At 48.3% G+C, this 118958-nt stretch overlaps 1 protein-coding gene and 1 long non-coding RNA gene across 5 annotated transcripts; both read right to left on the bottom strand.

Moving 5' to 3' along the window:
* Positions 1 to 17030: 17030 nt before the first annotated feature.
* Positions 17031 to 21540, bottom strand: LOC125758009 (uncharacterized). Its single transcript, XR_007415691.1, has 2 exons — positions 20747 to 21540; positions 17031 to 17955 (listed from the first exon to the last, which is right to left on the bottom strand). It is a non-coding gene; the product is annotated as an uncharacterized LOC125758009 (long non-coding RNA).
* A 259-nt stretch (positions 21541 to 21799) lies between these two features.
* Positions 21800 to 103562, bottom strand: LOC119389446 (protein gooseberry). Of its 4 annotated transcripts, none has more exons than XM_037656705.2 (7): positions 102925 to 103562; positions 47075 to 47247; positions 43715 to 44003; positions 39143 to 39381; positions 36412 to 36652; positions 25109 to 25230; positions 21800 to 22644 (listed from the first exon to the last, which is right to left on the bottom strand). In XM_037656705.2, exons 1-7 carry the CDS (start codon positions 102998 to 103000, stop codon positions 22399 to 22401), a joined length of 1386 nt encoding a protein of 461 aa, XP_037512633.1. In that variant the 5' UTR covers positions 103001 to 103562; the 3' UTR covers positions 21800 to 22398. The 4 variants fall into 4 exon arrangements, with proteins under 4 accessions (XP_037512633.1, XP_037512634.1, XP_037512637.1 ...); XM_037656706.2 differs by having other exon boundaries at positions 25115 to 25230; XM_037656709.2 differs by having other exon boundaries at positions 25115 to 25230; positions 36469 to 36652.
* Positions 103563 to 118958: the final 15396 nt, after the last annotated feature.

The raw sequence follows: 118958 nt of genomic DNA, 5'->3' as shown, positions 1-118958 counted from the left end.
TATGCGCAGCTTGAGGTAGTGTAATGTCATTGTTATTTGGCATATCAAGAGAACACCGCGTACAGTGATAAATCTTAACATCTTGGGTATATTGGGAAAAAAAGGCTTCACCAGTAGGAGGCGATGACATGTATTGAATCATCCCTAGGTTGCTGACTGTTCATGGGTATTGTGAGGTGAAAGCGAGCCATTGCAAGACCTCCTACACTTCACTGCAGAGGCAGTGTTCGTCATGGAGTGTCAGATCCCTGCTTCCACCAGTTCACAAAGGATGCTCATAGTTTTTTATTTAGAGGAATGTTCAGTGGCTGTGAACGCTACAGAATGTTGTGCTTTGGTAGTTTTATGCTTGGTGGTGATACTGACGTTAGGCCAAACATGGCTGTGGAAAAGAATCTGTTTTTGCTCACTGGCTATATGGAAAAATTTGTGTAGCTGTAACGGTGAAATACAGCATCATAGAAACCATTTGTTGGACGTTTCTTAAAAGGAGTACTAATGGAAAACTTTTGTCTAGTTTTTTTTACGAAACTAGGTAGTCAATTCAGTATTGCACCGTGTAACACCAGTACTCTGGGATAACGAATAATTAATTACACTAGCTTTCATTATTGCCCTTTCAAAGCATGCATTGAGAGCATGACAGCTTTGGACAATATAAATAGACTCTCGCCATATCCCTGCAACCTGTTGTGGAAGTCTGATGGTACCAATTACCACTGATACATGCCCACACATTATAGCCATGCTGCCAACAGCAGAGTCCAAGTCCATTGAGCACTTGAGAGGATAAGAGGAGAGAGTGCTTCCCCCTGTGTTTTCAAGAAAAGTGTACAGTCTGAAGGGCCACTTCAACAACTTTCAGCAACCTGATCGTCATGTGGCCTGTAACAACTGCACCTCACCAGGTTTACTTTCGGTGACATGAATTTACGAGTCTCTTCTTTCACATACAAAGCCACTCTATGCTTTACTAGAACTTTGGGAATTCATACAAAAGGTCCTATTGTGATAACGTTAATCACACCAGATTAGCATCAGTAAGAGGCCTAATAAAAATTAATAAAGAACTTCTAAAAAATGCGGCTGATCCCTCTGTCATAGGAATCGGTATAACACGAAAGTGAAATGTGCCTTGACAGAAGCTGTTGAATGTTTTTTATATGCTGAGAACTTGCACATTGCTATCCGTTCTTGGCCGATATGGTCATTTATGGTCAGTATGTCTGTAGCACGGTCATTTATCACCTCATCAGCATCATTCAAGAAATTAGGGTCAATGACTACCTCCTATTTCTTGCGCGGTGTTGTGTTGGCGAGCGGCGTCCTACTGGCGGGTGGTTTCAGTGAAGGTACGACCATTTCGGTCCTGCTCCATTGTGTGTATGGCAGCCGGCTCGGTTGCAACCAAGAAGTATTTTAAAAAATTCCTGGAGTGGAAGATATGCCTTGAGACTGAAGCCAAGAATCCTCCACCTTACCAGTGGCATGATAAAACGTTAGCGTGTAGTGAAGAAAAAGCAGCCTTTTCCCCACACGCCCCACCAGTTTAATGGGGGTCATTCGTTGGCCCTGATAGTGCTCGACGTGTGCCTTTATGTTACAAGTTTTGTTAAGAAGCTTGAACATCTAGGCAAATTTTATTGGAGAACAACTCACCAATACCCTTCTAGATCGGTTAAGTTTTCCGGGAACAACGATCTGTTATCTTATAATCAGCCTAGTGTTTACATTAACAGAGTAAAACCACTTTATGTCTAAGCAGACACCACCGTACCCAGGAATCTTTTTCGGGGGGTGTTTGTGCATAGAACGGCTAACTTTGGCAACTGGTAGTCGCTGTGAGGGCGTGCAAGTATTTTAGTGTCACCCGGAAAGTTCAAGCATGAAAAAAATTCTGGGGGTGTCAGAACCCCCCTCCCCCCTTGTTACGGGCCTGGCGGGCACCACCCAAAAATAGCACGTTTCCAAGACAAACCAGGGGCAAACCTTTGCCGGTAGGGCATTGCGATAGCTTCCACTCCAGCACTTTTTGAAATCCTCCTTGTTGCAACGCGCTCAGCTTCGGGAACGCGAGGCAGAGTTCGTAGCTTGAGCCGCGAACGCACAAAGGCGTTCCGCTTCCCGCTGGCGTGTCTCTCGCTGCACCATAGCATTTACTTGTGCGTCATTCGACCGTCGACATCGTTGCCTTACTGGGGCGCTTAATGCAGCAGTTTTCTTAAGGCCCGAACACACGTACGCGTTGCAGCGCTTGAAGCAGCAGGCGGCGGAGAAACGGTGCATGTGGGCGCCGCACTGCTCTGGCGATGAGGGGTCACATGCTAATACGAGGTGAAAAGCGAAGCAGGTAACTGCCGACTACACTGCGTTCCACCAATAGCCTCCGCTGCGTTGAGACTACTAAAACGCTCACTCTAGGCGCTCATTAGTTTCATGACATGGCCTCCCAGATTTGGCAGACCTTTTCACAGAAGGCTCCCTGGACGCCGCCATAATCCTCTCTAGGCTGGGCTAAATAGGCGTGACCCCCTCCCCCCCCCCCCCCCTCCAATGCATTGCCGAGGCTGTGACGTCAGCCTTTGTACTTACGTGCCCCAGACCAAAATGGAGGTGTTTAGGGGATAAGATGCGAGAGGTATAAAACGCGTTTGTGGACCTTCGTGCACATGTGCCGGTAGCGCATGCAGTGGGCAGAGCGCCCAGCTCAACCACGTCAATTTGTCTTTTAATTTTTCTTTGTCATCTCTTCGCATGCATTTTACCGACGGAAATGACGTCACTGAATGCTTGGTGGGCCCCGGCATAGAACACTTTTGTGTTAAAAATCGCCGCCCTTGCACCCCGTGGACATAGGCGTGCGCAGGGTTCCCCTTCAGGGGGGGGGGGTCATCGCGGCGCCCCCCTCCCAATTAAGTCAATGTATGGGGCAGACTTTGCGATCCCCTCTTACTAGGTGACTAGGGGGGGGGGGCTGCCCCCCCCCTCCCCTCCCGTGCGCACGCCTATGCCCGTGGAGATGGTTGACCGGCGAAGCTGAAAGGGTGGCCCCGGCGTTTATCACTGGATTTATCGCGCAGCCATTCCACTCTGTAAATATGGATGACCAGCGAAGCGGTGTAGTACACGGCACAGAGGTGACACTGAATTGTGATAAAAGATACGGAAAGGCACAGAATGTGCATGAAAGGTAGAAAAAGTCCATTTTGAATGTAGCTTAAGTTCCTTTAAAGTTTTCCGTCTGAGCAGCGTGCATCGTTTTGGCGCGACATGCGTCGTCTTGTCTGGCTCGCCCCATGCGCTTGGCGTTTCGAGCACAATCTTGAGGAGGCATTTGAACAGCATGCGTATTTTTGCCGCGTTCTCCGTTTCGCGACACTGTAGTGGACCAGTGGCGAGTAGTGGAGTTTGCGCAATTTCGCTGGCACATACGTTTTTGTCTGCGGACACTTATTCATTTTAGTGGAGCAGCGGTGGGCAGTGGGGGCTGGTCCAGTTTCGGTGACACATAACGGCGCAAGGGGCAACCTGGCTGCGGACATCCGTTCTGTCTCGGCGTATACAACTTCCCTGTAAACTCAGTCCAAGCTCTCCATCTCGAGCCATGTGTTCCCAATGCCGCTGACTAAGCTGCTCTCCTTCTTCAATCTACCCTGGAAATAGGAAGAGCCATACTGGTACACTAACATGCGGGAACAAGTCGATCGTCATAAGGCTTCGGGCTGTTCTTGTGGAGGCGGTAGCTACCTAGGAAAAGAATGTGGCACCCAAATTTTTGTGTCTGTACTTGAATTTATTTCATTTCTAAGCGGTGCTACAATTCACTGCACTGGTGTAGGCGGAAGGGGGCGAGGCGATTTTTCAATTTTGCATGTGTATATACAGGGTGTCCCAGCTATCACGCAGCACGATTAAAAAAAAAGAGGAACGGCGTTACGCGAATCAAACCTACAGCATATTGTTCCTAGTACACTAGAGTAGCCACTGCTATTTTTTTCGTTAATGAGGGTTAATTAATTAGAAATATGAAACGTGACACGTGACTAGAGTGTTGCGCGCGTCGGGAACCAGCGCCCTCAAACAGGCTCCCTATGAGGCAGACAGTATCAAGGAAAAAATGCAGAAAGAAAAAAAAAACTTATCGCCCTATCTGCCACTCCCCGGCCTAGAAACGCACCGCTTGGTTTTACAGAGTCAGGCCGTAATCGGAACACCTGCCGCGTTATCAATGAGAACAGTCGGCCGTGAGATATGGATGATTGCGGCGTACTATCGAACGGATTGAATTCCAGCTAAACTGCACGCATATCGCTGGCGCCCGACCTGTACCCTTGCCAAAATGCGGAACGCTGTCTTTCGCAACAGGCAACAGGCAAAGCGGTTGTTTGCAGTAAGCTTATTTGAGGGCGCTGGTTTCCTTTGCGGGTGGGAGCGTAATCACGCGTTATTTTTCATATTTAGCGGGCTTTATCAGCCGGTAAAAATGAGCGCGCAATTAGCATGTTGTTGAAAGTAGCGCAGTTAGATGCCATTTGAACATTACTACATACGCCTCATTGACATTTTGACAATTAGGCGAGCACTTGTCGAGTTAGAAATATAATTATGACTAATTAATGAAACCTCATTAACGAAAAAAATAGCAGTGGCTACTCTAGTGTACTAGGAACAATATGCTGTAGGTTTGATTCGCGTAACGCCGTTCCTCTTTTTTTAAATCGTGCTGCGTGATAGCTGGGACACCCTGTATACTCGCACACATACAAACGCCGCATGAACATGCATAAAGGGTGGGTGAAGCCCCCCCCTGCCCCCCCTCCCCCCTTTTCGAAAAAAAAAAATGTCTGGCTATGCCACTGATTCACTTTAATAGTCGTGTCAAGAAATAACAGTCGTGCAAGCAGTATAGCTTTCACTTTGCTTGTACCCAGTAAATGTAGGAAAATTACTTTTGTTGCCAACAAAAACTAGCCTTAAGGCCACCTGTATCTTTAATGTGTCTTCATTATAACAGTTGCAGTGGTTCCGAAGCAAAAAAAATTTCGCTGGCAGCGGTTCAGCAATAAGAGAGTTTAAAGGTGTATGTCAATTTGCTTGTTGGTAGCAATCGATTCAATAAGTGAATTTAAGTGAAGGATGTTGTCATTCGGACTTGTAAACATAGCACAAAATCCAAGCTTACTCACAGTTGTCAGATTGAAGTCTGGAAGTATTACCTCTGTTCGTGATATAAAAAAACCGGTGTTAATGCGAGCTGTTTGTGAAAAGTCTTCTGGTGTGGTGGATTACCATTAATTAGTCCCCTTACCTACCAGCATACGAAAGGCATACGAAAGCTGAAGCGTTCAAACACATCCGTTGGCATACGTAAGTCGCGCGTTTTTTATCTCAGGCACTTAGGCCGTTTCTATCTATCTATCTAGCCGCCTACGTCTGGGCGCTCTCCTGGTCGTCTCCATAACTTTCAATATACCAAGATTGGCATAGCAGGTGATCAGTGTATGACGAACACGATTCAGTGTTCATGACATGAATAACCCAAAATACCTGTCGCGTACGTCATGAAACCCTCTCTCAGTCACGTGTGGCACATACCCGCATTTCAGAGTTCATGTTATGCGGGTATGTGCCACAGGTGATACAGTCTCAACACACACATTGACATGCAAGAAAAGTGATAATAATTGTTGTTTTCTGTCCCAAAACCGCGATATGATTAGGAGAGACGCCATAGCGACGGGCTCCGGAAATTTTGACCATCTGGTATTCTTTAACGTGCACCGAGATCGCGCAGTACACGGGCATCTAATATTTTGCCTCCATCGAAATGCGACCGCCGCGGCCGGGATCGAACCCGCGACCTTCGGGTCAGCAGCCAAGCACCGTAACCGCTACACCACCACGGCCGACGCTAGGAAAGTGAGGGAGCTGAAGACAGAACACCCCTAGAAGACGCTCAACTACCATCCACTCGTCCACGTGGTCCGCAACGTGGACTGCGTGGATTACAAAAAAAAAAAAAAGCACCGGGGTGAATGCTTCCCTACAATAAATCTGCCGAGAGAACCAGAGCTCTCATCATTACCGGTGACTTCAACATTGACTTATCAAGACCCATCAACGCCTGGTCCTTATACTGCGTGAAAGACGGCTTGGATGTGGACAAGGTATCACATGACCTCGCTGCCACGTCCAGGGCAGGATGCATCATAGATAATTTAATTGTAAGAGGCATCCAGGATTTCCACCAGCTGCATTATACCTCGCACTTCACTACACTTCCCCTCGTAACCGCGATCACGTACGGATCCGATAACAAGTCCGGTCCAGCTGCTGGTGCTCACTGATCACGGTGATGATGACCTTGTTGAAGAACCGTCGAGAACCCCTCCTATACATACATGCAGGTTAGTAAAACGTGCGTGCGTTCTCCGTCATAACGGACAAGTATAAGCATAGCAACTGTAACGCAACTGTAATAACTGCGACTGTAATGTACGTGCAGTGCGCCTGCGCGTGCCACTCGGCTGTGTATATATCTAGGGAAACTTTCCTGAATGAAGCTTAGTTGCGGTTGCGAGTAACGCCTGTCCTGTGCATCTCTATTCCTTCTCTGTCCTGTTCGGATTCGCGGTATCCAGTAGTGAAGAATATAAGCAATACATATCAGCTTATCGTGTCTAGTGTTGGTAACACCCATGTTGCTGTTGGCATCATTACGCAATTGTAAACAACCGGTTATGTAATGCATATGCGACTGTGCAACATGGGAGTCTGCGTATACCACTTCCATATTTCTCTAGCGTCATTCCGTAACGTTTCGATCAATGTGAAAAATTACGCCACAGTCACCATCCCGCGCATAACATCGATTCCCCCGGTACGTGGGATCTGCCGATTTTTTTATTGCGATAGCAATTATATGGACAGTCTCGGCTGGAAAATGTCCGTCCCCGTCGCCGTCATTCACCGTATACGTATAAGTATGTATATATATAGAAAGGCCACAAAGAAAAATAATTAAGAAATTCTTTCCGACACGCGGAATCGAACAGGCGACCTCTCGCTTTGCAGTCCGCCGCGTTAAGCCTGTTTCACATGCAGCGATTTTGCTCCAAGAGCGGAGCGGCTGCCGTCGCGGAAGCCCAAAAACAGGTTTTTTCGAGCGACCAGTGGACGCGCGATCGAGATCGCCAGAGTTGGAAAAATTCGCGAGCGGCAGAGCGGCTGCCCAAGGTCAACCAATGGGGGAGCAGTGACGCGGGGAGCACGTGACCGTAGGGATGGAGACGAGAGCAGCCGCGCGCGCCGGGAGGAACTCGCTCCGACTCGGTTTCCTAGCAGACGACATTCGCTGCAACGAGCTGGCAGTGTAGAAAACGCCGTTCTTTCCCTTTTGTTGTTCTTTACTGCGCTTCCATCAAGCAGACAAATCGTTTGCACGTGTCATTTTGTTCTTTTGTATTTTTATCGAATCGTGACACCAACATAGGTCCGGACAGGGGGAACCTACGACACTCCGCACTTGTTCGCAGTAGACGTTTCAGTTTTTTTTTTTACTACTCTGGTGCAGCACGTTCGAACAGTTTACTGTTTTCTTTTCCCTTTTTTTTTTAGTGGTCACGTACCCCGAAGACGACAAATGCCGCCGCCTCTTTACTGCAGAATGCCCATAGGCAAAAAAAAAAAAAAAAAGAGACGAGCTCCTTCACAAACCCACAATGTCGTCGACTGGGCCGCTTGCATCCGGTTGCCGGCCCATACGGCGCACCAGCGCCTTGCGGCATTCGAGAGCAAAAGCCACCGAAAGCCCTGTGAAAGCTTAAAACCCCCAAAACAAATTCTTTCTTTCGCTTTTCCATGGCCAAGTGTATGGGCGTGCAACATGAATTGCGTGGTAAAAAAAGAAAGCTGGAACAGAAATAAACGTGACTACTGAAGTTGTTTAATTGCACTCTGATACACTGCACATTTTCATCATTCAAGGTTTAGGCGCGTGAAATTCGATCACCGAAGTAGAAGGCTCGTGAAACTTGCAACCCAAGCGCACCAAAACAAGCGAGCCCGGAGAAAGGAAACCCGCGGATAACGGGCGCTTCCCACAACCATCACTGCGCATCGCAGAGGCGCGCGCCGCGCAAGAGCGGTGCATGTGAAACGAAGCCGCGTCCGAGCGTCCTGCTGCCGCTCGATCGCTGCGGGCCCCGCCGCTCGGTCGCTCGCATGTGAAACAGGAGCCTGTTTCACATGCGAGCGACCGAGCGGCGGGGCCCGCAGCGATCGAGCGGCAGCAGGACGCTCGGACGCGGCTTCGTTTCACATGCACCGCTCTTGCGCGGCGCGCGCCTCTGCGATGCGCAGTGATGGTTGTGGGAAGCGCCCGTTATCCGCGGGTTTCCTTTCTCCGGCTCGCTTGTTTTGGTGCGCTTGGGTTGCAAGTTTCACGAGCCTTCTACTTCGGTGATCGAATTTCACGCGCCTAAACCTTGAATGATGAAAATGTGCAGTGTATCAGAGTGCAATTAAACAACTTCAGTAGTCACGTTTATTTCTGTTCCAGCTTTCTTTTTTTACCACGCAATTCATGTTGCACGCCCATACACTTGGCCATGGAAAAGCGAAAGAAAGAATTTGTTTTGGGGGTTTTAAGCTTTCACAGGGCTTTCGGTGGCTTTTGCTCTCGAATGCCGCAAGGCGCTGGTGCGCCGTATGGGCCGGCAACCGGATGCAAGCGGCCCAGTCGACGACATTGTGGGTTTGTGAAGGAGCTCGTCTCTTTTTTTTTTTTTTTTTGCCTATGGGCATTCTGCAGTAAGAGGCGCGGCATTTGTCGTCTTCGGGGTACGTGACCACTAAAAAAAAAAAAAGGGAAAAGAAAACAGTAAACTGTTCGAACGTGCTGCACCAGAGTAGTAAAAAAAAACTGAAACGTCTACTGCGAACAAGTGCGGAGTGTCGTAGGTTCCCCCTGTCCGGACCTATGTTGGTGTCACGATTCGATAAAAATACAAAAGAACAAAATGACACGTGCAAACGATTTGTCTGCTTTGATGGAAGCGCAGTAAAGAACAACAAAAGGGAAAGAACGGCGTTTTCTACACTGCCAGCTCGTTGCAGCGAATGTCGTCTGCTAGGAAACCGAGTCGGAGCGAGTTCCTCCCGGCGCGCGCGGCTGCTCTCGTCTCCATCCCTACGGTCACGTGCTCCCCGCGTCACTGCTCCCCCATTGGTTGACCTTGGGCAGCCGCTCTGCCGCTCGCGAATTTTTCCAACTCTGGCGATCTCGATCGCGCGTCCACTGGTCGCTCGAAAAAACCTGTTTTTGGGCTTCCGCGACGGCAGCCGCTCCGCTCTTGGAGCAAAATCGCTGCATGTGAAACAGGCTTTAGACGTTAGGCCACGACAGCACCGTCTCTCAGCCTGCTAACGGCGAGCTATTTATATACACCATGTAATTCAGCATGCTTTCTTAGTGGCCACATAGATGGCGCGACGTGCGCGCGTGTTGCGCGCTTCAAAGATTGTCGCCCCGCCCCTGCGAACGCCGTTGCAGTTCGCTCTACAGGGCGTCGTCGCTTTCGTGCGCTTATCTCAAGAAAAGAAGGGGCGGCCGGTGGAGTGCTTCGCTTCGCTCGCTGCAGCGGCCGCGTTTGCGAAAGGAGCGCGCTGTTCAAACAGAAATAAGTAACAACTGTGACAATTAGTTCGCGCTCGTCTTGTGTGTACCTGTTCGTTTGTTTCGTGCGTCCTGCTTTATGTTTGAGCAGTGCGCTTCAAGTGTCGAGCTGTGACGCATTAGTTCGCGCTCGTCCTGTGTGCGTTCTTTTCGTGCGTTCTTTGGGCTCGAGCGATGCGCTGGCAATTTCGAGCTGCTTTCCGTTCTTCGCGTTACATTACAATTTATTGCTATCGCAATCATTGCTTCGCCGTTGCGGCGAAACTGTGACTTTTTTTTTCTTAAAGGAGTACTGACACGATTTTGAAGTGCAGCAAAACGGACGTTTTTGGTTTCCTTGGCATGTAGTGTTAACGCTCTCCCCACACCGCATCCGGGAAACACGTATAAATATTTAAGCTTGATTTTAAAGTTTTCATCTCCCAGCATCTGCAATGCAGCTTCACCGCATGGAGAGCCCTATGACGTTTCAAGTGAGCTCACTTGGTTTGCGAAATCTGGGTTCTACATGCAGCCTAAATCACAGAAATCGCTGTCGGAGGCACTGGACGACAGTTCACTCATCATGAACCACGTTCGACAGACAGCAAAGGACAACAGGTGCATGTTTCGTGGGTTGCAGTCTGCCCGTGACGTCACGGGCCGACTTGACACGTCACTACGAAGCCGCCCTCTCGAATCCGAAACCGAAACAGCTGGTTGAAAGAAGCGGTATTAAAAATATATGCAATGCATCCCCAGGCACCACGACACTCTCTTTAGGGTTCTCGACACCCGTGCTTTCATTTAGAGCAACAACCCGAAAAATTTTAACATTCATGTCAGTACTCCTTTAAGACTTTCTGCGCCGAGCATCGGTCTCGCCCAAAGCTTTCTTGCTACCGTGTTACAAGAAAACAAAAAGTGACGTGTTTTCGCTTTTCGATCACGCTGCGTCGGTCATCTAAATGAACGATTGCCTTCTCACGTCGGCTATCATGAACAGCAGTCTGTGTGAGTGTTGTGGTGTAGATGCCTCACGATTTAGTGAATAAAACGCCTAGGTTTGCACGCGGGCGGCTCATTTACTGGTGACGCTGCGTGACGCCCGTTTGTTGCCTAGCGCGCGACACTAGAGAACCGCGGCTTAGGTTACCGGCCGCCCAGTGACTCGGACCAACCACTGGCATTCGCAAAATGGCGATACTTGTGTAACGCCGGGCAGAACAATGTGTTTCATTCAAACTGCATGGTGGTGGTATGACGTCATGTGTGACGTTCGGTTCGGTTCATGTGACCCCTAGCTGTTGAGGTGTAAAGAGACTGCCCATTGATAACGTGCTATACTGTCGACCGTGATTGTCCCATCGGCCAAAGTACAGGCTAGTCCGCCACCCTGCCCCACCTACTGCAACATCCTTGCCGAGCACGGGACGGAAAGGCACGCTCCGGTCGATACACGGTCAGTTGCCGTTTTCATTCATTCATTCATTCATTCATTCATTCATTCATTCATTCATTCATTCCTTCATTCATTCATTCATTCATTCATTCCATGAAGGCCCCTAACATGGGTATTACATAAAGGGTGGGTATCAGGCCCGTAGCCAGGGGGAGGGAGGGGGGCTCCACCCAGAAATTTTGATGACACATGTTTTATCGAAAATAAATAATTAAAACAGGCGTTTTTCTCAAATAGTCAAGGCTTTCAGCAAGTGGGCCCGCCCCGAAAAAATATTCCTGGCTGGTGCATGGGTATACAGTAGATAAAACATTATAAGGTTAGAAAAACGCGGACACTTCCGTGAAGGCAGATGAGCATAGGTGACATAAGAGCGATGTAAGGAAGGCCGTTTCAGTCTACAACTACACGAGGGAAAAAAGAAGACGAAAATGCGACAGTGCGCACTCTGTGGCGAGCGACATTTAAAAAATGACCTGTGCAATGTGATACTCGTGCTGGTGCTGAGATGTATGGTGCGAGGGGACCGTAAAAAAATCTGTGAAATAATAAGCTGGAATAGCGACGTCTATACGGGAGATATGGTAAATCGCAGGCTGCTTTTAATGATGATACGCTGATGTATAAATATGCTGAGTGAATGAACCTAGTAGCGCAATTTTAAACGGATTCAATGGATTTTGTTGCGTACCCGATCGGTGCGCAAGGGATTCAAGGGATTGGCTCTATCGATTGAGTACCAGCTCCCATGCCGGCCCCGTATGGTGGTAATGACATTACGGTTACTTGCTGAGTGCTGACGTACGCACAGCCTAAATTCGTGATATTTTGGCGCCTTCGAAAGAGGACTCGAAAATATCCTTTGAGCTAGCATATATACAACATAACGCGATTCCGTAGCACCACAGACTCGGCCGTTGAACCTATCCGCCGCCACACCAGTCTCAAGCGGGAGGAAGTAGTGACCAAACATTTATGTTAACTTAATCCTACATGTCATGTAGCGAGTATACGCTTGGCTCTACCATAGCAAATGGACTCAACTTCCCCAAAGTACATGTAGCCCATGAGATCCCCCATCCTACACTAAAGCAGTGCGAGGCCGCGCTGTCCATCTCGAATCCGAACGATGCGAGGCGGCTGATACAACGTACACCCGAAGCCCAGGTGCAAAGTCCGCGGGAGCTGCGGGCCCCTCTAAGTGCAGCATGAAGACGTCCGCATAAAACTTGATTCGGTAAATGTTATTTCCTCCTCCTCCAACACAGCATGAACGAGAAGAAACAGGGCCGGTTTATGCGGTGCGTTCAATGCCTGGTTTTTATTTTAATTTTATTTATTTATTTATTTATTTTATTGTGCGACAAGTGACTCATGTCACGTATGAGATCATCCCCGCTGATTCCTCAGCGTTGTCAGCTTCAGCGTTCAGGTGGTGTCGTTCGCGTAGCAATATACTAAGGCGGTACCACACACGTTTGACCACAGGCAGGGGCGTAGGCAGAAAATTTTTCGGGGGGGGGGGGGCACCTCCTTGATTTGAAGTGGGGGGACCGCGCAGGCAGATGTGGTGATGTGTCATTTTGGGCTCTGTATGCCACAGCAGAAAAAATTTCGGAGTGGGGGGGGGGGGGGGCACGGGCCCGGTGTGCCCCCCCCCCCCCCCCCCTGGCTACGCCACTGACCACAGACATGCGGATTAAGCACCGGGACGGTGTTTGTAATGTCGGGGTGTTGATACGGAACAGCCGTACCAGGGTGGTACCAGTACCTATCACAAACGCCAATCATCGACTGGTGGTCTCGATGCCTAATGAACTTATGTTTCCAAGCCCATACCTCGCACGTATTCCGTAAACGTATTAACTATGCTATACTTATGCTCCTGATACTCGGTGGCTGTTAACTGGGCCGACTCGTGTGGAACTATGGAAGTCGCGACCTAGCCTGTTGACAACTCATTTGGGTTCGCGTGACTATCGCCCATGCTGGCTTTCTCTCTTCTGTTCGTAAACTAGCGTACAAAACAGTTACAAGAACCAAAATCGAACATGTTTCAGCAGCAAATTCCAAAGACTGTCTACGCACAATGTTAAAGGCCATTCGAATCCCCGAAACCCGGAAATTCACATTCTTGTATGATAATAATATCTGGGGTTTAACGACCCAAAACCACGCTATGATTATGAGAGACGCCGTAGTGGAGGGCTCCGGAAATTTCGACCACCTGGGGTTCTTTAACGTGCACCTAAATCTAAGTACACGGGCCTCAAACATTTTCGCCTCCATCGAAAACGCAGCCGCCGCGGCCGGGATTCGATCCCGCGACCTTCGGGTCAGCAGCCGAGCGCCATAACCACTAGACCACCGTGGCGGGGCCATCCTTGTATGATGACGGTTTAATTGTGAGCCATGTTAAATTACTTTTCCGTTTCCACTTATTGTCGCTTCGGAGGACGATTGCTCTCATTCGTTTGTATCGCTAACTACAACATTCCGTAACTTCGTGGCTACCATCGAATCGCCCGTCCCGCTGCGTTTAAACAGTTAAACTAAAACTACTTCACGGTTCGACTAACTTTTTTATCCAACAAATGCGTTGCCTGATTACAGAACTACATAACGAGACCTCATCAAATTTAGAGCGCATCAGTTTAGAGTGGCAAAAAAAAGCTTAACGAACACTTGATATTGCATACATCGTTTATTTATGATTAACTTCGGTTTCGAATTAAGAAAAAAAAAGTACTTTAGGCAAACTTGCACAGCTGGTTGCAATCATAATTATGACCAAATGGATGGTTGATTTCGTGTCAGGCGAATTTCTGCTCGAGGTTGAGAAGAGCGGCGTATGTTTGCACTGTGATCTTGTTTGGTCATCCTAAGGAAGAACCAGACTGGCTTGTCGTTATAGCTGAGTTACTAGGTACAGTAATATAGGTAACAAGTGATGTAGTCCTTACAATCTACAGGCTCGATATAACATCCACACACGCGCCGTCTGTGGTAGGATAGCGCACGCACTCTGCACTCATCCGAAGCAGGGGGGTATACACCGCTGCGCACGGGTCAGCCGAGCGGTGGTAATTGGACGTATCGAAGTCCGGCGGCGGCGGTCGTCATTTGCGGGCTGCTTTTTCCCACAGCGGGCAGCAGCAGCGCCAAGTCGGCGGCTCCCTTTGAAGGCGCCGCCGCCCGAAAGCGTCGTCGAGTTCGAAGCCAAGGACCTCGCTTCGCAAACCGGCCGCCGCCGAAGATGTGCCGCTGCTGTCAAGCGCCCGTTGTCCGAGCGCTTCGCTTCGTGCGTTTTTGGCAGTTGAATTGGCCGCCGTCAACTGTACGCTGTTGCCGTCCGCTGCCTTCCTCGAGCAGTGCACCGGCATGCAGAAGTTCGCGCGGTCCTTACTTTAGCCCCGAAATAACGACAAAGGAACTCAAAGGGTATCTTATGCATTCGTAGCAATAGCTGCTTAGCCCCCTTCCTGTTCTCTGTCTTTTCTCTTATACGCATCTCCTTTCTTAATGGGAACCGTGCGATGTTGGTGCTCAGTGCACGAAGACGATTTGTGTGTTCGCATTCTGAGGCAAATGCGCGAATGCGGTGCAAGAGGCCTTGCCTAATATGTGCGCAAGACTTGCTGCGCAGTGTCCGCTCAAATTCTCACAATAATTAAAACAATCTCTTCGAACTGGAACCTATAGGTGAAAACTACTATATAGGTTACAACCGCCTATGGCCTGCATTCATCGATGTTTTGTGATTCGTTTTCAGGTCCTCTCGTGAGCTTGTGCTCGACAGGAAGAAGGTTTCCTGCAATGAGCACCGGGAGCACGTACTAAACGTCGTGTTGTGTATCCGAGCAACCTGTAAAAAGCATTCGCGGCAACGCGCCGTGAGCGACATGGCGGCAATAACCATGAAAAGCTTGTAGTTTGGAAAGAGGCACATGCGATTGTTTTTTTTTTTTTTTTGTTAGTTTCGACCCGACTTTTCCACTTCGAGAGCCGCTCTCACAGCGCGTGCTCCTGGACTTCCTCGCGTTCCCTGCGCGCCCGGCCAACTCGACGCTCAGGGGAACGGTGTGACCAAGGAGGTTGATTTAATGCTAGGCCACCCGGCTGACTGTGTTCGATTCCGTGTAAGGGAACCCCGCGCGTCAACTGTGTTTCGCTCTGCGCACGGTGCAAACCGTGTTGTAGAGGGGGGGGGGGGGGGCACCACCAGCGTAGTCGGCCGGCGACAGGCTGCTATTTGGGACGCGCATGTCGCGCGCGCCGATTGTGGTGGCTCGGCGCGCAGACAGGTGCCAATGAGGCGGCCCGGTAATGACCGGGCCCCGCGGAGGTCCTCTCGTGTTTTGGCAAGTGGCCATTAGCGGGCGTGCGGCGGTAGGTCGACCCGCGCCGTCGTCGACGACAGTCCCGCCGCGGGCTTGTTTTGCGCGCCCGTGGAGATGCTGCTGCTCGGCCTGTCACGGCGCGGACCGGCCTCCTCGTCACGGGGGCACGCCGCTCCCGTTGCACGCCGTCGATGACGGGGCCCGCGTATCACTCCGCGTGATCGGTGAGGGGCGGAAGATAGCCCCGGCATGGCCTGCCGCCCGCACCCAACGCCGAACGACCCAAAACAACGCCCCGACAGCCGAAGAGCTCGGCAGGGCGCGTGCTCCGCGGTCCCTGCATGCAAGGGTCACTCTAGCGACACGCGGATGCGGCGGATCGTCGTTGCCTTTTGGTCCGTTCGCGGGTGGCTGAAGAAAGTGAGCTCTGCTGCTGCTTGCCTGGTGCTTGGCGGCCTGCAGCCTGGGTGCAAATCTCCCCGCGCCTGACAGCGGGGAAGGGGGCCGCACGCGCCGGTCTCGGCTGCGGCGGCGGCGGCTGCTTTGAAGCGGCCGCCCGCGGGGCGGGGCGCCGTCGTCCGGCGTGTGATAATTGCGGGCCCCGTTGGCAGCCTTTGAGGCGCCGCCTGTCAGGTCCGTGACGGCCCCGTGGGTGGCCGAAACAGACCGCGCGCGAGCCGATATTCGAAAATCCCGCGCTCGCCCACCGCATCCTCATGTTTGAGCGCATTGCACGTCTTCCGCCACGTCGCGATGCAGTGCGGATGCCGAGAACACCTCGATTGTTTGCGGCCTCTTTCGAGCCGCCATTGCAGGTAGGCGCTCAGTGGTGCGTACACGTGGCGCGTCGTCTGATGAGCGCTGCTTACAAAGTGTCACTTCGGTAAAAGGCCACCAGTTTTGCATGTCTGCGGCACCCATTCCGTGAGAATGACGCTGCAGCTTGAAGAAGTAATAACTAAGATGAACACCGTAAACTGAGCACTTAACGTTGAAATTTGAGAAAATCTGGTGATTGGGCTGAATTCCGTAGTTCTCAAATCAAGAGAGAATTTCGCCTACTCGATGCCAACACGATTCTTCAGTCTGTCACCTTTGGAGCTGGTGACCCCGCGCAACTTTCGCAGGGGCACTGTTCCTTCCTGATTCGGCTGTGCCGGCACTCCAATCTGAAAAGAATCTGGAGCGAGAGTGACAAGAGCCATTCACAACGGTGTAACTTTTTTATTACTATCGTTGCTATTATCGTCGCTTTAACATATATCATTGCCATTATTCAGCGTGCAGAATTCGTCGCGGTGCAAAAAAAAAAAAAAAAAAAAGAACAGAACAATTGATTGGCGCAGCTACGTAATGATTCTTTGGTTTGCGGCATTGTAGCTCTTACACTCCCGTCTGTGTCGCTCCCCATGAAGTTTTATTTACATAGTCGACGTACAGTGTTCGCATTAGAAGGCTGTGGAAGGGCTGCTGCAACTCTTGCGATCCAATGGGCTGTGTGAACGCCTCTAATTGGAACGCACTTCCATACGTCTTGTTTTCCCCCTTCCTATAGCTCTCTCTCTCTATGTCGCGCGCGTGTTCTAGCAGAGCGTGTAGCGCAACGTTACAACTTTCAGTTCCAGAAATGATCAGGTTCGGTCATCTTTCCAACAGGTCTACGCAACAGGAAGGCCGCGCCGGAAGACCTGATTAAACGTGCAGCACCGTAGCGCGTATGTTACAAACACAAATTTTAGACGACTTTAGTTCCATGTAGTCCAGCCGGCGCACGTTATTTTGAACTGTAATACAAGAAAAAACTACGGCCACCGTTGCGATTTGTCACCCGCTTCGACGTTAGTGAAGCCTTCTTATGAAATCGCCTTAAGCCAGCATTTCACTGCTAAAAAATGAACACCTTCGGTTTAGCCTGCGTGCTTTTACTGTCAAATCATCTCTATAGGAAGGTCGATCGCTTCTCATAAAAATAACTTTTTATAATTAAACTTCGTGGTAAAAGATCTTCCCGCCAAGTGAAATGCATGGGCTGTCGGCCTTCCCGCATGACGATGACTCAAATTGCACAAGCCTTCTGTTGTCTAGGACACGGACAGACGCTACCGCGATGCGAACACTGCAGTACTGCAGTGTTCGCATCGCGTTGCTCGTTGTGACCGAACTGCAACCTCGATTCGACAGTGCGCAGACGTCGGCCGCTTTAAGTTTTGTCTCTAGTACTCCGTGCACCGAAGCTGAATCCAGTGACCATTTAATTAGAAGGAGAGGCATCGAAGTTCTGCGCACAAAAACATTGATCAAACTTCATCGTCTTGGATGGTTTTCTATGGACAAAAGATCAGCATTCTACTGACACGAAACGTGATATAGAAATCTCCGTGGTTGTTGGGGTTTCAACACGGTGGAGGCTATTTGCACTTTAACGGCTCGTGGTCACGTGACCGGAGTAGAAACGTCACATATGACGTCAGTGGTACAGCGGCACGTCCGCGTCGACTCTGGGTTTATAGTCATCATCATCATCAGCCTGTCTACGCCCACTGCAGGGCAAAGGCCTCTCCCATGTTCCGCCAATCAACCGGGTCCTGTGCTTTCTGCTGCCACGTTACACCTACCAACTTCTTAATCTCATCTACTCACCTAATTTTCTGTCCCCCCTCACGCGTTTGCCATCTCTTGGAATCCAGTCAGTTACCCTTAATGACCACCGGTTATCCTGCCGACGTGATACGTGCCCGGCCCATATCCATTTCTTCTTGATTTCAACTACGATATCCTTAACCCCCGTTTGTTCCCTGACCCACTCTGCTCTCTTCCTGTCTCTTAAGGTTACACCTGTCATTTTCCTTTCCATCGCTCGCTGCGTCGTCCTCAATTTAGGTTGAACCCTCTTTGTATGTCTCCAGGTTTCTGCTCCGTAGGTAAGTATACCGGTAAGATGCAGCTGTTATATACCTTCCTCTTGAGGGATAGTGGTAAACTACCATTCATGATTTGATAATGCTTGCCGAATGAGCCCCATCCCATCCTTATTCTTGTAGTTATTTCACTCTCATGGTTCGGCTCCGCGGTTACTACCTGTCCTAAGTAGACGTACTCCTTTACAACTTCCAGTGTCTCGCCACCTATCCCAAAGCGCTGTTCTCTGCCAAGATTCAACATTACTTTAGTTTACTCTTCTACTTTCCGTATCCAGTTCAGTAATCATGAGCTGTAATTCGTCTCCCGCGTTACTCATCAATGCAATGTCATCAGCGAATCGCAGGTTACTGAGATACTCTCCATTAACTCTTATCCCTAATTCTTCCCAATCTAGGGCCCTGAAAACCTCCTGTAAACACGCGGTGGATAGCACTGGAGAGGTCGTGTCTCCCTGCCGTACGCCCTTCTTTATTGGGATTCTGTCGCTTGGAGAACTATAGTGGCTGTGGATCCATTGTAGATTTCTTCCATTATGTTTATATAGGCTTCGTCGATGCCCTGATTCCACAGTGCCTGCATGACTGCTGATCTCTCCACCGAATCAAATGCCTTCTCGTAATCTATGAAGGCTATGTATAGGGGTTGGTTGTATTCCGCGCATCTCTCTATCACCTGATTGACAGTATGAATATGGTCTATTGTTGAGAAGCCTGTACGAAATCCTGCCTGGTCCTTTGGTTGATTGAGCTCACAATTCTGTTTTTCTGTATTAATTCTGTTAGCAATTACTTTTGTAAATAGCTTGTAGACAACGGACAGTAAGCTGATGGGCCTGTAATTTTTCAAGTCCTTGACGTCCCCTTTCTTATGGATCAAGATGATGTTGGCATTCTTCCAAGATTCTGGTATCCTCCCCGTCGAGAGACACTTCGTATACAGGGTGGCCAGTTTTTCTAACATAATCTCTCCACCGTCTTTCAATAGGTCTGATGTTACCTGATCCTCACCAGCGGCTTTGCCTCTTTGCATTTCCTTTAGGGCTTTCTTTACTTCTGTCAATACTGGTGGGATCTCAGATTCCTCTGGGCTATTACTGCTTCTTACGTTATCATCCTGACTGTCTCGGCTGTTGTACAGATCTCTGTAGAACTCTTCCGCTACCTCAACTATTCTATCCCTAATGGTTGTGACCTTGCCTTCCTTGTCCCTTAATGCATACATCTGATTTTTGCCTATGCACAGTTTTGTTTTCATAGCTTTGATGCTTCTTCCGTTCTTTAGAGCATGCTCAATTCTCTCCATATTATGCTTTCTTATGTCGGCTACTTTACGCCTATTGATTAACTTCGAAAGCTCCGCAAGCTCTGTTTTGTCTGTTGCATTTGAGGCTTTCATTGCTTGACGTTTCTTAATGAGGTTTTTCGTCTCTTGGAATAGCTTACCAGTGTCCTGTCTAACGACTGTACCCTCGACTTCCACTGCACACTTCTTAATGATACTAGTCAGATTATCATTCATTGCGTCAACGCTAAGGTCGGTTTCCTCGGTTAAAGCGGCGTACCTATTCTGAAGTGAAACTCTGAACTCCTGTACTTTCCCTCTCAGAGCTAGTTCATTAATCGGCTTCTTGCGTATCAGTTTCTGCCGTTCCTTCCTCAAGTCTAGTTGAATTCTAGATCTTACCATTCTATGGTCACTGCATCGGATCTTGTTAACTACTTACACATCCTGTACAATGCCCGGGTGGACACACTTTATGAAGTCTATTTCATTTTTAGTTTCGCCATTAGGACTCCTCCACGTCCACTTACGAGTAGCCCGTTTTCTGTAGAAGGTATTCAAGATCCGTAAATTATTTCGTTCTGCGAACTCTACTAGTAACTCCCCTCTGGCGTTTCTATAGCCGATGCCATATTCCCCAACTGCATGATCTCCAGCCTGCTTCTTGCCTAGCTTTGCATTAAAGTCGCCCATCATTACAGCATACTGTGTCTTTACCTTACTCATTGCTGATTCTACGTCTTCGTAGAAGCGTTCAACCAGTTGATCATCATGGCTGGATGTAGGCGCGTAGGCCTGTACCACCTTTATCTTGTACTTCTTATTAAACTTAATTACGACACATATCACTCTCTCATTAATACTATAGTATTCCTCTATATTGCCAGCTATATTTTTATGAATAAGGAACCCCACCTCTAGTTCTATTCTGTCAGCTAAGCCACGACAGCATAAGACGTGTCCGTTCTTCAGCACTCTATAAGCCTCATGTGGCCTCCTAACATCACTGAGCCCTATTACATCCCATTTAACACCCTCTAATTCCTCGAATAGTACAGCTAGACTCGCCTCACTATAGATCTGAACTTGGGTTTACAGTGAAGCTGGTAAAATAGTAAGAACCGCGAAGCGGCATGGCGTAGGTTACTGGCCCCTCAGCGACACGGGCTAACCACTGACAATGGCAAAATAGAGATACTTATGCAACGCCAGGTTAGAACGTTGCCTTTGAAATTGTACGGCGGTGGCATGACGTCACACGTGACGCTTCTACCCTGGTCACGTGACCTCCAGCTGTTGAGGTGCAGGTAGGTTTTCCCATTCAACGCAGTCGGTCATGGCTAAGTCATGGCCAGGCTCAAGCGACACCTTGGGACCTCAGGCCGCAGACTTTCCGTGGCAGTAATGGTCCGCGCTATAGGACGGCCTGTTTCGAAGCTTTCTCCATTCTTCCATCGCCCACAGACGCGATTAAGAACAGCGAGCGCACAAAGTTCTGCGCTTACGTTTGCTATATTCAAGTGCGAAGGTTTTAACTTGGTGATATGTTGTCGAAAAGGGAATGGCCCTGGAGCTAGAGCCACTTGCGCAATAAGAGTAGCACACTGATGCAGTCAGGAAGCTGATCAAACTTCGTCCAACTCCTTGTTACTTCGAGCATTTTTCGTTCAACAGGGGCATGTGCTGCCAAGTGTTGGGTCAAGTTTAACAATAATTGCTGGGGTTTTACGAGCCATAACCACGATATGACTATGAGGCATGCCGTAGTGGACGACTCCTGGTTAATTTCGACAACCTGGTGCTTCTTGAACCTAATTCTAAGAACACGGGTGTTGTTCTTTGCATTTCGCCCCCTTCGAAATGCGGCCACCGTCACCGGGAATCGCACCCGCGTCCTCGAGCGGTGTTGGTTGAAGTTAACTGTCCACACATGACGAGATGTGAAACGAGGGATGTCGCTGTAGCTATAGCCAGGGGCGTAGCCAGAAATATTTTTCGGGGGGGGGGGGGGGGTTCAACCATGCTTTATGTACGTTCGTGCGTGCGTTTGTATGTGTGCGTGTATATAACGCAAGCAAAATTGAAAAATTTCGGGGGGGTTTGAACCCCCCCCCTCCCTTGGCTACGCCCCTGGCTATAGCCACCTGTGCAATCAAAGCGGTACACTGATGCAGTCGGGAAGTTGATAACGCATTCATACAACTGCTAGTTGCCTGGAGCAGTTTAATTTATAGCGTCTTCTACAATGCCGAGAGTTGGTCGCTAGTGCGCTCAACTTCGCTGCACGGATCTGCCGGCGAGACATATTACGCCAAACGCGATTTCCCCTGGTCGATCTGGAAAAAGTTTTTGCGATCCCACAGCGGGACATTCTTTTTTGACTGTTCTACATTGGGCACACGTTCGTGTTCCCCGCCGCTCGTTACAGTTACGGCTGTGATCCCGCGCGTATCATCACAATGACCTGTGGAAGGTTGAGATGTCCGAGCGATCGCTCGATGATTAACCTATATATATATCGCGTTCGAAATGGTAATTAGAATTCCCCATAAGCGGAGAGCAAGACGGAAGCGCAGGTCACGGGCGCCACTGTTCACACTAACGACACCCGAATGCTTCTAGGAGGTCTGTCGGATCAGCAGGCGAGCACTGAGTTGTGACAAGTTTTCTGAGTGGATGACAAGAGGTGCCACTTTGCCTGCAATGCGCTATATACAAAAAGGTCAGCAGCGGGGGGGTCAGAGTTGCAGTCCCTTAAGCCCCTGGTAGTACATGGACGCCGCCTTGATGTCCATTCCGGGCCCACTGTATGGCGGCGACACGAAAGCGTCCGTGGCGAACGACGGTTCCGCGGCCGCAGCGGTGCTCGGAGCCGTCGGCATGGGTGCCATGGGCAAGGGCCAACAGCTCGTCGCCTGCGAGCGCCATTCGTCCGGCTGCTGGAGGGTCCCATATTCCGCGGGGCTCGACAGCATGTTCAGCATCTGCAAAGCGCGTCGCCCTTTCGTATAACCAATTCCTCTGTACAACAAGAATATGCAAAATCATACGCTTTTTAAGACTGAGGAGGGGCCCTCCAACATATTTCCAAGTAATCATCGTATATGACTTCACTATGTGCCTCACCATAGGCGTGCGCACAAGGGGGGGGGGGGGGGCAGGAGGAGCGGCCGACCCCCTTATTTACCTAAGAGGGGGGGGGGGCGCAAAATCAGCCCCACAAATTGGCATAATAGGGAGGGGGCGGCGCTGCGACGAACCTTCGCCCCTACCCCCCCCCCCCCCTTCCCCCTGAAGGGGAACCCTGCGCACGCCTATGTGCCTCACGAATCCCTTCAATACAGGATGCAAATGAACAGCGCAAAGAGAGAGAGAGAGAGAGAGAGAGAGAGAGAGAGAGAGAGAGAGAGAGAAAACAGGTTGCGAAACAAGAGCACAGGTTTGTTTCATTCATCCTGGTACTGTTTATTTCTGTTGAATGGTCGATCTTCTGATGAGCCCGTGTGCGTTGTGTAACATGGCTGGTGTTGTACATATTTCATTATTAAATTTTTCTAAGCAAAACAAGCACACCAGGCAGTTAAACTTTCTGCCGTGCTAATCATGTAGAAGATCTGATTATATTTTTCTGGTCTTTAACTTGACATGCGTCTTAGTGGTATCGGATATAAATTACTCTTGAAGTATCTTTCGGAAGCTCACATGCAGTGCTTGAGCTGTTATTAACTTCCAGAGCCGTTTGCGTGCCACCACGAAAAATGGGAGGGAGCGACAAAGGCGGGAGGCTAACCATGGTCGCAGCTGCTTACCTAAACTACACGTGGCGCAGGAAAAATGTATAGCGAGGTAAGATAGAATAAGAGTGAGCGTACCAGACGATGATTGTTCACTCTCGTGTAGCCACAAGCGCTCGCAAGCCCTCCAAGAAGTGCATTAGCGCTTCGCTAAACTTCAGTTTGTCCGCGTGCTCAAGCGTTTGCGACCTACCGGGTTACCGGAGCCGTAAACGTGAGCTGGCGTTGCGGTGAGATGAAGCGCCGCCATACCATCGTCTGGTAACACCGTATTACGCAAAAGTCGTGTGTGTTTGTGTATATATATATATATATATATATATATATATATATATATATATATATATATATATACACAGGGTGTCCCAGCTATCTTTAGCCAAGGGTTTAAAAATACAATATTAGAGGCAGGCGAGTGAAATCACTTGCAAATTACTGACAGTCACCTTGCGCACTACAGACAATTCTTTGTTTGGTAATTAACTAAATTGTTAAGTGTGATTATTTAATTAAATTGCTAAATATTGACTGTAGGCAAGAAATGCGGCTTGCAAAGTTCGAGAGCGTCTTCAGAAACCCCAATTCCATTATTTGCGATAAAGAAAGTCTCACGTATACCAGTTTCCGGCGAGTCGCGGCCGCAGCTGATTTTGTTCGCTCGAACCACGGCTGAGGGCAGCATTCTCGAGGCGCGCGAACGCGCTAGTCATGTGGTTCTTTTTGTATTTCGCGAGCTTTCTTTGCAGCCTGGAAAAATTGGTATACGTGAGACTTTCTTTATCGCAAATAATAGAATTGGGGTTTCTGAAGACGCTCTCGAACTTTGCAAGCCGCATTTCTTGCCTACAGTCAATATTTAGCAATTTAATTAAATAATCTTAATTAACAAATTAGTTAATTACCAAACAAAAAAATTGTCTGTAGTGCGCAAGGTGACTGTCAGTAATTTCCAACTGATTTCACTCGCCTGCCTCTTATATTGTATTTTTAAACCCTTGGCTAAAGATGGCTGGGACACCCGGTATATATATAGTGGTGTGTAGTCTTTCCTTTGTCCCTTGTTTTTGCGCCGCCCGTTTCGAACATGCATAACCAATTCCAACTTGCCCAGGCATCAATTCTTCTGCAGTACACTTCTTACCGTTTGCGGATACCGGTTTACAGGAGCCGTTCGCGGCCGTAGCAAAGCTGGTAGCGACATCTGGTGGCATTTTGTCCAAGCACAATACATAAAAAAAAAAAATCGGCCTCGTCAGTGTTCTCGTCGAAAGAAAATAATGAACGTCGCGTGAGTTAATGACTACATACTTCAATGTCAATGCTTTACACTAACAGTTAAGAAGAACACGTGAGTCATTGCAATACTATATAGATTTGTGTGTTTCTGGTTAGACTCTGCATCATCAGGTGTCGCTACCACCGTTGTCGATCCTGTGCCCATCACGTATACTCCGGCGAGCAGTAGAAAACGCAAACGGTAAGTATACGGAGAGACTAAAACTGTCTAATATAGTTCTACAGCAGAATGAGTTACTTAAGTATATATATATAGCTTTCGAACAGTAGGCTGTTTCGGCTGAGGCAATGTACAATGCCCATGTCATGCAACGCAGCTTTATAGTGCGCCAAATGAAGTGTCTCTTTTGTCACGTACTCTCACCTGCGGCTTGAGCGGCTGCTGGGGCACGCCGTAGTGCTGATCAGCGCCGTATGCGCTCGTACGCGGGTCCGATGCAGCATGACTCATGGTCGAAACCACTGACGAAGGAACAGCCTCTGCGAGTGAAATCACAAAAAGCCGGCCGCTCACATCCCATTTGTTGCGCTGTGCACAGGGCACGCTGTGCTAAGGGATAAAATAAAGAAAGGTAAATGCGTGCTGCCAGGGGCGTAGCCATAAATTTTTCGGGGGGGGGGGGGGGTTCAACCATGCTTTATGTATGTTCGTGCGTGCGTTTCTATGTGTGCGGGGGGTTTGAACACCCCAACCAGCCCCCTCCCCCCCTGGCTAAGCCCGCTGCTTGCTGCTTTCTTGAAATCACCTGTATATAGAGAATGCCGTTGCACTCTAAGCCAAAAATGGAAAAAATGAGAGTAACTGCGGGTTTAATCCTAAAGACCAACTGTTACTCCCCAAAAAGACCAACTGGAACAAGATGGCTGACATGTCTCAAGTTGGGGGAGTAACCGTTTAGGGTTAGGTTGGAAGGGAGCAACAGAAGGACGAACGGCAACATTTGCTCTCGGCGCGCAACCGTTGCTCTCCTGCAGGACGCACCCTGTATCGGTCGATGCATGGGCCACATTTTCTTGCGGGCTGGCGTAAGGAAACTACTTTTTGTAAATTGAACAGAGAGATACGCACGCTAATAGGGACATTTAGCTTGTACGTATACTTTTTAACGTTACCGTGTTACCCGAACCAACGTTGCCCGAACACATGTTTTAGAAAAGTTTTAGCTCCCCGTACGTAAACGTTTACGTAAGTACGTAAACGGATACCTTTACGTTTGAATAAATCGTGAAATGGTGATGATAACGGCATTTCAATTATATTTGATTTAGATAATATTGTACCACCGCTGCGGCAAAATCACGAGGGGTTTTTAGCGTGTACAGTATCCCGGTATACGCAAAGGGGTGTTGAATACCGGCTTATCCGACGATGATGTTGCCATCTTGTGACGCTTCGTGCAACCATAGTATGGGCACGTTTGTTTTCGCCTAGTGGTTCTGAGTAAAAAAATGATTGAAAAGACAACTCATTCGTAATTATGCCGCAGCAAGGCATTGACACCAGAAGTAGAACGCACGATGTTTCTGCAATAACAATTTTTTGCTTGCCTGGTTCATCTTGTTCCCGCTAGATGGCGTCACCTATTCAGCCTGTCGGGGTATTTATGTCAAGGCTTCTCACGTTTTTACGGCTTCGGTATTCGATTTCTAGCTCACTATTTTTACTCGGTGGCTGGAGCCTCGGCAAAGCGGGTATCGCGTGTAGCCGCGAACGAAGGCGGATTTGCGAGATAGGGCCGTAAACGTAAAGCCGATCCGGCGAGTAGTTCACGTTCCGTAAAGGCCTGCGCATGCACAGATTCCTTCTGGTAACTCGTAACACGGTAGCGTAAAGCTAAAAGCCCCTAATACAAGCTAAATGTTCCTAATAAAAGGCATGGTTGCACTAGAACGCCAGCACCTGAAGCTGCCGTCGTCGCAAGTTAAATGGTGTGTTTGCATATAACATTTGGCATAAGTATATAGCCTGAGAATGTGGCAATAAAATGCCACATTCGCGGCATTTTATTGCTTCGCGGTAGTTTGGCTTTGCGTTTTATCTCAGAGCAAATGGACGTTATCAGCTCGGGCTGTGTTGTCTTTTCAAAGGGGAGCTGACTCTTCCGCAAAAACATAAAATATAATATTATTATGGATATTAATAATAATAATGATAATAAAGAAGAAAACACACCTCAGGGCCAAAAAGAAAAAAGAAATTACTGGCCTTTTAGCTAGCGCAAAAGGGAGCTCTGGCAAAGCCTGTGTTTTCGCGAGAGACTCATTACCCTGACGTTTTAAGATGTTTACACTGTTACTTTCCATTCTCTTTCGAACATCACCACTGGTTCTGCACGCCTATGCTGATTTCACTAACGTGTCAGAACGCGCAGCGACCCGTCGGTACCTACATAACCCCGTTTCTGTTCAGACGGGGCCGTAGCGTGTGGTGGCTTAGTGGTTAGCGTACGCGCATGGCGATTAAGTGGTCGCGAGTTCGAATCCTGTGTGTTTGTTGCAAATTTTCTGAAGTTTATTTCTGAATGACGTGTTTGTATATCGTTTGTACATCCAAACAAATGTCTGTATAAACCTGAATATGCTCTATAAGTCAATCAAAAACGATTTTTTTGGCCCAAGAAGATCTAAGGAGTAACGGGAAGGAGCATCCGTTGCTCCCTTGAGGAGCATCAGGAAGGAGTAACAGTTGGTACTCAAGGAGCAACTGGGGGGACTAACCGTTCATCCCCTGAAGGAGCAGCTGAAAGAAGAGCAACGGTTCGTCCCCATTGCCGTTGCTCCTTTTAGGAGAGTAATGGGAGTGGCAATGCACTTGCTCCCTCAAAGGAGGAACCCCTATACCCCCGTTGCTCTCTTTTGGCTTAGAGTGTGTAGTTAGTGTTCGGGCCCGTTAGCAAGTCGTTTCAGAGGTACCTTCAGCGGCGCCTTCGCAACTATCAGCCATTTCGTCTGAATGAGCACCCTTGTTACTTCTCGAGCGCTGCTAGGTGGCGCCATCATCAATTCAGTCCTAGAGTTACTGTATATGCTAGCTTTAGGTAGCAGAGTTGCGCATCTGTCTTCCAAACGCCGCTAGCAACCATGCATTGCGGAGAAGCTGACGCTCGGGCCAATTTTTGTATTTCTCGACGCCGCCGCCGCTGCAGTGAACTGAAGTAACAGTAGTCATCGACAGCGAATGTTTATCGCCGGTCTTCCACACGCCTGACATGTTAATCAGCGACACTGTAGGCATGCCGCCTGCAAAAACAGAGTGCGACTTCACCGCATAGCTGTGGTTTCTCCTATGCGCAACTCTGCTACCTAAAGGTAGCAGTAACTCTAGTCAGTCCTATAGACCTTTTCACAGGCGGCTCCCTGGGCGCCGCCATAATCCTCTCTGGGCTGCGCTAAACTGGCGTGACTCCCCAAAAATGCACTGCCGAGGCTGCGACGTCAGCCGTTGTACTCCCGCGCGCAGCCCAGCATGGCGGCGTTTTTTCTCTTAACAGGTCTATAGAGTTACTCTATATGTGTAGTATCTCTAGTCCGTCCTGTGTACACTGCAAGTTCCGTCGACGGCGATATCTGGATCCGCCTCCGTATGTAGAACGAATGTACCAGTGTCATGGCCGACGTTTTGTTGCGCTTAGTGTGATCGGGGGTCTGCCCATAGGACCGGGGAGCAGCCTGGCCTCAGGGAGAAGTAGAGTTCAGGAGCCGGAGCTGATAACAGTAACGTTTATTTTACATGTCGTTTTGGTAGCGTGTCGTAGCGTCGTCTAGCGACGCTGCGTCGCGTCGACGTAGCCTCGACGTGGCCTGTCGAAGCCTCGTGGTAGCTTGTCGCAGCCAGCTTGGAGCGTGCCGACGCTCGCGTTATAAAGCCTGGGCCTTCCCAGGATTCCCTTTTGGAGTAAAGTCCCTAGATTTTTCGCTTTTACTTAAGTACCGACAACTGCTTCCTTCACGGCCCTCTCTCACGCGCAGCTGGCGTCCGACGCCATTTTCTTCCTAACTTGGAAGATTTACAAAGCCATGTGCGTCTAAGTACATTAGCCACGCACCTTTCAGCGGACAATATGCTACCGCGACGCGCCTTTCTCCTCCCGTCAACCCCCTGTCATTAGTGAATGGGGGACGCGTTTCACCAGGTGCTGGAAAAGAGGAAGAACATGGCTGCCGAAAACGAGCGTTAGCCAATGAGATTCGTCGCCGGCGCTTCAATGGTTGTCGGTACTTAGGAAAGAACAAGGAAAAATCTAGGGACTTTATGTTGGAGGAAACAGTCAAGTCCAGGACAGTCCAATCAAACACGTTGTCTTCATCTCCGCCCACTAATGGCGTATTCGGTTGGTCGCTCCGATCCTCTGGATCGGAGTCGGCAGATGCGGAGGCAGCCCGCAATCGGAGCGCGAGAGGTAGCGTACCAACCGAATGGATCGACGATCTCAGAGCAGCGCGCCTGTAGCGCCACCGTGCAACCAGCGCGGGAAGCCGCCGGGTAAACATCGACAAATGGGGTTGACCATCCGAGCTAGCATCATCGCCCGAGCTGCTGTTTTAAGGGCGAGACAGATAGTACGATTTTGCCTCCGATCTGGCGTGCGGCGTCGGATGTCCGGCATGTGGCGTACGGCGATTCAGCACACACGGGGCGAACGAGCAATCAGCCGTAGGCTCCGCCCACATAGGGCGCCTCGGCATGCACACTTGGAGGACTTCGTATCCTCGTAATAAAGCAGAAAACAAACAATTTTGCACAGTCACGCTTCGTTATATAAGAAAATAATCACTACAACTACGCCTTCGCGAACGACGAGCACATCGCAACAGCTCGCCGCCACTCACGATTCCGAGAGGTAGGCCTAGCATGGCGGACGCCGGCCGTCGCCTACGCCGTTCACGATCACACGCGAGCTCGGCATAGAGCGCTTGTTATTGCCAACACGATTAAGCTTTGTACTCGCATGTAATGCGTTAGCATACGCTATTAAGTTGCTCGGCGTCATCGATGTGAAGGCATTCGTCTGCGAGCTGCTGTGACCCCATTTACGTTTCGTCCGCCTTCAGTAGCCGCCTCCTTTTCGACATGGTGCAGTTATGGCTCGGTACATGTGAACTCACCACACAAACGCTCAAAAACGCCACGAACACGATACAACACACATGTACGAAGTACTACGCGTCCGATGCTCTCCCCTTCTGAAATGCGCGCTCGCGCTGTCACCCTGTCACCTGCCGGTAAACGCGGCGTCTATTGCCACGTGATCCCCCCTCCCGGCCAGATCGCACCACGCTCTCACTTCGAAGTCAGAGCGGTTGGGAGCGCTCCGAGTCGGAGGCTGGCGCTCCGAAAGAACCAACCGAAGGTAGTTCGAGCGCTCGGATTTTGCCAACCGAAGGCGCGACCACTTTTCAGAGCGCTCTAGAGCGCTCAAAATCGCCCAGCCGAATACGCCATAAGTAAGCACTGCCTCCTTCGCACTCCGGGAAAGAGAGAAGCGGTGCACCTGGACGACGGACGGTCCCGGGAGGCGAACAAGACACGAAAGACACTATACACACCAAGAAGAGATCTCGGCGGTGCACATTCCCGGAAACGAGCTGCGTTGTCAGGTGTGCTGTCAGGTGCAGTCGTTCCTGGCTTCGATAGCGCCGTCGGTGCAGACGACGGCCAGCTCTTACTCGGGTCACAAAGCCACAAAGGACCATACACACAATGAAGGGATTAGTGCAGCACACATTCCTGAAGACTGGCCGTGATGTCAGCTGTGTTGACAGTTGCAAGTCCCTCCTGGCCTCGATGCGTCGCCGGTGCAGGTGACGGCCAGCCGCCGGCAGGGTCCCAAAGTCGCATCTCGCAGAAGTCGCATCTCGCATTGTTGGGTGCATCTCGCAGAAGCATAGTGAACATAGCAGTGCACAAGCGACTGCCTCCTCCGAGCAGCCTGGACTGCAAATAGTTCATCTTCAGGCCATAAAGGCGTCAAAGTCAGCCAAGCGTGTCTAAGGCGATTGAAGAGGGAACTGCCAGCCTTGAAGGGTTCAGCACACAAGTGCAGTGTTGTCGCCGCATCTGGTGCGTTTCGGGGAACGTTGAGGTCGAAGAAAGCAGGGCTGATGCCGCCATACCATTCTGACGATCCAGCGGCGCCAAGCCGTGAAGTCCGATCATAATACGCTGTTACTTAGTACTAGCACCGGTGTCTTGTCACGTGGCTTCTCACCGGTTCTTCGAAATCATTTGTTCACTTGAGGAAGTGTAACGAGTGTGTGAAATACACTCGATTTTAACGTGAACTACGTACGCATTAGGTCTTCGTCTTCATGGCTGGACGTAGAAGCGTGCTATTGTACTGCTTTCAGTTTGTATCTTAATGTTTTGTCACGAGGCGTGCTACCTTTTCACTGATGCCGTAAAATCCATCAACGTTACCCGCAATGTCGTTGCGGATTCGAAACTCCACGCAGTACTATCGCTTCTTCAGGAGCCCTCCGAATAACAGAGGAAGTGCACATGGTGCACTGTGCACGCTTCCCCAGCATCGCTAAGGCCAATGATATTCCATTTAACTTCACGTATACAAGTGAGCTCGAGCGCTAAGGGCATTTTCCAGTGGCCGCCTGCCTGGATTTAGTAATTTTTTGTACCCTCCGCTGCGTTGGAAGTCTCACAACCGCCGTGGTCAGACACTCCGCCACTGCCGGGGACTTATGGTATGAGATGTATGGTTGAACCCCCCTCATTCACCCCCCCCCCCCCAAAAAAAAAAAAAAATCTGGCTATGCCTCTGCAGTTATTCTAGGGACCGTACTCAATGTGAGGGTTTAGTTGGAGGCGTCATGTCGGAGGTGGCGCGGCGACGGAGTGAGTCGTTGAGAGGCAGAAAAGGAGTAGTCTTTCAGGTGCATCACCCTCCAGGGCGAGGTATCATGAGTGTTATGTTGCGTTGTTGTTGGGCCGCGATGAATACGGGACCAGCCCAGTCGAGAGCAGAAGTGGAACTGTTTATTCTCCAGATCAAGGTTACAGACGCATAACATAGGTGGCGCTAGTTGCTGTCCTTTAGTTGAAGGCGGCGCATAGATGGCGGCACTAGAGCTGGAATATTGCGCGCATATGTAACACGCCCTTTTTTTTTTTTTTGTGACCCAGCCTTTCAGTTTAAAGTGAAGTCGCTTCTTAAGCTGGGATAGCGTGCAGGAGGCTTGATCCTTCTTCCGGAGCGGGTTGTTTGAGGTGGGCGAGGCCGTTCCTCAACTTGCTGTGTTGTAACTGGTGGGCTCGGCTCAGCTATCTCGTAGTCCTCTGGCGAAGCCTCTGCAACAGTCTGCTGTGTGTTTCTTGGTCGCAGATGGATGCGATTTCTGAAGAAGATGCCTCCGGTGTTTGTCTTTACGGCGTATCTTCGAGGTCCTGGGCCGACGTTCACCACGGTGGCTTTTTCCCATTTTTGATTGAGGTGGAGCCACACAGGCTGACCAGGAATTAGTGCCGAGAGATTTCTCGTGTGGCAGTCCCCGTGTTTGTGTTGCTGATTTTGCCTTTCGTGGATAAGCATGTGGTGAGTTGCAGTTGGAAAGCTCGGTCGTAGTACGCTTGGAAGGGTTGGTAGGAATGTGCGCAACTTCCTGTCCATTAACAGCTCAGCTGGGGATTTTCCTCCTCTTGCTGGAGTTGCTTGGATCAAAGTTGATACGAGAAGTCCTTGATCATGATCCGCTGTTTGCATCTGGCTAAATGAGTCTGATGCACGTGACAGTGTGTCTGCTGCTGTCATTTGCTTGCCTGATGGCATCGTTATGGCTTTGATGGCTTTCACTTTGTCTGGGTCTGGAGCGATCCCTTGAGGTGAGAGTTGGTGACCCAAGTACGTAATTGCCGTCAAACCCAGCTGGAGCTTGGCCTTGTTGAGTTTTAGGTTGTTGGCGCGTGCTACTGTGAGCACATTCCTGAGGTCTTTCTCGTGCTCTTCAAGGTTTCGTGATGCGACCAGAACGTCGTCGAAGTAGGGCTTGACGGTAAGCTGCCGTTCGAAGACCCTGTCAATAGCTTGCTCGAAGAGCTCGGGGGCTGTTGCGAGGCCAAATGGAACACGAAAAAATCGATATCTTCCCCAGCGCGTCGTGAACGTACACAAACGTGAACTTGCTTCATCCAATACCAGTTGGTAGAAAGCACTTTTTGCGTCAAGGACGGAGAATATTTTTGCACCGCTCAAGTTTGCGAAGAGTTCCTCCGCCACAGGTACCTGGTAGTGTTGTCTTTTGATGGCCTTATTTAAGTTCCGAGGATCCAAGCACAGTCGGACGCTGCCGTCTTTTTTGGTGATGATAACAATCGGATGGACCCACTCGGAAGGCTCTGTGATTTCGGTGATGATTCCATTTTGTTGCATTCGTTGCAGTTCTGCTTTCACTTTGTGCTCTAATGCGCTGGGTACACGGCATGGAGCTGACACCGTGGGAGTTACTCCTTCCTTCAGTTGTACGGAATAAACTCCAGGTAGTTTTCCGATGCCTTCAAATACATCAGGAAAGTCGTTGAGCACGTTTTAAAGTCGTTGCGTTGCTGTGCACGCAGCTACAGTTGTTTGCTGCGGTTGCCTTCTCGTGACGAGATTCAGGGCTTCGCATGCGTTGGCGCCCAAAATCGGCTTCAGCGGTTGGCTGACGACGAGAAACTTCAGGGTGCACTCTTTTTCTTTAGTTGAGCAGCACAGCTCGCATTCAGCGTCTATGGGAAGTTGCTGTCCCGTATAAGTTGTCACTCGTGCTGCTGTTGGCTTGAATGCAGGCTGCGATGGCCATGCGCTGAACTGATTTTTTGGCATGATGTTTACGTCGGAGCCGGTGTCTAGCTTGAAGCTGACGTTGTAGCCATTTACGTTGACCGTTTCTGTCCACTCCAAGTTGCTGTTGATGTTGTGGAGGTCGAGACTCTCCAAGAAAAATTCTTGCTGCTGATCCTGTTGCTGTGGATCTTCGAGGAGACCTATTCGCTGGCGGGAGGTACTGCTGCCTCGTTGGCCTTGCCTACACAGGCTGGCGAAATGCCCGAATTTGCCACAGTTTTAACAGTTGCAACCATAGGCAGGGCATTCGCGTGGTCTGTGCGTTGTTCCACAGCGTGAACACTTTTGTTGCAGCTTCAGCTGTGGTTTCTGTTGCCGGTTCTCCATTGTTGCTGGTTTTTGTGAGTTCCATTGTTTCGGCTTCTGTAGGGCTTGCACTTCGAAATTCGGCTCCTGGATCTCTTCTACGTGCTTCTTGGATATTTCCGCTGCCTTGCACGTTGTTATGATTTTGACGAGTGTGAGGTCCCGTTCGCGAAAAAGGCGCTCTCTTAATGCTGCATCTCTGATTCCTACGACGATGCGGTCGCCAATAAGTCGGTCTTTTTTCTCCCCAAAGTCGCATTTTTCTGCTTGCCTCCGAAGGTCCGTTACAAACCCGTCGAATGTCTGGTTTTCTTTTTGCTTCATCGTGTTGAACGCAGCAGACGCCTGTATTACGTTTTTGTATGGTCTGTTGAGGGCGTCGAACTGTTCCAGGAGGTACGTAACTTCATCCGTCGGCTGCTCGCCGTCGGTGGTTGGAGGTGGAGGGGGAAATGTCTGGGCGACGCGGCGGCCGTGGGGCCTGAGAACATGGAGAGGTAGGGCACTACGCGTAGCTGTAGGCTTGGTGGCGTACTCACAAGCTTGCTCGTAGATGTTGTACGCTTCTTTCCAGTCCTCCCAGGCTTGCTGCGGGTTGTCACCTGGCTCGAAATGTGCCGATGGATTCGCTCGCTGGATTTCAAGCAAGACGGACGTGCCGACCGCGATGTCCTGGATTACTCCTCGTACCTCTCGCTGACCGGCGCCCCGTGACGGACTCCTCGCCCGCTATGCCGTGCGCCGCTCATCGACGGGGCCTTCGCCGCTTCGCCGATGTTGTGCACCGTGCCTCTAGCTGTGTTTCGCGGACCCGTCCCTGAACTCCCGTGACCGTTTCCCCATCTTTCCTGTCCTCTTTTCTCTTCGTTGGATGGATGTGCTCCTATCACTTTTCTCTCTATTTTCCTACTATTCTTTTATTCCCTCCTTGCCCCCACCCCTACAAGGCACTGCGCCGTGTCGCCTATAGGCAGACAGAAATTAGGTGCCTGTTTCCTTTCCTGAATAACCACTGAAGAATGTGCCGGTGGTTGCAGGAAGGCACTGGCCATAGTTGCGGGGTGGTTGCGATCACTCTGACACCATGTTATGTTTCGTTGTTGTTGGGCCGCGATGAATACGGGACCAGCCCAGTCGAGAGCAGAAGTGGAACTGTTTATTCTCCAGATCAAGGTTACAGACGCGTAACATAGGTGGCGCTAGTTGCTGTCCTTTAGTTGAAGGCGGTGCATAGATGGCGGCACTAGAGAATGAGCAATTGCGCGCATATGTAACAATGAGAAGGATGCACGTGTAGTGAAAAAAGAGAAAGAAAAAAGGAAGAAGTAAAATGTACCACTTCTTGGAGATTCGATCCCGCTACCCATTGTAGTTAGGGGAAACGTGGCCTGTAGTTGGTTGGGTGGCCTTGCTATGGCCGCCTTGACAACTGACACTTTCCACAAAGGCTTTTAAATGATTACTACGTGAATGTCACCTCATTGTAAACTCTGTGGACTACGGAGAAAAATGGAGAAGCGAAAGACCTCGTCCGGCCTCAAAATTTTCACGATCTCGGGGTTTTGATTTCAAACAGTAGGAACCTTTTGGCACTCGGCGTCACGCTCCTTGCGCGCGTTTTCGCGAAGTGATTTCGGGTAGCTCCGAACGTGCTTCGGCAAGCGTCAACGCATGCGTTGAATGGAAACGTATTAAAAAAAAATGCAGCTGAGGAGGAAACAAGTACAGACAATTTGCTGTTTGTGTTTCGATACAAGCCTAAATTTAGAAAAAAGTAATGAAAAATAAAAACAAAAGTTGTGAATGATTACGACGGGACGGCTAATATTTACTTGCTATTTGTAATACAAACAAAAAAAGTTACATTCTGCACAAGCGCATCTCGGAACTCAGATGGTATAGGATAAGGCATTTCTTTCGCAAATTCCGCAGAACGTAATTGTCAAATTGTGTCACGAAATTGTGTCATGTCACAGAGATGGCACCGTCGCATCAGCTTCACTTCATCCTCCTCGTCTTCCTACAGTACGCCTGCCATACCATATGGCTTTCTTCCTCTTCATCCAGTTGGCTACAACAACGCGTAATATATATATATATGATGATAATGTGTTTATATATATATATATATATATATATATATATATATATATATATATATATATATATATATATATATATATATATATATATATAAACACATTATTATTAGTATTAAACGGGCTATTCCTACGGACTGTATTGACATCTATAATCCATATAAACAGAAAAACAAGCACGGAACAATATGCTCAGTCACCGTCACGCGCATGAGTCGACATGCGCCTGTGCGGACGCTCCCATATATATGGTCAGCCTAACAGGTGCTTCTGAGGGCAGTGAAAATGTACAGATCCTGTAGAGCTTCGCTGTCTGAATGAAGTAATTCTAACTGCAACTGCATACATTTCTTTTTTCTGTAACACGTACAAGCATACGGTGACACATATGGTTCCTTAGCAGAGAGTTGAGTACGCACCGCTTTTAATTCGTTCCGAGTCCATAGAAGAGGGATCAGCGTGGAAGTTCCACTGACCTTGCGGCGCCTGGGTCGCATGGTGCGGCGGCGCGTAGGACTGAGGCTCGGTGGACTGCAGGAGATATTGATTGGCAGCGGCTGTGGCGGCCGGGTACACGGGCATGCCGAGCGACGGGAAGCCGTTCATCGGCTGGTTGCCCATCTGTTTGCGCCAGCGCGCACGCCGATTGCTGAACCAGACCTGTGTGCAAACAAACACTGCACTGTTAATCGAGGGGGATCTCCTGCCGACCAGCATGCTGCAGACGGTTCACAAGGCGGCCAGACTGCTAAAAGTTGCATGCAGTACGGTTCCGAAAGGTCGCCTCCCTCGGTGCCAAGCAAGTTTGACCCCGTCGGTATAAAAGGGAGCGGAGGCCAGGGATCGGCAGGACTGGGGCGTTTGCTACAGGTCTTGTACAAAATAACTGCCGTGACCGAATCGCATGTAGAGCTTCCAGAAGAAGGCTATATGTGTGGCATTAAACAATATGCGTATTTGCAGGCAATAATATAAATCACACATGCTTACGCGTTCAAGATTATCAGTGCGTATTATATATATATAGGTGTGTGTGTGTGTGTGTGTGTTGTGTGTGTGTGTGTGTGTGTGTGGTGTGTGTGGTGTGTGTGGTGTGTGTGTGTGTGTGCTGTGTGTGTGTGTGTGTGTGTGTGTGTGTGTGTGTGTGTGTGTGTGTGTGTGTGTGTGTGTGTGTGTGTGTGTGTGTGTGTGTGTGTGTGTGTGTGTGTGTGTGTGTGTGTGTGTGTGTGTGTGTGTGTGTGTGTGTGTGGTGTGTGTGTGTGTGTGTGTGTGTGTGTGTGTGTGTGTGTGTGTGTGTGTGTGTGTGTGTGTGTGTGTGTGTGTGTGTGTGTGTGTGTGTGTGTGTGTGTGTGTGTGTGTGTGTGTGTGTGTGTGTGTGTGTGTGTGTGTGTGTGTGTGTGTGTGTGTGTGTGTGTGGTGTGTGTGTGTGTGTGTGTGTGTGTGTGTGTGTGTGTGTGTGTGTGTGTGTGTGTGTGTGTGTGTGTGTGTGTGTGTGTGTGTGTGTGTGTGTGTGTGTGTGTGTGTGTGTGTGTGTGTGTGTGTGTGTGTGTGTGTGTGTGTGTGTGTGTGTGTGTGTGTGGGTGCTTGCGCGCTTCGCAAGCACCCACAGTAAGCAGGAAAACACTGATGCTTAATAGATAGGAAGTCGGAAACTGTCTAATCGGACGTTTTGCAAACCTATCTACAACTTTCCCATGAAAATTCTCTTGCCCAGCTTTGTTCATTAAGAAATGAAACCTCCTTAAGAAACCTCCTTGATTCGACATGGGGTCTGGCCAGATAAGTGTGGTCGAGTGTCATTTTATGCTCTGTATCCCATGGGGAAAAAAAAATCGCGGGAGGGGGGGGGGGGGGCACGGGTCTGGTGTGCCTCCCCCTGGCTACGCCACTGACTGCACGCATCTAGGTAATTCAATGATGAAGACAAGAAAAGTTACTCCTCGCTCTTCTAACGTCCCGTTCATTCGAGTATTTTTCGTCGTTGCTGATTATTAAAAAAATTCTTCGAAAAATATTCGAAATATATGCACTATTCGATTCGATTCGGGTACCGTATCGAATAGAACACTATCCGATTCGTTATTCAAAATTTTCGAATATTTGCACACCCCTACAATTTTGGTGTACATCCCATTAACGAAACGGCCCGGGGAGCACAAAGTCGTAGGCGGCTAGATAGATAGAGATACAGATAGATACGCTCAAAGTCGCAGAAGTTCGCTAAGAAATGTTTCGCATTTAAAATAGTGCGACTTGCTCCATCCAATAGTCAGCAACAAGCATTCGGTCACGCCGTGATAAAGTGCGCGTCGGCATACACATGTAGTACGTAATACGGTGCGGAGCACACCAACGATGCTCAGGCAACGATCATGATTAGAGGCGTCATTTATAATTAGCATCCATAATTAGAGGCTGCATTTTGCTCTAAGCATTGAGCGAACCTTGCACAACCACACTTCAAATTTTGATCACAGCAACAGCGGATTTCTTTTGCGTACCTCAGTATCATCTCAATGCACAGCTAGTCCAGCTTGACTCCCCAGCCCCCTCTTATGCAAATCTTCTGCGGTGCTCCTGAGGCACTTGTGCTGATCCAGATGGGTGTATAAAATCAACAACTACGCTACTTCCATAATATCCGGCCAACTACATGTAGACTGCTCGCTGCTCTGTGACTTCGCAGTGAACTAATAGGTTAGGATCACGGTCGCATGCACACGATACAACGCAAATAACAGCGCAAAAAACGATACGAGGCACACAGAAAGGAGAGACATTGTATGAGCGCGAACAGCGCTTGTTCTTGTCTCTCCCTTCTGAGGGCCTCGTCTCGTTTTCCGCGCTGTTATTCGCGATGGATACATACCAACTATAGACCAGCTAACGACACTGCTGTACACGATACAGTTGCTGGTCACGAGCTATACAGCGCTATCGCAACAGCTATAGATGCCGTATCCAGGCGTCTGTATATATTGCTGTTATCATACCGCAATCCACTACCACGTTAGCAGGTTCTGTTAAACAGACGTCAAAGACTCCTCTGACTGCGCCACCACCTCCTTGGCCACCGAAAGTTGAACGAGCGAGCATCCCGGCCTGTCTGCGCGTGCAGTCAGAGCTGCCGCCCGCAGCGTGTGGATGTACCTGGACCCTTGCCTCGGTGAGGTGCGTCCGCAGCGCGAGCTCCTCGCGCGTATAGATGTCCGGGTACTGGGTTCGCTCGAACGCCTTCTCCAGTTCGTCCAGCTGCGTCGCCGAGAAGGTGGTGCGCGATCGGCGCTGCTTCCGCTTCAGCGTCAGCCCCGGCTCGGCTGTCGGGTCGCCCCCGCACTCGCCGTCAGAGTACGAATCCATGCTGCACTCGCCGCCGGACAGTCGGGAGCCTGCGTCGAGAAGACAGTTCGCGTCGGTGGCAATTGGCTGCAATCGTTTTGTATTACGAGGGCGATGCATGTGTGTAAAACATGAAGGACGGGAAAAATTCATTGACTATTATAACCCAGGGTTGCTAGTCAGTATAGTACTAAAGGAAAACAAAATACTGGAGAACTCGGAATTATATGTGCGTAAGCAATGTGGCCGCATCCGTCGCAGCACTTACGCAGAATTCTCGCTTAGGCGGTGCAATGAGTACAGTACGTACGAGTATATCATTAAATGTGGTAATTTTGGTCATTTTTTTTTTCATGTGTGAGAGGTCTAATGGGATATGCATATGCTAAGCTCGCGAAGCGCTGGCTTGCACAAGGGAAGTTCTTCAGGAAACCATTAACGATGCGGAAAACGCGCCAGGGTTTTGAGAGTACTTGGCCGCCCATGTAGCCGCCCGTTCGTGTCCTCTTCTTCTGTGTGACTGGACTAGATAGATCGCTGTAAAATTTCTGCGTTTTCGTGCGCAGCAGCACGATGATAGAATTATGAGCCACGCCCATGAGCGTCGGCAGGATTTTGTCTTGAGGGGTTCAAACCCCTGTTGCATCGCGGTGGGGGAGGGCTGGTGTGGCTCGGGAGGAACAAGTGCCCCTTTTGCACCCCCCTGCCGAAGCCCGTGGTCACGCCTTAGTTGGGCACTCCGGATTAATTTTGACAACCTGCTGAACTTTGAAGTGCAATCTGAGGACACTATTCCGTTTTTAATATGCATCCCCTGCGGCTGGAAATCGAATCCGCGACCTCGGATGCCAATAAACGTAGGGACGGTAAAAACTACGAGAGCAAACATGCATGCAGCCGGTTGGATACACACAGGGGCCCCAAACATGACACGCACCACGTACTCCCAATAATTGAACAAGCGATATCACAGTCAAATTTGGTCAGTTGCTCAGTCAATGTGCTGATCCCACAGGACTCACGGAGCTCTGCCACGTAATGCTTTCTCTCCTCGCTTGACAGCAAAAAAAACGCGAGGTAATATTCTAAGCGAGCTGTAGCATTTGCTGTCGTCACGTTAGACGGATCCTTGGGTTATTCATGCGTATGTATCTTAGTTCACATTTAGAACTTAAATGACGCTAACTAACTACTCAGTGGCGGAAGGACTAAGTGAGGAAGCCATTTGGAATGGTTGCCTGTGCAGTTTAAATTTTTTGGGTTAAGTTGGCGACATGCGTGTGACCACGAACGTGATGAGACCCGATTACTGTATTAACTTGGGTATATAGCCATCGAAATCACGTGGCAGAGATACAAGAACGTGCACAAAACTGTCAGCCACACTCATCCCTATACAGCAAGCGCTTTTCGCTAGGAGAGGGCGATCGAGGGATCCAGCTGTTCTAGCGGGCGAATCTTTCTTTACTACGGTGGTCATTTAATTACGCGCACGCGGCGGGAAGAGGAACGAGTTAAGAAGAAAAGAAAATGCTGGCGGCGGCGGTCGAGTGTCCTTCCTGAAGCTGCTGCAGCCGCCGCCCCGAGCGCGCGCGTCGCGATTAATGGCGGCCCCCGCGGCGGGGGCGTCACGAGTTGACCCCGCCGGCGGCCCTTGTAGCTCGCCCTCACCCCTCCCCCTTCTTGCCATAGCCCACAACTGCGCGTAGACGTCGCCTAGTGCGTGATACAAACGCGGGGATACACCCTACTCCGCGCGCGTTTCCGTCGCGCCGCTTCCCTGTGGATGCCGAGAGCGGCTTCTTTCGCGAACGCTGCCGGGAGGATGGACGAGTTGATATCCGTTCCATTCTAGAACATCCGTGCCACGAACCAACACGACAGAGCACACGAACAAAGAGTGGCCGAGAAAGTGTAGGATTTGGCGCATGCGATCGTGCGATTCGCAAACTTGTGGCGGCAACTTACAAATGTGCATGGTAACGGGCAGAGTACTTCGCACACTGGCCAACTTTCTCGTCGCATAAGATCGTGTCGCAGGGGTCTCTTCCATCACTGGTGATTTGATTCATTTCTGTTTCTGATGTGTATTATTTGTTATCTGTTATGCAGCAATCGCGCTTCGAAAGTTAGCGCTTCCTCCTCTTTTTCTTTCTTTACATTGCAAGGGCTTGCAGACAGGGGGAAGTCAGGTCAAAGGCTGCACTGAGGCAGCTTGAAGTGCCCTTAGCCCATCGTTACATGGCGCGTTACATGGCATGCGTTGCGCGATCGTCGCCTTTTATAAAACATGCCTTCGTAAAAAAAGAAAAGATACAGAAAGTTAATCACAATGTGCAAGCGAGTTCCCAATAAAACGACAAACAAATACAGCACTAGGAAGTGAAATTACAAACCATTATACACTAGGTATACACTTCACAACACACACACATGTAAACACCGCTGAAAGAGAAATTGCGACCCGCCGTGGTAGCTGCTAAGCTCAAGGACGCGGGTTCGATTCCCAGTCAAGACGACCACGTTGCGATGAGGACGAAATGAAAACAAGAAAAAAAAAACGACGTGCATTTCGATGCATTTCAAAATGTTAACAGCGCATAGAACGATTAGGAAGGGAGGAGACAACAGAGGTAAAGAGCGCTGCATTCCGTTGTTCAGTTCCAGCAAGTTTTCGGTAGCATATTTATGAATGCGGCCACGTCATGTAGACGTATCCAATTTAAGTTACTGAAAGCGTAGGCTGCGCAGTAATCGTGAAATCAAGGGAACTTGGACGAAAAACAACTGGCCGCCGCTCGAGACTGAACCCGCAACCTGAGCATTACGCGAGCGATGCTCTACCAAGTGAGTTACAGTTGGGGTTGTTTCCCCATCCACTTCCTTGGCTATAAGTGTGCGCGTGGGAGTGTTAGCCAGCGCCACTCGTAAACGTAGCGGCGAGTTCGGAACACTTTCTTTCTTTCTTTTTGCTAGATGACGTTACGTAGCAAGTGATCTTTACGAGCTGGAAGTTGACCACCTCCCTACTGAAACTCTTACAGTATTACTCATGTATGTTATAATTATAATCTCATATGCACATTTGTACTGTGAACGTCGTATGATGCCAATGTAAGGGTCTTCAGGGGCCCAGTCAAACTGCCTAGAGCAGCTTTTAGCCCTGATGACCAGCCAGAATTTTCTGGTGAAATAAACTTTAAACTTTGAACTTTATATGATAACTACTACACCTCAATTAAATACTACAAAACAACGCCCCTCATGCTTTCCTTGGCTTCACATGGTTATGCATGCCTGACAAAAAGCGAATCCTTCTTTTGTTGACGGTTCAGTAGAACGATAACTGAGCTACAGCTTACATCAAGAGCATGTAGCTTAGAAGATCACCTTCGGTAATCGCGCTTCTTATGCTGCGGAAAAGATTAGAAACATGCACGCGCCGTTCACCACGTGGATACGACGTCAGCGGACGTACAAGTGGCCTCTATCGGAGCGTTCATTCTGGCTAGTGCTCTTTCACGCTCTCTCTTAAATGTTCATGCGAGGATTGCCTTTCATTAATGAAAAGAGGTTTGTGTAAACGTTGAAAAGGAACGTGCTAGGGTCGACTTTTGGTTAAGTGTCGCTAATAAAAAATTATGTGGTTTTACGCGCCATTACCGGGATGTATGTTTATATGGCGTGCCCGGAATACATTAATTTTGCTTGCCGTGCACGCGGATTTGCTAAGCACACAGATGTTTCTATTTCGCCGCCGCCATCGAAATGTGGCCTCCATGGTGGGGAATCGAACACGCGACCTGGAGCTTAGCTTAGCAACGTCTTAAAGGGACACTAAAGTGAAGCAGGGAATTGGATTATATTGATAAATTGTACTATAAGGGCTTTAATATCTTTAATTTCACCGTCGTGCGTTTATTAATAGAGGAGAAAATCAAGATCTAATTTTCATTTTAAATTTCGCGCCGAAATCGCCGCACGTGACGTAACGGATTGCGAAGAATGTTTTTCGTATTGTGGGGCATTGGCTCAACGAAATTCCCTGAAACTTGGTATGTTTAGTCTATGGCCCCATCAGAGGACAATGTATTTCATTCGTACTGTTTAGGAACTATGTGGGGCCGGATGGGATAAAAGTCAATGACGTCACGACGTTTGGTGCGGGAATTCCAAGGTGGCGTCGCCACCTGCATTTTCTTTTTGCGTGCTTTCTCGCTTACGACGAGTCTTCTCGCGGCAAGCGTGGTGGTTTCGGAATTGTGAATGGGTGATCTACTAATGCGAGAGAAATGTATTTTTCTCTGTGGTGTCCCTTTAAGAGATGCACGCAAGGGGTGGCACCAGCGCTTTCATTGTGGAGCAGCGAGGGTGTCAACCCACCGGCTGTCATATCTTTGGCGGCCAGTATGCCGTCGATGGAGTGCTTGTGCTGCAGTCCCTTAGTGTCATCGTCCTCATCACGGGGACCCCGCAGCAGCCTGCTGATTGACGACACCGAGGGGGCACTGGCGCGCTCGCACACACCTTCCTTGATGAGTCGGTCACGGATCTCCCACGAGAAGGAGCCCGGGTTCTCGCGCTTGTACTCTTCGATGCGCTTCTCCACCTCGGGCGTCGCCACCCGGGGCTTGCTGCCGCCGATCACGCCCGGCCGGATGCTGCCGGTCTCCTGCGAAAGGCGAGAGCGCTTTTCAGGCATTACACAGAGGAGGCCGGCTACGTGAACTTGGAAAATCGAAGAACCGAGCCTTGAAAGACACGTATACGCAAGACGTTTAGACGACCACACACGCTGGGACTAGCAACATTTTAATGAAATAACAGGCTGGGTTCGTCGATTTTCCAAGCTATGTACCAACAGGCCTAACACCACATATACGTGATACTCCATATACATATGGTGATAACATCACATATACGTGATATAACACTACATATACGTGATAACACCACATATACGTGACTCGTATACGTGAACATAGAGAGCAGCTACGTGTGTATGTGCACGTGGTACAAAGGAATTAAATTTCGTGTTGATGCGACTATTGGAAACATCAACCTTGAATGATGCTCACCACGAGACAGCTCAGGCGGAGCAACCAGAAGCGTGGAAGGACTGTATACGGCTTAGTATACCCTCCTTTGGTGTCTGCCGTCCTGTGTGTTTAGATCGCACTACATTGCACATGATAAGCTTCGGGCATATTGATAAAAAACATCCGGTTTTGCTGCAGCGAACTACAGCAAAAATTGCGCGGCGGTGAAGAAGTATTGCTTACAAGGAAGCAGCCGCAGGTCTGTAGATGTTTCTGTGAGCGTTTCAACCAGCGAACTGAGCTTGCCGCTGAGGGGCATATCACACTTTCCTTCATTGTTGAGGAAAATTCAATTGTCGACACGCCGTATAGTCAACAACAGTCGCTAAAGAGAGAGGTACAACGCGAGCTTTGGGTTCCTTTCTCGCTCGGTTTCTGACGGTCGTGCTTACACCGAGGCGGGGTTCTGACACCCCTCAACCGTCGTCCTCACCTGGCGTTAAACACCATTGACTCTGTGTCACCCGACCGCAGGGTAGACATCCTAATCGCCGGCGCCGCATAAAAGCCGCAAAGCCACCGCAAGCGCTACTCGCGCCGAACCATTGACGCCATTGTGCCTCGATCGAAACGCATTCAGAACCCATGCGTCGGCCCGCAGCGTCCGTTCCCTGAGAACTCAGCCGCCGTGCAGTTGTGTGCATTACTGCGAGAGCTTTCCCGTCCCGTGCCGGTGTCCTCGATGAACTAAGTAAGCGCGGACGAAGCCTCGGCCGTTCTCGTTCCGAGGGAGATTTCATCGAGACTGCTAGGCGGTATAGGCGTGTTGAGGGCGTGTGTAGTGCAAGTAGAGCCTAGGCAAACATGGATACTCAGTTGCGAGAACTCGAGAGGCAGACCACCATTGTGGCGCGTCGGTGCGTGACCTGCGGAGTCATCGGGAGTCATCGAGCTCCCTCCTCCTTCATCGCCTTCCGCTTGCGCGCGCACCCCGCTACCGCGCGTGTGTTCTACGGAGGCGCGCAAGCCTATACGGCAGCAGCCAGCACGAAGCAAAACGGCGGACTGGAACTGATGAGCTCCCATGCGGCCGCGCTAACATGGCCATTTGGTCGGCCGCTGGACGCAGCGAAGACAAGGGAGGCAAGCGTGAAAAAGAGGGGGCAGCGTTCCATCTACCATGTAATATTGAGGAAGCGAACCGCCTCCCGCGGACTCTCGCGCCACGTTCTCGCAACCTCTCCGGGCTGCTCTTTCTTGGCCAGTATGCTGTGCGTCGCTGCTTCTTGTTTTGTCGTTGTGTTCTATCACTCAACCGTCAGCCAGGTTTCGTGTAACCACAACAAATTAGAGCGAATTGTTTTACCTGTTTGTTCCCTCTGTCTGGTCGCTTCAAGAAGAGAAATAAACGTATTTGCGAAAATGTTTTAAACAGCGCCAAGAACGTGATCAAAAATGCGTTCACTGGCAAAATGTTTTCAAAAATGATTGGCAAGTGGCCATGTGAGACATGGAAATAAGAAAAGGCATCGAAACGTCGATTCAGTTATTGAAATAAATTGGCTTATAACATGTCTATGCATAACGGTTTGGCGGAAATTGCTGTGCACGCACGACAGCTTCGCAATGCTCCTCGAAGGTAACGCAACAAATGTTATCCGATACACTATTTTCAGATGTGGTAACAAAGAACGCTTAACACTAACAACGGCGAGGAAAAACATGGCCGCGGCTCACAGGAGAGCACTGTTGAACATGTTGTTCGGCGGGTCATCTAAGTCTCACGCAATGTGGAAGTGAGCTCGGCGTCCCAACGCAGCCATTTCCTACGAGCTGACTGAAGTGGCGCTTCCTGAAGATGAAGTCAGCGTCGGTTTAGTCGACCATACCTTATCACCCTGCTGTACACTTTCGCCCTACTGTACAAATCTTCGCCCTATGGGAGGGCGAAGATTTGGTCTATTTAGAGCAATTATGTCATGCTGGTACAATGAAAATATTAGAAACGCTCAGCGCTTTTTACCCAACAGAATACAGAGACAGTTGTCCTTGGTGGGACGAGAAACCCGCAGTATACCGCGCAACACGGGGATGCCAGATTATAACGGCAATATACCCGTCGTGCAGTGGGAGGCTGCGCTGTCTAGCCGGGAAGTGGACGACCAGATCTGGCCGGTTGAACGCGCCAGACGGGCATCCGCGGGAGTCTTGGACTGAGGACCCATCCACAGGCGCTCTGCAGACCAGCTCGAGAGCGCAATAAATTTTATTCTCTCTCTCTTCTAAAGTCAGCACCAATTACAAAGTTGGAGGAAAGCGCTGCGCCTTCGTAGTCACGTGGTTGCCGTGTCCCTTGTCCCTCGAGCGCGCTAAGTACCAATGCTCGCTTGTGCGGCAGTTATTTGGATGTCGCGCACGTGACCGGTGGTGCAGATAACGCTGTCAATTCTTTTCCCAAGGAAACGTGGCTCGTACGCAGCGGCAGCTTGTCGAAGGAGGCACTGCAGCTAACTGCACTGGTCGGAAACACAATGCGGTCGCCCGATTCCGAGGGATCAGCCGGCGCGGTCTCTGTGGCTGTTGTGAGCCGAAATCGGATTATCCCGCTGGGGGCCTGACTTTTTCCGGCCGGCCGCGGAGATTATACGAGGCTTGACACACGGGCATGCGGTCCATAGACGGCATGACCAGGGAGGGAGCGTACCTGGTAGCGGTTCAGGATCTTGGAGACGCATCCGTGCGACACCCTGAGCTGTCGGGAGATGACGCAGGGCCGGATGCCGGCGGCCGCCATCTCGACGATCTTGAGCCGAATATGGTTGGGCAGCGGCCGGCCGTTGATGAACACGCCGCCCAGCTGGTTAACGCGACCCTGGCCTGCAAAATCGGGCGAAGAGAAAGAATGACCGTTCGTTCTTGGATATACAAGAGACACGAAATGTTGAGATGATTCACGGTCACTGACCAAGTCGGATGTATATTGGCGAAACAGGAAAGTTTTCTCGACGCATCAAAGAGCACCAACGTGACGTGACTAAAAACAATCACATGACAAACGCCATCGCTGAGCATGCGCATGCACATGATCATACCATTGACTGGGATAACGCCGCCATCGTCGCCAAGGAAAAGAACGTGTCGTCACGCCGGCTTCTGGAATCACTAATCATTCAGTCGACGCCAGCTACAATGAACAGGACACCAGGAACTATGCCTGCCGTGTACGCATGCTCGTTGCGTCAAGTTCTGCCTACATAATCGACAACGACTTCGAGTCCTGCTCAGTGAACAAGGAACCCGTATGCGGTTCCGAAACGTCAGATCATCTAATCCGACTTGGTCAGTGACCGTGAATCATCTCATCCAATGCCTGACCAGACGAACTTTTGTCGAACTCTTGACTACACGAAATGTTACTGATCGAATACCTTATACTATCAACATAATAGAAAGAACTCGCTCGAAACGTGAAACCAAGAAATAAACGAAATCTGTTTTGTGCTCTTTGTGTGACGCTTGCAACCAGCCGATGCATTATTTCACGCAAAAGTCTTTAGGTTATACTATAAACTTCAAGCCACAGCTCTCAACTGCAGAAATATTCAGCACTTTATTTCTGCACTCGCTGCTCTAATATTTTCATTGCTTACTGAAAGCATATTTATGTCACGGACCATCTCATTGGAGAACATCAACCCAGCCCACACAATCATTGTAAAAGAGGGGCAGAGAATGGAACTGAATGAATGCACGCAGAATGAATAAGATTCAATGCATGCCCACGCTGGACATTGTGTATGAGGATAAGGCGCAGATATTATCTCCTCCTTGCCCGTCTTGTGCATCTCGCATTAGGGAATACCAAATACCATCGAGAGTTGGCAACGGACGCACTGAACAAAAAGGCATATACATGTATACGAAAGCACTGGTCATGCGTCAGTTGTAGACATTGCCAACCATTATCTGTTCTGAATCCTAGAAAAACAATGTTCTACACCATCTTTAGCGTCGTCACTTACCCAAGTCATCTGTTCTTCGCCTGTTGCAGTAAATTTAGTATTGTTTATGTTTAGAAAAATATTAGCCACCTTCAGAATGAAGACTCCTTTATACTACACACCTAAAAAAAGTTAGTAAAAAGATAGTAACTGCAAGCAAATAGGTAGTAACTGCCACAGTTACTAACTTTCTTGGACCATTAGTAACCTTTTACTACCTGTTTACTACCTACATTAGTAAACAGTTACAGCTGCAACCGTTACTAACTTTCTTGGACAGTTACTACCTTCACTAGAGTTTTTTTCCTCACAATGTGGCTGGCGCAGCATAGCCTTGTGGCGCAAAAGCAACTATAGTTGCTTTTGCGCAACAAGGCCCAACATAACTAACTAACTAACTAACTAACTAACTAACTAACTAACTAACTAACTAACTAACTAACTAACTAACTAACTAACTAACTAACTAACTAACTAACTAACTAACTAACTAACTAACTAACTAACTAACTAACTAACTAACTAACTTTTTGCTACCCGGCCGTTAACTGCTTAATTTAATATTGCAGTTGTATTGATGTATAAGTGGAATCGTCTCGACATATCACTGTTAATCGGAAACTGGCGAAGAAAATGTCCGTAAACCAAGCAAAAAAAAAAAAAATTAAATTACGCAACCGCAATGTTTAAGCATCGTTCTGCTATCCTGAAAACGGAGGAGCAATAGTTAACGAACTATAGGCAAGTGCTATACGCGTTTTAGTATGCAATATAATTCCAACGAACTATAGCATGTCGGTCGGATGTGAAAGAATCCCAGGTTGTTAAAATTAATCCGGAAAATTAATGCTGCATATAGTGTGACGTAATAAAGTAAATCTTATGCCGCCGCATTGCAAGCGCTAGCAATGTATTATTGTTTTAACGAAATAACACATATCACGCAAATCTTTCCACGAGAATATACGTATATATTAAACATACGTTTCTTTTGTGGGACCTGTCAGTAAATGGCGCAAACAGCGTCTCATTTTCTTATTGCTGTTCAACCGTTGATCAATTAAGAAGAAATTATCTGTGTTCCAAAAGTTTAGCTGAGTTACTTTTCTTTCTTTTACTATTTTCCTTTTTATGTAGCAGTGGTCTAAACGATAGCTCGGAGGAGACGCGCGCACTGATGCGATGATCGCGAAGCGGCGCTAGTCGCATTTTCACGGGGAATTAACGCAACGACCGTGAAAGTCAAAGGTGTTCGCCTTTTGCTTCTTTCGAAAGGAAGGAATTCAGGGGCCGCTTAGATGTTCACACAGTTGTCCACACCTTCAATTACGTCGCGGTTACTGCTTAAAGGGGTCATGAAGCACCCCTTGGGCTGATTGAAAAAACACATCCTGCGGAAAGCTGACACGGCTATGAACTGCTCTGCCAAATATTACAGTCGTGCGCGCCGCGTAATGGCCACAAGCGGAGCGCGAAGTTGCCGTTTCCCCAGGCACCCTCTTTTCAAACAGAGGCCGGTTCTCACTCTCGTCGGTGGGCGGGGCGTCGGTCCGCTGTACGTCGCAAGACCCATAGCATGCTTATTGGCCGATAGCCGACGTAAATCGAGAGCGGCGTTCGGATCAGATGCGCTTCTTGCCGCGGGGTGCCGCCCCTTGCCGGCGCCGCACTCCTCAGTACACGGTAGCCGCACTCGCGCAAGCGAATCACAGCAAGAGAGCGATCGCGTTTCATGACGCGCGCTGGCGTAACTTCTTTCCCCCATGCCATCCCTCCCTGTCTAGCTTCCAGTGCGCTCGCCGGCACGAGAAAAGAGAGAAAGCGCTGGGAGCGTGCGCCAAACCCCCGTAACTCCGCTGATTCTTGACGGATTCGAGAAATTTTGCGGCAATCGATTCGGGAGGCAGTACACTCCGATACTGAGGCCATTAGATCATTACTTGGAAAAGTGGTTCATGACCCCTTTAAGTGTTGCACAAGTGTCACTGAACGTCGATTTCGTAAAGCTTAGTCTTTGTTACGCAATGGTCACTCTCGAATACCCGCCTTTGGTGGATTGATACCAGCTTTAGTAAGTGGCAGCAAAGGTGCAACTTATACTGCCATTGTTGGCACGCAACAACGTACTAATTAGTACTAACTAAAGAGACACCTGCCCCGCCACGGTGGTCTAGTGGTTATGGCGCTCGGCTGCTGACCCGAAGGTCGCGGGATCGAATCCCGGCTGCGGCGGCTGCATTTTCGATGGAGGCAAAAATGTTTGAGGCCCGTGTACCTAGATTTAGGTGCACGTTAAAGAACCCCAGGTGGTCGAAATTTCCGGAGCCCTCCACTACGGCGTCTCTCAAAATCATTTCGTGGTTTTGGGACGTTAAACCCCAGATATTATTATTACTAAAGAGACACCTCTAAACTTGCCGCACGTAACTAACTGTGCACGTTTATATATAGTATACTATACCTTCGTACAAGATGAGATATGCGCAGGATATTTTTTGCGCATCCGATTCGTAATGTGATAACAGCACTGTAACGCCGTGATGACTTTAGTCTCTGACTTTTCATGCATTTTTGTGACCTTTACTGCTTTTCAAGGTGATTAGGGGGTATATACTCATATTTGTCACGAGTCATTCGACGCGTCAACACTGCGCATGTTTTGTAAACATTTTGCTTTGCTTGCCCCTTATAAAAATTGCTGAGAGCTTGCTTTTATTATTTCCCATTAATATTTTTTTTTGCACTTACGGCTTTGTTTTTAAGATTTCGGGGAGCACTGCGGGCGAGTTGGAACATGCTGATGATTAACAGCGCTAAAGAGAGCGTACAGGGTAAAATGTGATAAACAGCTCGGCGAGGTACGTACAGCGGGTCTTTTATTCGATAACTGCATGGTTAGAGTGATAGAAGATATATTACAATCGAGAGAGGTGCTTCTCTGCTCGAGCAAGCGCAATGAAACAGGCATGCACGTACGTACGCAACGCAGCTTCAAGGTGAACCACCGCATCTGGTATAAGTACGTTACGAGCAGTTTATGGCGCAGGTATTTCGAATACCCGTCTAACAGGGACATGACTTACGTCCCAAATGGTGCTACGGAGGCATGCGAGAGCAGTTATACACGAACAACACGACGGGAGCATTATCGCTGCGCAAGTTGCACATTCAGCGGTGGAAACCAAAACTCGCATGAATCATTATTACGCGAGATCTCGCATATAAACCACGAAAGTGGACTTTCTTTTTTCGATTTGTTTTTCTTCTGAACTTCTTCGCTGCCTCAATATCGCGATCGTTCTCCTCCGTAAAATAGCCTCCCCGCACATAAGACGAGCACTTGGACACCTGGTGTGAGACGAACGGTTTCTGCCCGACCGCGTTACTTGTATTTTTTCGTCTTGCCTCTTTAACCTTGAACCGACCCGCTGCAACCCTCAAAATTTCAAGACCCCGCATTCAGGATTCTAGCTGAGCTTGCGGGAGTACCGAAAGCAGCCTCTGGCGACTCTGCCCTGTGCGCCGAGTAAGTCAAAAGGCCGGCTTCATTTATCGGCAGAAAGGAGTCTAAAGAATTAACTGAGGCTATAGACTCCGAATGTTTTCTTTTTATTGTGAACAAGTGCATGCCGCGATATAGAACGTAATTGTGGTCTCTCTCTCTCCTTTATTTTTATATATTTTTTTGCGTTTTGACTGCCCTTAGAGCTGCTGAGCCTTAACTGTAGTTCACCAGCGTGTACCGAGCTTAGAAAAGTGACTTTTGTCCGCGCAGCACAAAGCACATCACGCGTTGAAGCGTAACCTCGCAATCCCATTTGCCCCGATTGCGTTTTAAAACGCGCAGCGCGCACGGAGAAAGGACGCTCTTGGAACGGCAAATAGCGACAGCGATTTCGCCGCAAGTGTAAACAAGGCGTCCCGTCTACACAACGCGAAGCCGCGACGGCGCCGATGGGACAGCGCGGGCCGGAGTCGCGTGCACCACCTGATATCCGCTCCGCACTGCGGCGGCGGCGGCCGCTGAGTCATGCGGCGGCGGGGCGATAAATGGTCGTCGCCTTCGTCGTCCCCCGGGGCAGCCGCGGCAGCGGAGGAATTAAGCGCCGCGCTGCCCCTGGGCCAGTCGTCATTAGAGAGCGGCGCCGGATCAAGGTGCGAGCGGCGAACATCAAAGGCGGCCGCCCGCGCTGGGGGGAGCGAGGGGGGTCCGAAGACGCTCCCCCCTCTCGCGCGCGACGGGGGCAGCGCGTGAATGACGAAACAAGAATGCGGACGACCCGGCGGTGCACGCGGGCAGACCCCGCACGTTACGTCACGCCGCGGGGGCTTTTAATGTCGCCGCTGTTCGGCATCCCGTCGACGTGGCAAGAGAGAGTCCTTCGCGCTGTGCCGATCGGCTCCAAGTTCACCGGGCAAGTGTCACACACCAGCCCTCCTTTCCGAAAAAAGACGCCACCGAGTTAACACCCTCCAGTCGAAAGCAACCGCAGTTTATATCAGTTGTGTGGAGGCCGGCGAACGCATATGAACAGTCTGTATGGGGATTCTATCAGCGAGGCAGGAACGGTCACTGAGCGAGCGCATCCACGATGGCCAAGTGCCGACTCTCAAAATTCGCCCAAGCTGTTTTGGCACTGTGCGCCCTAACGCACCTTCTCGATACCACCTGCCATGGCTCGTAGTGAAAACTCGCTCGTAATGAAATTACGGAGAGGGGAGGGGGTGAGGCAGGCGGGCTGTATGGAGATGTTTTCACCTTGCGGGGTAAAGTGATTTGCTTCCATAGCTGTATACAACCACCGAGGGTCGGCGAACGTTGCACGAACGTGGCACTCGGCCCGTAATTGCCCCTCGTTTATATTCTGTTTACATTTGCTCGGTAATGGACCGTGTAGTCATTTCATTGGCGTTTCAATCACTGCGGCGCCGGCGAAAAACGGCCCACCATCTAGATGGCTGCGAAGGCTGTCCGTGGAAACCCTTACAGACGTGATACGTTTACGGTATATACACTCGCAAAAATCGGGACAGAGATGGATCAATCTTCTTTTCACTCGCGTGTTCGACGCCGTCTTTTTCTGAGAAGTGAAAGGTGCGATAAAAAAAAAAAAAAAAAAGGAACGGCTTGTGCGGCACTGCGAGAGGCATATGCCTTGTGAGGTTTGTTTGCCTGTTATAAGATCTAAATACCAATGAGAAAGATTATTTGGCAGGCCCAACGCTGCTCAAATTGTTGTCCTTATGTAGACCACCCTTCATGGCGCCGTGTTGTCTGCCGTGGTGAACTGTGGTTGCTTGCGAGAACATCGCGCAATGCTGCGTCATGTAGTGCATGCAGTGCACGCACACCCGTTTACATCTTACTGTCTACGCACACACTCGGAATGCTGCGTTTTCATGCGTAGAACGCATACCTCACGCAATATGTCCCTCGTAGCGCAGTTTGCTTTCATCAGCATGCGACGCTCCCTATAGTGCTCTAGTTATGCTTAACATCACGCACGATGCGACGTTAAGACTACATTTACGAGTTGTACCCGTGTTGGTAAAGAGACGCCGTCGTTCAAGAGCTCGAATTTCGTTCTCACCATTTTTGACTATTTAAAGCATATCGAACTTTTAATGCACAGAAGTTCTCACATTCAGCCAACGTCGAAACGGGGCAGGTGAGGAGCGAAACCTGGCAACGTCGTGCTCTGCCGTAGAATGACGTAGCGGCTGGAAGCCGACGGTCACGCTCTCTGCGGCAGAATTGGGGGCGGAATAGACACTGCACTGTGCAATGAACCTCTCTCTGTGTGTGTACAACTTGTTTCCGCCTACGCCAAAATGTCCTGGACTGCCCCGTCCGTGTATGCACAGAGTGGCCCAAGAGGAGAGCGCGTGTGATGGCGTCGAAAGGGCAGCCGCCGGCGGGAGAGAGAGGTCGGCTATGTCGTCTTTGGCGCCCATTCTTCTCGGCGCCGAGCGATGATTTGACGCGGACGGCGACCGATTGTGTTGCGCCGCCGCCGGCCGACGTCAAAGGAAGAAGCCCCGTCCATGCGTCGGAATTGGCCCGGGCGCCCGGATGGCGGATTGCGAGCCCGCCTGCCTCGTGCCCGTTGCACGGCGGCCGGTGCGGAAGATCGTGCCTCCAGCATCCGTGTCAAGCCGAGTACAGGGTTTGGATGGCCACAGTGCATCAGCATACGCAAAAAAAAAAAAAAAAAAGTCAGGTGAAAAGGAGGGAAAAAAGCCAAAATGTTTGTTTGTTACTTTACCTTTACTGATTCCTGGCCGGAACGGCTTGCTGCGTTTTGCTGTTCTTTAATGTTTAGCAAACTCAAGCCTTCATAACTCACTCTTAAAAAAAAAAAAAGTGTGTACTACTCTTTTCGGTGACTTGCCACGCATGTGACTCGCTTTAAAGAGAGACTCTCTTCGGGGTTCCACGACTCTGCGACGAGAGTACACTGATCTCCAAAGAGAGTTCACGTGTTTCTTACACGTGAACTCTCTTTGGAGATCAGTATAGGAGAGCCATATACGTGGTAAGTCAGGACTGACAAAAAAAAAAAAAATTCAAAGGACTCTTTAACAGCGAAGCAGTTTAAGTTGCTGGTAACCTGTGCTCCGTCGTAAGGAACTATCATCATCATGAACCGGCACGCGCTCTCCTCATTCTCTGTAATGTGAAAATGTTTAAAGGGGTGGTGCCACCATGTTTGTGGCTTGCGTGTTCTTTGCTGTAAGCGTTTCCTATAGCTCCAGGAAGAACGATGCACGCACCAAGATTCATGTATTCTCGCTAAATAATTTAATATCGCCTTTTCATGTGGACAACTTTCGGTTTCGGTTTCTGGGCGCCGAGGTTGGGCAGTGACGTAGAAGTGTAGGAGGCGTGGTCACGTGACCACACAAGGCTGTGACGCACTTAGCCAGAAAACGATCGAAACTCGGCGAGTGATGTAGCAACCGATGCTTTGCCGTTACTATAGTGAACTAGAATATATTCTAGTTCACTACAGCCGGTACGTACGTTGCGGAGATGGCGGTGGTCCGCAGGTAACTCACATCACTACAGCAGATCTGGTGTGACGTCACTACAACTTTCGTTGTCCATCCTACAGATCTACGTCAGTGTTAACGCGCTAGCGATCCATGGGTTTTGATCGGGAGAATGGACATTTAGGTACACTTTGGAAGTGAATTAAAATATGGTCTAAACGTTTGCTGTGTCCGACCCTTCGTGTGGAGTGTCCTTGCATACAGAGGAAACCCACAACAGGCTTCTTATAGGCTCGAAATTTGATGGCACCACCCCCTTAAGCTATCGGTAACGTGTGCTCCGTCGTGCAAGACTCCTCATGTGGGTATGCGCCACAGGAATGGGGCAGGCCCCGCTACCGCGCACAGCAGGTGTGAGTGTCAAACGAAAACGAACTCGTGAAAAAGAAAGAGAGAAGGAAAAAGGGAGAGAAAGAAAAAGGGAGAGAAAAATAGAGGGAAATAAAGGCAATAAAGACATAGGGTGGAAAGACATAGAAAGGGAGAGAAAGATGGAAAGAAACAGACACGAAAAAGAGAGAGCAACACAGAGAGAGAAAAATAAAGAGAAACAAAGAAAGAGAAAGAAACAAAAAAAGAGATACAAGAAACAGAGAGAAAGAGAAGAAATAAAAAGAAACAAGGAAGGCCACCCAGCTGCCCTTCGGGCTTGGCACCACTAGTGCGAAGCTGCCATGATTTGTTTCTTAGAGTGCTTCTGATTTGAACGAGGCTCTGTATCACATTGTATGAGACTGACATCCAACCCACGGCCAAACTTGCAGCAATGCAAGTGTGGTCGGAAAAGTGTGTGCGCACCGCATCTATTTATATATACCTCATCCCCATTCGAACCAACCCAGTGTCTAACTCCTGTCGGATGGTATCTAATACAACCATCATCATCACGAGCAAGGAGCACGGCTCCCTCGCCACTTGAAGCTTCGGGCTGGCCTGGTTCCGTGCTGATGCGCAATAAAGAACACAAATGTATGACTGACTGAGTGTCATGCGTTTTCTCCTCTAAAACTTGGTTTTCTCCTCTAATAATAAACCTATGGTGGTGAAATAAACTACACAAGAGTTCTCCGAGTACACTTTATCAATCTAGACCAATTAATTGTTTCTCTTTAGTGTCCCTTTAATATAGTCAAGTGGTAGAACGGAACCCCGCAAAGATTGCAATAAAATTCAGGAACGGCTATGGAAGAATACGAAATAGTACTTTTAAAAAAATCCCACGTTAATTTCATCTGCGCCTGCCAAAGAACAAACTTGCAGGTCGTCTATCAACCGTGCGATCGCATCAGCGTTCAGTAGCCCGCTTTTTTGGGAATCTCGAAGCGGCATGCAATGGAGCCTTCACTGGAAGGATTTATAATCAAACATTTGAAGGATTTATAATCCACCATTTGCTCGGTAGCGTATACTTGTGTCAGTTGCGTGGATTACAAAGGGTGAACAAGAGGAAAACCACTGCAGTGTGTGCGGTCATGATGCTTTCAAAACGATCAATATGTATTAGGTAAAACAAATACACAAAAACGCCGTGAAGAATTTCACCAGATACTTAAAGGGGTACTGACACGAAGATTTTCAGTTTTTTTTTTTTTTTGCGTCAAATGAAAGGTCAAGCCCTCAAGAGCGTAGAAAAAGTAGTGCGAAGCGCAAGTGCACCTTGAAAAAGTAATTATAGTTAGGCTAGTTTCGGTTGAGCTTCTCGTCACGTGCTCGCGCAAGATATTAGATATCGCGACGTTTCTACGGTCGCTCCGCACCGTGGCTCCGTTGGTGACGCACAAGCGGCCATTTTCGAAGTTTCGGTACCTGACGTCATCACAACTAGCCAGACTGCTGCGTGAAGTCACCAGAATTAGTACTGTAGACTGACGTCAAACTATAGTGCCGATGTCGGTAGGTGCGCCATGGGAAAATTGACGTTAACATCAAAATAAAGTATCTTATCAGCATTTGCTGAGCTTCACACTTGCTCAGAGCCGTCTGTGTATACAGGAGGCAGGCACGTAGCCAGGATTTTTTTTCGGGGGGAGGGGGGGGGGGGCAAGGCCTAATTGTTCGAAAGAAAGTCTTTCCATGGCGAAAAGAAAAAAAAAGTTCCCCGGGAATATAGAAGGCTGGACGAATTTCGGGGGAAGGGGGCGCCCCCCCCCCCCCCCCTGCTTACGTCCCTGACAGGAGGTTTGCATGGCAGAGTAAACTCGCTTTCGAAAAACGGTGTCAGTACCCCTCTAAAATCTGTCAGCGTGTCGTGCCAAAGCATCTAGGGGTTCTTTGGCTCGCACCCAACAGTGTGCCTTGAGTAACAGGCAGTGTTGTATTCGTTACCGAAAAAAAGTAACTAAATACGTTACTCGTTACGCTAAAGAAAAAGGAACACGTTACCGCCCTACGTTACCCGCAAAAAAAGTTAACGCGTTACTGTTATCGTTACCGAAAAAAAGTAACGGTCGTTACTTCTGCCGTTACTCCACAGTCATAAATCTTAATCAGCCCCCCTTGGCAGCGGGAACGTACAATAGCAACTTTATAAAGCTCGTATTTATATTTCAAATAAAAGTTCTAGCCGAAACAACAATTTTAATCCAAGTACTGATTTAATTTTAACAAGAATAATTTGCACAAATGCGCTGTACCTGGCAGTACTGCCTAAAGTTGCCTGTACAGTTACATGTGACGGCTTCTGACTTTGTGGCACATGGGTAAGCCATTTTTTGCAGTGGCACAACAAAATAAAAGTGATCGATTTCATCGTCAACGTTCTCTGCCAAGAAAACGTCACAGAACAAATTTGCAGTAATTATGACGGCGTGCTTTTACTTACAAATTAAATGCGAAAATCTTTTAGCAGTAAAGAAATGCTTAAATGGCATAAATCTAGGGAAAAGTATTTGCGCGCATGGGCATGTTTTTCCCATTTAACTTGTATTATTACCGCAAATATGGCGTCTGTGTATGTGAAGGTGTTCAGCGTTAGCCTCGCTCGCAGGAATTCAGTAACCAGAAACGTAGTCGCAGTTGCAGATAGCAAGAAGCAAAACTAATTTTGAATACTGAGTTTATGAAGTGCTTGAGTATTGCAGGGACAGCTTCCTAATGTAACTACTAAGTGCTGAATGTAAGCAACAGCTGCATTTCAAAGCTGTCAGCGGACAGCTTGACTTGCTTCTTAGCGATTACGTCCGCATTCTAAATAGGAGTTCGACGGATGCGCTATATAGTACTCGTGTAATCACTGTCAGGAAGAGCTGGTGAACGCGCGGAAAGTTTTCCATGAGCCCGCTAAACGCAATGCCATGCGGCACCAAAGACACTGAGACAGTCTCTCATCTACAGATGACGATTATGTCGAGAAGGCATTTCCGAAGAAGTTATCCTCCGTTGTGTTGGAGCTCACACCGAGCTTCGATGTCTAGGACTGCATTTAGCTTCACTTCATCGACAATCAACGACAACTTGAAACTCGATAGCCAATCAACGACAACTGAAACTCGATAGCAAAGCAGCCGAAACTATAGCAGATCCGTTTAATAAATTTCGCCAATTTGCTCTCCAATGCAATTTCCCCCGCGGTTGCAACGCTTGGCGGGCCGACAGCAGTCTACCGCAGCCACAAGATAACTGAAGCAAAGTGCCAGTACGGATAAAGAGAGAGAGACAAATTAACGTCGGGGCGAGCTCTGAGAAAGGCGCTCCTAAAAGACGAATTAATTTTGTGTAAGACTGCGAGGATAATTGAATGAAAAGTAACGAGTAACGTGAGACCTCGCGTTACCGAAAAATGGTAACGAAAGTACGTTAACCGTTACAGTTCCGAAATAGTAACGAGTACGTTACTAAGTTACTGAAAAAAGTAACGCGTTACCGGTAACGTCGTTACTTGTAACGCGTTACCGCCAACACTGGTAACAGGTCCATCCGTGCGGTGCTCCCAACGGAAGCAAATAACATTTTGTCAAGGCGAGCCATTACACGAAGAACCGCCATATGCGTGTGCTTAATAATGAGTGGTCATCGCTCGCGGTATGCCGGCACATCGACATATATATGAGGAGCAGGAGTATAACTGCGTTCTACTCTGTCATGCCAGAAGAGTATACGGGCATTCCACTCTCTCAGATGGAGGTAGAGTATAAGCACATTTCACTCTCTCCTTTCGTACAGAGTGAACGTGCATTTCACTCTATACGATGCTTTGCGAGAGGAAGAGAACGCTCTGAAGAGTAACTCGGCTTTCTTACTCTTGCGATACGCTTACCAGTTTTTAGAGTGTACACCGGGAACTGAAAGCCCGCTACCTGAAAGTTAAAACTTCTGTGCATCTATCATCATTAATTATTGCTCCCCAAAGACCCTTTTCAGGGTATTACATCAGGAAGGGGGGCGGGGGGCAAGGGCATCAACACCACTATGGTCATTATTATACAAGTAACAAATGTCCTGGAACCTACTTTAATCTGAGTAATCACGCAAATTACCACGTTCGTGAACATCCGAGCATATATTGGAGTGTGAATGCAACCATAACTCTAATACAGAAAAAGCTCGTTAATTCGAACTCGGTTAATTCGAACTTACAGTTAACTCGAACTGCAGACGCCCTGGTCCCGGACCAGCGCAGTGTATTTCTATCGGGTATAAAACTCCCGAAAATTCGAACGCGTCGGTGCCCACAACGGTTAATTCGAACTGCGAGGCTTTCATCGCTCCTCGCAGAAGTCGGCCCAGAGTGATCACAATGGGTTGCAAAACCAAACCAAACCAGATTTACTAGAGATGCAAAACAACAAAACAGCAGCATTTCTCCGCAGATAAGAATTCTGAAGCTGCGCTGAAACTCTTGGGCAAGCTGCAAATGATGCCCATGGAGTCTCGACAGAAATAGCGCAAGCAAATGCAAATTACTGATTACGTTAAATTTGGACTGCGTTAACTCTGTCATGTAAATGAACGTGTTTTGGAGCATAAATTACGTCATATATTTTGGCATTAAGGCTCACTGCTCACATGAATGCATGTCGGTGCTTGTTTCTGGCACATCACTGACTGATCAATTAATTCTGTTCGCTGTTACAGCTCCATAAACTTAATTTACGAAATCACAAGCTACAAACGCGCAGTATCGCCTAATTCGCGATAACGGGTCCAGAGGTGGCTTCTTTGGGTTCTGCCCGCGCAGTGTGGCGCGATGTCCGTTCCTCCTAGCGCCACCCTCTAATTTGAACTTCGCTTAATTCGAACAGTTTTATAGTCCCCTTCGAGTTTGAATTAACGAGCTTTTACTGTATTTTCTTTAGAAGTCTTCAATATTCGCGATGACTACAGCTTTCTTCCCCTCCTAAAAATATTAATGTTAAAGGGACTGAAACAGTTTTTATGGTACCTTTTCTTTAGTGCAATTAGAAGGCTTACCAATCACAATGTCTAATCATGGAATGGTAACGCGGGAAACACCATGAAACATTTTTTTTTTATCAGAAATCTTTGATCTGCAGAGCCGAGAATGTGGTACACGCAACCCACGCTGCCAACAATGGTAGGTGAGCGCGATGGCTATTACGCTTTGGCAAACAAGTGAGGCCCTATCAATCAAGCCTGTGTTTCGGCGGTTCGTGTTCGCGCGCTGCGGTACGCTTCGCATGCGCCGCGGCTCTGCATGCATGGTTCTCCGGTTCTGCTGGTTGACGCAAAGGCAGCGCCGCGCGCTTATCAACGCCAACTCCTTTTCGCTTTGTTTAATAAACGTGGAATAAAGCAGCGATGTCTGATAGTATACAGACTGTAAGCTTAAGTGTAATTTTGAGCGCGAGTTACGGTGCGCCTCCTCTTTCGCGCCAAGCTTGTCCACCAGGCAGCGCGACGTACCGGTTTTTGTGACTTTCAAGAGCAATTTAAAAATGAAAATCCCATTCAAATCCAGAAAATAATGCTTGATTCTGTCGCCATGATTCACGGTTTTTTTTTTCCATTTCCACTGCAAGATGTAACCACACGTTCTGGCCGGTTGTCAGTCTGAAAGTAATGTTCGCGGTATCGTTTTTCTTCGGTCATTAATAATAACAATCGTGTTAGCCAACGCTCAAACCTTCACGTTTTCTTCGCCCGTTCGAGTTTGGGCACACCCCCACCGTTCCGCGCGCTCCATGCCCCAGACGTTATGCGCGCCCTTCATCATTGCACTCTCTATGCGGGTGGTCGAGAGGATAGTTCTGGCGCCAGTTCTCGCGTGCCTCGACGAAGGTCGCAGAGCCGCAGACGAATAGCTGGCCGCGTTTGTATTATCAACGAGCGTTATTCTGTAACGTCGAAAGAGGCGGCTGCCATGCTACGGTATAATTTTGCCCAGTGCGTTATTGAACGAGTATCTATACACGCGATTACTCATAACCACATTAATGAAACTGTAGATAGGTAAAAGATATATTAAAAGGGTACTGACACAAAAATTTTCCGTTTCTTCCTCAAACCCTCAAGAGCCTACAAAATGTACTGATAATGTGAGTGCGCCCTGAAAAAAATAATTACATGTTTTTATAAAAGCAAGTTTCGGTTAATACTGTACCCTGACGCCACGACACGGTATGAGCTTCTCGTCACGTGCTCGCGCAAGATATCGTCAAGTTTACAAGGCGGCTCGGCTCCGTGGCTCCGTTGGCCACGCACAGGCGGCCATTTTTAATATTTTGGCACTTGACGTCATCACAACTAGCCGTACTGGTCCATGAATTCACCAGAATTGACACTGTGGCCTGACGTCACGACAGTGTCGATGTCAGTATAGGTGCACCATGCGAGAATCGGTTTTAATGTCAAAATAAAATCTTATCAGCATTTACCGAGCTTCACACTTGCTCGCAGCCGTCTCCGCGTACGGGAGCTTTGTATGGCAGAGTGAAGTCAGCTTCGGAAATTGATGTCCATACCCCTTTAAAGGCGCCCTGCACTTTTTCAGCATGGTCAGGAAGCCCTGCCGATCGGTAGTCGAGGCTTCTGAGAACACGCGAGCCAAACATTATAGCGCAGCACACCGGCCTGGAATTTATAAATTTTCACAGACAGCTTGAAATCGTTCCTTATTTCAACAAATGATGCCATATATCCAAATGTCCGCGCCATATAACCAAATTCACGGTCATTGGCTGATTTGAGCATCGCGAGCTGCATAGTTACCGAGACCGCCGCGGGAGGCCGCCACGTACCCGCATTCTCGATCACCCTGAAAGTAAGCCGCGCGTTCGAAGAAAGAGAAATCAAAAGTGCTCAAGATCATGACGCGCGCGTGACGTAATTTCTTTCCCTCTTGCCGTCCCTCTCTGCTGAGCTTCGAGCGCGCTCGTAGGGACGGGAGAGAGAGAGAAAGCAATTACAGCGTGCGTCAAATCTGTGTAACTCCGCTCGTACTTGACGGATTCTAAAAAATTTTGCGGCGGTCGACTCGCGAGGCAATACATTCCTTTGATGAAGCCATTGAATGGCTACTCGGGAAAGTGTTGCAGGGCCCCTTTAAGAAAGAGTCGATATAGCTATGCGACAGGCCAGTGGCCTAGCGCATTCGTTTTCAGCGGGCAAGCCCTGGGAAATAGAAATGCCTGAATTCCGGCTGTGAAGAACGAACAGAATACACATAACAGTGCAGTCTTAGAAACGATTGTTCCAGTATTTATTCTGCGTAATGACGGCTTTATGGCGTTCAATTAAGCTACATCTCTTGTATATCCATAAGTAGATATATGCAAACCACAGCCTATTACATGCTTTTTCATGAGTGCGAAGGTTGCATTTGCATATGGGTAACGGAAGGCTCGTTACCACATGTATATTTGTCTTACCAATGCAAGCTTACACCGCGACAGCAGTGCCGATTGTGTCAAATGCAAAATGAGCCACGCACGTGCCCTTGCGTGCGTATTTGTACACTTATACCCGCGCCAAGCGGGAAAGGTATACGTGGAGTACGCTTCGGAACCCTAAGCGACATTTTAAGTATACACGGCGATAAACGGGAAAATGGAGCACACTTGTAGCAAAGAAGAAATGGCGACAGACTGCGCGTGCGCAGTCTGTCGCCATTTCTGCGCGTGCGCGTTTTTCGAAGATGTAGATGAAAAAAAAAAAAAAGACATTAAGAAGTATCAGTGTTTCACGTTGAATGATACATAAAAACAAAGTTATTTTTTTTTTCTCACCAAGAAACGCAGCTGTATTTTATACAAGCGTTGCAAGTCAATAGCTGCTGAGACGTAGCGAAGTGCGTTCACTGAACGCACTCCGACCGTAGATATAAGACAGTTATAGTTTAGCGGGTTTAACGGAATAGCGGGCTCGGAATAGCGGGACTGAAGTGCGCATGCGCAGTACCGTAAACGACCCGTAGCGTTTACCGTACGCACGCTATTTTTCAGATTTAGCGTTAGCGTGTTTGCGTGGTTAACGTAGTGTACGTAAAACATGGCGGCGGTTTTCGACGCCCGCTTCGAACTGAATTTAGCGTTGATGTGGACGGATCCACTGCTTTCGTAGCAAACGACTGTGCGAAATGGCTTCGCTTGCCTTCAGGTAGCTTCGACGACACGGTATAACGGATAACTTAGCGTAGTTTTTGAGATCGCTTCCCATTTCGAACGTCCCTAAGCCTATCTAGAAGATCGGTGTAAACAAGTCTGCAACATAAAAATTTTCGCTTTTGGTGCTTAGTTCATATTTATTTACTTTTATTTTCACTAAAAAAAGGAGTAATATTGCTGCGTGCGGGGATACAGGCGAGCATTCTCAGTTTTGTTCTTTTCACTTTTTTTTAACGCATTCACCCTTCGCTAGGCGGCACCACCGTCCCGGCTCGGGCACGTAAACGCTATCCCGCTAAACTAAAACACGCTTTCCGCAACCAACGTTTGCGGCACGGTAACATTCTTTTAGCAAGTTACGGAAATACGGTACGCAAATACGGTAAGGCAGTACGGTACCGCTGCTCCTTTCACGGTCGTTGAGCGGCCAAAGCACAAGCAGCGGGAAAGGAGGAACGCTACCGTACTGCCTTACCGTATTTTCGTACCGTATTTCCGTAACTTGCTAAAAGACTCTTATTCCCTTAACCCCCGCTATCACGCTAACGCTAAACTATAAGTGTCTATAGTCTTCTGCGAGTAACACTCCGCTTTTGTCCTTTAGGTTGAGTAAATCGCACTTTAGCCCAAGTGTACTCCCCGTAAGTACACTTAACTTGCCCGCTTGACACGGGTATTGCTTTTTTTTCGTGCACTATAAAGGATCGTGCCGCCATTAACTTTACTTGCTGTTCATTTTATAAACTTGATCGATTTTGTTTACCCACGCTTATGAGGAAACTCGCGGATGGGCATTTTCAGTGTGCTTCTGCTGTGTTGCGATCGATGAGAAGCAGTTATCGAAGCGGGCGGTCCCGCAGGACTGCTTTCGCACAGGTGCATGGCAGCGAACAGCAAATCCTATTGACCCAGAATAGTTGCACGCTGCTTTTGTTTAACTATTCGGAACGAATGAGGAACCGTGTTTCGTCAGAAACACACCTTGGAGAGATTACTGCGCACGTGTTGGGAGCCGGCCAATAACGCACTTGACTGTCCCACCACCGACGGGCATGATTCACGATCACTAGCAGAAACGGGTTATTACACACCGGCCCAGTCCTGTAGATCAATGTGTTTCTATTAGCGCTGTAGATCGATAGCGCGCTTCGATCACAGCAATTATTGTTGCTGTATATTTATATACAGCAGCCAGCGTTTTTACAGCCGTGGGAAGCGTGTCGATGATCGACTGAAAACGGTTAGGACGCACCGGCCACTGTATATACGTAACGAGCGCACGTATCGCCACAATTGCCGGTGCTTCTAAAATTCAAATTTGACTTTTATTAAATCAGTGCCGTGCGGAGCTATCAGTTGGCTTTATCCGTCCTACATAGCTATTTGTGCCAGCCATGCGCTGTGGTATAGGTGCGACATGACATATACACCTTTTGCGCATCAACCGTGCTTCTCGATCACTTGCGTGTCTTGTACTATGACGTTGCCAATTCGCTAAGTGCGGTCGCTGTACTTTTAACGGCCAGTACGATGGGACGGCACGCCTGTACGGGAGTGGCTCAGAAGAATAGTTCGCATCGAACTTGTTTAAGAAGCGTGTCCTTCAAATGGTTTCTCCTAAATGGGCTCTGCCCTCATAGTAACTTGCAGACTAAACCGGGTCATGCTATTTCCTCCATTCCATGAACAGCAGTTCCAGTGTCTTTAGCGGTACAGTAGGCGCTTCCTCCTGACATCGACGACATGGCTTTGGGAGTACGCACATTGTCCTATAACGTTGTTGTAAGCACAGAGATCGCGATCGAATGCAATTACCGAATGTAGTCAGTTCGTCCTAATGCACGCCCAGTCTTTGTAACCAAAGCCAAGTAACAAGCTCTGTTTGATGCACAGATATTATGCAGGCAGCTCTTATTCAAATTCCGTCTCGCAAGGAACAGCGCGGGCAGAATACGTTTCGACGATTCCCCTCGAACAACATATAATGCGGCGTCGCTTTCTCGAACCCGCACGTGCAGGTCAGGAAAAAAAGAACACGCGCACACCCACAGTGACCCCCACCGACTCGTTGGGCCTCTGCCTGCGCAGCCGGTAGCGCACACGCTCGTCTGGCGGTCTCAAAGCCTTCGGCACAGCACAAGGGTCGCTCACTTCTTGTGCGGCGTGTTTCCCATGGGGCGGCGGCGCAGTATTTGAGACCCGCGCGTTCTTCCTTCGGTTCCCGATCAAATGATAGGCTGCCCAGAGCTCGCGTGATTAACCGGGCGCGCGAAGCCCGCGTTGAACTGAGGGCCGACAGAAGAGCTCCTGGTCCGCGTCTCTTCCGGCCCCACGGGGCACAAAACTTTAATCAGCCTCCCGACAGGCACTCGGCCTGTCCAGAATAAATTTGGCCATCTCGCAAAAGCTCGGAGGAGGGTAAGGGCGGGTGTGCACAGTTGTAATCGGCGCTGTTGTCCCACACCTGCTTCCACGAGCAACGATTTGGTCGGCTCGTAATGTTCGCCAAAAAGCGCGGCCGAATGAGAGAAGGGGCGCGCCGCACTTGCGCTTGGCGCGCCCCTCTCGGCCGCACCTGGCGGCGTGCGCTACCGTGCGCGCGCGCGCCGCCAATTGCTGCGCGAAGACTCCGTTTCACGCGCCCCATCGTGGACCCCCATTATCGCCCCGGAGGCTGCAATCTTTTCCACGCGGCGGCTCCCATTCACGAAGGTCTCTGTGTGCCCGCGTGTGAACGCACATACGCACCGTGCGACGTGTGCCGCTTAGATCGGGCCGTGTACTTCCATCTGGTTCGATTGGCGAGAGGCCCTCGGGTCGCCGCCCTGACGCTGCTTCAGGCGATCGGCCGAGAAGAGCGGTAATCCGTGTCATGTTTTGCCTAAACTGAGGTCGGAATCGGAGCATTAAGGATCGCGGAGCGGCTCCGTGGGAGCGGGCCACTGTGGCGACACCTTCCTCAGCGGGACGGGGCCGTCATCTAGAGAAGGGGTCCGTGGGCTCAGCTAGTGATGTTGGAAGCGAGGTGTGTGCTGATACAGTGAGTTTCAGAGCTTGCATTGAATTGAAGCAAAGTGGGAAATGCAAGGAAGTGGGATAAGTAAGCAAGAACGTTTGTCTTGTTAGTTCTCTTCGGACCAGTACACTCAGAGCCATCGAGGCTACTTTTTTCTTTGGGTACTCTAAAAGAACTTGTTCTTGGGCTAGTTGGTATTTCATTTCCAAAAAACTTAATTAGAGCGCAACCACACACACACACACACACACAACACACACACACACACCACACACACACACACAACACACACCACACACACACACACACACACACACACACACACACACACACACACCACACACACACACACACACACACACACACCACACACACACACACACACACACACACACACACACACACACACACACACACACAACACACACACACCACACACACACACACACACACACACACACACACACACACACACACACACACACACACACACACACACACACACACACACCTAGGCATCAACCACGTACAGCGCTCTAATTAAGTTTTTTGGAAATTTTTCATTGAGGACGCACGGTTTCATTGAGAACGCATAAAATGCGGTTCACGTCATTCATGGTAATTTGAAACAAAAAAAAAAAATCGGAGCACGAAGCTTGATTAGTGTTATAAGTACTGGGGAAGATTATCCGATTTCCCCCTCGTCTTTGCACTGCGTGCTGATCGCAAGGACCTCAGTGGCAGGGGTTCGGGAAGAGGAAGAAGGCGTTGCTGTGAAAATTCACCCATTTCGCCCCCTTCAATGCAGAACCCCGCATACGCCTATATGTGCATGCATGACCGCAGCTGAAGTCTAAGCTTATCGTTCAGTTTAAGAATGGGCCACAGTGTGCGTGTGAGTAAGGATTTGTAGTGGACCCGGAAACTTTACTCGATCTGAGTATCAAGAGGAACTCTGCCGACCTTTAAGCTTCAGTTCGCTCAGGAAATATGCTCGAACTAAACGAGACCAAGTGCCCCATAGCGCTTGTTATGTTGGAATTTGAGAAAAAGTGAATAATTACTGCTGGTGGTACAGCAGCTGTCGCATAAGTTCGATTTCTATAACAATCATGTCTGCACGTTGTACAGCACGTTCACGCAGATCCACAACAATCTTCAGATTTTGGCTTTTGTTCTGAGCCTCCGAATGGGGACAGAAATTAGTGCTCGCCTTCCTCTCTAGCGTGTTGTGCACCCGAGGGGTCACCTCCTCTCTAATCGCCTTCGCCGGTTCCTCTTCATGCCGGCGTGTCGCAACGGCCATTCGGTATGTACACCCATAGAACGCAGCCAACGCGATGCGTCTGCAGCGGTGCCTCCTCAATCTGTCCGCGGCGTCCTTCGGCCACGTCCAGCCGCAATCGACGTCTCGTCGGCACGCAGAGGCGGCAATCGCGTTTCTCCGTTGGCACGTGACATTGAACGTCGCTGACCACACAAGCGGCACTGGCTGCGCGGGGCAGCTTCGGCATGCGAGGCGACAAAGGGGCGAGAATAGGCGTCGCATAGCGTGGCACGCGCGATGACGAGCCGCGACAGGCTTTCACACGAGACGGGCCTTGGGCAGTCGGAGCACGGCGGCCCGTCAGCGCGCCACCGCGGAAACCGATTGGCCGCAGCCAATCCTCCCCGAAGAAGCCGCTGTCCCGTCTCTTCCCGGCGCCCAGTGACGCACGGACGACGCCCCAAGGTCCGACGATGACCGCGAGGGTCAGACTTTACCGGCGTTCCACTGAAATCGGGATATGGCTTCCTTGGTCCATTCCGTATACTGGAATCTTGATAGACCGATGTTTTATAAGAAGTGCATAGACGGCATATAGTCTCGCGGCGAAGGAGAGCTATATATTGATTGAAGTTCGTTTAACACTTCAATGCAGTCCATCTCACCTATATATAAGTATCACCGTCTTGGGCAGTAGCGTTTTTTTTTTTTTCTGCAGCCTACTGTTCAATTTATGCGTATATACCACAAAGTCTACAGGATTCGGGCTTTTTCGACCAGTGTAGTCAAGTCAACTGTCTCGTGCCGTGCCAGAACAGAATTTCACATTTCTCCTGCACCCTGTGTCTGTAAACGTTGCTCGTAGGCTGGGTGTGCATTTTGCTCCTCTCGGTGTTCGTGCATGTTTCTTTGTTTTTTTTTTTCATAATGAATTGTTGCTTATGTACTCGAATGACGGCACTCTAACTCTCTGCGTACCTCGACTGCGTTTCCCATTCCTTGGTAACCATTCTGTACAGAAGCTTAGCCAGAAATTTTTTTTCGGGGGGGGGGGGGGGGGGTTCAACCATCCTGTTTGTATGTGTGAGTGTATATATACAGATGCAAAATCGAAAATTTTCGGCTACGCCTTTGATTCTGTAGCTCCGTTACTGTCCAGCGGTTTTCTGTCCTATACGCATTACGAGGCCAGTCCAGATAAATACTAATAATTAATCATTTTTGTGATTATTAAAATTGCTCCGATGTAGCTACAATATTTTGTACATTTCTTCCAGCGACATTTTAAATATGCCTCCAGTAAATATACATCAGTATGGAGGTCGTAAAGAAGATGGGCGTAGCCAGAAATTTTTTTTCGGGGGGAGGGTTTCGACTGCCATTTATGCATGTTCTTGCGTGAGTTTGTATGTGTGTGTGTATGCAAAATTCAAAAAAAAAATTGCGGTGGTAAGGGGGGATGTTCCAACACACCCTCTCCTCCTAGCTACGCCAGTGCGTTACACCACCTCGTCAAAATACGTGACTTATGGGAATACCGTATGGATCTCCGACTTTATACGTCGAACCCCGAAGACAGAGCAACGCGGCTCAAGCGGCCACCAACAGCGCGACAACTTTCCTTCCGTTTGTGGTCGGAGCCGAGCGACTGCAGTGCCTCGAAGAGTGGAATCTATCACAGAGAGCACAGTGATTCTTCGCCGCCGAGGATGTTGTACCTTCCTGCGAGCGCGTTCCCATTCCCACGCGCCACATCGCGACGCATTGGTCACCTAAAGGGAAATGCAGCTTCGTGCTTCCTACGCTCGCCTTTGTGTTTGCCTATACAGTGAACACGCGGAAGCTGTATCCACATGCCAAAGTGAAAAAGAAAACTAAGCCAATGATGGCGCCTGTTCAGTCTGCACGAGGGCTTCGACAGGAAGGCACAAGTGTCGCGTTGCCAGTAGGCAAAAGACGAACCGTTTAGGGTTACGCGTACGTCTATACAAGGTAATGTGGCGCAAAAAAAAAAAAAAATTAAAAGGACCGGCAACTGCCCAGAACATGAAGTGAGATGACTCCACTGATGGAAAGATTGTCCGTCGCATTGACTCAAACCAACCCTGTTTTTTTCGTGAGAGGTGTATTTATATTTTTATTTCTTAATTGAAAGTCGCGAAAAATGACTTGTGTTGCCTCTGGCGGCAAGAACATGAACGATCCGATGAGCCCAGACGTGACCGTTGATTGCTGTATACGCGGTAGGCGATTTTTTTGTTAATATTGAAATATTGTTCGTTTCTTTATATTAAAAGGTATTACTGCATAAAAATGTACATATATGCCTGCGTTAGTACTATGCATTAAAGTGGCGCTGCCTTCGAGTGACGTAATGATCCCATGCTCGTCAGCGCGTCTTGAGCAACATTTCAGCGTGCTCATGCAACCGTGCACGCAGTTTACAGGTCGCTATAGATTTTGGAGCGACATAGTTTTGCTACCTATATACTTCGTCTCAGAAATGACGCGCGCTGCTACTCGGCGCGCCCGCGCATATGCAGTGACGTTTTCGATGACTTGGCTTGGATCGTGCGTCGAGAGAGTAACGACGCCGGGACAAGCCACTGATGACACAGGCGCAGGCAACCTTGGACGCATGCGCACACAACGCGGTACAAATACAGCGAAGGTATATAATGCCACATCATCCCATTGTGACAGCTTGTTATTTTCAAAAATAGTTGGAAAGCTATAAATAAAGGTGGTTAAGCATATTTACAGAAACTCTTGTGAAAGCAGAACAACGATAGCTTTCACAAATCGCGAGAAGGGCTGGCGGCATCGCTATCAATTCTCAGCGTTGCTGGAGGAAAGGTGCATCCGTGTTTAGAGCCTTTCAGATCGAAAAATACTGCTTGTAAAATAACTACGCGCTTTTCGGGTTAACTACTGCAGCTACAAACACTGTGAAGGGTGAGCTTTCTGTCGCGCCGTAAAAGAATGGGTCGAGAAAAATCAGTTGTCAGTCCCTTTAAGGCGACTCCAATGCAAGACTTAAGGCTCGTTTACACCTGCGACTAGCATCGGTCGCGCGACCAAGATATGGTCACAAAGCGACTGGTCGCAAATGGCTGCCTTGGTCGCAAAGCGACTGCTTTGGCCCAGTCGCTCGATGCTAGATTTTTGAGTCGCGCGACTGCAGTCGCAAACCTCTGAACCAATCACGTGCGCACGAACCGGACGTCAGCTTATTTTACGGGGCAATGGAAATGCGAGCCAATGGTCGCCAGTCACAGAATGGTCGCGCGACTGGTGCAAGTCGCAGGCGTGAATGAGCTATAGCGATCCGAGTCTAGCACTCGCACCTAGGCGTGCGTGTCTTCTGGTGTATTACTTCGGATAATTTTAATATTAATGAGAACTAACAGACACACAATAATGCCAAGGAAAGTATAGGGGATGTTCGGTCCCTGCCGGCGGCAAGTTATCTTTTCGTCCACTTCACTTTCTTTACATATATATCCTAATTACTACAAATAATATCCCCTATACTTTCCTTGGCATAATTGTCTGTTAGTTATCATTAATATTGTGTCTAACAAAGAAAAACGAGCCCTTAAAAGTAATCGTCTTTCCTTCATTCAGATAATTTCGTGTTTCGCCGCAACGCCGAAGAGGATCTCGGAAGCCACGTAGAAGCCCGTGGTTGACATCTACTCCGCCAGACGCCGCTACGATCCCGGTTGCTCTAAAGCCCCCTGCTAGGCTGCAAATAACTGAATCAATTAATTTGCATTAATTATATCAATCAAATCAAATAAAAATTTGATTTGATATCGACAGTTAATTGGTCTTTATCTTAAAGGGGCACTAAAGTGAAACAATGAATCGGTTAAGATCGATCAACTTTACTCTGAGAACTCTAATGTCGTTACTTTCACTATCATAGGTCTATTAATACAGGAAAAAAAGGGTGAAATCCTAATTTTTAAATTTCGCGCCGAAATCTCCCGCGTGACGTCACGAATTTCAAAGCGCATTTTTCGTATTTTGGCCACGTTAACCCAACGAAATTTCTTGAAACTTGGTACGTCAAGTCTACGGCCCCCATAGAGGACAATGTACCTCATTTTTATTCATTAGGAACTACGTAGGACCTATAGTAGACACCGTCAAAATCTATGACGTCACAGCGTTTGGTGCGGGAATTTCAATGTGGCGTCGCCCCCCGCATTTTCTTTTTGCGCGTTTCCTCGCTTACCAAGCGTCTGCTCGCGGCGAGCGCGGTGATTTTGGAATCGAGAAAGAGCAATTTACAAATATGAGAAAAATCGCTTCTCTCTTTAGTGTCCCTTCAGTAGACTTGTGCTCAGATATCGTATGTACCCGATATAACGGTTAACGTGAGTCAGAACCATCGATTTCGTACCATTTATTTTTTAAAACACATCTGAATATTCATAAAACCGGAAATAAGTGCTCGTGCCACTAAAAAAATGACATTTCCTTTAGGCAACGCAGCAGGCACGAAATGAAAAGTATGCCTCGAAGTGTGAAACGGTTCGCACGGGCAGATAAAACTGGAACAGGTGAAGGGATTGGACCATATATTCTAGCGCTTCAAACTATTGCGAACATTCCTCTGCGATGGTGTTCATAATAACGATATCCTCTAATAATATTTTCCCAGCTTCCTTCTTTCTCTTTAACCGCACCCCACCCCCAGCCTCCACTATCCGTTGAACTTTCTAGGTGTATAGGATGGCCAACCAGGTACTCCATTTTCTAACCTTCGCGCTTTTCGCACTGCATTCCTCTCTCTCACGCCATCATCATCATCATCATCATCATTTGCGGGACTGACAATTGTTTAGGGGGCTTTTGGATTGTTCATCTTCGCACACGAGATGCGTAGCATTCCTGCGCACGAGGGTGGCCAGTCCCGCGTTAAGTTTACCGAGCAACATACAAGCAGCACAAAAAAAGGCACTAGAGGGGCACCGAGGATTGCCATGCAGACACACAACACCCAACTACACGATCACAGACGGTGCAGTTTAATTTCCGTACCAGCTTTCTTTCCTGCAACTATAGACCGTTTTCACGGAGAGGAGGAGCGTAGCCTCGAACCGGTGTATTTTCACCGCTTTCTCTCTCTCCACCTCGGCCGACCGCTGCCGCTGGTGTGTGCGGATTCCCGAGTTTTGCACTGCGTGGTGCGTGAGAGGTCAGCATGTTTCCGTTTTTCGACGCGCTGAAGCAATTGTGCTGCCGCAAATCGAAATGTCGGACGAGAACAAGTCGACAAGCTACCACTGCGCTGTGTTTGGCTGAGGGAACAGCTACGGAAGCCTGAAGGACTGGCAGCCAAGGCATGCGAAGTCCACAATGCTTTTAAATGACTTCGCTTTTCTCAGGTCGCACGCCTCCTTCTCCCGCAAATAGTATATACGTGGTGTCTTCACTTATGGCCACATTTTCAAGTCATCACACCAGCTTGTGATTGTGCTTGGGTGCTGGTACACTTTATCATCTGCACCAAAGAGAACCAATGTCAAGGCTGACGATTAATACACAAAATGTTTGGCCAAGAGTTGTTCTCTCATAACATCAACCTCTCTGATTTCTATGCTACAGCACATGATTTACAATGCCTGCGGTTAGAAAATGTTCCATCTTTGTGCGTGCAATTTCGAGGTTATCGAATTACCACTTTCCAATCTACATGACAGAAAGGCCTGCATGACATGTACTTAGGCACAGGTACGCGTCTCTAACGTTTCATCGAGAGCACGTTCTTTCTCGACTTGACAATTTTGTGATGATAACTAAGGTAGCGTTATGACAACCGCACCTTTTGTTTTTTTTCGCGCGGCAACCTGGGTGTCGTGAATAATCGGCCCACGTTCGTTAAAGCCAGGTCGTTACTTGGACACGTGCGCTCGTCGTAATGCTTCTCAAATACTCGCCAGAAAACAAACTGACAATAATGTTACCAAAAGCGGGCGCCCTTTTGGCGTATCGCTAGTGGCGGCGGCTCGCGCCGAAGCGAACTTACGCCATGTCATGCTTCCAGACGTGCAACAGGCTTATTTTCATTTTATCATCGTGTTGTTTCTACGCCGAATTTTGTGCTCACCCGTCGTACATCTGTTTCTTATCCTGTGCAACGATCAAAGGCCACAAGCTTTCAACTACGACGGCGACACAAATGAACACAGGCATCAGTGTTTGTGCTCCTGTCGTTCCATGAACATTGTATTGCGACGTGCTAAGCGGAGCCAAATGGTCTGTTAGGGATTAGAGTTACGTTTAACTTGCATAATCACGGCACGGAAACCCGAGAATTGTCTTAAACTCTAGTGCGCGCACCTAGCGCGCAGCCGGACAGTGGCTTACGTGTTCGCTCGTCTCCATTTACGTTCCTCCGATTACTTCGAGTTGTCCTAAATATTAACGCTCTCTTATAACGCATATTTCAAGAACCACACCGAGGTCAGCTATAACAAAGCGTACAAAGCAATTGCCAATTTACAGATGCTGCTGACAAACTGCATTGGCATTCTACTCATCATCGGCGCTGCTGCGGGAACGTCTCGTGGGCCGCCGCTGCTTGCTGTTTCAGCCATTTTGGAGCTGACAGCTAAGCGATTATTTACCAGCGCCTTTAAACTCGCGAAGCGTTGCTCTGTTTTGCCCGTGTACCGCGAAGAACAGCCATACCTTGTGAACTGAGCGTATACGCTGCATACACCGACGCGGAACCCCACACACCGGAAGGGCGGCGAAACATCGCAGACGCTAGACGGCGCTGCGGCGGTGGAGAGCTTTAAAAATGGCAGCCATGATAACGCCCATTTGAACGGTCGTTGCCGTACATCTCCCAGCGCTGGTATATGTATATACCGGCTCTATACCGTGCTCTGGTTACCGGCCGAGTTGGCCCCGAAACGTCCACCAGAAAGGGTGCCCTTCTCCGATTCCTCAACCTTCAAAGGGCGGAGAGGCCATAATCGAGGACAGCAGAAAGGAGCTTGTCACGGCACTGCAGATGCATGGTTCTTGCGTTCCGGCGCTCGGAGCATTGCATGCGTAGCGCGCAGTGCACATTGTGTGCCGGACAGGGCGGGATGGTGTCTGCGTCGGCGAGGAGGCGAACACGAGTCGGGGAGGAGCCCGTAATTGGCGGTAGTAATTGGCCCGTTGGCCCGTGGGAGCGTCGGCGGCGCAGATCCCTTTCAAAGCAGCCGCCGCCAAAGCGGCTCTCTTCCTCGCCGTCGGCTGAGTGATTCGCTTAACTCGATTAGCGCGAGCTCCCTCTCGCGCGCGTGTGTGTACGAAGTGTACTACACACGCGTCGCGTGTAGCCGCAGCGGAGACCACGTCTTTCCGTCCTCGGGAATCATTATATTATAAAAAAGCAGGCCACTTGCCCGTTGCTCACGCCAAACTTTATTATTATTATTCTTTTTCCATACGACACGCGGTTATGTAACGGTGCTTTTCCTATTCTCTTCTAAAAGACCTCGTCACAAAACATTTTGCATCCAATACCCTGCACTGTAATAAACTCTGCGGTTTAACATGCAAAAAAAGGGCAAAAGAAAAATAAAACGATATAACGACACGCCTTATAGACAGCTTGGACGTGACGACATGGATGCAGCTTCTTAGCTTACTGGAACACTCCAACATGGCGGATTTGCATACGTCAGGACAGTATAATCACGTTGCTGTTAGCCGGCTTCTATGCGATAACGTCGCTGCCGGAACGTTTATGGTTTCTGTGCTTGAATAATCAAAAGAACCTGCATGCGATATACCACGGAGAAAAAAAACACAACAACAATAAACTAGGAGCGAGCGTCACGTGAAAATTTTTAAGCCCAGCCATAAAAAAAATAAAACAGGAGCATGCTGGGAATTGTGACCAGTGTATGGAGAACGAGTGGGGGAGCGGCGTCCGAGGAGGTTGCCTTGTGGACGCATTTTTTGTTTTTGGGCATGAGCCCACCAAGAAAGGAAATGAAACAGGAGCATCACAGGAAGCTTGACACGAACGCGAGGAGCAAGCGGCTTCAGGGGAGGTTGGCTTGTGGACGCTAGGCGTACTCCCTCCTATTTTTTCCCCCAAATGCAAAAGCACGGGTGCTTTTGCATTTCGCTCCCGTAAAAAAGTGGTCGTCGTGGCCGGGAATCGAACCCGCGCCCTGAGACTTAGCGGTGCACGTAACAAGCCGGCTGAAACGACAGGGAACAGAGACAGCGACTGATGGGGAAAGAATACCATGCTAACAACCGCCACGCTATCACGGTGGGTCGCGCGGCGATAGCATGTATAGGTGTTCTACATAAACATCGGCGGTGTCCTCGACCCCAATTTGTGGGTCCATGTTTAGTCAGGCAGCAAGACGGCAAGTTGGTCCTGTTGGTTGGATTCATCTTGAACTCGGTTACAGCACAACACTGGACAAGGACAAAAAAGGACACGAACAACAGAGCGCCGTGTTGCTCGTATCCTTCTTTTTTGTCCTTGTCTACTGTTGCGCTGTAACCGAGTTCAAGATTAGTCAGGCACCTTCGGGTTTACAGCGACATCCTTTCTAGTGCATGTAACTCGCATCACTGTTTTCGTGCATAACGGCGCAGGCACAAGGCACGTCGTAGAACCGATGCCTACTGTGGCAGTGTGTGGGTTCTCCGTCGAGAAGCAGTGGTATAGCCAGGGGGTGGCACACCAAGCCGTGCCCCCCCCCCCCCCCCTCCCTTCCCCCCGAAAGAAATTTCTGCCGTGGGATACAAAACACAATATGACATGCGATCACACTTGCCTGCCTGGCCACGACTTCAAACCAATGACGCGCTGCCCTCCCTTAGAAAGAAATTTCTGCATGCGCCACTTCTCCGAAGCCAAGATGGCTGAGTTGTCGCGCTATCTGAAGGAATGCACGCGAAAGTGACATTCGTATTCTTTGCAGACAATGGAATCGCACACACGTAAGCGAAAAGTTGGATAGGAAACTCTTTACAATCAAGCGTCGTTCTATAACGAAACTGCTTGTAACAAAATAACGAACAAAACGAATATTAATTCCCCTGGATTTTTCACATTAACTCAAATACTTAAAACATAGTTGCAACAAAGCAATATTTCCCCCTTCAGTGGCTACAGGGAACTAAGGCGGCGCAGTCTGCTTCTCTAAATCAGCATGTTCAAAACATTTTTATCGATCCTTTGGCGGTGGGTTGTTGCACAGGCTTACCGAGTGGCCGCCATGAACACACCACCTGGAAAGCAATGTCAGCCGTGAGGGCAGACAATCGCTATAACATTATAATTATGTAATAGATATAACAAAGTACGGAACTCCCTTCAGCTTCGGTATAGCGATGTTATACTATACATGCTATTTATTTTCTCTGACTTTTTCCATTTACGCCGAAAGAAGCGTCGGCCCAAGTCCATGCGTCGTCATACGTTGGAGCCTTTCGTGATGCGTTCGCAATTTGCTTGGAAGTATTACCAGTGACGCCGCGGGAACAGCCAATTGAGTCACTCGCCTGTGTGACACGTATCTCAGTTTTTAAACGGGCCCTGCAAAATGTTTTCGACAGCGTTCTGTAGCACTGGTGCGTGTGCAGCATTGAATACTGAGATGAATTGAGAAATAATTATAAATATTTATGTACAGCAACTAAATGTTTGTCGTCAAATTTCAAACCCCTTGCAGATGACGAGAGATAACGTTACCTTTCGCATTTCACCCCTGCAGTGAAGTCGCTGGTTGCTTCTAATCACCCAACGGCTCTTACAGAAACATACCGGAAGTCTCGCCTCATAATGGTCTTTGCCCAGCGCGCATATAGTGTCGCGGTGCAATTGTTTCAAAAGTATCGCATTTATAAATAGAAATCATTTTGTATCTCACAAGGTCTAATGAATGTGTTTACAGTATTTAGCTCACGATAGTGTGCCCTACTGGAACCATACGAATGTTACGTGCGACTTGTCACGTTAAGCCAATCAGATCGCACGGCCACTGCCGCGCACTGCCACATGCAAAACGTCACTTCCGATGCAAAAATTGTCGTTATGTGTCACCGTACTCGGAAAATGAGGTGTTTTCTACATTAAATAATAATAATAATAATAATAATAATAATAATAATAATAATAATAATAATAATAATAATAATAATAATAATAATAATAATAATAATAATAATAATAATAATAATATCTGGGGTTTAACGTCCCCAAACAACGATATGATTATGAGAGACGCCGTAGTGGAGGGCTCCGGAGATTTCGACCACCTGGGGTTCGTTAACGTGCGCCTAAATCTAAGTATACACGGGCCTCAAACACTTCCGCCTCCATCAAAAATGCAGCCGCCGCGGCCGGGATTCGATCCCACGACTTTCGGGTCAGCCGCCGAGACCATGTAAGCCGCTTGAAAAGACCATGTACATACATGGTCTTTTCAAGCGGCTTTCGTTTCTGACGAATAGTATAGTAACATGGATGTACGACAAGGAATTCGTATACTTTATGGTTTTCCCGTGACGACACTTACATACACGGGCACGCTAACCTCAGTTAAGACAAACTTCAGTTCCCTTAAACCGCAGTTGCATCCAGTTAGACGGAAAGCCTAACCGCAGTTACCCCACTAACCACGGTTGCTCCGAACTGAAGTTAACCACCTTAGTTAAAGGGACACTAAAGGGCAAAACGATTTTTCTCATATTAGTAAAGTACTTTTTCACTATGCCAAAAATATCACGCTTGCTGCGAGAAGATGCTTAGTAAGCGAGAAAACTCAAAAAGAAAATATGGGTGGCGACGCCACCTAATGTTTCCGCACCATTCGCCGTGACGTCACATGTTTTGACGGCGCCTACTAGGGACTACGTATAGTTCCTAATCGGTAAAAACGAAGTACACAAGGTTGGGGTAATATTGTTGAGCCGATGGCGCCAAAATACGACAAGTACACCTTGAAATCCGTGAGCTCACGCGGCGAGATTTCGGCGCGAAATTTAAAAATTAAACTCTTGAACTTGATTTTCTCCTCTATTAATAAACCTATGATGGCGATATTAACGAGATTAGAGTTCTCAGAGCACAATTTATCGATCTAAACCAATTCATTGTTTCTCTTTAGTGTCCCTTTAAGGAAGCTAACAAAATGGCGGCACCCATGTCGGCGGTCGCAGGCAGCGTGGCTCCAATAGAGGCCGAAACGTCTTCCCAAAAGCAAGTCAACCGGCCTTTCTGAACAATAGAGACGCCGACAGGCGAAACAGTCCGTCGAAACAAACCACGCACCAAATACGGCCAAATACGGCGATACTAAACTAACTAAACACTCTAACAAACGTAAGCAACGGATTGTCTTGGCTTTCGCAACGACCGTAAGTTGACGTCGCCTATAGTCGCGATAGGGTCGCGAGACTAGACCTTATTTATGCCAAACATTGTCAAAACACTTGATGGAGTACGCTCGGGACTGCAGGTGCAAGGAGGAAGGATTTATTCGAAATTAAGTATACTGTGTTTGCCTGTATACTTATGAAAACCACCTAAACGTTTATAATTTTAATCATGAAACTGGTGGCACATGACGTGCTGCACACACCCGAACTAAGGATAACTTTTCACGTGTCCATGTGGCAACTGCAACTGGCAACTGGCGCTAACTGCGTGCAGTTAACTCCAGTAAACTGAGGTTCGTCGAAACTGAGGTTAGCGCCCGTGTAATTATAAGTATTAGCAGCGCGCACAGCAGCGGCGAACATGGTGCTGCCAGTGCTGCACGTGTTTCCTCGTGTTGGCATCTCAGGCAAGCTGATTTTTAAGCGATGCTTCTACGCGCTACGTATTTCGGTGGCGGCGGCTTTGTTCGCGAATTCAGGTGCACACAAATAGGCCCTCGAAGGTCGCACGCGTATTTGTATGCGCCGTTTTCCAATAAGTGATGCTCTCTCGATCAGAATCAGAATCCTGATTCGTGGGCTTTTCGGCGATCAGCCGTTTCTGATATGAAAATCTTATCGTTTATCGAGGTCATTCGCCATATCACGTTGGCACGTTTCAATGTTGCCTTTCATTGTTGCATTTATTTGTTCCACTCATGACCGTCGTTGTTGCCTGTGGCAGCAGAAGTGTTGCTCTGCTAAGCATCTGGGTGAAGGTCCAATTACCGGCACGGATGAAGGAAAAAGTTTGGAGGGAGCATTGCGCAATGCGTTAGAAAAAGAAAAATATTAGTTCAGACACGCAAACGCCAAGCTGCGCTTGCCACCATTTTCCCGGTAGGGGAAGGGCTCTTTTTTTTTCGAGATAGCGACACTTCAGGCAGCCTTAGACGCGACCTACGCGAGTTGGGCTTCACGCGTGGTCCAAATTTAACGCGTTCGTTATGCAGAAAAAGTATGCCTCCGTGGAGTGCAGAAGTGCTGTAACACATTCATCCTGCGTCACATTCATCAACAGACGGGAAGGGGTGCATTCCCGGAGGTACCTTACCGTGACATCGCCAATTAACTTTGACCGGTATACTCACATAAAGTTTGAACGTCTTATACGTTAAAATTTTCGCATGAGAAGACTCCAGCCAATACTGATGCTGGAGAGAAGCCGCCTGGCCAACGAAAAAAACAGAGCACATTACTAAAGAGAGGTTTTGTTCATTCGTGCTTTTCCGTTGCAGCTGACTTACAGCGGATCCACAGCCACTATAGTTCTCCATAAAGAAAGCGACAGAATCCCAATAAAGAAGGGCGTACGGCAGGGAGACGCGATCTCTCCAATGTTATTCACCGCGTGTTTACAAGAGGTTTTCAGGGCCCTAGATTGGGAAGGGTTAGGGATAAGAGTTAATGGAGAGTATCTCAGTAACCTACAATTCGCTGATGACATTGCATTGATGAGTAACGCGGGAGACGAATTACAGCTCATGATTACTGAACTGGATAGGGAAAGTAGAAGAGTAGGTCTGAAAATTAAAAAAGTCACAGTTTCGCCGCAAGGGCGAAGCAATGAATGCGATAGCAAGGAACTAATGCTATACGAAGTGAGGCTCACCAATGGATACTCTCAGTTTGAACAGCGCTTCTGTTGCAAAGGCGGCCGAAGCAGCGAAGGAAAGTAGCGTGCTTCAAGTGTCGAGCTGTGACAGTTCGCGCTCATCTTCTGTTTGTTCGTTTAGCGGCGTCCCTGAGCTCGAGTGACATTCGTACGCGCCGTAACATGAGCGCGGACATCACGGTGAAAGCGTGAAACATTCCTCTACCCCTCGCCACGAGAAAACCGCGCGAGCAGACAGCGGAAAGGCAAGCTTCTCCCATGCGCAAATATAAGAAGAAGTGAGCGAGCTCGCCGACGACTTTTAAATGCGCCCGTCGGGCTCCTAGCGCCACCTCGCTGGTAATGAAGAAACGCTTATTATCGCCTGCTGTCTCTGAGTCCGTCCAGCGCTAAAGGGTGTGTATATAACGCTCGCCGTTAGCTACGTGGAGGATCTGCGTTTCGTGGCGTAGTGGATAGCGCCGCTCGCTGCGGAGCAAGAGGTCCCTGGTTCGATTCCGCGCTTCGGAAGCATTTTTCTGAGTTATTTTTCTTTGGGGCCTTCATATATATATATACATACTTATACATATACGGTGCATGACGGCGGCGACGGCGACGGCAAAATCCAGCCGAGACTGTCCATATAATTGCTATCGCAATAATATGCATAAAACTAAAGTAATGTGGAACAATCTTGGCAGAGAACAGCGCTTTGCGATAGGTGGCGAGACACTGGAAGTTGAGGAGTACGTCTACTTAGGACAGGTAGTAACCGCGGAGCCGAACCATGAGAGTGAAATAACTAGAAGAATAAGGATGGGTTGGGGCTCATTCGGCAAGCATTATCAAATCATGAATGGTAATCTACCACTATCCCTCAAGAGGAAGGTATATAACAGCTGCATCTTACCGGTACTTACCTACGGAGCAGAAACCTGGAGACTTATAAAGAGGGTTCAACTTAAATTGAGGACGACGCAGCGAGCGATGGAAAGGAAAATGATAGGTGTAACCTTAAGAGACAGGAAGAGAGCAGAGTGGGTCAGGGAACAAACGGGAGTTAAGGACAACATAGTTGAAATCAAGAAGAAGAAATGGATATGGGCCGGGCACGTAGCACGTCGGCAGGATAACCGGTGGTCATTAAGGGTAACTGACTGGATTCCAAGAGATGGCAAACGCGTGACGGGGAGACAAAAAATTAGGTGGGTAGATGAGATTAAGAAATTTGCAGGTATAACGTGGCAGCAGAAAGCACAGGACCGGGTTGGTTGGCGTAACATGGGAGAGGCCTTTGCCCTGCAGTGGGCGTAGACAGGCTGATGATGATGATGATGACTTTCTGAACCTTTAGGGAATTACCTCGTTCGCTCCCGTTGACGAGTATATGTCGTCATGAGATTTTGTACCAAAATGACCGATGATGACTATACTCGCAATCAACAAAATTGGTCCCACATGGAACCAATGGCGACTACACTCGTCATAGTTGTTTCTTGACGCTAGAAGGCCACACTTCTTCATGTTGTCCCATTTTTGTCTTGGCTTTCATTTTACAGCTCTTTTATTGCGATAGCAATTAAATGGACAGTCTCGGCTGGATTTTGCCGTCGCCGTCATGCACCGTATATGTATAAGTATGTATATACATATATCAAAGCCCCAAAGAAAAATAATTTAGAAAAATGCTTCCGAAGCGCGGAATCGAACCAGCGACCTATTGTTCCGCTGCACGGGGCGCTAACCACTATACGTCAGAAAGCGCAGATTCTTCAGGTAGCTAACGGCGAGCGTTATATACACACCCTTTACCGCCGGCAGGACTCAGAGACGGCAGGCGCTTATAAGCGTTTCTTCATTACCAGCGAGATGGCGCGAGGAGCGCGACGGGCGTATTTAAAAGTCGTCGGCAAACTCGCTCGCTTCTTCTTATATTTGCGCACGGAGAACCTTGCCCTTCCGCTGTCTGCACTCTTAAAAAAAAGAGAGTCAAAAGGGAGTCACGTCTGCTTGACTCTCTTTGTGGCAGCCGATGACCACCTTTTTTTCTAAGGGGAGTCACAATGCTCTGGTCGACGCTCCTGAATGAAATAGATGACTCCCTTGCTCCAAGGGAGTCAGTGATGGTTCTGCATATACAGGGTGGGTTTTTTTAAAAAGAAAGCTTCACTGGCTGCGACCAAGATACAGTTCGCTGCTTTGGCTTGTGGTATACCGAAAAATTTTGGTTGAGAATATATAACATGGATTCGTAAAATGTGGAATTACGCACGTATTGTGTTATGGCTTCAGTTACGATATTGCTGAAACGGCGCTTCGAAAACGTCTACAAGTAAACAGGGTTCTTAAAAAATCTTGCCCCCAAGCGAAACATTCAGAGTTATGACAACGTTTAACAATGGCAGCGCTGACAAATTTGCGAATCTTCGCACGTTTGCAAGCGAGGTTTGTAGATTCCTACGACAGCATGTATGGCAGAAAACATACATTTATTAGTGAAATGGACGTGCATGGTGTTGAACGCACTGGCGATCGGGAACACATCTAACTCGACGGCCGTAAAAACATGTGCCGCAAAGCTGGCATGATAACCGCGCAGACCGGTTATCAAGGCGACGCTTTACCGCGTCTCCTAAAGAGCGACAATACTACCAGAATTATAGCTCGCGTGGTCATCATTTCTGCCCGCCACAGCTAAACTATATCTTCACGATAATCCGCGCGGGCCACCAAATCGCTCAGCAAACGTTGAGCACAGCTAGGCACGCACACACGGCCTCACCGCACTCTCCCTAGCCCCTAGAGCAGGGGATGCACGTTCACCTGCGCCCCCTCCCACCGTACAGCCCTTACAGACACACACAGGGCACGCTTCGCCTCCTCCACCCTGATATTATTCAATAGAGCTTTAACTATGCATGGATGTGTGTTCTATAGCACCAAAACAAAACCGAAACCATTTAGGCGTTCGTGGAGGCTACTTTAATCCAAAGCCGAAGCCATCAATACGAGACAGCCATTTTGGCCTGGCTATGGTGGCTAGAGGGGGAGGTGTGAGCAACGGCGCGCCGGAGACGAAGCATTTTTTCATGACGATGCGACGGCGCGGGAGGCATCTCGGTGCTGACAGCAGTGCCGCCGCATGGGCGCGTCCTCGGGCGCGTCTGTCTAGAGTCACTGTATATGCTACCTTTAGGTAGCAGAGTTGCGCATAGGTCCGGCTAGCAACCACAGCTATGCGGTGAAGTCGCACTTCGTTCTTGCAAGCGACATGCCTACCGTGACGCCGATTAACCTGTCTGGCGTGTCGAAGACCGGCAATAAACATTGGCTGTCGATGGCGAGTGTTAATTCAGTTCGCTGCAGCGGCGGTGTCGAGAAATAAAAAAATTGGCCCAAGCGACAGCTTCTCCGCAATGCATGGTTGCTAGCGGCGTTGGAAGACAGATGCGCAACTCTGCTACCTAAAGGTAGCATATACAGTAACTCTACGTCTGTCGGCTCCGAGATATCATCCGCGCGCTTGGTACGGACGCGAGGCGCGTTTTCCGTTCGCGACTTCTTACGGCGCACCATATAACCAAATAATTTTCGAGATTAGGCAAACATATCAATGAAGCTGGCCCAACAAGAGCTTTGGTAATTGCTTCGTACTGCTGAAGCTTTGTGTGGAGTGTAACGATTGGAAAACACTGCACCTCGGCTTATGCAGTGGGTCCCCCGTTTCGATGGCAACTTCTTGGAAAGGTACGCAGCGACGTTGGGGAACAAAGCTGGAACCGCATCTGGTGTTAGGGAAGGGCGACCACGGGGAATTTCCACTGTGTCACCGTTGATCACATTTGTGTAGCTGCGAAATATAAACCTCTTGTCGAAGTGAAGTTCACAGACAACGCTGTTCTTCTCCAGCGGCTTATCAGCTAGTGGAATGGAACGTTCCCGACCCTGGCGGTCGACGTTCATCATCGGCGCGCGATAACTGCGATGAGAGAGACCTTAATTTCTATCTTGTTTTCCTGTCCGAGACGTATCCCGTAGTGGATCCAGGGGCGAAACAATGTCTCTGCTGTCTCTGCAGTTTTGCCATCACGTAACGTCAGCACATGAAAACAACAAACTCGCAGGTGAGCCGTCGGCGCAATGTAGCGGACGCTTTTCGGCTTTCTTGCGAGGCTCGGTCGATCACATAAAGTAACCAAGGCACGCGTCCTCTGGTCCGGTGACGGCGACGGATAATCTATAGACGGAACGACACAACTTCACGACAGAAAATGTTGTGCGCTGACGAGATCGGCAGCAACACCGGCGTTCGCCGCACAATTATCTTTTTCGCTCACGAGAAAACGCGACATGCGTTTGTCGCTCGCGAACAATGCGGCATACGTTTATCGGTCTCGAAAAACGTGACATGCTTTTCTCGCTCGCAAAAACCGCGACATACGTACGTTTCTCGGTCGCGAAAAACGCAACATGCGTTTCTCGCTTTAGTAGACAGCGTGCCATAGACGCGTTCACTGACTAGGAAATTCCGGTTTCCCGCGAAGCGCTGGTGGCTACGGCAACGCATTTGGCCATCAGGCACCAATACGCACAAACAAAAGCCGAGCAGGCGAAGCAACAGGTGACATAACACGCACTTTGCCGGAGAGAATCCACGAGACCACTTCGCCAGACCTCGCTCTAGGCCTCTAGGCATCTCGGAGACGACGAGCGCGCCAGCTGTCGGCGTCATGAAAATGTGCTTCACCGGCTTGCACGGCGCAGCCCGGCCGATGCTGACACCTCCCCCTCTAGCCACCATAGCCTGGCGTCGTTAGGCGGCATTGTTCGTGATCCGTCTCGTTGTGGTCGTTCTTTAGTCCGCCAGAATAATCTGTGCCGTCAGGCGTGATTGCAAGTGATTGTTTTGCGTGACTTTCTTCGTGCTATGCATTCGTGGCGTAGTATCGTATCGTCGGCTCGCTCTTGCCGTGTCTGGCTGATCGTTTTGCGTGACTTTCCTTCCGTGCTATGCATTCGTGGCGTAGTATCGTGTCGTCGGCTCACGCTTGCCGTGACTGGCTGAAGCAGTGTCACTCAGTGTTTGGGAAAAGCAGCCTCCGGACGGAGAAGTCCCTGCAGTAAGCTTCGTTTCGTCGTGAACTTGCCTGAGCAAGATGGCAGCGCATGACGGATCCCAGTGGCATCGACAGACGAAGCCTGTGGACGACGCTCCTACGGTCGTTATAGATTTCAGGTGAGTTCTGCCGGCTTCTGCCTACAACTCTTTTATTCGCTTCACACGTAGCTTTGCCACTTGTCTTTCTGATGTTCCAGTTGCACGGATTTGCTATCGTGTTTCAATGGCTTGGCAACGACGAAAACCGCGCTGGACTATCCAGTAGCGGGTAAAACGGAGTGGTGCGCGCCAATATCGTGTTTCCTTATTCCATACATGCCAGAAAAACATGAAATTGCGAGTTGAAATCTCGGTTGCAAGTCGAGTGTGGTGACACGTAGAGCAACGTTGCACCGATATATATTTGAAGGGTAAGTAAGATCAGCTGATCAAAATCAATCTAATGCACCCGGCCCGAACATGCCTGATATCCAGATCATGATTTTGGCTCGTGAAACTCTAGAATTTAGTGTTTCTTTCCTTTGCTACCCAGACGTTGAAACACGTTTAATACGTATTTATTCGCTGCATATTCGAACTTCTCGCCGTGTTTGCTTGCTTGCTTGTTTGTGTGTGTGTGTGTGTGTGTGTGTGTGTGTGTGTGTGTGTGTGTGTGTGTGTGTGTGTGTGTGTGTGTGTGTGTGTGTGTGTGTGTGTGTGTGTGTGTGTGTGTGTGTGTGTGTGTGTGTGTGTGTGTGTGCGCGCGCGCGCGCGCGCGTCCGTGCGTGCGTGCCTGCGTGCGTAACTGCTATAAATCTTTGATGCAATAGCTTTTGTAGCACGGTTTCATTTAATTGAAACAGTGGTGACTTGATCTTATGATGCTAAAAATTATCGTGCAACAAAGGTAAATGTGAGTTCACTTCAAAGTTGTAGTTTTTTTTTTTTTTTTTGTCCACAAACTGCATACGAGCATAACCTCATCCTCCTGTGATACTTGCTTTGTCTAATGTGGTGTGGTGCTAGTACCTAATAGTAAACACAACACCGGCTAGTAATAATGGCAGTAAACATACTGCTCAAACGCTGTGTTTCGTGGATATTGGATGCCTTTGTTATACCAGCCGTGGTTCAGTTCGTTATTATTTTCAACACAAAGATACAGTCTACAGTGATGTTGTGGGCAGTGGACAAAAATCCCTTACAATGGACTTGGAAGCGTTACGCTGCGAAGCCCAAGGACGCGGGTTCTATTCCTGACCCCAGCAGCTGCATTTAGAAGGGGGCGAGATACAGAAACTCCCATGCCCTCTGATTTGTGCACGTTGAAGAACTCCACGTAGTTGAAATTAATCCGTGATCTCCCACTATGTAGCACCGCTTAATCGCATTGTGCTTTTCGCTCATAAATCTCTAGCAATTATTGCTTCGTCATTATACCTCGAAACACGCGCTGTATCCTATTTGAATTCTATTTGCCATAGTCTGCAATGAATATTTAGCACTTTTTACAGCAGGGTACCTCATTTGACATTCTTTTACAATGCACCTTAATTGTCCCAATTTCGTGCCATAATCAGCTGTTGTTTTTAATATGTATATAAGTCACTTCAGCACTGTTCCTTTTTGTTTGACCGCTTCTCATCACCTCGATTGTTTGAGGTTTGAGGTGATGTTTGTGCTGCACAGTTTGCCCGAGTTTGCTCCCAACCCTCTATACTGGTCAACGCTGGCTGCTGGGTTGTCCTTCCAGACAAACGGAAAAACGAGACCTTTGCCTGTTGATATAGATCTGAAGAAAAAATGGCACATTAGGCCTTTAGAATAGCTGCACCTTCGTGCAGCTGTTCTGAAGCCAGGCACTAGAAGGGCACGCTCACAATGATGCGACAGAAAGAAGGCAGTGAAGGCAAGCCTAGTCTTGTCGTACATTCGCCATATTTCGTGTAGCTGTATACACATTTTGCCGTTTTCTTCGTTAAACTAATAATAACATTTGGCGTTTAACATCCCAAAACCACGATATGATTGAGAGACGCCGTAGTAGAGGGCTCTGGAAATTTCGACTACCTGGGGTTCTTTAACGTGCAGCTAAATCTAAGTACATGGGCCTCAAACATTTTCGCCTCCAACGAAAATGCAGCCGCCGAGGCCGGGACTCGATCCCGCGACCTACAGGTCTTTGTTAAAATACTGCTAGTCTAGTGGTTATGGTGCTCTACTGCTGACCCGCAGGTTGCGGGATCGAATCCTGGCCGCCGCGGCCGCATTTTCGATGGAGGCGAAAATGGTTTAGACCCGTGTGCTTAGATTTAGTTGCACGTTAAAGAACTCCAGGTGGTCGAAACTTCCGAAGCCCTCCACTACGGCGTCTCTCATAATCTTATCGTGGTTTTGGGACGTCAAACCCCAACAATTATTATTATTATTAAAATACTGCTGCCATGCTATACAGGGTGATTTTTTTTCAGACAGTACATATCTTTTATAAAAAAACTCTATGACAGTCACGCTCCAGTAGTACTCTAGTTCGAGGCGGAAATATTCTGCCGCAACAAAAAATGCGTTGACGGGACTAATTAACAAAAACCCGTTAACTAATTTTTATTTATTGACTTGAGGGCAGTTGTTTATATTAGAAATTTGTAGTGCGTGCCGCTTTATGGTATACCCATTTTTCAGAAATCATGAAAGTTTTACGTAACTCGAGATATTTATTGTGAAATTTTAAGGGCTAAATCAAAACTGATCGTGTCCGGCACACAGAAAACGCGGTTTTTCTGTTACGTCAGACCGGAGCTGCCCGCGACAAGGGAGTGACGAAATTTGAATGAAGGCGCGTCGTGGTCGTACCTTTTCGTGAAAACTGGCAAGTCATCTACCTTGCGTCAGCGGATCGCCTTACCTTTGCATGTGGCGTTTGGTGCTCATTTGTTTCTTTCGAGATGCGCGCATCCGAAACGGCAGTAATATCAACCTTTTCTTTCTATGTTTACAGATAAGTACCACACATCGCACCCAAATAATAAGCTGTTTACTTGTGTATTTCTGAATGCTTGCAGATTTTCCTGATCACATTCTGCTTCAGCCCACCTTCATTAAACTATCATCACCTTCTTTTCACGTGTAGCTCCGAGCTTACGTAACAGAGAAGCGACGTTTCCTGCACGTCAGGCGCTATCAGTTTCGATTTCGTCCTTGAAATTCAAGGATGAATATCACGAATTACGTGTAACCTTCGCGATTAAAAAAATGTGTATACCATAAATTGGCACGCGATACAACTTTCTAATATAAACAACTACCTCCAGGTCAGGAATTAAAAGTTAATTAATGAGTTTTTGTTAATTAATCTCTTCATTGCCATTTTAGTTGCAGCAAACTATTTCCTTCTTGACATAGAGTGTGTGCGCGAAAACAGCTTGAGCGTGACTATTATACAATTTTGATAAAAATATGCGTTCTCTAAAAAAACATCCTTCTAATTGTACGGAGGTCATGCAGCGGAAACAGTTGCAGCTGGCTAAGGGAGTAACAGACCCTCAAAGTACAGCAAAGTTAATGAGTATCCCTGGTTTTGTTCATTGCCATGACACTTCATGGAATCTGGTGTGTGAGCGCTGCCCTTGTCAGATTAAAAGGTGATCGATCTGTCTGTCATCATGTGTTTATTTTTGTGCACTTGACTATTTCAGGTTGCTTCAAGACTGCACATTGAAGCTCTACAGCTGCATTTGACCAGGAAGTCTCCTTGGAAACTTCGTGTCTCGAGGTAGTCAAGACGTGTCCAAGAATTCGGAATAGCCACGCTTAAGGTCTGGCCGTGAGTGGTCTCGAATCAGTGCAACCTGCTGTCCTTTTCGCCAGAATGCCACCTGACCCTGACATGGTCTGGGAACACGACACTGCCAAGCTCATGCACGCAAGCTGTGTCACCTATTGGGGTCCTGTATCTCAGATGACTACATGAGAATCCTGTACTACATGAGAACTACACATGTTGCATGTTTCGCGCTGTATGCCACATAAAATATGTAATGGATGTCGCAGAGAAGTGCTTGATGGCTGGACATTGATTCCTATTCATAAAAACTGACTGCTGGCTATGCTAATGTTTATGCCAGGTCTAGTATATTGCCGCATTTGACAGTAATGAACGATGTTAGCGAAACTATTGCTTTTCATATCTCACTCATTCTGACAGTAATGTGTCTCGCTGTATTTCTGGACGGTGTTTCTGTATTTCAGTTCTGTACAGAACTCTCCATACCACCGCTAAATATATATATTTATATATATCATACCTTATATATATAAGGTACTTGACACACGACGTACGTTTTAGCATTAGCATAGTGCTAAAACGTACGTCGTGTGTCAAATGCCTTCCTACAGTATCAGGACCTTCGTGATCTTTCTGTAGCTCTTATATTTAAGGGTCATTCCATGCCAAGTGTCCCAGACGTGGCGCTCGCACATCGCAGCTTTTGCTGATAAAATTTGTGCCTTTTTCCTGTGCCACATGGAGTATTGTGGCAAAACATTCTTGCCCGAAAAAATTTTTGACGGTCCTGGCACCCCCTCGAATTTCGCTTCTATTTATTAAACTGTACCTAATAGAAAAATGTGTATAAAATCTACTTTTGTGTGTTGAGCTTCTAAACTGCGCTTGCGCTATCGCAGAGGTTCTGTTTAGTTGTCCCATTCATTATTTCCGAATTTTTATGTTTCACTACCAGCTACGTAGCTTCAAAAACTACAAAAATCTTCAAAGTTCGTGAATTTTTCTTGAGCTATCTGGAACTCACCCTAACCAATATTAATAATAGCCTGATTTCCAGGAAAGTGTATTTTAGTACAGAAATGTTTAGGGGTAAAATAGACTTCAGATCTTTCCGAAAAAAAATTGTGAAATTAGAGAAAATGTACGATTTGTTGCATGTTTGACCATATTTTTCATACTGATGCGGTCAAAGTAAAAATCCTCGTCATGCGGCGTTTGATAAAAGACTTCATCGTTAAGTAATGAAAAAAGTCTTATCAAATCATTTTTTTCTTTTAAGGAAGAAAATAATTTTTGAGTTTGGCCCTCCGAACGCACAGTGCATTTCATTTTGTTGCCACTTCGCCGCAAAGCACGTGGTAGCCCTTGCAGCTGACACTCGTCACAGGCAACGGCCAGATGCGAGATGTATGTCAGTGGCTCGTGAGTGGTCGAAAGTCTTGTCACGTTGATGTCAGGGCGACGAGTAATGAATTCGCGTTACAATGTGAGCTTGCTTGGCGGGCCCAATGGGAAGTATGGACGCCCGAGAGCAGCCTATGGCGTCGTTGGCACATTGTGCTAGAGGCCGTCTGTACAACATGTATACCCTGAGAAAGAAGTGTGTACAGTGTGCATTATTTCTTTCAGTATGTGTATGCTAGTTGTGCAGACGTCCCTCTAGGACATTGTGCCAACGACTCCACATGCTGCTCTCGGGCGTCCATATTTCCCATTGGGCCCGCCTAGCAAATGCTCATTGTAACGCAAATTCATTACTCGTCGCCCTGACAGCGCGACAAGACTTTCTACCACTCACAAGCCGCTGACATACATCTCGCATCTGGCCGCTGCCTGTGACGAGTGTCAGCTGTAAGGGCGACCACGTGCTTTGCGGCGAAGTGGCAGCAAAATGAAATGCACTGCGCGATCGGAGGGCCAAATTCAAAAATTATTTTCTTCCTTAAAACAAAAAAAATGATTTGATTAGACTTTCTTCGTTACTTAACGATGAAGTCTTCTATCAAACGCCACATGACGAGGATTTTTACTTTGACCGCATCAGTATGAAAAATACGGTCAAACATGTGACAAATCGTACATTTTCTCAAATATCACAATTTTTTCGGAAAGATTTGAAGTCTATTTTACCCCTAAACATTTCTGTACTAAAATACACTTTCCTGGAAATCAGGCTATGATTAATATTGGTTAGGGTGAGTTGCAAATAGCTCAAGAAAAATTCACGAACATTGAAGATTTTTGTAGTTTTTGAAGCTACGTAGCTGGTAGTGAAACACAAAAAAAATCGGAAATAATGAATGGGACAACTAAACAGAACCTCTGTGATAGCGCAAGCGCGGTTTCGTAGCTCAACACACAAAAATAGATTTTATACACATTTTTCTATTAGGTACAGTTTAATAAATAGAAGCGAATTTCGAGGGGGTGCCATGATTGTCAAAATTTTTTTCGACCAAAAGTGTTTTCCCACAATACTCCATGTGGCACAGGAAAAAGGCACAAATTTTATCAGCAAAATCTGTGATGTGCGAGCGCCACGTCTGGGACACTTGGCATGGAATGACACACACACACACACACACACACACACACACACACACACACACACACACACACACACACACACACACACACACACACACACACACACACACACACACACACACACACACACACACACACACACACACACACATATATTGAGAGAGCGTAGGCATCGGGAAGTTGGTAATTCATGTTTGACTTTTTGAGCGCGCAAAAGAACAGGGACGAAAAACGATGCAGACACAGCGCAGACTTCCAACATATGCTTTATTTTCTACAGTGGTACATATATATATAGACAACAAAAAGCAACGCACGCAGGCGCATTGTACAGGAAGGCTTCATGTAAAACCACAAATAAGTATGCATGATAAGCAATCAAACAACCTGATACCGGATTTTTTTCTTCTTTAAGAGATCAAGCGGTCATTCCTGACTACCACTATCGTCTAGTCACCCTGTGGGCCTTGCTTAGAAAGTCTAGTTCTTTTTGGATAGGTCAATTGAAGGTGCACTAATGCACATGTCTCGCAAACTTGCAATCTTCGCCGCTTCGATTATCTCGCGTGTTGTTTGTGCCTGGCTCCTTCCTGTCGCAGTGCACTGCGAATACATGTGATCGCACCCACACTTCCTACAGTGGAAAGCCACATGTCCCACACCTCCAGTTCGCACGTTATTTGCGTGCTCACGCAGCCTGTCATTGGCACACCGTCCCGTCTGCCCTATGTATTTCTTGCCACAGGACAGCAGTAACTCATAAACGATGTTGTTCTCACATTTAACAAAGCTTTCTTTGTGCTTTTTTTGGCACCTGGGTTTTTTCAGAACCACTGTAGGAGGCCTTGCACAGATTATAAAGCTTGTTTGGTGCTGAAAGGACGACTCTTACGTTGGCGTTGTTTCCTATCTTTTACAGCCTATGTGAGACATCGTGAAGGTACGGTATGACAGCGCATTTCTGCTTGACAGGCTCCGTTTCTGGTGAAGCCTGCTCCTCACCCTCGCGAGCATGTTTGACAGTCTTGAGAAGACCCTCCGCCACAGGTGTGACGACATACTGAGGAAACCCCGCCTTTTTCAGGCAGTCAGCTTGCGCCTGGAAACTACACGAACACTTGTGAGGACATGAGCGGCGAAGCGCATTCATTAGGGTTAATTTTGCAATACCCCTTTTAACTAGCTTGGAGTGGCCCGAAGAAAACGGCAGAAGCGGCTTATTGGCCCTAGGCTCGTACGACCAGCAGACCTGGTCTCGCTCGAAGAACATTCGTAAGTCAAGAAAACGCAAGGCGTTGTTTTGCGGCATTTCATGCGTGACTGCGAGCGGTTGCAGGAAACGCGTGAACAGATCAAGTACGTTTGAAGAATCATTGCCAAATTCGCCTGGACTTGATTCTAGAAAGACAACGTAGTCGTCTACATATCTAAACACCTTCTTTACATTTGTGCCTGTTAGCTCTGTTTCTAGTTTCTAGTAACAGGCACAAATGTAAAGAAGGTGTTTAGATATGTAGACTACGTTGTCTTTCTAGAATCAAGTCCAGGCGAATTTGGCAATGATTCTTCAAACGTACTTGATCTGTTCACGCGTTTCCTGCAACCGCTCGCAGTCACGCATGAAATGCCGCAAAACAACGCCTTGCGTTTTCTTGACTTACGAATGTTCTTCGAGCGAGACCAGGTCTGCTGGTCGTACGAGCCTAGGGCCAATAAGCCGCTTCTGCCGTTTTCTTCGGGCCACTCCAAGCTAGTTAAAAGGGGTATTGCAAAATTAACCCTAATGAATGCGCTTCGCCGCTCATGTCCTCACAAGTGTTCGTGTAGTTTCCAGGCGCAAGCTGACTGCCTGAAAAAGGCGGGGTTTCCTCAGTATGTCGTCACATCTGTGGCGGAGGGTCTTCTCAAGACTGTCAAACATGCTCGCGAGGGTGAGGAGCAGGCTTCACCAGAAACGGAGCCTGTCAAGCAGAAATGCACCGTCATACCGTACCTTCACGATGTCTCACATAGGCTGAAAAAGATAGGAAACAACGCCAACGTAAGAGTCGTCCTTTCAGCACCAAACAAGCTTTATAATCTGTGCAAGGCCTCCTACAGTGGTTCTGAAAAACCCAGGTGCCAAAAAAAGCACAAAGAAAGCTTTGTTAAATGTGAGAACAACATCGTTTATGAGTTACTGCTGTCCTGTGGCAAGAAATACATAGGGCAGACGAGACGGTGTGCCAATGACAGGCTGCGTGAGCACGCAAATAACGTGCGAACTGGAGGTGTGGGACATGTATGTGGCTTTCCACTGCAGGAAGTGTGGGTGCGATCACATGTATTCGCAGTGCACTGCGACAGGAAGGAGCCAGGCACAAACAACACGCGAGATAATTGAAGCGGCGAAGATTGCAAGTTTGGGAGACATGTGCATTAGTGCACCTTCAATTGACCTATCCAAAAAGAACTAGACTTTCTAAGCAAGGCCCACAGGGTGACTAGACGATAGTGGTAGTCAGGAATGACCGCTTGATCTCTTAAAGAAGAAAAAAATCCGGTATCAGGTTGTTTGATTGCTTATCATGCATATTTATTTGTGGTTTTACATGAAGCCTTCCTGTACAATGCACCTGCGTGCGTTGCTTTTTGTTGTCTATATATATATATATGTACCACTGTAGAAAATAAAGCATATGTTGGAAGTCAGCGCTGTGTCCGCGTCGTTTTTCGTCCCTGTTCTTTTGCGCGCTCAAAAATGTCAAACACACACACACACAGATATATATATATATAAAATGCTTAACAATTGTGGTGACGTGGCTAAGGACTACGCATTATTCGCAGGATGCTGTGCCTATAGTTTAGGTGCTTACTGATAAAACAGTAGGTTGTCATTACAATGTGAACATGTATGAAATGGCATGAAGTGTTTAAAACCGATTCAAAGAATAATTTTACGAATCGCAGAAATTTCAGTTTGTTTATAGGATGAAGGCATGCAGACGTGAAAGAGAAGACACAGACAAACCAAACGCTAGCGTTTGAGCTGTCCGCATCTCTTCTGTTTCCGTGTTGCATGGCTTACTTTCTTCTAGAATCAACATTTTTTGTTTTTACGCGAGCGGAAATTGTTCTGAGACTCATCTATATAAACTTTGAGTAGTATTTTATTTCCCCCAGAGGAATCGAGTGCAGCACTGTAAAGTTGCTACAAAAACTTGTTGCGGCTGTCATGCATCCACCACAGTGTTCCTGTTTGAGTAAACCCGGTGGAAGTGCCTTGTTGAGTAACAAGAGGTAGCGGCACCAACTTTCATCGATTGTCAGATAAAAACCCTAATGGTGTTCGCTCTGATTTGAAGTTCTTTTGAAATTCTTGATCAATCTCTATAAAACTTGTTTAGTTTATGTGTATTTGTACGCTGACTTTGAAAATGCAAATATTTTTCTACTATTATATGTCGTGTTAAGTATATCAAACATTTCATGTGCCATGTTAGGCCTGCACGAGTTACAAAGTAAGCATATCACAATAATATGAAATGGGAACTGTATGCAATATAACCAGAATGCATGTCCTAAACCCACTTAACAATAGTCATAGTATGCTGAACATTGACCAGTAAGTGTATGTCTAGCTGGTGATTCGCTCACGAGAGTTCAATATTACGTAACTTTTAACTCAAATGGGTTTAAAACGCGAGTTCGTATGTGGGCTAGTGGGTTCATGAACATTATGCCAAAACAGCGCAGTAAACTCCTTTAAAACTATTGCATACAGTTTTTATCCCCTAACTATAGCGATATGTCGATTTACTTTGTAACTCCAAGTTTGGAAAGGCTTGCTCATCAAGACACATGAAATTTTTATGTGTAAAAACTGCGTTTTCTTCCAGATAATTGCATATTTGAAATCGCCACATAAGTAAACCTAAACTCAGCAAGTTTCATCAATATCGACCAAGAAGAAAAATAAACGCATTATTTGTTGCAGAGTGTCTCATTGAGTACCACGAAGTGGTCACACTGACTCTTGCCAGGGGAGTCATGTACACCACTGTCCTTAAGGACAACGGAGTCAAAGGAACGCTCCAGTGGGGGTCAGCGTTACCATGGCAAAGGGGTCACCCTGACTACCTAGAGGTACTAGCGGGAAATAAAAGGTAGTCACGTAGACTCCTGCGTTGGGAGTAACGTAGACTCTCTGCTTGTGAAGAAGGGAGTCGTTGGTCTGAAGAACGAAGGGAGTCGTTTGACACCCCAAATTGTGAAGAAGGGAGTCGTTGGTCTGAAGAACGAAGGGAGTCGTTTGACACCCCAAAAGGTCATCATATGTGTAGCGAGGCGATTACCACCCAAAGGTAGTCAGTACAGACACCCTTTTTTTTAAGAGTGTGCTCGCGCGGTTTTCTCGTGGTGAGGGGTGTTTCGAGCTTTCACCGTGGTGTCCGCGCTCATGTTACGGAACGTACGAAAGTCACTCGAGCTCAAGGGACGCCGCTAAGCGATCAAACACAAGACGAGCGCGAACTATCAAGTGTCACATCTCGACACTTGAAGCACGCTATTGACCGCGAGATCGAGCGGAGTCGCCGCCTGCGGCTATACTGCTGAAGCGTGATGAGTGTGGATTGCTCCCTGCGTCGTCTGCTAGCCACGTCGTGTTTGCATGTGCGCGTACGTCCTGCACATTCTCAAAGGGCCGGCGGTTTGTTCTGTCATGTTAGCGCGATTTTAACTGCTCGTACGTATACCTAACATTGTGTACAAAAACAAATAGGCTTGCTCGGCTGCATGCGCATTGTATAATAAGATCAGTGAGTGCGACTTTCGAGAGGGTTGTGTATTGGTGTCGTACCCTTCGTTCGCCAGAATCATTTCAGTGTTGGTGCCGCTTTCTGGTTCAAGCACATCCTAAAGTGCGCTTGGCATAGTCCCAAACATGAGGAGCATTAAATTGTATGTGAATGCAGCGCTTTAGCGACTCCGTGGTAAACAAAGACGAGGCTCATACACTTTCGCGTTATTGTTAGGTGTATAACTGCGGCACTGTATTTCATGATGAGCTTTAGTTGCGCTTAAGATGTCCTTTTATTTTACGGTCGTGGTCCCGCTACAGCGAAATATTTCTATCGAGTGAAGTTTTAGACTTCGGTACTCAAACTGTCCCTAAAAAAAGACAGACAATGGAATGACAAGGCAGTGATAAAACGGTGTTGCCGCGCGCAATTTGAACTTGGGGCGAAATTTATGCAGAACCACCCGTGTTCTTAGCCCGACGGCGTGCCTTACATTTATGTAGTATAATTTCACGCGAAACCTCATCCTTTTTTTTTCACATGTTTGTGTGGAATTGTTATAAATTGATGGAAGGCAGCGGACATTATTATTTTGAAAAAAGAAAGACACTTATTCCACAAAATAACCGGACCTTTGTGGCGTCACTTCATCAATCGATGAAAGCTCTGTGCTAAACTCTTACCTGCGTATGCGTATTCGCGTGAACAGTGCTATTGAACTCATTGCACAGGAATATGGGCTGGTATACAAATGAACAATAAACACTTAAGTAGTTCAGTCGTGCTACTGCAGTGCGTAGTACACAGAACACAAGCTAAACACGTACAGAGAAAACAACAATATACTATAGTGCGTAAGCGCAGACTGTCATCCAGGGCGAGCATCCCTTTCATCTGCAGATTGCGCTTATCTCACTAGTAATTGGAACGTTGGATGATCTTCGTGCATCGATCCCACAATGATGAGTGTATATATTACCAGTAAGCAGCAATCAACGCATTTTATTCGCCGACAATCGGCTCAAACTGCTCACAACGAAGCGCCGCTGTGTGCATTTGTATACGCGCCTCCGACCGCCTCTCCACACCACTGCTTCGGCCGCCTTTGCAACAGGAGCATTGTTCAAACTGAGAGTATCCATTGGCGAGCCTCACTTCGTATTGCATTAGTTTCTTGCTATCGCATTCATTGCTTCGCCCTTGCGGCGAAACTGTGACTTTTTTTTTTATTTGATTTACACTTACTTCTCGTGCGGCAGTCAAATATCGCACAAATCGCCATTGCTACGTATGGCGTTGACAGGAAATGCGAGAGCCGCACAGCTTGACTCGGTGTCGTCTACTGCCATGTGCTCGGTACACGGGTTCGAATCCCGCCTCGTGAAGAATATTTTTTCGGCAAGAATTTTTCTCTTTCCTTATATCTTTCTCTCTCTATACTCGTTCTCAGGTCGCCGCACAGTGACACATACCCGATAGTTTCCTGCTTCTCAAACCCCTCTTCTTTTTTAATAAACGTTTTTCAATTCAATTCTGCGATCGACTTGCTAAACAGGAACGATTTGCTAAACAGCTTCGCTGTTAAAAAAAAAAAAAAAAAACGTCTTCCAACAATTTCTGGAATGCTTAATGTTCTGGGAAAAGCACGCCAGGTGGATGAATTGCGAAGGGAACGTGCGAACAAAGCCCATCTCTCCACCACGACATTGAAGAAAGAACGAAATAGACTGGCGACGACGCGTTGCTGCAGTGAAGGGGTGGGGAGTCTAAAGTCCCGATAAGCGGGGTGGCAGAATGGTGCACCGAATATGAAGTCGAGAGTTTGGCGGAAACCCGCCTGGCCGGGGACCGTGTGGGAGCCGAAACGTCTTTTTAAGAATATATTTTTACTTTTGGTCGGCGCTGTGTTTCCTTCGTCTACGGCTAGAATAGCGCCGGTATGTACCCTTTCAACGTGCAGCAATGCTGAGCCCTCGAGGTGCCAAGTTCCACTGCATGTGGTTCGATACACATTCTCAGAAGTCAGAACTCATTTGCGAATGCTCACTGGCACCCTACATTCATGCTCATGAATGGCAGCACCACCAATATTGTTTACAGGCATTCCATTTCGTCTTTATGCAAATCAATCGAAGGCTGGCTGTGTCTTCGTTCGTGTGTCGGTATACATATGCGTGCGCAGGGTTCCCCATAAGGGGGGGCAAAGGTTCATCGCAGCGCCCCCCCCCACCCTACTAAATCAATGTATGGGGCAGATTTTGCGCCCCCCCCCCCTCGTAGGTGACTAGAAGGGTCGATGTACGGGGCAGATTTCGCGCCCCCCCCTCTTAGGTGATTAGGGGGGGCTGCCCCCCCCCCCCCCCCCTGTGCGCACGCCTATGTCGGTATACATAGCTGGCATTGACGTCACCGTGGCCGCCGTCTTTGTGAACAAACTGGTTGAGACCCAGGGTAAACTCTTGCTCGAACGCGCGAAGCAAGAAACGGCGACATCAGATTAGTTCCGGTGCCCCCTCCAATCATTTGAGTCCTCCTTTGCGCAGCTGGCGAACAGGAGAAAGCGGGGAGAGCACAAAGGAACGCGCGTGGAGGGGGAACGACTGGGTGTCCCCCGCTGAAATGACACTCTAATGAGATAAAAGTCATGGTGGCCGCCATGTTTGTGAACAAGCGCAGAGAACCTGTCTGTGACGTCACGTGCAAGCCATGTATATAAAACTGCGCATTCATCATATTTTGGCGAGTACTTTTTCTAACACGACAATGCAACGAGTGATTAACGGTGATGCCATGCTCAGTTATCACTGATGATCGCAACGGCCAACATGCTATGCGTAGAAGTGATGGCAGCTGTAAGGAGCTATCCATACTGTGAAAGTTTACTGGTAGAGAAACGCATCTTCATATGTCTTTTGTCTTTCACCTCCACTTTGTTTCTCTGCACGTGGCAAAGAGAGAGAGAGAGAGAGAGAGAGAGCGCTGCCCTCTTCCCCATGCGATGAAGAATGAATGCATATATGGAACGCATACGTTATCTCATTGCTTTCAGCAAACGTATTCCAATTTGACGAGGATTTTCAAGGGGAACACCGTCGTCTTTTAACCATATTATATGATGTCTCATTTTCCAAATAGTATTGACAGTCCTGTAAAAAATATGGGGTGGTTCAATTTGCTTAGATGCTCATCAACAATTTTAAATAACAAAAAAAAAACAATGTGTCGAAATCAAAACGGGCAGCTGCTTTGCGCAGTCTGTCCGACGACGTCGAGCTATCATGTCAACAGTACACGTGGTGCTGGCGCCAGGAAACAAACTGGCGATGTCATTCGACGACGAATCGAGCTGTATACCAGGTCTTCGGAACATGACAGCGGCAATATGAGCGACTATCTGATATCGCAGTTTGCTTTTGACCGCCGGTTAGGGGCACAGGGTGACCCGAATTCAAAGACATGATTCGAGAAGATGCTACCAATCTTTAAAATTCATTTTGTGGAAAATCAAATGACTTGCAGTCGTATAGTTTGGCACAGATCATCAAATAGAGTATACGAGGGAGAGCGTATATTGAAAATTTTGCTGACGTCAGTGGACATCGAAAAATCGCTGAAAAAGGAGGGCTTTCAGTCCGCCTTAGCCGAATTTAAATACTGACGCTGACCACAGGCGTAACCAGAGGGGGAGCAGTGTCCAACCGCCCTCCCCTAAATTTCTGCAGTTGGTAAGACATACAAACGCACATATTTACACATATAGGTGGTCCTGAAATGAAATCCTGGCTGAGTGAGTAGACACTGATGCCTTGTGATGATATATACATCATTAGTGAGAGACGTTATAAAGGTGCGAGTTGACGCGAGTATAAACGAACTGGAGCGAGTGTCGGTGAGTGCGAATCCATGGAAGTGAGCGTATACTTAAAAGGTGTGTGCCAGTTGATGCTGCAGGTGATGGTGACCTGCGGCTGTCCCCTTGGGAACGCATCATTGCCTGAGCGATAAGTGCGGCGTTACCTCAAGTAGAAATAAAGCGAAATTGGACTGAGAGACAACACGGAAAAAAAGCAGCAAGAAGAGGTGCGTGGTTGTTAACGCGAACATTATGAGCGTGATTGAGTGCCGGCTGCTGCCGAGTGGAAGCGACATTACGAACGCTGGCTGGCGTTTGCATTATGAACGCTGACGTTCGCGGAATACTGGACTATGAATGGTATCGACATCTTGCGACGCTTCATGTAACCACACTTAGACGCACATTTGTTTGTTCTCGCGGAGTATTAGCGAAAAAGAAAAGTCATTGATGGGCAGCACTGAAAATTTTCATCTCAGCGCCGCCAGATGGCCTCACCTGTTCAGCTGCTAATCGCAGACAAGACTGCGGACAAACTAAAACATGTCGGAAGACACGTGTGCGCACATGATTATTACAATGCGTAGATGAATGACGACTCCTGTTTTCCCGTTTACTCTGCCGACCTTTTGATACTGCCAAGTCCTTCGGGGAGGCACGTGTCAATGCAGTGACCGCAAATGCACTTGACAGGTGCATCTCGTCACGCGCTGAGTCGAAAGACACACAGGGTTTCCTGCGTCTTTCGTCAATTCCTGGCAGCGCGTTACTAAATGAAGAAGTCGTTTGCAGGCTTGTTGTCACGTGCTATGTCGGGAGCTACACAGCCAACTAGATGCACAAGGCAAGTGAATAGTGCGATAAACTTTTACTTATCTCCTACATATATGCAAGCACGAGGTTTAACGAAGAACAACAAATAACGCTATCCGGGCGAAGCACTCTTGCTTCACCCGGATAGCGCTTGTCCTGTGCTATGTGTGTTCTATATGCCCCGAGTGCTGCATTTTCTTTCATGTCTAGTGGTAATCAAGGGGTTCCTCTTATATATACTGCACATAACGCGTCGTTGTATACTCACTTATACGGCTCCGTGCGTCTCTTGAGACACCGTGGAAATCATGAACACTGTTTACCTTCCACCATTCTTATGTTAATTGGTTATTGTTACAAAGGTTCGTAAAGGCAATAATACAAAAATAAAACAGTTGCCACTGTCACATTACCCTCATTTTGCTACACAGTTAGAACCGCAGCCGTTTCTAGAAAGGGCACGTTGCATTTGAGGTCTGCTATCCGAGGACAGGGGCCATTTTCGGCGACACCGTCACTTATACGAGACAAAACGCCGGACACGTTCAGCCGCGAGTCGCAACGACTTGGCAATCTGCCAACCGTGCGCGCCCGGTGCGTCTCCCGTGAATTCTCGCAAAAAGTGAATACGTCCCTGAAAGCGATCTCCTCAGAACACGGATGCGCGGAAAGCTTATCAACAAGTGCAAGAACAGCCGCGTAGGGCGATGAGTCACTCACCCTGGAAGGGGTAGCCCGTGAGGAGCGGTCTGATGGTGCTGAGCGCCATGCTAGGCGCCGAGTGGTGGCCCTGCATCCAGCAGCGGCCCGCACCCGACGCCCACTCTGGTCCGCCGAGTGCTGGGAATGAATTGGCCTCCAGGGCAGTGCCGTAGCCGCACAGCGTAGTACCTTCGGAAACACTCGCGGACGGTCCCGAACCGTCGCCGCTGCCCGTGCAGGGCACCACGCCGAACTCCGGGAGCGGCACGTCGGCTCCTTTTTCAAGACGCTAACCAACTCACACTGCCGCTCGAACGCCGCGGCCCACCGATTCGTCACAGCGTTCCTCGGTTTACCCCGGTGTTGAAGCGACGGCAACGCAGCTAAAGGCCAGTTTGTAGCTTCCTTCCAGCAGACACAAGGAGCACTGATCGCCGGTCAACTTTTAAGATGCCTGACGGAACACGTTGGTCGAACTTTTCTGACGTAACTTCGCCGAACCGGAAGCGAAGTAACTGGTCGAGGGCGACACCTGCTTGTTTGCAGCGATAGCGTTGTACTGCACGGAGGCACTCACGTCCATCACGCGCACGCACAACACAGCATGGAGGAGCGGGCCCTCGCGGTAGCGCACAGCCGAAGGCGCAGGGAGTACTAAGGTGGGTTGATGGAGGTTGCCTGCCGAGCGATTGCCGCGCTGCGCTCCCCCGTTGAGAGGGGGACGGACAGAGGCTGGCGTCGCGCCGAAGGCGGTGCTTCGGCGGCTCGAGGGCGGGGCTTGCGGCCGCGTTAGAATGACGCGTACTACTCCCGCCCACGACGGTACCTTGCGAGAGTAGCTCGACGTGTTGAGGCAGATAGGGAAATTTTCGAACGTCATGGCTGAGAAGTGCTAGCGTTGCGCAGCGCTTGCATTTTCTGCTAACAGCATTCGCCTGTACACAGTTAGTTATTCCGATACTGCCACGCTGAGGCACAGTCGCGGCAACAAAATAAAAAGAAAGAATGAGAAAACACTTCTAGAATTGTTTTAAGATTCAGTTCCAACGAGGGGGGTTGGTTGTTCCTCAGTGACAGCCGTTTGTGCACACATACACTACCGAGCCGCTCGAGTTGACGTTGTGCAAGTGAACACCATATATTTCTCGATGCTCCTGTATCCACTCCTTTGGGAACACAGTGCTTACAAACTCTTGATAGTAATAATAATATCTGGGGTTTAGCGAGCCAAAACTGCGATATGATTGTGAGGCGCGCCGTAGTGGAGTGCTCCGGATATTTCAACCACCTGGCGTTCTTAAACATGCAACTAAATCCAAGTATACACGGGCCTATATCACTTCGCCTCCGTCGGAATGCGAACGCCGCGGCCGGGATCGAACCCGTGACTTTCGGGCACGGTGGTCCGCAGCCGAGCGTCGTAACCGCAGTGCCACCGCGGCGTCTAAAATTATTTTCTATCTCTCTCTCTCTTTGTGAGAGAACGGTTTATGGAGACAAATGGGAAAGGTGAGATGAAAACTAACTATAGTATTCGTGTGATAAACCAAACTGTGGTAAACCAAACCACTCTGACGCCTACATATTTTTAGACATGTCGCATTGAATCCTACCACTGTGGTGAATAGAGTATATATCTACGGGAAACTCCAACAGACGGCGGCACTTTGGCGTTCTTCTATGAACTCCTTGCGCTCTTCTGTTGGCCAGCCGGCTTTATCATTAGGGGTCCCCTTAATGCTCTCTATTGACAGATTTATATAAGCTTCATGATGGTGAAGCTCTTTACACGTTTATATATATATATATATATATATATATATATATATATATATATATATATATATATATATATATATATATATCAGGCAAGTGGTTTCAGTGGATCCAGTGATTAATAAAAATTGGCTTGAGCGAACGAACGTACGAAAACTTTTATTGTTCCAACGTTTCGGCCGGGGGCCGGCCTTCGTCAGGGAAACGAAGGCCGGACCCAACGAAGGCCGGACCCCGGCCGAAACGTGAGAACAATAAAAGTTTTCGTACGTTCGTTCGCTCAAGCCAATTTATATATATATATATATATATATATATATATATATATATATATATATATATATATATATATATGAAGGAAAGAAGTGTTAATTTCAAGGGCTCTTTTCTTTGTTATACACAATATTAATAAGAACTAACAGACAATAATGCCAAGGAAAGTATAGGGGATGTTTTTAGTAATAAATGTAAGGTAATTGTGAAGAAAGAAAAGTGGACGAAAAGATAGCTTGCCGCGGGCAGGGACCGAACCTGCGACCTTCGAAAAACATCCCCTATACTTTCCTTGGCGTTATTGTCTGTTAGTTCTTATTAATATATATATATATATATATATATATATATATATATATATATATATATATATATATATATATATATATATATATATATATTATATATATATATATATATATATATATATATATATATGACATAATTTTCTAGGGCACAGGAAAGGCTGTCGTGACTACTGTCCCTTCATTACGGCACCGTGTTTCCCTCCGGGAAGCCCGTACATCCGAGCGTGAGCTCCGGAAGTGCGTGACTGCCTCATGTGACGGCGTTACGCGCGTGGCTCGCATGTCTTACGTCGTCAGTTGCGGGTCCAGGATCTTTATGCTTTCTTCTGCACTCCAAGACCCATAAGAACGTGCTAAACGAGGCGTCCCGCGGCACACCGAATGCGATTCGCAGTGATATCACCGAAGCCTCAGGAAGCCTGTTGAGCTTTGCAGGATCGAGATATCACCACCCGTGAGCGCTGATTTTTTGTTCGGAAGCGACTCTCATTATTATTTGTTTTTTTCGTGGCAGGTCAATGGATGTTGTCGCGCTCAATGTGAATTGCAACGCGGTGCGAAGCACATCATGGCTTCATTTTCGAGTTTGCATCCATTGCGGAGCTCTCGTTTCCTTTCGGGATATACGAATCGGAAGGTGGGGACCCTGCGGGGAAACTTGTCTCCGGCTAACGGAGAACCCTGCGCAGCGGCCAACGCGACGGTTATTCTGGTTAACTGGAGTGTTAAATGGAAACAGTGGTTCGTTCTGATAGCATGTGGTGGAGGTTATCAGGATGCAAAGTAGGTTTGGTCGCGCATGCGCTGTAACAAATTTGTTACTGCGCACGCGTCAGTAACCCAGATGATGCTCGATAGCTTGGGATGCATATAACTGTAGAATTCTTCCATTTCCCACACTTCGTGGAATTTTGCAAATGCGTTAACATACTGTAAAGCAGGTTCCCACGCTTACTCAACACTTAAGACGTCTCAACAAGCGAGGAAGAAGAGCGCATGCGCACATGACGATGACATTGTGACAAAGAAGTTCCGGATGTATGCAATGTTTGTATATATCTATGGTCACAGTTCGAGTGTGTGTGACCGCCTTCATGTTCTCTTTCTAATCGGTTCGGAACGCGTGGCACCCTCCATGCGTGTTTACATGAGTCCTCCTTCTCCGTGCAGATGGAGTGTGAAGTCAGTTTCGTTACGCTGTTTGTGGTTGTCGGCCTAATCACCCGTGGCTAACGTCCACTTTGGGGCCACGTATGCCTTTGTGTGGTTTTGCTTGCCTTTTTCGTAGCGTGCTCCTCGTCTTTTCTTTTCTTTCAAAGTAATGTATTTAAAGATGCATGGGTCGTTTTGGCGTTTTTCCACCGTATGCATAAAATGACCTTATGTACTTACGCAGCGGTGGTCAATTTGAGTGGAGGCTCATAGGCGTGCGGATGGGGGAGGGTGGGGAGGGAAAGTGTGCCCCATGCTATAGTGCCTAGAATATACTTCTAGGCACAGTCGGACATGTCCCGTCGTTGTTTTATGCATAGGGTGAAAAAGAGCCAAAACAAACCATGAATCTTTATATACTTTTTTTTTTAGAAATAAAGAAAGGCGAGGAACACGCTACGAAGGGCAGGGTTATGGTCACACTGATCTTTTATCATAATAGCGGCCGAAGGCTCCTGGTGTTGCATTCCAAGAACTGTTTACTTCCCATATGAACTCTCGGAAAGCCAGGGACCAAAGGCAGGACTATGTGAGCCTTGGGGCACCCTGCGCACGCCTCTCCTTGAGCCCTCGACTATATATAGGAAAGCCAACCATCGCCAACCAGACAAGACGAGCCGATACACGAAAGAGCCAGACAAGTCGACGCATGTCGCGCCGCCGAAAGGACGCGTGCTGGCTGCTCAAATGGAAAACTTTAAAGGGGCATACATTCAAAAGGAACTTTCCGAACAGACTTTTCGGATTTATTTGCAGGGTGCGTGATCGGCTATATGCGGTTCAAAATTCCGTGTCACCTATTGGTTGGGTTCTTCTATAAGCAGCTTCGCTGGTCGTCCACCGTCACAGAGTGAAAATGGGCCCCCCTTTTATTCACTGAGTATTCATTAATGGTGCAGGATAATAAGAAGTAAGAGCTATAAGAAAAATTACAGTGATTTAAACGTATACGATTGAAGAAATTGAGAGTCAGTTTGTGCTTAGCTCGTTGAAAGACCGCCTGTTTATACCAGCGCATATCTCTTTTGAATTGAGGCATCACAATTCTTGCTGTGACAACTTAACTGAAACAAAGCAGCGCAAAAGACGGAGCACATGAAAAACGAAGACAGCACTGTTGCTTGTGTCTTCCGTGTGCTCCGTCTTTTCGCTGTTTCCTTCCGCTATGTCGTACCAACACGCCCAACAAACATGCATCAATTGTAGTGACAACGCAATTGATGCAGTTGAGAATGCGGTAGGCATTCTCAAATCATAGCCGATAACTTCCAACTGTCATTAAAGCGGAAAGCATACAACCATTGAAGTTTAGGTGGCGCTACGAAAGTAAGAAATTCTGAGGCATGCAATGGAATCAGCTCGCCCAGGACAAGGTGGGTCGGAGACCATTAGGGGAGGCCTTCGTCCTGGCAGTGGACAGGCTGATGATGACGTAAGAAACATGACTGTTAGTTTTCGGGGATCAAATGTGATTGCTTTCTTGCAGTGCACGAGCCTCACATTTTAATCATTGTTCATATCCCTGACGAGACATGGAACACGTGATCCGACAATGGACGTCGGTCAAGGACGTGGCATGGATGCTGAAGACTGTCCTCGTGTGCTTGGTTGGGAATCGTATATCGCCAGAGAACTCTCGGTATTGGTATTTCACGCACAGGCCCTTCGATTCATTGTGTCTGAGGAATGCGATCACAGAAGTACTCAGATCACTTTACCTATAGGTGCCTCAATATGAGCGAGAGAACGTGGGCGAGAAGGAAAAAATGAACGAGGAAAAAACAATGGAATGAACTGTCGTGTATACACTGTAAACAAAAATTAGCCGGTATGGGAGCTTTTCCAGCATATGAGCCCCTAAAACCCCCATGCCCCAATCATTTACTCCGTGGTAGCGGAATGAAGTCGGCACATGTCGTCGTAAAACGCCCCTTGCTTAATGAGGGAGTTTATGAACGACATGACCTTGTTAAACTCCCCACGGAGTTTTAGATCACGTGGTTAGAAACTCCCTATGGGAGGTTTAAAAAGTATTTTTGGTCGTGACGTGCGTGTCACGTGGTTTAAACTCCCTATGGGAGTTTTAAAAACCATTTTTGGTCGTGACGTGCGTGCGTGTGTGAATGTGCGTGTGTGTACGGGCATCTGTTTAGCACGCCGGTGTGAAGCTCCAGTGCCTTCTGTGGGTCGCCGTGTGAGCATTGTCGACAGACAAACGAAATTATCAGTGCAGCGAGGATTTGCAACGGCCGGCCGAGACAAGTTCAACTCGCGCCAGCGTCCGACCGCGAACACATCGAGCTGGCTGTCGCGTGTTTATTCTCCCGTCAAGCGGCAATGCCCATGCACACGAGTGCAAGCCTCCGACACGCCACGGATACGTCCCTTCAACGTGCCGAGTTACGAAGTGCGAAAAATAATTTCATCGGTAACAAAAGTAAGTTGTTGCGATCGTCAGCGGGTTGTTTCTGGAGTTTATTCGGCTAAAACGTCGAAGCAGAAAGAAGTAGGCTTCGCTACGTCGTCGGCATCAAGCCGGCCGGCGGCCGGTGTGAGAGCTGCGACGCGCTCGCCCCGACCACCGGCAACGCTTGCTTCTCGGAGTGTCACCGAACCGATGTTTCACCGGCTGCAACTTCTAAGCGGTAAGAAGGCTTCGCTACGTCGTCGGTACCAAGCCGGCGGCGCGTAGCGAACTCGCACAGCCACACCGGTCGCCATGGCGAGTTCGCTCGCACCGGCCACCGGTGAAGCAAAGGATATGTTTCACAGAAAATAAAAGCTGCTGGAATGAATAAGTTTAAATTGTCTCTTTTGCGCCATGCAGCCACCGCTGTCAAACGTCTAGCGAGAAGGCGAGCGCCGATACGAGACAGATTGAACCAACATGCGACCGCCGATGCACTGCGAGCAACAGCAACCGCGACTAGGAGCCGTCTCGTTCGTTGTAAGTGCATCGCTCCGTAGCTTAACGCGGATAGCGGACTCGGATGGCGGCAGTGTGTGTGTAAACTAACGGCGACGAAAACTGTACAGCAGCAAGCATTTTGTGATCACGAGCTGTCGTTCATCGTATAGCCGTGCCGTACTCCTGGGAGAGGCCTAGCGACGCCGTCGGCCATAACGCGGTATACCGGCGGGGCGACGCGGTTGTTCGCCGGTGTTGCTCGTGAATGTGTGCCGCTGAAGCGTTCGTGCACGGCCGCTCGTGGTTCGTGTACGATTATGTGCATTTTACAGACTTACGCACAGTGCTGCTAAGGCGGATACACCTCGTGCGGCAGAGTGCCAGCTGATAATCAAAATTCTCTAATTAAAAAGGCGTTGAATGTTAGGCGGGTTTATAGTAAAAGATAGGTGTGCCTGAGCGGTATCTATAAGGCCACCGCAAATTTACTCGTACGCCATGAATGTCTGTTGCTTAATTACACGGAAAAGAAGTGTCCCATCTGAGCTACACTGGAGGTCAAGATGTGGTGCCTATATATACTCGGTGACCAAAGTTCGGTTGTGAAGCGCGGGCGGCGAGCGGTTGTCAGTGTGATTTTCGTATTACTTTGCGAACCTTGTGTGCATGTTTGTGTACGTGTGATCGAGTTTGCGTGTTTCGATGCTAATTTAATTAAAGATTTTCAGACGCATGGTGCGACAGCGAAAAGCATTCTTTTTTTTCGCTGGTTCTAAAAATTTACTCCCATACTTACCTGGAAAAGCTCCCCTATGGATGTAAACAAATACTCCCCTCAGTCCATCCAAAACCTCCGTCCTTAAAGGGGCCCTGCAACACCTTTCTTTGTTATATTGGAATAGTCCCATTATTGACGTATGACTCTTCACGAGCCATATGCTGCAAAAATTTTTCGAATCCGTCAAGTCTAAGTGGTGTTACCAAATTATAGAGATCACGTTCCGCAGCTTTCTCTCTCAACTCAACGCAGCGAGCGCGCGGAAAGCTGCGCGCGGCGTGAGGGGAGGGAAGGAGAGCGGAGGTGCGAGGAGGCGACGTCAGCGCCGGCGGCATTTTTTTCATTTTTTTCTCTCTGGCGTCTCGGCGCAACCACGTGGTCTGTGCCGCCACTTCCGGTCGGCTTGCGTCGTTCTCGTTGAGCGGAGTCGATCGCGCTGTGTATCGCTCGTGCTTGAAAACTGCGCGTCGGTTTGGTAATGTTGGGTGTGCACCTCGAACGCCGTAGTGTTTTCATCGCTCTGCCAACCATGGAAGCAAACGTGCGCGCTCGTTTGGAACGAATGACAGTTGAGATCGGTTTCGGCCCATACTCCGATACACCGCCTCGTAAGACGGCACTGGCAGACGACCCCGAAGCGCCGCCATTACCGGACGCCAGCATTGTTATCGGAGACACGCTGCGCCCGTGCCTCGGTCGGTCGTGAGAACGTGCCGACGATGCAGTTCTCAGCTGACGAGGCAACACTCGAACGGCTGCCACTCTCAACGGCAACCGGCGATGGTCAAAAGCACAGAAATATTCACGTTTTCGGCACTGCGCATGGCGAAGAAAACGGAACCACGCAACTACGAGCAGACGAGCTGTCGGTGAGACCGGAAGTGCTAATATTAATGTTTGTTCGGTGTTTTTAACGCGATAACATAATATAAACATACATATTATCTACTTATTGAACTCAAAATTAACAACGAAAGTAATAATGAGGGTGTTATCGTGATTATAACATCAGCCAATGGTGGAACTGCCGACAATCGCGTCATATTTTGCGGACTAATACATCATTTGTCGAGAGAAGAGGGAGCGATTTTCAGCTGACTTTGAGAATTTATTGTAAATTCCAGGCCGTGCGCATCGCTATAATATTTGGCTCGCGTGTTCTCGGGAGCCTCGACTACCGATCGGCAGCGCTTTTTGAGCATGCTCGAAAAGTGTTGCAGGGCCCCTTTAAGGGGGGTAAATTTTTTACTCCCCTGGACGGAGTATATAAAACCCCCATCGGGGCGTGCGCTAGAGGACAAGTCCATTTACTCCCATCTCGGCTCCTTTTTGCTTACAGTGTACGTAGCTTTAAGATAACAGTTATTTCTCGCAATTTCATTATGCAAGCACACCCGCTCGTCGGGAAACTTCAACGGGCTGCGTCAACGCTCGTCCTGGCATGAGGGAAGCCAATAGCATACCAGGGTGAGGTTGGTGTCTGAGGTTGATGTGTAGTATTACACGGGTACGAGGAATGCCAACATTATGGGAAAATAATGGAAGTGCCCTGGCACACGCACTGTGTGGCGCGATAGCAGCAGTCTTCAAGAACAACGTTTAACACATGCCTAGAGATGGCGAGCACACGAATTCATTATTATTATTTTTTCTTTTGCACAAGTCATGTGCCTTTGCGCGATGCGTGTAATGCACCATACTTACGCTATAAATATAACCACGCACGCGTTCTGCTCGTTTGCTCGGCCGGAGTGTGTATATATACGGGCACTTTTGAGTGCGACCGCTCATGTATCGGGCAGTCTCTTCTTTTCTTTTCCTGGACGCATGGTGCGCGACGAATGGCACCGCGCGATGGGCGCACGCGTGGCTCGCGCAAATAGAAAGCCGGCCTGCAGGAAAACAATGCGCCGCCGAGGGCGCGAGCACAAAAGCGCATCCGGAAGCGACGCCTCGCACAGCGTCGAGTGTTGCACTCCCCCCTCCCCGACGTTTTAAGCGACCGCGACGGCGTCTCCGGCGCGCTGCGTGTCCTGCACCGTCGTCACCTCGCGCGCAACAGCGAGGAAAAGAAACTGCGCTCTCCAAGCCCCGGAGGAGGAGTTCGGCGCTCACGAGCTCATCCCGACGACGACCGGTCACGTCGTTGCACAGCATCCCGTTCACTATGTAACACACACGTCGTATATCCGGTCTACTTCGCATATACCGAATCGGCAATGTTCTTCCGCTTGTTCGTATTGTTTTGCACTATAGGAAATGTGGAACTTGCCTAGTTGAGTTATTAAGGCGAATAATCAAACGGAAAATGCGACTGTCGGCGTCGACGACACGAATTGTACCAAAAATGATGACGTCATACGAGATTATTCATACGAGATATATGAAGATGTGACGTCGTCATACGGCACGGATCGCCGGAATTTGTGCGCCATCATTACATATGACGACGTGATCACATGACAGCGTCTCTTTGTCTGCTCTGTTTTGACTGGCTTGCTGTGGAGAGGTTGAGGTTTATTCGGCTACTCCTCGGCTACTCCATTTCTATAAGTTCTGCAGCGAAAAAAAAAAAAAGATGTGTTACACAAAATAATAAAAACTGTTTTTTTTAATGTTAAGCCCATCTTTAGGAGCCAATGCAACATCACGTGCGGTGCATACATATGTCTTAAAGGGGCCATGACACCCAATTTTCGATCATAATCTGTGTTGCGTGAGTTAATCACTGTGCGTTCACAAATAAGCTGGCGAAATTTTAGCGCACTTGGTCGAGCTCTTAATTTATAGTTCAATGTTTTTATAAAACACGCGAGAGGCCTGAGAGTCGGGCAACACTGGCGCACTTGCGAGTCGAGACGCAACAAGCAGCTTGATGTGCGAGTGTCTGCATTCCGGCGAACGATATTGTCTCGTGGTTAGCTGCGCGTGACATCAAGACATTTTAGCTTTCTTCTGCTTGGCACTGGAACTGAACGATTTGCAGCGGCTGAAACTTTAGTAGAAGACGAGGGCTCCGTTCCATGCAGCTCATGACGTCACACACGCCATGGCAAAATGGCGGTCGCCGGCGCTGGGGGGTTTATAACCGGCAACTTCTATAGGGCTTCTTTTGCACTGAAATATACTTTTTTAAGTCCACTTTTCATGCTGAAAACCGCAAATTATTGGGTGACCATGTCATGGCCCATTTAAAAATAGTCTGGAAGACGGCCATATGTGATGTCGTTGTGACAGTGATGGTCATGGTCCCTATAGTGACAATGAGATACAATAAATATGGCGCTTCTCTGCGTATCGGTGGCAAACAAGCAGCTGCTGGGAAGTGGCATGCGTGCTGCTCCGCGCGGCCACGGCTCATTACCTGCCCCGAGCCGCTCGTTGGATCGGTGACCATGGCGCGCTGCCAAATCGCGCGTGCGACAGCGGCTGACAAACGACGAGGCGGACGGTGGCCGACTCTGAGGGATGGTGGAGGCACTGCGATGCTTGGAGACGCACGCCGCCTCGGCATCCGCTCGAGAAGCGAAGTACGTATCATCTTTCCCGTTACTTTTGCGGTCATGGAGAGTTCATTGCGTTTCCGAGCATCAAATTGACGAGTGCGCTCGTGTAGTCTTCTCGGCACGCGGGCGATGACACCCACATCTTGCAAAAGCTCCCCTCTCCCCCACCCCCTTTTTTTGTTGTTGTTGTCCGGACTGCTCTGTGAGGGAACTTACTCGCGCGGCAGGTAGTACGTGCACCAAATTGGCCCGCATAAGTCCGCTGCAGCGTGCACGTCAATGTATGTATGTATGTATGTATGTATGTATGTATGTATGTATGTATGTATGTATGTATGTATGTATGTATGTATGTATGTATGTATGTATGTATGTATATATGTATGTGTGCGTGTATGTATGTGTGTAGGTATGTGTGTATGCGTGTGTGTGTGCATGTATGTATGTATGTATGTATGTATGTATGTATGTATGTATGTATGTATGTATGTATGTGTGCATGTATGTATGTATGCATGCATGTATGCGTGTGTGTGCATGTATGTATGTATGTATGTATGTATGTATGTATGTATGTATGTATGTATGTATGTATGTATGTATGTATGTATGTATGTATGTATGTATGCGTGTGTGTGCATGTATGCAACGTGGGCTCTCGCTCTAGGAATGACAGTATACTGTCATTTCTTCCCTTTTGCATGCCTGCACTATAGTGCAGGCATGCAAAAGGGCATTCTTTTGCACCACCTATACAGCAAACCAGTTCAATCAATGCGGCATGCCGATGTAGTTAACACCGTTGCGGAATCAAGTGCTTCACGAGCAGTGTCACTAAGATAACCTACAGTGCTACCTCAGGAAGCTGGCGTTAATTCGTTGTGCAATAGAGAGGCTGACAAAATTGAATTTAGCACCGATAATAAATTAGGTCTTCTAGCACCAGTAAGTAACGTCCGTTGCGATATGTGACCCACGACAAAGGGTGCAGCACACGCGATGTCATTGCACAACGTATACGCTTAGACGAGAGAAAGGGAGATTATAAGGAAAATGCACGGAAGTTGCCAGATATAGAACCTGGCAAAAAAGAAAATGAAAATAAGTACGGTGAATTATGAAGGGAGAATTTCATAGTGCACCTATACACACGCAACGAAACATACATCGACCGGTTCACCACAAGCGTTACAACCAGCATCGCGTTACTTTTAATCGCGGTTCTACAGAATTCAACTGTAGCTTATAATTAGCCGATTCAGAACGCTGACACCTAATGTATTGAAAGACAGCACAACGAAAACAGAGGGCCCATATAGGAGCGAACTATTTCCTCATGTGTCCCCCTTGTTCGTGTTGCTCTGCCTGTCAAATACTTTAGCTGTCTGTAACATTTCGTATAAGACCCCACTGATAATTATATTGATGACAACGCGCGCCTTACAGGACCATAATAAAGTTTTTCAACCAGCCAACCAACAGTAAAATTATATATTAACAAAACATTAAAATAAAAGAATATGTCGCTAAAATTTCCAAACTTCTCCTTCACTGTATACAATTTTTATCGTGCAGCCTCGCAGTGGTATACGAGTGCGCACGATCAGACGCTGTCGTTGGTTGCTGATTAGTTTCCAAGCGCCTGTAAGCAGACTGGTTCTTTTGTTGCACTTCAGAGAGAAGTTTTATGCGTCTTTTTTCTCAGAACATTTCATGCAGCAGAGAGAGCCCACAGTAACATTCTGCCACGCGACATAAAACGACGTTACGAAGGCAGCGACCGCTTTTCAGAAACGGCCGTTCTTTCCTCGCTATAGTCTAGCGTGTACCTGATTCACTCACGCAAGACCTGCACCTTTTTTTCTCAGAGTCATGCGTTAGCTTTTACAGGGGTTTGGCGTTCTTCAAAACCGCCGAAACCTAGGATTATGTCGCCAGTTATGTGCAGAATATAATTTCGAACACTGACCCTACACGACGCACACACATCTACTCACCGCTGATCGAGTTCCGCTTCATTACTCGTCCCTTTTGATATCGACGTCAATTCCGTTGTCTCCGCAGCTTCCTACCTTATCAGCACGTTCCCAAAGATGGCCGTCCTCAGTGAACCGTAAAACCATGAGCGGTGGTTGTCAGCCAAGCACTCTCGTTCACAGACTGCTTTTGTCTATCGTTATGCTTTAGCCGCTCCCAGTTACGGTGGAAGTGCGTTCCCCGAACGATAGGCTCCTCGTCCAGCAGGCGCAGGCTGAGGGTCAACAATTCAGTTCAGTTTATTTTCGCCATCAAAACAAAACGTGATAGCCGAGGAACCCGCGGTAAAAACCACATTTCGATAGTTTGACCATGCCGTGGACACCTACATCAAACAAACGCCTTGGCGATAACGCAGCAGCATGAAAAGAAGCCATAAAAAATAAATAAAACAATGAGCAAATAAAATAAACAATGAGCCGGGATAATCCCATAGTAATATTTGAAAGAAAACATTTGTCGTGTTCGCTTGCCTTGACTGGAATTATGAGTGGAAAAAGCACAACGACCGAGAAAAAGCACTCTGCGAACAAGAGTGAATCCGTGGCTGAAAAAAAAAAAAAGAAAAAAAAAGGAAAGCCGCCTTGCAGATTTCTTGCAAACCGTCCACTGTTTGGTTTAACATCTTTTTACGGCATCCACGTCCCGTGCACCGGCGGACTCGCGAAACGCCCACGTAGAGCACAAAACACCCAAGCGGCGGGGACACCGCTTGCATCGCCGAGAAGGTAGTACACCGTGCTAATAAGGTACGCTTTCTCCGTGGGACTTGTTTAGCGACCTGGGTTGATCAGTGCCCCGAACGACGCACCTGAAGGGCGTACAAACGGCGGGCCTCCCGCTGAGCTGTGGCTACACAATGGTGGTGCCTCCTTGGCAAGAGTCATAACACGACCCGGGGGACTCGGTCCGTTTCGCAAAGCGAGCCTTTGACGACAGCTCGTTAGCCGCGGTTCGCGGAAAAGAAGAACCGCCCGTCTCGTGCACGGAGGAGGAGGAGGCTGTTCTGCGAATGCGACCGGACGACTCTCGCCGGTGCTCGAGCCAGTTCCCGGTTTTTTCTCGGGGACACGCTCGACGTCGCCCACCCGGGGGACCGCGAACACACCGGAAACATCTTTACTGCTAAGCTCAGTTTAAACGCCTTCGCGACAGATTCGTCTCCGGTGTCTCGCTGTCTTTTCCAACAGTGCGCCCGCTTCCTCGCACGCGGCAGCCGAGTTCGTCTAACCACATTTTCGCGTTTCAGGAGTTTTATTAGGCAGTTTTAGGTTCGTAGTGTTAACGTTGCTTGGGTACGATCAAGGAGGTTTGATCGGTACTATATATATACGCCATTTTCGTGACTTAACGTGGGTACCCAAAGGAACAGCACACGACGCATGCGCAACGGCGACAAACGCTAACTCAAAGCGTTGCTTATCGTATTCTAGGACTGCATATTGTTGAAGAAACGTTAAAAGGCAACGCGTTTGCGATTACGCTGTTTGTGAACGTTTACCCAAGTATCGAAACACAACACAATTGGTTATAGCGATAACAGCACTGTGTTCGTTTCAATTATACGCGTCAAAGCTCTGTTTCTACGCGTCCTTCTTCACGGTTTGTCAAGCCCACATGAGCGAAATAAACTATCGTGATGCGACCACGTCACGTGTCGTACAATCCTAAGTATATACAAGTGGGAAAAGGTCGGTTTCATGGCGCTTTACCCGATCAAGGACAGTTAGTGATATCGAGGACTGAAATCGGAATATTCCGAAACGGCAGGAAAAGTATTGTGCATAACTTGTGCTGAGTCTACACACGCGGTGGCGTTGGCTTCTGTCTGTATAATAACATAGATTTAATCAATGTAGATAAGGCATTAGGACAACATAAAACAAGGAAGCTTTTTTCTTCTTTCTCTTTTTTTTCTCGCCTTCGAGCCTGGTGGCAGACATGTCACCGCCCCGTTATAAAGGGGACGCTCATAGCATCCATCCATCCAGCATCCATCTGCAGTGCTGTGCCAGCTGAAGTATCGTGGCTCTTTAAAAACGACCAGTTATGCACCGTTTGCTATCCTTTGGCTACGCTCCTTCCCCCCGCGTACATTTTCAAATCGCGTCTTCCAGCGCTTATCACTTTCTCGAATGCAGGCTAATATGATTCACAACACCGTCACAAGAGCTGCTTTGCGTGATGCATTCAAAGAAAAATGAGCTGTGAAATGCATTGCCATGCCAGGAGAAGCTGATAAAGCTTCAGGTGAAAGACAGAAGTGGCGGAACACGTGGCGGAAAATATGCATGCAGAATGCTGCGTGACGAGTCGTGTCGACACATTCCCCAGTGCTCGCCTGTGACAGCGTCATTGTTCGACTGGAATTTCGTTTCGTTTGCAAACAGCGTTTGTTTCGAGAACATCCTGCTCACTTGCAGCGACTTTCCAACGCCGTTCGTGGAATACAGCACCTGAGAATGCACCTCGGCGCTGAGCGAGAAATGTGGTTGAAGGTTTCTTTCTCCACGGTTGACAGTATAAGAAAAGAACGTGCGTCTTTCTTCGAGACTGCCCCCAGTCTTTTGTTGCTGTGGTTTTTTGTGTCCACTCTTTTACGAACCCCGTGGTAGTTCAGCTCAGTCGTGTGCCTCCAAAACGGCAGCTCGTTCTTTACGTGCAGCACGCGCTGAGCTTCTGACTGGCGAAGCAGTAGGTTCGTTCGATTCGCCTGCACCACTGGGAACCGATTCACGGCGGGACACGAACCAGAGGTACGGCCAGAACGCGACACCAGGAACGAATGGCCATGTGTCGACATGGCCATGTGTAACTGGTGTTCGAACTGTACGCCCGTACACTGCATCGCCTATTTCGCTGCTTCTTCGCATCCACACCTATGCACGAAGCCCACACCGCTATAGCGGAAGGCACAGAACAATCATGAAGAAGCCTTTTCGGGACCAAAAGACGCGGTTTAGAGGACGTCATCGCTGCACCGCTGAAACCAATGACAGGGCGCAGCACCGCATGTAAACTAGTTCAGGTGGTTCACGCAAATCGAACGTTGGTTGAATAGTGCTACAGTTTGCGTAATGTAAAAAGCAGGCGACGCGCAAGCTCTGCGACGAGTGAAACATTCACTGTTGCCGTTTCTTTTCACCCCTGGGTTCTTTGGCGCGTCTTCCACAGTCGCTGCAGTGCTGCACGGAACTGGACTTTCTGCGCGTCGCTCCCGAACCAGTGTTGACAATACGCGGCGATACCACCGG

This window comes from Rhipicephalus sanguineus, chromosome 4, assembly GCF_013339695.2.
Source record: "Rhipicephalus sanguineus isolate Rsan-2018 chromosome 4, BIME_Rsan_1.4, whole genome shotgun sequence".
Lineage (NCBI taxonomy): Eukaryota > Metazoa > Arthropoda > Arachnida > Ixodida > Ixodidae > Rhipicephalus > Rhipicephalus sanguineus.
This window is presented reverse-complemented; position numbering and strand designations above follow the sequence as displayed.

Excerpts from the sequence above, each read along its gene's own strand:
- LOC119389446 (XM_037656705.2), bottom strand. The coding sequence starts at position 103,000 with ATGCAGGGCCACCACTCGGCGCCTAGCATGGCGCTCAGCACCATCAGA. Across the intron at positions 47,248-102,924 it reads CACGGGCTACCCCTTCCAGG|GCCAGGGTCGCGTTAACCAG; the intron begins GTGAGTGACTCA and ends CCGATTTTGCAG. Across the intron at positions 22,645-25,108 it reads CGCTCAAGCCGCAGGTGAGA|ATGCTGAACATGCTGTCGAG; the intron begins GTACGTGACAAA and ends CGCGCTTTGCAG.